General features: G+C 42.6%; 3 protein-coding genes across 8 annotated transcripts; all 3 read right to left on the reverse strand.

The window, feature by feature from the left end:
- Positions 1–868: 868 nt before the first annotated feature.
- On the reverse strand, positions 869–13931 carry LOC101920914 (regucalcin). Of its 2 annotated transcripts, none has more exons than XM_055802723.1 (7): positions 13809–13931; positions 13028–13192; positions 9995–10177; positions 8492–8707; positions 6833–6964; positions 2204–2358; positions 869–1213 (listed from the first exon to the last, which is right to left on the reverse strand). In XM_055802723.1, the coding sequence occupies exons 2-7, from the start codon at positions 13188–13190 to the stop codon at positions 1163–1165; spliced, it is 900 nt and encodes a 299-aa protein (XP_055658698.1). In that variant the 5' UTR covers positions 13191–13192; positions 13809–13931; the 3' UTR covers positions 869–1162. The 2 variants fall into 2 exon arrangements, with proteins under 2 accessions (XP_055658698.1, XP_055658697.1); XM_055802722.1 differs by lacking the exon at positions 13809–13931 and adding an exon at positions 13328–13404.
- A 7464-nt stretch (positions 13932–21395) lies between these two features.
- On the reverse strand, positions 21396–89691 carry JADE3 (jade family PHD finger 3). 5 transcript variants are annotated; one of them, XM_055802029.1, is made up of 12 exons: positions 89429–89691; positions 71468–71520; positions 56359–56418; positions 55076–55158; positions 43547–43704; positions 41435–41625; positions 38960–39171; positions 36189–36356; positions 30625–30741; positions 29700–30173; positions 26362–26479; positions 21396–24834 (listed from the first exon to the last, which is right to left on the reverse strand). In XM_055802029.1, exons 3-12 carry the CDS (start codon positions 56405–56407, stop codon positions 23942–23944), a joined length of 2463 nt encoding a protein of 820 aa, XP_055658004.1. In that variant the 5' UTR covers positions 56408–56418; positions 71468–71520; positions 89429–89691; the 3' UTR covers positions 21396–23941. The 5 variants fall into 5 exon arrangements, with proteins under 5 accessions (XP_055658004.1, XP_055658005.1, XP_027645677.2 ...); XM_055802030.1 differs by lacking the exon at positions 89429–89691 and adding an exon at positions 89230–89283; XM_027789876.2 differs by lacking the exon at positions 89429–89691 and adding an exon at positions 88756–88864.
- Positions 89692–96668: 6977 nt separating this feature from the next.
- RP2 (RP2 activator of ARL3 GTPase) lies at positions 96669–115169 on the reverse strand. Its single transcript, XM_055802537.1, has 5 exons — positions 114951–115169; positions 105926–106591; positions 104204–104318; positions 102935–103020; positions 96669–99699 (listed from the first exon to the last, which is right to left on the reverse strand). Exons 1-5 carry the CDS (start codon positions 115083–115085, stop codon positions 99616–99618), a joined length of 1086 nt encoding a protein of 361 aa, XP_055658512.1. The 5' UTR covers positions 115086–115169; the 3' UTR covers positions 96669–99615.
- Between the last annotated feature and the right edge of the window lie 17500 nt (positions 115170–132669).

A 132669-nucleotide genomic window follows, 5' to 3' on the forward strand; every position in this document is an offset into this window, starting at 1 on the left:
AACCACGCTGTACCAGTTCTTGGAGCTACCTGCAGAGAACACACACAGCCACTCTTGGCCATTGGTGGGTTACCCTCACGCAGCAGGACAGGGATGGACAGCTATTCCAAGTGCAAGTGGAGGTGCATGAACATGGGAACATGTCACAGGCCAAGAGCAAAACCTGCAGTTCACAAACCAACTGAGCTACATCACAGCTGTTTCAGCACAGACAGGCCTGAAGTTACCAGCAAAAAGGCAATCCAGTAAATAAGCTTGCCCTTTACAACAGGTGCTGTGAAGAAAGTACAATACACCTTCCATTCTGTGCACATTCGTAGAAGCTGTGGCCATTTGGGCATGTGGGCCCCTCCTGCCTCTCGGGCTGCTCTGGGGTTTGGTTCAGCAGGACATACGTGCAGGTGGTGCTTTCTTTTATACACAAAAGACCGAGGACACCTAATGCTTTCCTGTCATCACACATCTCCCTGGAACAGGGCTGAGATCTTCAGAGGATAAAAAAAAGTATGGTTCTTGATCCTAAACGTTTGGGTTTACATTTAAGAAAATGAGTGACATAGTGACATGCACTGGGGAGAGATGATGATCAACTCCAGATGACCAGAGTTAAATTTAAGTACAACCACAGCTGAGGCCTTAAAAATGTAATGCAAAAAGGAAGCTGCAGATGCACCATAATAGGTATTAATGCTTCAGTTGTTGAGAACGTTATGGAACAAATGAAGTTCCAGTTAAAGCAGCGGTAAGACCACAAATGGATATTTTATCTGAAACTTTGAAAATATGTAAAAGAGACAGTACAATTAAGCAATAAATCAATATAGCCTAAGTCGCAAATGAGACAGGAGAATAAATAATAAAAAGAAAAGATATTAAAACATTATTTAATCATAAAAGAAAGTTACAATATTCAGTAGTTTATTAGGGTGAGAATCTTTTTAGCACAACAGGAAAAGTACCATCAGATATTTAATGTCATAAAGTTTAAAGGAGAAAAAAAAGATCAGTTTTTTAAATTCCATGTATTTCAGTAGTTTTTCATCCTTCCCTGATGAGGTATTGTGTTATGGTTTCAAAGCAAAAAGATGCTGAGCACCAGAATATGCCCTTCCAACTTGTCTTCCTTATGTCAGTCCTCTAATCCATTCTGAAGAACATATATTTAACCTGCAAATGGATACGGTGGGACTCCTTTCACCCCTAGCCCTGTTATCTATTAAAACAGAGGGAAAAAAAAGATTAGTCCAATAATTCACCACTATCAGACACTTGCTTTTCTTTCACAACTAGACGTGCTTTAATTTAGAAAAGGACTGTGTTGTCCAACTTGACATCCTGCTATATTTTGCACACAGCAGCTCATCACAGCCAGGAACTTCAACCTACACTCTTTCTCTAAAGCTGAGTAACCTCAGGCCAGAGTCCATTCCCCAAAAGCCTCTTCTCAGATACTACTAAGCCTTAATTCTGCAGTTTACAATGTAACCTTTGGGATGCAAACATACGGAAGAGCAGGGCTTTAAAACAAATCCCACGGTGACAAATTTTTAAGGAGATAATTTAGTTTTAACTAACTAGAAAGTAAATAAAAGCAGATGGTTTTATTTGCCATTGATTAAGACACAAGTATTTACACATTCCTTCCATAATAGAAATATGAATAGAAAACAGAAACTGTGTTGGGAGGGTGAGAAGCAAAAAGGTGATGGCATAGAAAATTTGCAATATCAGCATTGTTACGAATTTTAAACCCAGAAGTATTTTCAAATCTCTTTTAACTTCCTTGTCCTGCGACAGGAACCAAAAATACAATCAATAGCTTAACATACATAGCTTCCAACACAGCAAGTTCCATCTGAATATGAGGAAAAATATCTTTACTTTGAGGGTGAGGGAGCACCGGAGCAGGCTGCCCAGAGAGGTTCTGGAGTCTCCTTCTCTGGAGACACTCAGAACCCTCCCGGACGCAACTCTGTGTAACCTGCTCTGCGTGAACCTGCTTTAGCAGGGGGTTGAACTAGATGATCTCCCAAGGTCCCTTCCTACTCTGACCATTCTGTGGTTCTGTGATATATATATATATGACTGATGTTCTAAGAACCACTCTTCTCCTGCTTCCCACCAGTCCAACTGGTTTGCTACCTGAAAAATGCAGAAAGGAAAAAATGACCTTCTAAAACAACAGGGAAAAGTTATCATTCACCTTGAAAATCCCACCAGCCTGTGGTTGCCGTGAAAGCCACTCTTTATCCATCCCATCACGGGCAGAAGTCACATACATTTCTGAATAATCCTTTCCTCCGAAACAGCAGGAAGTTGTCTTGTCAACAGGAAGCTTCACAGTCTGAAGTCTTTTTCCTGGAAAAAAACATACATGACGTTTCCTGTTCATCTACCCACAACAAGAAATTTAAACAAATTATTGTAAATAACTGGCGTGGAGCCAGGTGGTCCACAAAAGCAGGTACCAGGGCCGGGGAAGGTCCCATGCTGAGTTTCAGCATACCGCTGAGCACTGTGACAGGGAGAAACCAGACTTCTGTAAAGTGCGTTGTTGACGATGTGACAAGTTTCAGCCTCAGTTATCACAAAAAAATCCCACCCCCAGTCCTAGCCTATCCTCTAATTAAAAAGCACAGACATGTATCTGAGCTCATCACCTCAGCTGCCCGTGCAGTCAGTCAATGGAAACGGGATATAATTCTTCCCTAAAACAGGTCACATGAATTATATCCTAGACCTGCTGACTTTTCTACTTCTAACTACAAAGGAAGCCTGGAGCAAGCAGACCTCATGCAGCTCGACTGAGGTGTATCTCATGCAACACCTCCAGTGCCTGCAATCAAGGAAGATTAATTCCTGTAAGTTTCTCCTGAAATTTCAATAGCCTTTCAAATCAAGCTTGAATAAAACAGGGATCATGGGACATATGTGAAGTTTACAAGAAACTGCTGCTACCATAAATAATACCATGCATTTATCATATCAACAAATAGCTACCGTCCTAATGACAGTAGTAAACAGATTGCCTCCAGCCTTAACCAGAAGACTGTCAAGACACCCTTACAGCAGACTTTTATAAAATTCCTCCTAATTCTGGGCAGTAAGTGCTTATACAAATCATGCCTATTTTAATTACTTACGATTGAATTTCTCTTTCTAGAAATAGGCTAAAGCACGTGAATCTCCTTACAAAATGTGCAGTTTCCCTGGCCCCCCAGTTGCACGTGCAAAGGGCCTGGCCCTCTTACAGTAACTAACTGTTTAACGATGTGTTGAAATAGCAGGGAAGTAACTTTGATGCTGGGAACTCTACAAGGATAAAGAAAAAGTGGAAAGTTTGGCCCACATAAGACCTATGAGAAGTTCTCAGTCAACTTCAGAGTGGGGCACCATTTCCCAGGAGGTGTTTTACCAAAGCAGGCACCTGTCTTTAAAAGCTGTTGCCTCACTCAACAAGCTGTGCCTTGGTCCCTTACAATGACATAGCAGCACTGCAATGAACTGACAAAAGCACAGACCAAATGGCTTCACCTGTACTACAACACCAAGTGGATCATAAGCACAGGTAAAAGCAGGGCCACATTATTAAGCCATTGGTGCAGTCCTGGTACAATTTTGGCCCACCTAGTTAGGTAAGCTGCTCCCCAGACACAGTCTGGGCTTTGATTTGGTGTGGGAAGACAGCCTGGTCGTACAAAATAAGCTATGAGATGCCTGTGGTGCAGGACTAAAGGGTATTGCCTGATCTGTTTTACCTGCTAGTATGGACGTAAGCAGTACATCCAGAATACAGCACCAAGGGGGAGGAGTGGAACTGTCTTTGCTTCTGACAACCCTGACATGAGGGCTGGATACTTTTAAACTCTCTTTTAATCCCAAAATAAATAAAAGAAAAGAGCAAGTGAGCAGTGGTGAAAGAGCCTCTTGTATGTAACAGTCTGGAAAAGCTGAGTACTCTGGGATTCCTGATGCTGTATAATAAGCTTATTTGGCACACATTTTGACCCACAATGGCCAAAGGAAAAATCAAATTCAAATTAAGAAAGAAATAAAACCCACTGTAATAGTGTTTAGATTGTCAGAGATTATTTGCACGTCTGGTTAACTTTTTTTTTTTTCCCCCCTGAGAAGACCGTATTTTTCAAATTATCTAGAAAATTGGGACAGAAGTCCTGTCTGCTGCCTGGCAGTAACAAGGACCAGTATGAATCTCAAGGCAACGCTCCTGCCAACTTGCTCTAGCAACACGTCATGGTTATCCAGTCAGCTGGCAGTGGAAGGATTACATGGTGGCTTATAAAATGCTTCAGAGGACACCCCTGAAATTGGCTGACACCAAGTCTGGGAGAAAATGAGTGGGAAGGGCATTCAAAAGGAAAACACATGCACTCTAGAAGAGGCATGAGCCCCAAAGACAAGGGGAGAGACCCTGAGTGCACTTGCATTACAAAGCTCTGAGATGAGCAAGGTCTTCCTGGAGATGTAAGCAAATCTGCACCTGCATGCTCTAAAATCTACCTGAAGTATTCATCTATGCTTGACATCTATAGAAACGTAGCAAATCTTTTAGACCCTATACAATCAAAGGATATAAAAATACATTCATTAAGGAAGAATTGGAAAATATTTAATTCCTAATAAAAAACCACAAGTGCATAAAACTAGCAGGTCAGTAAGTGACCAGAAGGTATGGCAAGACTTGGCAACATACAAGTTAGACATCTTTTCCAAGCCCTTTGCAAACCTGGTGGGATCAGTCATCACAGCCTTCCCCTGCAGCACACCCTGAATCTAAAGGCAGCAGCTATCTAGGCTAAAGAAGCCCAGACCTGAATAACCACTTCACCCTGAACCTCAGAACCTTCACTTAGAAAAGACACCAAACAGATGTCCTCACCCATCCTGCTAAAAACACAACCCAGGCTTTGCTATCACTGAAACCTGAAACCTCCTCATGTGCTTTAGGTGCGCTCTTTATCAGTGGATGTATCTGCAACTGTCTGGCAGTCATTCAAGCCACACTTAACAGGTATGTGCATTAAAAGAGAGGCTTTCATGGAGTTCTCAAACCTGACTGGGTTATCTCCCCAAACAGTTGCTATTTGCTCAGAATTCAGCAAACTGCAGATCTTAGATGATATTACTTTAAAATGATAACACAGAGAGGGCAGATAAACATGAGATGTTCAAAAAGAAGGTGGCTCTTTTTGCTGCGAAACTTCTTACTACCGTTTGTTGTGAGTGCTAGGAGTTTTATGTGGGCAAGAGGAGACGGAACAGATTCACAGAAAAGAAATAACTGGCACCTCCTGATACATTGAAATCACATCCAGCTTTGAAAGACCCTTATCTGAGCATAGTTAAGAGACTGGAAGTGCATTAGGGATAGCTGCTCTGCTGTCAGTGTTCTCAGTCCCACTATGCATCTGCTTATGGACACTATTCCCTTTACCTTTCCCTTAAAAAAAAACTCCAAAAGGAGGTGGAAAGGGAAAACAAGGGAACAAAGGAAGGTGAAGGCCAAGGAGGGAAAAGGTGGAAATAGTGAACCAGAGAGGAAAAAAATGGTAGAGTCCACTGCTCCAGGAGGGTATTCAAAGGGCTAGTGGAGGTCACCAAGGAGTGCTCTGCCCACCAAAGCAGGAGGATGTGGGACCAGAAACAGATCCCAGAGCTGCTGGGACCTCCCAGCTGGATTTTCCTCCTCCTAGGGTTGGGGTGCAGACTCTGCAGGACAAGAAAAAATCCTGCAGGTTGGCAAGATCTTGGACGCATACAAATCAAAAGGTGAGGGGGAAAGCACAGCCTGAGCCTCAAGAGGTTCCACCAGAGTCAGAAGAGAGGCTGCAGCCTGACCTGCCAGGTGCACATGTGTGCCAGGGTCCGCTGTGCACTGTAGAGGGGGCATGCGTCAAGGGACACTGGCATCCCTGAACCTGCAGCCCCACAAACCCCCAAGACTTCTGTGTTTGGGCTGGACCTGGGTTCAAGAGACCCCAGATGCAACCCAGTGCGGTTACTCCTATGCTGCATTATGCAAACCTGTGCTGTCTGGGATCTGTCAAAATCATGCTCCCATTCTCACCCACTGGCCCCTTGCAGACAGTGTGGCTCAGTCTCCCTGAAGTCCTTTACACCTTTTTTTTCACCCACACTAAATTGTGCCTGGCAGACCACCAAAGTGCAAATGAGAGTAGCAATGAACAAAAGGCTCAGACAATGGGCACACCCAAGACATTACTGTGGGAATGATAAAATGCTGTGGAATTCATTAAATATTTCTTATTATTTCAATTGCAAAACTTATCATGCAAATAATTTTCAGCAAAAAAATGTTGTTAGCATCAGTGTCACGTGGGACTTGCGTTAACCTCAGTAGGCTGCCCAAAATAATACACTATGCTGAAGAAACGAGGCCAAAAAAATAGTTTAAGTCATCTTTGCTGTTTCATGGCTTATTCATTCTCATCTACATCATTTATCAATGACGTAAACACTGATCTTAAGTTTGGAGGATGCAAGAGGATGCTAAGTCAAACAACTCACAAGTATAATGGTAATCTCATCAGCAACTTTACCTTTTCCAACACAACAGAGGCTGGGAACAAAGGGCACTTATTTACAAAGCCAACTTCTGAGAGCAGAGACTTGTAATTGTTTAAATAAACAAATAAATAAAGAGTAGTGTTTTAAGAAGGGTAAATATACCATTTCTGCGAGGTGGAAAAAACCCACCTCTCATTCTTTGCTTTCTTTCTTCTTTTTTTTTTTTTTTTAATAAAAATAAAAATAAACACAAAATTCCAGTCCACTTTTTGCAAGGACCTACCTGTCTCAGGGTCAAGGCGAATTACTCTCCCACCATCATAACAAGCTACCCAGAGTTTGCCTTCTGTATCAATGCACATCCCATCAGGAATGCTTTCCTCTTTTTCCAGTTTGTATATACTCCTACGGTTGCCTGCAGGGCAGAAAAAACACAACAAAACTGAGTGAGACAATTGTTAAAATTTTTATCAGTCACATTCCAGCAGTTATTTGTACTATTATTCTCAAAATCTGTGCTGAAGTCCTGAGCTTTTTCATATGAAAGAAATAGATCATGCCTGCTGCCCTGTTTGTTTCCCCGAGACAGTTTTTTCTCAGCGTGAAAGCCTGGGGATGAGTTTCTATCCATTGAAAGTATCATCCTTTTTTCTGGTGTACTTTTTCTAGTGCACTGCTTATGCTCCCTACTTACAATATTAAATGAATAACAGAATAAATTAATGTTACAGATACATATTCAGAAAATTAATTACTTGTTCTAAAAGCAGTTTGGATCATTTCAAGTATGGGTCACTTCCAGTACAGAACTGGAGACTTTTCAAACAGGCTGCTGGAACGTGCCAATAATCACTATTCTAACACAAAACTGACCTTCAGATACATAAACTGAGAGTTTATATAAACACAGAGTTAGGGAAAGCATCAACTTCAAAGGCATACTGTCAACCTAAAACCAAACAATTCTATCTGAACTTTTATCCACTGTTATTAAAGAAAATTAAAACAAACTTTCCAACATTGTTTATTTTATGCTCTGACAACTTCAATGTTTCTCATATGTAGCAATATTTTAAATGAGTTTCCTTTGTGCTCCTGGGGATTGTCAGATTGCCCACAGAAAGAGAGCAAGCCAGCGTGGGTGAGAGAGAGGAGAACCGCGCTATTTACTAAAGAAAAAATCACTTGTAAGTCACAGCAGAGAGACATTGGGGGACAAGATGCTACGCCTAAAGTGAGTTTAAATTCACGGTTTTAAAACTAAATCCCAAATTGGCAGGGTTCTTTTAAAGCAAAAGCAAAAAGCAGTCCGTGTCCTCAAAAGCAAATTATTAGTCCAAGTCACCGGAATTGTTCTTTTGCCCAAGCCTGTAGAAGGCCTTAAGGGGTTGTGTTGTTTTGTTTTAAATAAATGAAGGAAGAAGTTTTGAGTTACTGCTTTCCAGCTGTTCTTCATCTCTGTTTGCAGAATCTTCATCTAAGAGCTTATATTTCAAAACACAAAACAGAGTGAAAAAAAACCTGAAGAAGCTCTCCGAGGTTTTGCACAAGACTAAAAGCTTTGTGTTATACTGCCTATACTATCAGTAATAAGAAACATGCAGCCACAGAAACATACAAGCCATACAAGAAACAGTCTGCCCTTTTTGCACAGGCAGATGAGATACGCGTTGTGTTTAGTAACAGTCGTCCAGATTACTACTTAAACTCTGCCACACAATTTAAATACTTTATAATATTACCAACAGCCTCTGCATAGTTCAAGCTAGGAGCCGATGCAGGCACGGACAGATGTTAATGTGGCTCCTGTTGTTTTGTTCTAAGGAGGCTTCTGAAGAAGCACTCCCAAAGCTCCAATCACCTCTGCATAACAACCAGAATGGAAGCAAACATCACAATCTTTAGGCACAAACAATTATTTTGGAATACAGCCAATTCATACCAATTTTTCCAGTTTGGAGGTCATAATCAAATGCATCCACTGAGTAGGACAAGCTGTCAATGTAGAAGAAGGTTTTGTGATCCAGTGACCAGTCCAACCCATTAGAAATGTCCACCTGATTGAAGTGCTTCACCACTGAGAGGTCAGAGAAAAGTGTATACAGAGAGCCCTGGCGTCTTTCCAGCACGGCAGGTCGAATCTCCTCAGCCATCGTACCTGTGCAGAGCCAGCGGGAACAAAGCAGGTTCAGAGTGAATGGGCTTTCCTCCAGGTTTGGTGGCAGCCCCTTGCTAGGATGATGACTGCACTGCCAAAGTAGAAGGGAGCAGTGCAGGGGCTTCAGAAATTCGGGGAAGAAACTGAGTTAAAAGCAAAACAGAAAGGTAGATTTCAAAAGTGTTTGCTTTTAGCAGATGAAAAAACACATCCTTTGGGTTTTTGTTGAACTGTGGCAAAAACGGTATGCAGCAGGACTTCTGCAGAGCTTTTTATTCAGTCATTCAAATATGAAGAAGGGTGTGGTCAGCACTTAACTTCCCACAAATATTAACATCTTGTATAGCAGAGAGAATGGAAAAAAAATTTCCTCTTCCCTCAGGATGATGAGTCTTACTAAAGCCCCTTCAAAAACAAACTCACCTTTGTGGCTCGAAGTTGGCAACTGATACTTGCTCTTTGAGAGGCTTGGTAATGCAAATTAAAGAAAGCCTGCAGACCCAGTCGCACAGCAGATGCACAGAACAATGTTTTAAATAACAGGACAGGATCACAGGACAGCTAGGGCTGGAGGGCACCTCTGGAGATCCACCAGGTGCACCCCCTGCTCAGGAGCAGGTTTAGCCGCTGCAGGTTGCTCAGGGCACTGCCATGTCTTGAAGGTCTCCACAGACAGAAACTCCACAGCCTCTCTGGACAACCTGTTCCACTGTGTGATCATCCTCACTAAAAGAGTTCTCTTACATTTAAGCAAAATTTCCCGAGTTCAGTTTGTGCCCACTGCCTCAGGTTCTGTCACTGGGCACCGCTAAGCAGCTCTGCCTTCTCTACCCACTTCTCTACCCACACTGCCCCCCCATCAGCTACTTACACACACGGGCAAGATCCCCTGAGCCTTCTCTTCTCCAGGCTGGACAGTCACATATTTTTTAGCAATACCATCTATAAATTCTGATTTATTAAGAACAAAACCCACAATGTCATAAATTTCTTACTGGAAAAGTATTTTTTATTGGCACTCTGCCAGTATTCAGACCACACGTGCCAACAGGGATGAGGCAAGACTGCTTAGGCTGGCTCTGAACAGTGGGTCTCAATACCCCTGATGAGACGGTGTCCAGGTGATACATGTAGATTTGTAAATGGGATTAGACACTGCTTGAAGACAACAACAAAAAAATATCCCCACCATTTAACTATGAACAAACACTTGCCACATCTGCAGCTGATCACTGCATCTCATCACCAAAACCTAATGGAGCAGTGGAAGCAACTCCCACAGCATACCTGCAAAATACCTCCCTGCAGGGTCCACTTTCCCATCATTGAATCGGTTGTTTGGTTTATCCTTGTCCACGTGAGTAATGGTGGTTACCAGCTGCTCTTCCCATTTCAAAGCAGCAAATCTGGTTCCCAGGGTGATGACATAATTCCCTGATTTCCGGAGAGCCACAGAGCTCACAGGAGCATCTAGAAACAAGGTGAAATGGAAAAGAGGATTCTTTCATGTGAAGAGGGCATACTTAATGCATACAGAAAGCTGCTATGAAGAGAATCACCAGTTTGGGACATATAAACTCAGGGAACTTTACCAGCACCTGGTTCTACTAGATGCTTAAAAATACCCCACAAACAAACATAAAATGGGGTACTGATATGGGCATGTGTGCTTTTTACAACAGTTTACTGTGTGGGTTCCCCCCTCCCCAAGGGAAAAATCAATTGCCACTAGAGCTCTGGTGCAACTGTTTGTTTAGCACAGCTCCTGGGTAAATCTGCCCTACCATGGCCGTTCAGTCATAACTCACGGAGACAAGAGTATCTCTGCAGTGGGACAGGTCACACACCCCCTGGCACCACACTGCTGTGCAGTTCCGACATGCCTCCAGCAGCACCAAAAACACACCAAGGAGTGACAGAGCTTTCCAAGAGGTAGAGTAAAACAGAAGATTAGTAAATGCTCCATGGTTAGTTGACACTCATTTGAGCTATTATGCAGTAAAACCTCAATTGCAGGTTATTATAAAGGACTTGGTAAAAAAAAACGGATAAATGAGTGAGAAGATAACATTTATGTTAAAGCCTACAATCAGATGCAATATAAGGAATAATAACTTTAAATATGGCAATAAAGTCTGCCATAATATTTAATATGCATGGGACTAATCGCCGACTTTCTAATTTAAAAATAAAACATTTTTTGTATTTATAGTTTTGCAGAGGTATAATTAGGCCATAGTTTCACAAACACTTATAACCGCCACCACTGCTGCCAAGAGAAATCTGCTCCCTTCTGCCTGCTTGCTCTTGGCTCAGGATGCCCCTTCCCTTTACAGCCCCAGCTGTGACCACGCCAGAAATCTGAATGCTATTTGCCCCCAACACCCAAGATGCACACCTGATTGCAAGCTCAGCTCTAGAAATTCCTTCACCTAGAGGCATGTGACCGCACTGCTGAAGCTGCTGGCGGTCTGGGCTCATCTACCCTGGGCGAGTGGGTGCCGCTTCTCCTTCCCATGCCAGCACAGAGGTCAGCAGCATGCCCTCAGCCGTGTGTGGCACCCGCCAAAGGAAGTCATTGTGCTGCTCTTCCAAATGCCAGTAACCACACCAATAAAAGCACTTTTCAGCCTGCAGCAGCCCCAGGGGCTTGGCCTGCAGAGCATGGGAATGCAACTCCCAGTCTGCTCTCCAGCAAAACACCTGGGGCCACGGCCCACAGGAGCCCTTCCACCTGAGCAGCCCCAGGGCCGGCCTCCCTCCCTCCCCCATGCCCAGCAGCCTGTATGCCCCTACCTGGTTGTCTCTGGAGGTGTTGCCCCCCCCCCCCCCTCGTGCCCCTACAGCCACAAGAACAGCCCCATTCCTTGACAAAGTGCCCCAGGGGGAAGGGATGTATCAGGCTAGCGAGACAGACACAGCCACCCTACTGTTCACTGCACAAATACTGCACACAAGTGAGCCAAAAGGCCCTTGTACCCAGCTCAGTCTGCTGCCACCCAAGGGGCTTCGTTAAGCTGCATCCACAGGAATTGATTTACTTGCGACACCACGTTATGCCAAACAGAGAACACTGACCACAAGGTCTCTGCCCTGGGCACCGTTATGTATGTAGTGCTGTTTTCCCTGTGGAGTCGAAAAGGGCATTTGAAGTTGTTGCAGAGTGTGGGGCTGCTGTAATTCTCTATAAGCTTCCCTAATGATTAACTTCTCAGTTTCCACTTTGGACGTTAACCTGCTGTTTTAATCACATGGCACTCTTAGGGTGTTTGAGGTCTTTTGGCCTTTTAATCATGCTACACCCAAAGGCACAGCTATTAATTGTAACTATTTTATTACTAAACAGAGGAAACAGAAGAAAGTAGGAGGGAAAAAAAAAAAAAAAAAGTAGCTACTTCAGTTACTACCCCTTCTACATCTCCAGACAGGCCACGTGTAAAAGACTACACCTTTGAAGGTAGGTCTGAGCTGGGGGAAGAGGCAGGGAGCACACGTTCCCTCGGCTAAGGTCAGAGGAAGTAAGTTTGGGAAGCTGTATTTCCAAAATTACTTTCAGGCCTTCTCTCATTTTAGAACTGGTAACTACGGTAATTCCAAGGGCAGATAAGCCCAAATCAACTTTTTTGAATAATGTGAATATCTTATGGGTGGACAAAAGTGATTTTCACCAAGTATTACTGAACATGAGGAAGTAATGAATACAAGTACTTAAACCAATTAAGGAGCTGTCTTCAGACAGACAAATATTTATACTATCACATCCAGAAGTGAATCCGCAACTCCTTTAGAAAAGTTCCTTCTTAGAGTTAGCACTTCCTTCCTGGAACAAATACCTAAACTATATTAAGTTAACTCTAGCTGGTGACACTGTTACCTTAAAAAAATATCATCTTCTTAAATCGTTATGGGCCAACTTCATCTAATAAAGAAAATGTTACCGGCATTACTCATTCACATCGGTAACAAAACTCCCACAGGCATCAACAGCAGAACTTTACCTTTGGGACAACGCGGGAACAAAAGAAAGCGAGTTGCGAACAACTCAGAGGGAAGGGAAGCAGGTCAAACGTAACCCGGCAGCACAGAATATTTAGTCCTCGGCACGAAGTCTGGCCAGTGCCCAGCGTCTGTGCGCAGCGCAAGCCCTAGCGTCCTCCTCGGCCTAGGAAGGTCGGGGTTAGGGAATGGTCTCCAGCAGACGAGCACCATGCCGCTGCTGAGGGGCGCAGCCCCAGCACCCAGAGGAGCCGTGCCCGTGCCCCCGGGAGGCCGGACCCCGCCGGGGGCACAGCCGGACCCCGCCGCGGTGCCGGTCCTTACCCACGGCGACCGCCTGCGCCCGCCGGCTGAGCGCGCTCCAGCGGCACACCCGCCGGCCCGCGATGTCCACGCACAGCAGCGCGTCTTCCTTCTCGTCCCACACCGGCGACTCCCCGATCCCGTAGCCCTCGCTGGCAACACACTCGATCTTAATGGACGACATGCCTGTAGAGAAAACCGTGCCGGCTGGGCGGGCGCCTGTCAAGAGCCGGCGCGTACACCGCCAGCCCCCGGGTCTCGGCACCGACGGCCGGTCTGCGGCCGCTCCGGAGCCGCGTTTCCAGCCTAGCGGGGTTTTACCCGTGCGGAGCGCCGGGCAGCGGAGCCTGTCGGTGCTGCTGCTGCCCACCGCCCGCTTCCCGCTACCTAACGACCCCCACCGTCCGGCGGCGGGTGGCCGTCCCCCGGCAAGGAGCACGGCCCGGCGCCCCCGGGGGGCTCGCACCGCCGTCATGCCGGTGACACGGCACATTCGTGAAGGAAAGGAGTGGGGGGGGGGGGGTGGGGGGTGTCTTAGGGAAGGTGATAAAAGAAAGAGAAAAAAAGAGAAAAAATAAATCCGGGGGTGTGGGCGGCCGCCGGGAGGGAAAGGCCGGTCCCCGCACGCCCGGCTGCTCAGGCGCACCTCCCGCGGCGGCGGCATTGCTGCCGTGCGTGGGCCGGTGTAACTTAGACACTCGCGTGTGTGTATGCGTGTGTGTATATATATATATACATTCACACACACACACACACAAGAGAAAAGAGAAATGGTAGAACTCCCACCCCCTACAGGCCCTACCCGTTCCCAGCAGCGCACCCGCAGCTCCCGGCCCGCCGCCGCCGCCGCCGCTCTTATAGGCGGGGAGGCGCCGCGCCGCGGGGCTGGGGGCTGGCGGCGGCCCGGCCGCGGGTGCCCCCGCCAGGGGCCGGCCCCTCGCCCTGCCCTGCCCGGCCCGGCCCGGCGGGGGCGGCCATCTTGAGGCCCTCGGCGCCAGTGCCGGGAGGCAGGCGCGGGTGGCAGCGGTTGCTGGGGCCGGGGTGGCTCGGCTGCCCCGCCAAGAACTGCGGGGGGAGGACGAGGGAGCGGGGGTCTCTCTCCGCGGCGGCCCGGTTTCCCGCTCCCCGCAGAGGCCCATTACCGAAAGGCTGGTTCTTGTGTGCCGCCTTGCTGTGGTTCAGGCGTTTGCTGGGCCTTGGCCCCAACTTCCAGCGCCGAGCATCTTTCTCCACAGCTCCTGCAGCATTGCCCTGCTTATTCAGAAATCCAGGGCCTTCAGCATGCCGTGCCCTCTTTTGCTCCCCTTGCTGTAAAGCCTCAAAAACTTCCAAAAGCGTGAGGCAAAGAGCTAACATCAACATCTCCGCATGCAGTTCTCCATTGCACCTGCCTGCCTCTGTGTGCTGTGGCCGCTGCAGCTCCCCGGCCTCCAGTCATAAAGCAAAGGGCAGCTTGTAAATGCCAGTGCTCCTCTTCAGCATCCCACAACAGATCGCCTTCTGACTTGGATCCAGTCATCCCCTGCGGGGATCTGTCATCTAAAAGTGCCTTCAGTCTCGCTGCTCTGTGTCTTGTGTGTCTTCTGGCAACTTGGGGTGCACCACTTAAGTGCTGGCTCACTGCTGTGTCCCTGCAAACCAGGATTCATTTGGCTGCTCCAACACCCACCTTCCAGCCAGAGTCTCGTTTCCAGCTGGCACTTGTAGCAGCCCCTTTATTCGAGGGGCAGGTCCCAGTACTGCACACCAGCAACGCTACAGCACCCGCTGGGGTCTTTTACCAGGCAGCCCCCTCACAGCTCCCGTTACAGATTTTATCTGTTCCTTATCATACACCTTCCTATTGGCAACTGCCTCCCTCTCAAGCATTCTTACTGGGTTACCTTTATTCATACAGCAGGTGCTCACACCCCAGGCTTCATTTGGTGATTTTTTTTCTTTTAGCAGTGTATTTGAAAAGTTCATGGGCTACATGACCTTACCAACAATGTGTGTCATGCAGGCTTTCCTCAGTTAACTGCTCAGGTAAGGTGGCAATAGGTTAATAAATATCACATTGGTAGTCAAGCTTTCATTTTACAGGCTTGCATAGCTTTACTTCAGTGCTTGAATTTTCTCTTTCTGTCCCCACTGTGGTGTCATACAACAAACAGCAGGATTTAATCTCAGACCTGAGGCAAGCAAATTACTAGTGACTGCCAACACAGAAAACAAACATCCAGAAAAGTGCCACAGCTCGCTCTTTTTTCCCATACAGTTTACAGCAAGGAAAGAAGATCCGAAGGTTTAAAAAAAACCAACAAACGTATGTGAAGAATTCATTAAGTAAGTACAGTAAAGTACAAGTATTGCTTTTTACAAAGCTCAGCCACATTTGCTGCTCTCCCATTGCCCTGGCACACTACGAGGCCATTTGGGATACATGGCCAGCGCAAGGGCTTACTGAATTCAGCAGCAGGAGATAACTCACACCCTCAACCCACCCGGCCAGTCTCTCTGCTCCTTGCTGACTTAGCATGGTTTGGAGGCATCAAAACAAGCTGTGCGTTGGCACACACCTTGGGAGAAAATTGACAGCTTCTGCGAGTGCCAGGTTACAACACAAAAAATCCGGCCATCTTCTGAAGTGCCAAATATTTTGAACTTGGATCTCCAGTTACACAGGACAATAACAGCTAACCCAGACTTGCTGAGTAGAGCAGCGTGGAATTTGTGGAGGGGTAGCTTCACAGAGAGCATCAGCTGAGGTCTTCTGCCAGTATGAGTTCACCATGGGAAAGAAGAGCACAGAAGAGATGGCTGCTGAAGGTGGTGCTGCCACATGGCTTCCCCATAGGGAACTTCCTGCTGTTGCATCGCAGCTGCATCATCTACTTTGTGGCCTCCAAATCTGAGCAATAGGGAGCACACACAGCACCTCCGTGGCTTCCAAAGGGGGCGGTTGGTGGTTCAGCATTTACGCCACATGGTAGGGCATGTTGCACACTTACCTCTCCTGCTTTGCAGGGAGCAGGGGACAAGGAATCTTACTGTCACAACCATGAAGAGCAGAAAGAATAAATATGTGATGCAGGAGGTCCCGTAAGGTGAAGTCACAGCCCTCCCCCAGCCTGTAGGTTCCCTGAGCCTGCCAAAAGCCATTACTCCTCTCGCCAGTCAAGGAATATTCAGCAGTTCTGGAGAACGGCTCAGTGTGCCACAGAGCTGGAAAAATCTCCCACTGCTAAGGGCTGCAGGCAAGAAAGAGTGCCGGATGATTTCAGGAGTTAAGAAAAGAAACCAGGTTTTGCTTATGCCGGTTCCAGGAAGGTCACAGTTGTTCTCTCCTTTTATGAGCCCGATCCTGTCTCTTCTTCATCTTTAGAGCCATCTTCTTTTTTCCTTTCACCTTTAGTCCTCACGTTTTACTTCTCTGTTAGTCCTCCTCCCTGTTTGTAGGTGGGAGGGCTGCAGACCTTATCCATGCCTGGTACAAAGTGCGAATGACATATTGGATGCCCATATCTTATAGCTGCCTCCAAGCACCACACCGCATAAAGGGAGTCTGTCGGGCCTCCTCCACAGCAGGGCAAGGTGCGGCTGAGAGCAGGGACTATGCCAAGGGCGCTGGAGCCCAAAGAGCCACTACCTCAGCGTAACCCTGCCCTGCTGTTACATCCATTAGGGCAACCATAGTGTGCATGTGGGAATTTACCACTAGCAGGTAGTACTGCATTTTAGCAAGGTGGGAGGGGGAACAACAAACCAAAACAAAAAAACCCTGACACCAAGCAAAGGCAGAGGTAGAAACATGAGATCAATCACTGCCATCAGTTGGCTGGAAAGCAAGAGTTGGTACTGCCATGCACTTGTTTTCATCCAAGTATAGTTCTTGGAATTGACCTGTGTGTCTGCATCATGCTTTTATGTGTTAGTAAGCAAGAAGTAGGTCCAGGAGAGATCAAACTGCTGAGAAGTCTCAGCTGTTTTCTAGTCTGGATGATCACAGTCACGTATTTAAATACTCATACAGTTTGAACGTTGGCCAAAGTACACCATTTCCCTACTTTGCAAATGCCTCCTTGGGAAAAAGTGGCACGAGGGTGCTAAACAGCAGACTCATGCCCATCGACTGATTTACGTGTTACATCAAGTCTAACACCCACTGCTGTCACACTGTCACAGAAGTTAATGCAGAATGAACTAAGAATCTCAAACAAGGAATATTTTCTAAAAAGGATTGCACCAAATTACCATGAAGTCATATTGAAGCATTTAGCCTTAAAAGTCCAGTTTTTCTCACAGAACCAGCAATGGTACTCTCCACTTATCACGGTTTATTATGCAGACTTTTTTCAGTACCATTTCTTATATACTGGCCACAGTCTCATGAAAAAGCATCTCACACCTAAGAATGCAGTGCTACAAGCAAACGTGTGACCCTTCCTAATGCAGCCAGCTTCTCAAGTGTTTCACAAACACCCCTCAAATGGTCACACTTGCACCTCCAACTTCTTTGTCAGGAAGCACCTGCAAGTCCTAGTTCCTGCCTCCTTAAGCCTCACAAAGCTCGAGTGCCCAGCCTGTGCCTTTCCAGCCCTTTGCTCTGCGCTTGGAGCAGCAGGGCAACAGGGCACTTCAGAAAGTGTTCTTCAGTGGAGCCTGGCCAGGACATTTTTCATTAATGCCTTACTTTTCTGCTCTTTGTACCCCACGTGACCCGGATTTGCACTTTGCTTGCCTCAGGATTTAAAAAAAAAACAAAACAAAAAACCCCAAAAAAGCATTGATATGTGCTACGGCAGCTGCAAAATCATAGCCACAACGGAGGCCGTGCAAGGGAGCCAGGACTTCACGGAAAGGCAGCATCTTTCATTCAAGGAGTTGATTTAGCAACAGTGCTTTCAGTGTTTGGAGTTTTCAGGCACACAAGCCCTCCTTCAGGCCCAAATCAGAAGAAAACTTCAAATTAACTGCAGATTTGGGGTGACTGCTCTGAGCTTAATTTAGCACTCTCAACCAGACAATTTGAGAGAAGTCTGTTTTCTGTATAAGCCATTCATAACGAGTGCAAACTACAACTTGCTTATGGATATTTGCACCACCTGACTCATCCTGCTTTTGGCCTCTGTGCTTCCTCAAGCCAGTACAGACAGTTGGCTTCTTGTAGGAGTGATGAGAAGGAAGAGGGTAAGACAATGCTTTTACTCCATTTTAAAGGAGATAACAGAACAATGACTGAGCCATCGTTTGTAAGGAGCGGAAGTACTTTGGTCAGGCTCCATTCAACCAGATGCAAATGGAGCCAAACATACCAGTGATGCCAGGCCAGGGGCTCCCAAACTACTCAGCACCACCCTTCAGAGATAAGAGAGATGGAACTACAAAGGAATGCAACCAGATACTGTGGTTTCAGGTGAAGTGAGTGGGCTAGTTTAACGATTTCCACCCCATACACCTCCCCCCTCCCGCGCAGATGTCTCATTCCCTCACTAGGGCCTGCACTTCCAAAGGTATAACCAGAGCCATTTTCCCAAGTGTCATGTAACACTTTATATATATATATATATATATTTACTACTCCAGCAGACTCCCTGTGGTTGCTGAGACCACAGAAAATAAGAGCGCCATATCCTGATGTTAGTCAGAAAGGCTTCCACATGACCAGGAAATTTCTTGAAGGCATCTCCCTTTATACATTGCTGTTGCGCTAGGTTTAAAATTCTTCCTCAGGACACTGGCATACCAATTTGGTCAGCGGAGCATCTCTAGAGCTGTTACGGAACTCTCAAAATATACCTTGTGTCCCTGCCTTGCCCAGTGCTCTTCCTCACGGTGAGGGTGGGTGGGGCAGCAACTGGGGAAAAATTGTCTTGAGGAGAGTTAAGCCAAAAGAAACCATAAAGGTGTCATTACAGAGACTACTCAAGATTTAAAACAATGTCTCAGATAAGGCAGCCTAGGCAAGGCAGGTGCCCAGCTTCAGGGCTGCTGAGAAAGCAATGGGAAGGCAGGGAGGGTCTGCCCAGCCTGAAACAAAAGAAGAGTCCCAGAGAAAGGGCAGGGCAAGGTGGATCCAGGAGATCTTCCCAGCCAGAAGCAGCCTATTTGAGAAAGATTATCTGGAAGCTGTACACAAGAGGCAGGAAAACTAATGGGCAAATACTCGGGGCTGCTTCTCCTTACACAAGGTAGTCACGCAAACTTATCCAAACTATCTGCAGAGGGCCTAACTTGAGGAACAGAAATAGGCATGCACATCTGCTGTCTTCAAACAGCTTATCCAACTGCCGTGTAACATTTTGTTTCAGAAGGCTGTGCTTGCAGCCACTTCCATCCACTTCTGCCACATCCCTCCGGAAGAGTCCAGTGGTTGCTAGATGCACCAGCTGGGTTAGGAGTGGAGCCCAGGAGCAGTTATCCCAGGATGGTCTCTGCAGGAGGGGTATGTTGCAGAATTGCACCCCAGGAGGGGCAAAAGCCTGTTCAGCTGTGAAGCTGGCAGAAAGGAAGATTCAGAAGCAGCAGCAGCAGGGCATCTCTCATGAAACCAGAAGTCCATGAGTCTTCATTTCTTCCTAAAGCGGCTGCATTGAGGCACTCTATTGTTTTCCATCTCTGCCCTTCCCCAGTATTTTTCCCTTGCATGCCAAGCTTCCAGGTTGTGCAAGCAGCTTAATTTTGCTCATTAATTCACATCAAAAGCATATTTTCCTAATAGATGTGTCAATTCCCTGCAGTGCTAAACCTTCGCAAGTACTGGGATCATCAAAATTCACAACGATCAAAACGACTGGTTTCGCTGGATTATCTTTGCAGCTCACAGAGGCAGGCTTTGAACACTTGGTAACGCTCAGTCCCTCCCTGGTAGCAGGTACACACGGGGTGGCTGCAGTACAGCCTGTATGCCTCGGCCTAGTCACCCACGAGGTATCGCATCAAAACCAAGTGAATGTTTCAGGCTTCTATTTAATAGTTTAACAGTTGTAATTTCTCATTCTGTGGCTTGGGATTCACGGTGATGAGAAAATACTCTACAAATGGCACACACAAGTTACAGCTGAGAAACGTTTCTTTGGACAGGGACATAAATGTGGAAATGATGGTCCTGGGAACCACCATGCAAGGCCCTACTAGTGCTTGTGAGAGCTTGGCCCAAGTTACCACCAACAAGTAACAACACGTACTAATTTTTAAAGGCTCTACAAACCAATAGCAGCTGTTTCCAAAATGGACATACCAATTTCCTCGGCCCTGTCTTTCCCATATCCCAGCCACCAGCAGACTGTACTTACAAAGGGAATAGGAGGCCACCAGTTAGAAAGTCACAGAAAGGAAGTCTGTTGCTGAAATCTGTTGCAAGAATGCCTTTAGGGAAAGAGAAATCCTGGTCCTGAAAAACAGCTGACAATCCAACACTTACTGCTTCTTCCTAATGCTGGTTTTCACTCTCTTCTGTATACACCTTATCTTTACAGCTTTTTTACTTCCTCCCCCCCCCCCCCCTCCAGTTTCCTTTTCAGCTGAGGGACTGGCTGCTCCATTTCACCCAGCCCACCTCCAGCTCCATTCCTGCCCTGCCGGGGCCAACTGCCTGTAAGCCAGGCTGCAAAGCACGTTAGCTGCTCAGCTCACACCTCACCCTGCCCACCGCAGGCAGGAGTATCACAGCTGCCTCCAACACACAGACTGCAAATCCCCCATCTCTCTTGAACGCTGCCAGCTACCCAAGCCGGTCGGAGCAGGAAGGATGCTATCAGATTGGTTGTGCAGCTACACCTGCTCCTTTCTTTTCATCTTCCTCCTCAAGTTTTGCCTTCTTCCCTGCTCTGGCAGAGGGAGCAGCTCCTCTCTGGCAGCAAGGTGTATCACAGCACCGGCCTGTGGGAGTCGGGGGAACTACAGCAAAAGGTCACGCAAAACCGACACAGAACATCCACCCCGGCACTTGCTTGCACCGATTTTGCACACACACGGCAATAGCTGGCTGTTAAGTATTTACTCGTGCGTGTGTGCGAGTGTACAAGAGGGATGAGACAGAAGGCCCGGCTACAGCTCCTCCTTTATAACTTAATTTGTCCAACCAGGGAAAAACAGTCATACTACGGCATAAGCGAATACATTAAAAAGTGAGGCCAGGGTAGCAAATGGTCTGTTGCATTTGCTCAGCCAGGCAGAAACAAAAGCCAAGCTTGGACTATTTGCTATACACAGCAAATTAGTGTTCAGCAACTGCTTTTTGGGAGGCTGAAGGGGAAAGGTTTTTCTTGATACTTAACTTGTTGAAGTATTGCCAACTCTGCAGAAATAATTTACTCCTGATGGACATAGTACTGCTGTTAGACTGATGAGTTTAACAGCCCACCAGACACAGAGGATAAAGCCCTGAATAAATCACAACAAATGAAAATTCTGTTAGCAGTTTCATAATTTAATGAAAAAGTACTTGTAAAAAGGGGACATCTGAAAAAGACCGAGTCCATCTTGGAAAATTGAATATATATATATATTTATATATATAAAACAAAATGCAAAAACACAAAAAAATTTGACAAATAAGGTTAAGAGGTAATACTTCAAACAGTTAGCCACCGAACACACAATAAAAACTAGCAAATGCACTTTGGGAACAATACTTGAGAACTACATAACCAAGGGCTCCTTCATATTATATATTAAAATCATGTAAAAATTAGCAAAACCATTGCCCAGACTGGAAACAACTGAATTTATAACCCCAGAAGAGCAGAAACACTGAGTTTTGCTGAAGCACCATTTTCCCTCCCTTCTGTCATACACTTCTGGCCACAAAATAATACAAACACTTTGCTGACCTCCCAGATAAGTGTTCCCAATACAAGCTTCATAAGATTTCATGACCAGTGAGAGAGGATTACTAATAAATATTGAAGGAGAACTAAGAGAATCAGAACTGGAATACAAATGAACAGACATTTGTTTACTTATTCTGAATGACCCATGGCTTAGAACACAAAGCATTTCCCGTTAAAATAAAATATGTGGAAACCTAAAATGCTACTGCATATTTACACCAGAAGAAATAATTTTGAAGATACAGCTCTAGAAAGATCAATTACACAAATATACATAAAATCAAGAAGTGAAAAAAAATATTAAAATTAAGATGCATGAAGCAAACAGAGCAGAATTGCCAAGTATACTTTTTTTTTATTATTATTTTTTCACTACTGAAAAGTCCTCCAGACCCTGCTGACCTGCTAGTCCTGTTGCAACTAGGAAGATTTTGAAGTTTAAAACAAATCTGAAAATGTCATTGCCATTTCCCAAGCTAAAAGCAATAAATTAAAGGTTATGAAGAAACAGGTGATTGTTTGGATTCTGCATAGTCATCTTCACGCTGGGTGGGGAACACTACATAGAAACGACATGTCGTATGACATGCCCTATACAACCTACAGCCCATTTCAGCCAGTGACGTGGGGACAGAGGATGTTGCGTATTTACGAAATGTACAGCATTTCAGAGAAAAACAGTGCAGTTATTTTGCTGATCAACAGAAAACCACCTGGAAAACAAGAACTTTGTTTGCATTCAAACAAAAATCCTGTCATTGAAACAAACCGACAAGGATTCCCTTTCCTTTTTGCTTCTTCAGTACTGGCTGAAATGTAATCACTACTTAACAACTGCTAATTTTAAAGGACATACAAAAAAGTGTTAGTTTGGGAAACAGCAACTGATCCAGAGGTTGACAAGCAGCTTAATAAAATAATAGACTTTCAGCAATTAAAAAAAAACAAACAAAACATACTCCAAATGATGACCAGCTAAAATTTTACAGACCTAGATGCCAGAAGTAAGGGTCCTACACCTGTATTCAGGCAACTAGGGTTGAAAATTTGTGCCTGCATAAAAAGTTCAGACAAAATTATTTCTAATTCAGCTTATTTTAAAAATACCAGGTACAAACACCTCTGGACATGATATCTCAGTTTCAAGAGGAACCTGGCATCACCGGTGATTGCCTAAATGTAAGTGTCAAATAGCATTTTTCTTTGAAGTAGTACATCTACTTTTGTAAACACTATCCACAAAATTAGCCATCTGTACTTGTTAGCTGGGTAAAATATTTACAAGTGCATCCCACAACAAGCAACTATGTACAGAGATTAAAAAAACTGAAGTACTAGAAGTTGTATATTTACAAAATAAGCAAATTATTGTGAAGAGAAACAACCTTCAGCACGAGCAGGGAACAGGGGGCACGTCTAGAGGTCAGCGAGTTTGGCAGCGCCAGTGATGCCTGCTTCCACCCTCCGCAAGGAGCCTGCAAACGCCACTGCAGTTCAAAGCCTCCTGTAGGAGAGGATCGTCACTTAGTAGTCACTTTGGGCCTGATCCAGCAGAACACACTGGCATGTGCCGGGAGATCTGAGCACAAATGTTCCCGGGGGAAACCAGCAGGACTTTTTACATGCTTAACTTCCTAACACATCTGCGAGTGCGTTGCTGGATCAAAGCCATACGGCAGGTGCCCTAAGAATGCAGTTTCAGTGTCTCCGCTTGCAGTCTCTTGCAACGCCATAGAGCAATGCAAGAATTTCTTTAATACCTGTCCACCACCACAAGATTGACGTAACATGAACACATTGCCGCGCATGTAAGCTGGCAAGGGGGAAGCAGTTTCCTGAATTTATGCAAAGATTAACCGCTTCGTGCTCTCCCAGATGTTACCCTCTAATAAAACACATCAATTTACACATGACTTTGCAGTAACTGAGTTAACCTTGCGAAGACAGCAAGCCAATTCACAGTTGAACAAAACTACTCCGCTTTCTCTCCCCTCCCCCCATCCCCTACTGCAACTCTTCCTAACACAGGTCCTGGACTGTTTTTCTGGAACCTTTTGATGCTGAGCTTTGCACTGGTACACTGGAATACATAAAGGCTGAATTACCCCGTGGGGGCTTCTAATCACCTTTGTACCGAACTGTGAGAAATCATGTTCTTTTTGTTTCTATTGTGGCAATCTCTTCCAAAGTCCTTACTTGGGCTTTCTCTCTCTGAGCTACTGCGTCTTAACCTCACTTGCTCTTTGTTTTCATCGCTTTCTGCTTCAGAGTCACTCAGCTCTAAGTCAGGACAGTACCCATCGTTGTCCTGGTACGGAGCACCTTCAAGTGTCTGCTTGCTCCACAAGCGATCTTTTGTCGCAAGTCTTCTCGTTGGCTTTTCACAGCATCGGAGATCTTCCGTGGTCCTCACCAGACTGTTGGTAGCCTCTTTAAAGGACCGGCTAAAATGTTCTATGGTGGATTTTCTGAAACCGCTCTGGCTGGCCAAGTGAGCCGTGAGCACGGACTCTTGTTCGTAGGACGTCTGGCTGGAGCTGTCTCTCTGGCTCACATCTCCAGCCCTGCCCATGAGACCGTTGGATTTGGCCGCTAGCCTCGAGTTCTCCTGCTGCACCCGCCCATTCCCAATGGAAGACTGTCCATGCAAAGCAGCCTGGAGTGCTAAGGGCTTCCCGGATGGCTGGCCCCGGTGAAACTCCAGCATCTGTGTGGGGACAGAATCCTTCACCTCACTTCGAGGCTTGCCGATCCCTGCCAGCGACCCGTTACTTCTGCTATCATGCTGATACCTGGCGTAAGATTTTGCTTTAATTTCAAACGATTCCTTTGACATTGGCATGCTCCGTTTGCTGTAAACAGTGCTGTTGTTGTCAGGAGAAAGCTGTCTGTTTCCAGGCTTCAGTGAGTTATTTTTGCAATCTCCTAGTGCTGATTTGGGCATTTTTAACTTCAGGGTGATCCTGGGAGGTGGGTAGAACAGTGTGTTCTCTAGTGCACTTGTCAGGGTATGGCCTACAGGAGGAAGAGATGAGAGGGTAGGAGGAAAAAAAAAAGAAGCTTTTTTAAAAGAGGGTAATAGTTTTGTTATCTGTAACAAGTTTTATAGTCCATTAGAAGGTCATTCAACAGTAAGAAGCATTTACAAACAATTAGCATGAAATTATTTTAGGACATTAGAGAAGTTGGGATAATGAAAACTGTTCCAAATGATCCACCGTTTCAGAATTTAGGTAAGCATTTTAACATTTCCATTAAAAACAACAATGTGCCCTTTTTACAGGGCTTTAAGCCAGTGAATTGAACGAGTTTTGAGATATGACTGAAGTAGTTCCAACAAAGCTAAAAAAAGTTCATATTCAGTATTGGATAAAGAAAAAACAATGCTTCAAACTGAGTTTCAATTTGGACTTAGTTCAACCCTCTGCTTTGTATTATAAAATCCTCTACACTTTAAAAGTCTTTTCAGCCCAATATATTAGTCTTTATGGTATTATACGCATACAGCACCCATTGCAAAGTAGCTATCAAGCTTGTCTAATAAGCATTTAAAAAGCACTTTTATGTGTAAAGATATAAAATGAGTTTAGTAGACATTTCTAATAAAATGCACTTACACAAAACCAAAGTGCTTTATTAGAGTCCTGCTGCTTCCACGAAGTACTAGTATGATCTATAGCAGTTTATAACCCCCACCCTGTCAGTACTAATGAAACCTACCCTTGTTTCAGGGGTAGAGCAAAAAAAGCACAAAGACTTCACTCTAAATTGGTCATTAAAAACATAGCATGTATCTTGAAGGAACAGAGAGATCTTAATTTCACACTAAAGAAACAGCTGACTTCCCGATTAAAAAGCCCCACAACACGTAATTGCACTGTAATGTATACCCTTCCTCTTTCCAAATGTTGTATTCCTTATTACAAAATGGTCGCTATAAAAATTAAGGGCAGAGTGGGTTTTGGTATATCAACATTTCTACCTAGTTACTGTTCATTATTAAAACCCAGAGTACTTAAACTCTTTTTGAAGGAAGAAGAGTAACTGTGGATGGTGAGCTAAGAAATGCCTCTTTGCACTACTCATCAATCATGCAAGGCAACATAAGGACAGCAGCAATTCCTATCAAGTCCCTCTTCCCTTTTGCCTGAAGGAACAAACTACTGACAGCAAGTGAAAAACCTTCTCGGCTCGAGTGCCACAGAGCTTGCTGTGAGGAAACAGCACCATGAACTAGCAGCCTAAGAAAGCAAAATCCTAGAGATCACCACTAGCTCATTTCTGCTATCTGGATGCCGTAGCGATTGATAAGTAATAGGCACATGCCAGAAACAGCCATAAAATAAAGAAATATCCAAATAAATATTTTAAGGGATTAAAAGAGGTTTGTGCGTGTTGCTACTTTCGTTGACCGTGTACTTGAAGAAAGTTTTTAAAAGCAGATTTACAGTGTTAGAAACACTAAGCAGGAACATAAAGAGAACACATTTTTTATTTTAAATACAGACAGAATTTGTAAATATTGTACATTTATATCGTTACCTGCAGCAATTTCCTGATTAATGAGCTGGACTTGCAAATTGAAGACCTGTTCATGTACTTTACTGTGAGATAACTTCAGTTTCTCTCTCCTGCTTACCATGTAGCAGAGATTTCTTACCTATGGAGGAACAGCAGGAGACTTAATAAGCAATAAGAAAGTAAATCCTGAAATAGTTTAAAAAGTGCATCAAAACCAGAATTAAACAACATTATGTGCAAAATCCCTTGGCAATGTTCTTGTGAATATTACTAAACACATGTAACTATGAATTTAAAAAAATCCTGGATTTTTTTTTTAATTGCCAATCTTGTGAATGTCTTGACTATACTCTGCTGTATATTTTCGTCTAAGAAGAGTGAATAACCACAAAATTCCAGTCAAAAGTAATTTCCAAGACTTGCTCGGCTGTAAGCCTGCTTCCACTGTGTACAATGCCAAGGATGCTACTACTGCAGGCAATACGGGATTCTCCCAGAACTTCCCTGCAAAGTGTTTCATAGAATAATTTTTAACAGCTAAACTATGTTTCCCCTAAAATTATTGCAACATTTTGAAATAAAACTTTTTACAAAGCTACCCAAGAGAGGCAGCCTGTTTAGACTAAAACTAACATGCATATCACCTCTAAAAGAACACTATGGCTTCCTGTGCAATGTACACATTTTGGCTGACTCCATGGCATTGACTCTCATGAGGTTCAACAAGGTGAAATACAAGGTCCTACCATGGGTCGGGGCAGTCCCCAGTATCAGTACTGGCTGGGGGATAAAGGGATTGAGAGCAGCCCTGTGGAGAAGGACTTGGGGGTACTGGTGGGTGAGAAACTGGACATGAGCAGGCAACGTGTGCTCACAGCCCAGAAAGCCAACCACATCCAGGGGTGCATCAAAAGCAGTGTGGCCAACAGACAGAGGGAGGCAATTCTGGGCCCCTACTATGCTCTGGTTAGACCCTCCCTGGAGTACTGCATCCAGCTCTGGGGGCCTCAGCACCAGACACGGACATGTTCGAATGGGTCCAGAGCAGGGACTCAAACATGGTCAGAGTGCTGGAAACCCTCTCCTCTGAAGAAAGGCTGAGAGTTAGGATTGTTAAGCCTGGAGAAGAGAAGGTTCTGGGGAGACCTCATTGTGGTGTTTCATTATATGAAAGGGGATTATAAGAAAGACAGAGACAGACCAGGGCCTGTAGTGACAGGACAAGGGGCAATGGTTTTAAACTTAAGGAGGGTAGGTTTAGATTGGACCCGAGGAAAACATTTTTTACAGTGAGGGTGGTGAGAGACTGGAACAGGCTGCCCGGAGAAGCTGTAGATGCCCATCCCTGGAAGAGTTCAAGGTGAGGTTGGACAGAGCTTCGAGCAACCTGATCTAGTAGTGAAAGACGTCCCTGTCCATGTCTTTAAAGGTCCCTTCCAGCCCAAACCATCCCGTGATTCAGTTCCACATAATTCACTATTAGAGTTGATAGCAAAATTTCTACCTCATGTAATGAGAACAGGAAGAGGAACTGAAAGTTCTTGATAAACACTTCAAAGAGCTTTCAGAACACAAAACCAGCATAGGGGCTGGTTGAAAGATATTTGCTGAACATAATTCACTCCACACTCTACCATGTCTGTTCAGAACTGGAACCTCTCTCCCCAGAAAAGAAATTCAAAGATTCCCAAATCTATATTCATCCCAAGATATAACAGTAGAAAGTCTTCGGGCACAAGAAGTTCAGAAACTTTGAGAGAAAATGTTTTAAACTATGAATTACCTCCTCTCAGAATAAGTACATAAATTTCAACAAAATTTCATGCAAACCAACCACCTTGTCAAAAATCTCAAAATAGTTTCCTGAAAGAAAAAAAACATCCCAAAATTCAAACCCTACATTTGAAGCATGTTATGAGTGATTTTGTTTTTCATTTTTAATACGGATCTATATCCAAAGTAGTCCTGAAAAGGGGATCCAAGATGGATTATGACTAGATTCAAGACAACAGTTACACTGACAAGTGGAGATCTTGGCTCCAACACTTATCTCCCTGTATTTCCATGTCCTTCTCCCTCCGCTACCGTTTTCCCTTTTCATACAACACTACTTTCTCTCTTCTGCTTTTCCTTCCCCATTCCTCTGCAATGTCTCTGAAACACATTTAGCACATCCACTTTACTTTTTTTTACATTCGCTATCTATCTCTAAACACTTGAAAACTGCAGGCAATCACTAGCCAACAGGCCAATTTAACGGGCAAAGCCTGGCTTCCTCCCTCATCAGCTGCCAAAAGGCAGCACCCTGTATGCCTTCCTAATAAATTCCTGCTCTGAATTTTGCTGATGGATTCCGTATTTTCAAAATAGCAGCTAGCTGGCAATCTGATAAGAGCTGATAAAATGGTAATTTCCTTTTCCTCCTTCTCGGTAAAGCCACACAAGTAGTGGTAGACTCAGTGAGTTCTTTTCAGACCGCTAACCAACCGTAGCACCTAAGGCAGCTACGTGCAGTGAAAGCATCTAGGTCAAGACAGTGATGAGTGATTCAGCCTGCCCACTACCTGGGACTAGCTGACACCAGCAAAGAAGAGAGGTGAGTAATACTCCTGAATCAGATGCCATGGGAAGTGGTAGGAGTACAGGCCAGCATTAGGGTTCTCTGTGTGTGGAGCCAAAGCGTCACTGTGGAAGTTAACCATCTGGGTCTCCACCTACTTGTCTTCAAACCATGAGGGTAAGAAGCTCTGCTTTAATGCATTTTTAAGATTCTCCAAAAGCTTAATGCATACCCAACCAAAGAATACTTACTGCTTTACCCAAATCCAGAATTGGCTATTTACCATTCTATTATAAACATTACAAAATGCCTTTTTAATTACAAATCAAGAGTCCCTCCATACCAAGACAGAAGGTGGAAGGATAAGAATTTGTTAAGCCTGTCCCATTCCTTTGCTGTTTGCACTTTTGTTTAATAAAAGTCATATTTTTTGGTATTGAATCTGTATCACTAGCAAGTACTACAGCTGGGTCAAAGTAATTTACTCAATTTTTTTTAAACATTTACTCAGTTGAAGTTGAAATCAAAGAGTCAATTAGGAAATGTGTCCACTGTGTATAGAAACATGCATCTTAAAATACGTAAGGAATAACCTGTAAGCAAGTCAGGAAGCACTTCTTTCACACTGGATCTCTCACTGGACTGAGAAGGGAACAGGCAGTGCAGCATATCAAAAGCCTGGAGTTGAAGGCCTTACTTTTTTTTTTAAAATATTATTTTAAAAATCACTTCCCTGTGCTTCCCACATTCCCACTTCTGTTCGTCAACAAAGAAAAGCTTTTACCAGTTAAATTCTTACCCTCTCTAGGTCCTGCCTCAAATGCATGAACATCCTCATGCGAGTATGAATACTATCTTCTTTTGGCTGCACCAAGCCATTTTCTTCATCCTCCTTGGGAGGAAACAACGGTTTGTTAAAGTTACTTTTTCGCTTTAATTTCCAGTAATTGTAGATGAAGTCTACAGCAAGTTTAGGAAGGCCAAGTTCTGCTGCAACATCCTCCACTTTAACTAGTGAGTAAAACTCCTCTTCCAGCTCTCGGAGTTTTTGGGCTCGCAAACTGGTTTTCTCGCTCTCTGTTTGCTTCTGGTCTGATACACTCTTGGGGTGCTCATCAACATCAGGCAGAGCATTCTGTTTGTTCTTGCTGTGCTTTAGACAATACGACTTGAACTTAACCTCATCCCCATCATCCAGGATAGTCTTCATCTCTAAACTATGCTCAAAGGCACAGGTGACATGAAAGGCAGTGATGCAGCTTTTCACGGAGCACTACAGACGAAATAAAACAAAAAACCTCAATCACTAACAGCAGCAACAAAGCAGAAAAAAAGGACTGAATCATTTTAATTATATGAAAGTCTATCCCTACAAAAATCTGTTTCCTAAGCACTCTTAAAAATAGCCGTTGATCTCTTGAAGCCGGTGGTACCTGATTTAGTACTTTGTTTGTGAACAGTGTTCAACAGAAGGACATTTCTATCCATCTCTGGCCCACACAGTAGCAGTCCTTACACATCTCAGCCTTATTCAAAAGAAGGCAACTCAGACTAACTCCTAAATCTCTGTGCTAGTGAACTAATTTGATAGTAAACAGGTGTAAAGAAGTAGGCATCTACCCAATGGTCACCTGCATTGTGAAGCATCTCTGAACACAGGAAGAGCAAAATTCAAAACTGAAACTGCCCTTCTCACATAGGCTCACCACAGGACAAGTACATACCTGAATGCAAGCACCAGTTTTCAGTTTGCATAAACTACATACTAGAGCCCATCGACTTGGTGGAATGTGAGACACCTTTGTGATTGGCTCCATCCTTTCTGGGCAAGCAATACTGACCTGTAAACAAAAAAACAGCATTGAAAGCAGTTATCAAGGCAATAAAAACAAGCTCTCCATTAATATCAGAAGAGGAAATACGACCACACATTCATCTCACTGTGAGAGTTCCATGTGCTTATACTTCTCAGCAAGGGACCCTAAAAGATCCCACATGAAAACAATGGTGTGGAATACTACTAGTTTAACCTGGTGGCTAAAAAGTTGCAATTCTTCAAAACATCTGAGGCATTTACAACATGCCTTGTTACGAACAAGTTGAGAGACTACAGTAAGTGATGCTTATTTCAGTTCCATTCTGGGGTTTGTGTTTTTTTCTGATTGCTGTTTTTCCCTCTGCTGCTTTCACAGGTCTAACTTAAAAAGTACCAATTTACAAGCTACTTGGACCAAACCAGGAACACATACTTACCCAGAAAGTTACTTCTTTAAGATCCACAGATCTGCTACAACAGCTACTTCTGCCAGCTCACCATTCGGGACAGAACCAGATCTATCAGTCAGCAGCCAGGGAAAGCCTCACTTCCAAGCTCTGCCTCTCCACCGAGTGCTCCCAATGCAAGATGTGATTCTAATACACTTTCCTAACTACAGATTGTATCGAGTATAATTTGAGAAAGAATACAACAAACTTCTCTTACTGCAAAGCATGGTATATTCTCTTGTGCCAGTTTTCACATACTTAGTCTGGATGATCCATTTGTCTCTGGTAGACCAGATTATGGATATTAATACTAAAAGAAAGAAAAAAATTCACATAAGCGCAGGATACCTTTTCCTATTCTTTGTTATACTAACATCCACATATCCATTGTGATAGAAATTTCTCAGCTGCCTGTTGTCCATACTCAGAAACAAGGACTGTCCTCCAAAATTTGGACACCAAAACAGACATAAATTAACTCCATAGGCTTCCCTGAGATACTCCTGACAGACAAATTTTATCCAAGGGCAGAAACAAAAAGCTGGCCAGCTCTGAATGACCAACATGCAGAACTGGGCCAGTATGAGAATGGCACATAGCAGAAGATTTCAGTGAGATAAGTGCTCTGTCCCAAGAACGCCAGTCTCCAAAAGCTTGGATTTTGATGCTTACAGAGCACTTTTGGAATTTAGCAGTTGTGTGCTTTGGAGGTCTACCTGCCTGAAGCAGAAATACAATGCTGATTCTCACTAGGAAGATCTCCACACTTTCTATGAACAATCCACCTGTACAGAGCAGACCTGTATTTCCAGTGCTGGGATAGAGGCCTACTTCTCAGAAGGGTCAGATCTAAGAATTCAAAGAAAGGAGGTTCCTAGGTCATGCTCTGTGGCACTGTGAGGCCAGAATAAAGCTGATTGCTTAAGAAAGCATTAAGGCTGAGATTTGAACAGCAATTTTTTTTTCCTAGAAAACTTTAAGAGCATTATGCTACAGTAATTTTCATAGATTAACTCCATAATAAGACTCTCCTAGGGAAATCCAGGTTATATGAATTAGTTTAACATGTAATAATTAAACCACTGACTTTACAAGAGCCAGTAGTCCAAGCTGAATTTCCTAGCTTCCCTTTGGGAGTACATCAACAATCACTTGGTGCAAGTGTTCATTTTAAAATCTTCTTAATCTCCGAGGAGGGAAGGCTTTGCTTCAGCAGACCTCCTCTGTAAAGCAGACTTATCCAAAGATACCAGTGCTAAGTTAATCAAGTCTGAGAGTCATAGTTGCTATGCTCAGGCTGACTAATTTTGCTACTCTCTCCTTATCATTGCTCTAAGGATCATTTTAAGTAGGTGGAAAAGATAGCTTTGCAAAAGTTGATCAACAGTTCATGAATGACATAAATTGACTGAATTAAGAGTTGTATTTGTTACAGTACTTCACCCTCTGATCCCCCAAACTGCAGTCCACATCTTGCGGAATATACTGAGGTCAACCTGCTGCATGCCATTTCCAGAAGTCCTCATTAGGAAGATCATGTGATGCTTCAGAGAGGGTCCAGGTTTTACCAGACAAGAAGGAGAATAGGCAGACAATATGCGATGCCCTCATCAGGTAGAGATGACCAATAATTTAATCCATTGTGGCCTTCCTATAAATTGATGGGAAAGCGACAAAGCTGTCCTTGAAATTCTTGAATGGTTCCACAAAATCACGTCCAGCACTCTTAAACATCATCAAATATAGCTTTTTTCCTTCCAAAACGAAAGAGCCTTTTATCAACCTAACTTGACCTTGCTCATAACACAGCTGGTTACAAATCACACAGGTATTTCTGAAACAATATTGTACAAAGATTGACCACAATTCTCATCCCATTTACCACTACACTAAGAGGCAAGACTTCCTCTGGGAATTAAGGGATTGTAGCAACTTGTCAGGTTGTCTATATTCCTCTCAAAAAGATGCAAGAATCTTTGGTGAATTTTTTTGGAGACTGAGTAACACCAGCTTTCCACTGTGCCTCCCAGCAGGAGCTGGGAATTGACATAGATCTTCTCCTTGTCCCTCTCTGTCCCTTTTAATGCTCTCCCTGCTCCTTCCCCAGAGGGAACTCATAAAGGTCAGGAAACATTTATGTTGGAAACACTGTCTATTCAGCTTGTAATGCTGCCTGTTTATATTACGCCACTTGTAAAAGCACAAAGAGGCGCTTACAGAGTCAGGTGTGATTTATTTATACTGGCCTCACGCCACCTGCATGTTTCTGATATTCAAAGAGAGGAGTCAAGGCAAAGTCTGTTTGAACTTCACTGCTCACAAGGGATCCAGAGAGTGGAGAGGCCAACCTTTTCATTCCCAAAACCTCCCACCCCACGGCAGAAATGATCCATCTGCTATAACATGTGGCTGTTTTCTCTGTTATTTCTTCACCTTGTATCAGGTTACATTTTAACTGCTGTACTCTGAAGAACCAGTTTTAAGAGTGGGATAGAGTGAAGAATAGGCTGTTGAAGCATCTTCTCTGTGACTGTTACACACATGAGCTGCCATCTTGATTGTCACCCTGCTGTCCTCTGCGCCCCTGCTAACCAGACAGCCGCAGCTGCAGGAGTGCACAATGATCTACATCGGTGGCTGGGAAGGGCAGCCCAGTGGCTGGAGCACGGCCACTCACAACGGCAGCTAAGGGTAGTCAGTTTGATACCCTTCCAGCTGTAGCAATGAAAAATAACTTTCTGCTTCAGCTAACACCACATTGATTGAGGGAAGACATAACTGTAATGGGTTATCTAAGGCAGAGAGGGACCTTGAATTTCAAAACACCTGGTCCAAGTTTTCTGGTCTCAATGTTTTCTTTATTTAATTATTTAACAGAACTCCTTCTAAGAAAACATGAAATAGACTATGCATTTACACTAAAAGACAATAAAGGCAGAAGATATAAACCAATGAGTACACTGTGGAAAGTAAAACCTGTCAAACGTCCCAATCAGTCAAGAGAGGGTCAAGAAAGCCTTGACAGCGTAAGATCACAAGGGAGGGAAGAAAAAACATTTTAAGACGGTGCTGAATGAGTTAATGAAGGAAAACACCTGGTGCAATTCCCTGCAACAATGCTAGCCTAGAAGTGGTGACCGAACAAGTCCCTCTGAACCTTTTATCACAAGGCACAGACATGTTTATGGCCCATTCCTCTCTTCATTCTGCCTTGCTCCATTTTGTTGGTTCCACAAGAGGAAACGGCAGTACACTTTGTAATTAATCTGTTTCTTTTTGGGGACTTCCAGCACTACTATCTTGGGGAGAAGAATAATAGGTATATAAGAATACGCTTTCCCCCCTAAAATTTCCATCCTCAGGTCTTGAGACTCTGGGTCTTTCTTGTCCCAATAGCACATAAGGCCATAGTGACCCTCCAGCCAGGAGCTGACCTGCCATTTTAGCACAGATTCCCAAAGGTTTCTTTGGCCTCTCTGGCAACTAGGCTGTTTTACAATGCAGGAGGCAGAGAGAAAATGGATCCAAGAGGCATTTCCCACCCCTACTGGCAGGTGCGACCTCCTCAGTATGCCTGACACACTTGGCATTGGTGTGGAGGAGACACGGTGCCCGAGGCCTGGAGAGACTTTCAGCCATCAAATGGGCTGTAGGAGCAGACAGATCCAAGGTCTCCCACCTGGGTGCTCCCCTGGCAGCTTCTCCCCCTCAGCTGGAGGGAGGTGGGCAGGCAGGAAGGCAACGTGTGTGTGCTCCATGCCCTGCTGCTGCCCGCTTCCCAAACTTGCCACTTCCTCTTTTGCTAGAAAGAGAATCAAGGCAACCACATGCAGAAAGGACCTCTTAGGAAAACCAATCTGCTCAGAGCCAGGAGAGCTTCCAGTCAAGACACTCTGTAAGTACAGGAGAAATCGGGAGTTTTGGGTGTTTGTTTGTTTTTTAATTTTAAAATAAATATTTTGGTTTTCCCTCAACTCCTCTCTCCTTAAAGGTAGAAGAAACTGGGAAGTACAGGCAGCCCTTGAAAGGAAAAGTGCAACTGCAAAGATAAAAGACATCTCCTTGAAAAGCAGATATATGCCTGAGACAGAGCTAGGAATTACACACTGCATCTAGCTGCTACGTTAAAAAATTACTCAATCTTAACATCTCCCTCAAAGTTTTGCAAATGTGAGGCCTGGCTGCACTTAGGAGCAGAAGGTTCAAAAAATAAGGCATCCACCTCCCTTGATGTCACAGTGCTGACAGGTCAGGCTACTGCCTTGCCTTAAACTACCCACTGTAATGGATTTGTGGATCTTAACAGAAAGCAAACAGAAATATTCCAAGTATAAAATGAAACACAAACCCTACCTATACATGAGTTAACATTCCAGTTTACAGAATTATACTGTGATGCTAAACTTGATTCAAATGGAGGAAAAAGAGTAAAGCTTCATTATGAAACTCTCCATATACACACGCAGGTGTACCAAAAAAGCCTCTACTTATAAGGCATAACAAAGAAGATAAAAAGCCTCATCTCCCCACTGCTCAGAAAAAGTTTAGTTAATAAAAACCCTAACTACGAGTCTTAGAATCCATCCTATACAAATATGCCATGTTTTGTCTTTTTTTTCTTTAAAAAAAAAAGGAAAGAAAAAGACAGTGAATGTATTCATATAAATTATAGACCTAACTGAGCACACAGATTCTTCAGAAAGTAAGAGAGACTATGAAGCTGCATAACTGGTGTAAGCTAGTGTTCACTGTACCCTTTCTAGCAGGTCACTCAGATACCATAATGGCACCAAGAAGTGACTGCTGAGTAAATGGAGAGGACAAAGTGATTAATTAATGGAACATAAGCTGGACTCTCTCCCAGCCTTCACAGACTGTGCAGACTCATCAGAATAAAGCCCGGTATTAAGCCAGACAGACACCTTAAATCATGAGAACATAAAAAGGCAGAGGAGGGAATAAGGAAGGGGAGCACAGAGAGGAGTTTATGATACAAAAGAAAGAGGCAGAAATTAGGTTTTACCTCTGGAATCCAGAGAGCACAGCTCACATGTGCCCACTTGGTCCCTGTCCTGGTAGCTTTCATGGCACCTCCTCTTTTGGGACACAGGAGGCACTGAGGATGTATTCCCAGGACACAGGTGCGACACAGCCAGCTCCCTTCGGGTACTTTTAAGATTCCATAGCACGCCTTGGAAGAAAGAGGTATTGAAATCATTGTGCTGAAACATTTCACACATAAGCGTAAATATTCAACCAGAGCAAAGCTTTCAAATAGTAAAGGCACAGTTTGGCCTTCATTTAATACTTCTCTAATTTCTTAAACTTAAAATGAGTCAAGTGATTAAAGAGATAAACAGCTTCTAAAGCAGTCTTTTTATGTTGGTTCCTTTTTAAAATATGTGCTGATATTATTTATTTGTAGTGTAAAACACACCCACTGTGACTGCACAACACCACTGGTGTTAACCTCTGACTTTGCTTTTAGTGACTTTTAAATTTTTGAAATAAACCCAGAGATGTTTCTTTAAATTTGCTTCTGTATCTAATACTTTTTAAAATCACAATTACATACTGCTAATAACTTTACAGTCTAACATAATTCTATTTAGATGTGAAGGGATGTTAGCTGTTTGACTGAAGACCGTTTCCTGCAACATTAAACTGCCTTTGTGGTTACAATTATGTGAATTGTTTGTTACGTAAAAAAAATAATTTATATAACATTGCAACAAAAACTACAGTATATACTGAAATCATCAGGTGCTGGGGTTTATGCCTATTTCCTGAGTACTGCATTTAACCCCTTCAAAAATGAGAAATTTCTTAAGTTTTGCTAGGTCTGAGAATTAAAAGCAAAAGGAAAAAAGAAAAAAATAATCTGCTTTCTGATTCAAATTTCTAGCAGTTTTTAATGGTTAACTACACATGTATCTAGATACATCCTGCTGTATGGGCATACACACATATTAAGCTAAGTGTATCTGAAAACATGGGCTGCCACCAAGGTGTAATTCCACTCAGCTGCTCCAAATAAAAGGTTTATCAGAAGGGTGGCTTTCAGAGGAAATCCCACCATTCCTAACACTGTCTCTGGGATCAATAACATTGAAAGACTCAACAGAACACGATCATTAGATGTAACCACTCTTCCAGATTCAAATCTAGTATAAAATCCACACACTTGCCTTCCCAGCCTTCTGTTTGTAAGATCTCAGTATTTAATATGAAGTGGTAACATAAAACATTGCACATTTATGTCAGGCTTGTAGAGTAGGGGACTTTCCTGAATTAAACTCTGCAAGGCTGACTAACCTAAATGCAATTTTGATATGACAACTGTTGTAAAACCCAACAGGGGGAGCTGTAATCTAAATTTTACAAGTGATTTTTTTCCTCCTATGTGGCACATAGCCACAAGCATTCTGTCTATTACTAAAGCAGAAGTGACATTACACCTAAAATCACACTTAGGGGCTTGGAAATGGACTGAAACTATTTTCTAATTTAATCCAACTAGTAAGTGGAGGAGGCCTAGACTACTAAACCCAATAATTTCACATGTTTGAGCTTGCACAAGAGGACACTGTGAAGGAGGAAATTTCTCACACTCATTTTTCCCCCAATCTCCAAACCGTGTGATGACAAACAGACTTGAAGCTACTTGGTGAACCAGAGCCGAGCCAGATTAAAAATCAAATTGATTGGTTGTTGTTGTTAGGATTAGCTCTAGCCCAGATACGGTCCCCAGTTCATTTTGGGCAGATCTGGCACGGGGAAGGTCAGGAGCAAGGAGGCAGCAGGCCACCAGCTCAGCCTCAGCTGTCAACAGGCAACCACAAGCCTCCAACTGCAAATGTATCATTACCTTTGAAGAGGCACAAGCAGGGGCTGAAGCAGACAGCCCAACTGCCAGCCGTATTCCTGTCACTGGCTGCGTTACTGTGGCACTCCAGCTCACGCGGCTGCTTCACATGGTGAATCAGATCAGGAAAACGGCCGGGCTAGAAGCCAGCCCACCGTGAGCAGGGAGATGACAGGTCCTTTTTCAGCCAGATGTTTTCCAAGTATTACTTGCAGTCGTTACAAAAATACATTTAAAAAAAACCACCTTCTTAGTCTCTTCTCAATTTATAGCAAAAACTCCTTCCAGAACAGAACGCACAGAAACCACAGGATTCATATCCCTTTTTTGATTATAAGGATACCTCTGCCTGACTATGCTGAGCTCAGTCAGTGTAAAGTCTTGGCTACATGTGAAACTCATAAACATGAGCAACATTCAGACTGAGAACACCATTACTGCAGGTGCTTATGCCTGCTAAAAAAGATCAGTCTGTTAAAGTGCCTACATGTTGTTTCAGACGGCTAAATTTGGACAGCTCATGTCTGGCCAATTAACTAGTAAGTCACAGAGGAAAAACCCCAGCTCTGAAACAAATGATCTTTAAATTCTTCACAAATAGACAAGCCATCATTTCCTGCCCTGTTCATCTACAAAAGCAGGTTTAATAATAGGGGGAAAATTGTTTACAGTCACAGAGGAAGTACTTGCAAGTCCCAAGAACACATTTTGTGTTCCTATTAGACTGCAGATGTCCACATATTTACCATGCTACGCCACTTACTCTACTGTAGCTGTCAGGGTACAGAAATTCAATTTAGTATTACATCACCCTTCCTACCCAGAAAATCACAAAGCCCTCCTATTAACATTTAATACCAGTTCAAAGCCACACTTGCCAAGGTAAACTAAGACCACAGGACAGTATCAACATTTGTGCAGGCACTAACCTGATGGACACAAATATTACATTTGTCACAAAACACCATGTCATTCCCATCTTCACTGTCAGGGGACCGGCACACATCGCAGATGACGTCTTCATCATATTCAATACCCAATCCTTCTTCAGTCTCAATAGCGTGATTCATGTTCTCATGACAGTGCCGTTCCAGCACTTCAATTGTTTTTTCCATTGTGTTTTCATCCAGGGGCCCGCATCCTGTGACACAGAATAGGGAAGGGGAATTAGAGGACAGTCAGGTGTCTCTGACAGAGTCTGAGATGCAAGAAGAGAAGACAACTTCTAGCAACTAAAGCAGCAGACACAGCGTCTTCTCTCCCATCACACATGGAAAAAATAATAATAATAATAAAAAAAAAAACAACCAAAAAAAGAAAACCTTTTTCACTCACTGGCTAGTTGTAGCATTATTCTATAAATACAACTAGAACTAGAATAGAAGTTTAAGTTGTACGTAGAACACTAGACTGCCTGTTCAAGAGAACACTACAGCCTAAAACAGACAGCAGTTGCTGTAACTACTAGCAGCTCTCATATAATCATTCCTCCATCTCCCTGACTTTAACAATAATGACATCCAAAATCACATACAATGTTCTTCTGAAGACTAACTCCCCAGGAAATAAAACTTACCAAAACACTTTAGATCTTATAAAGATAACAGAAGTTACCACCACCCAGTACTACCCAGTACACTACTTGACTGATCAGCATGACAGTTATGAAAAATGCTTCTTTTGTTTTGTTGTGGGCCTTTAAAAATAAATTAGTAAATAAATATACTGTTGACAATCCATACTATCTGTTCACTTGAACACTACACATGCCATGTATATACACTTACAACTAATCAAACTTAGTGGAAGCAGAACCACTTAAAAAGGATTTGCTGTGACACTGGTCCTCAGCTTGCAGCCTCAAGACATATGCTACAAAAGAAACCCTACAATGTTCACACCTACAAGAAACCTCCAAACTGCATCCTTTCAAAATCCTCAGTCAAAAACCATGCTGCTGCCCATAGTTTACTATTTACCCAGACCTTCAAAGGCCTCCAAAGGATATTCATGTAACATTAATGTCAGAGATTAACATTTTAACTGCTTGACTATGCACAAGAACATGGCTATCAATTTTGATTCCTTGTTGCAAACCATAAACAGGGAGATGGAAAAGATAAATGACTGCTGATACAAAGTGCCTTCTGCTATTAAACTGTTCTCTCCCATGCCCAGATATTTTCTCACTCCCTGAATGAACAAAGTTACAGGATCATCCAGGTGTGAAGAGGACCTTCAGAGGGGCTCCAGCCCAGTCCCGGGCTCCAAGCAAAGCCAACAGTGAATCTCCAAGGCAAGACTGTTGCTCAAGTATGTCTAGTCAGATCTTGAAAATCTCCATGAATGGAAATCTGCCCCACAGAAAAGCTAACAGCATCTCTGCATGCCTGGGAAGCTTGTCCTTGCTTCTGCCTCTTACATACATCCTTTAGCACTGGAGCTCAGCTGTGAGCTCTCCTTCACCAAACCAGTTTCCTGACGCATCTACTTGGTCTCCTAAATGTCTGCATGGATCTTTCTTGTGCTTGGAGGAGACTGTTCTTGAAATCCTGCTAGCTCTCTTAACAGCAGTTCCATTCTTTGAAGCTGCCTGCCAGATCCCACCTACCAATTACCCAAATAAGTAGAAACCTGCTCTCCCAAAGCCCACGACCAGAAGGCTACTTCCTTTCCTCGCTACCCTCAGGATCTCAGTCACCACTACTTCCTATTATCACAGCCCTACAGATTTTTCCTTGTTTGTCAACAGCAAATCCAGGTGATGCCAGATATCTCCCTCTCTTGCCCACCTGTCCTTCCTAAAGGACCTGCAATCATCCATGGAAGAATGCCAGCCACCCAGGCTATTCCACCACAACTCAGTTATTCCAGTGATAATTCCAAGATTATTTTCCATAGCTCACTCCCCCTTATGGCCCTCTGTATCCACAACTTGCATGGAAAAAAGAAAGTTTATTTAGCTGATTTTAAACAAGCTAACATGTGTGAAACTTAATTACTTTGTTAAGAACCCAGCATGCAAGCTCCTCAGAACTCCAAATTTGTAGCAACAGTATGTTCGAGTTTAAGAAATGGAAACATCTGCTTTTCCTACATAAAATTTTTAACTTTGGAAGTCCTAAAATTAATTCCACCTGGTGTGGGCTTTTTCTCTCCTGCCTCACTCTGCAAAAGTTGCACATGGTTTTGGATGTGCAGAACTTCTTAGGCACAACAGGTAAAACACAAAACATTAACAGATTGAGCAAGTAATTATTTTAAGCATTTTTACCTCCTGTTTTTCTTAGCATTTCCATTCAATTCTCATTCAGCAATTTTTAAGATATCCCACAGACCAGACTATAACTCAAACAGCAGAAATTAACTGCTGCTTTTAAAATTAGAACATGTTGTGAAATTACCCATTTCTGTAAGCTCTTCATTTAGCTCTTGAAGCCAAAAGATGTCCATGTCATCCAAGTCATATCGACACACAGATTCTGCCAGTTCCAAAATGTTGATGTAACCCGGTTCTGTAGGCTCTTGGCTGGAACAGTGGATGTATTTCCTGGGTCGCGTATACAGTACTTCTTTCACCTTTTCTGCTACAACCCTAAAGTAAAAAAAGAAATAGAGAGTTACAGCTTTTTAAGACTCATCCTCGCAAGACATGAAATATTTGCTGTAAGTGTGAAGAAATCAGCGTTTCACAGATCTTAAACTCGCCAGCAAGTGTAGCCAGGCTAGGGAGACAGGATTCTGTAAATGTCATTTCTTCACACAAAATGTGCTAAGGTTTGCTACGTATACAGAATCCTTTTTAAAATGTAAGCCTGTGCATATGATTTTCAATTTCACAAATGCTACTAGTGTGATGATGCAAATGTTTTTGAAACTCACAGAAAGTACTATGCACAAAAGCCCCTACAATCTTTGTTCTATATTCTTCTTAAATGATAGAAGGAAATCTTGCCAACTGATTTCTTGAAAATACCAGCTTTTTCATGAAGGCTTAGTTTATTCTACTGCAGTATGTCCATGTGTGTGAAGAAATGCTTGCTCCTCATTTGGGATAAACAAGCTACCCATATTTTGTAAATGACGCTTTATCCATGCTAAAAATGAATATTTTTGTTATGTAAGAACTATTCTGATGCCAAGCAAAAATGTAAAGGGGAAAAAACAGCTAAAAATCAACCAGAAAGCAAGGGAGAAAAACACTGGTGTTCTCAATCTTCCAATTATTTTAAGAGATAAAACTCAGTGTTTGAGTAGTAAACTAGACTATGGGAAAGGAAAGACTGGCCTTAGCTAGATAAAGTCAATCTTTTTCTGAATTCAATACATGAGGCCCTGCATGTGAAAGGAAGACGGGGAGATACTGAATGGAATGGTGCCATGTGTGAGCAGCTCTGCATGCTTTCTGGAGCTAAACCCTCCACAGGACAAGGATAAAAGAAAAGCTGAGGGAAACAAGGCAAGAGAAGTAAGGAAGGAGCAGGCAGCAGTCAAGCAGTATCCCACGTAATTCTTATTGGACAATGTGGGTTATCAGTATTAGCACAAACAATGTTCTTCTGCCGTTCTTCTTTCCCCTTCACCTTGCTCATTTTCCCCTCTTGTTCCCTTGTGAGCTTTTCTTTTCTCCAGTCCAGCCAAATCCATAGCAATTTTTTCCTCTAATGTAATACTGCTGGTATGAGATGCAATATATTTATTTTTAATAACTTGGTACTGACAATAGCCCCAGTGGAAATTGAATTATGCTGGCATCAGCATTTTCACTGGACAATTCATTTGTCTTTGTCTCAAAGACCATGTTGGCAATAACATTTCTACATTGAAACATACTCTGTTTCCACCAGGAAGAGCTGCAGGACTACAGTGTTGCGTTTTCCTAGTCTAAGCACAGTGTGAGAGAACAAAAGATTATTTATCTATTTCCTGAAACAGAGATCACTGAACTTCTATAAAGTTAAGCAGCTGTGGTGAGAGAAGGCAGAAAGGGTTAAAGCTTTAGCAACAATAACCAAAATTAAACTATATGAACAAGTGAGTAACTTCATCAGGTATCATTAAATACTGCATGCCTACTGCTCTGTATCATCATGCTTCACAGGGAAGCCTTTCAAGTAACATGTCTAAGATTTGTGTTTATTTTTAATTTATTAAACTCACCATATTCAAATGAGAAAAGTTTTTAACTCATAGCACCATGTGACTCAGGAAGAGATCTCCTTTTCAAAACTTGCAATGTAGATACACTAACAGTGTACAGACAGAACCAGATCTGGACTGAAGTGTGTCCTGGTTTCAGCTGGCATAGAGTTGATTTTCTTCACATAAAAAATATTCACAAAAATGTTTTAAAAATTGGTACTTGTTTGGTTTAAGAACATGCCTGAAGGCTGCTGCATTGGAGATTTATCCGTAATAACACAGGAAAGGTGACTGCATTCAGACAACCTACTTTGAGAGACCATCTTCTCCAAATTGATGTTTCTTGCACGTGACCTGTTTCTGATCGCCATTACCTGAGAGAAGGCTGTGGAATAGTTTCTGGGCTGGCTGGAACCTGAACCCCTTTCTCCCATTCTTGTTTCCACGTGTCCGCAAAGATATAATATTCATCAGGGTTGACATGGTGAGAATCTGGTAGTTTCATGGCACTAATGAGATCCTTGCGGAACACCTGCAAGAAACACCAGGGAAAAGAGTGGCTTGAGAAAGAGTGTTGTGTCAAAGGAAGCAGTAGGTGTTTTTCTTAATTCACACTGAAACAATGCATATACCTTGATAATTTTTTAAAAAGAGTATCATCATATAAACTAGTAAACTTGAGATTACCTACATTATTAACTCTCAGTGTTATCAGGTGCGGTATGACAAGTTTGTGCTAATTCAAAAGCACACTGTTGCCCGAACGCTAATCAGAAGGAAGAAGGCCGTTACAGGTGACCAGGGAGAGAGGAAAGGAGGCCTGGGTCTGATTTAAGACTCCTCACCCTATCACTTTCAAATGACTTATTTTACTTGTCACTCTGTAGGCTTTTACCCCAACTTAGACACAAGGTAGCATATCCTTTTCTTTCGCTCAATTTAGCTACTTTAAACTGTCATATTCATCATGGGCTACGAACAGTTGCCATGGCGAAATTGATGTATAGGCACTTCTTCGTTTATTAAAACCACTTGAAGTTTTACTGGTCAGGATCTCTGGGATCAAAGATGAACAGCTGCCTTTGCTGAAACACAAGACCTGTGTGGCTCTGTGCCTGAACCCCAGCGATGCAGGCACAATCCAGCCTCAGCATCCTTTAGCAAACCTACGCAATGAAACGCGCCATCATGAAACAAAGCAAACTCACGAGTGACAGTCCTCCAGCCATAACATTCAACTCTTGGCTCAAGAGGATTTTGTTTTTACAAGCATACAAACACAATTATCAGTCATGTCAAAGCTTACTTAATGTCAATGTCTGTCAAATACAGATGCAAGCAATTGAAATAAAAGGCATCTGCATCTTTTGTAATTTTTTTTTCCTCCGCTGCTACAATGCACCAGTTTAACATTCATAAAAGCAAAAGAGTGACTATGGCTTAGTGTTAGGGAGACATCACAACTAATTAACTGTATTATCATAACGAGAAATCAAATCCTCAAAGGGCAATAAAATGAAACGGAAAATATCCCTGCAATAAAGCTGTGGCAGGTTGAACTCTCTTCTTACTATTTCAGTTTTATAGCCAGAAGAGTGATAAAATATCTCAGAGCCAAATATCTTCATGTACCCTTTTCAATTTGACAGCACCAGACCGGTTATGCTTACTGCAAAAATTCTCAGCTGTTCTTGGAAAACATCAAGTAAACATTATTAAAAAAGGCTCTATGCTAAAAACAGGTATTGAAATAGGCTGCGGGTGACCTGGAACATCGGTGTTACTTCATTATGTCCTACAACCACATCTCACATGGGCTGCCAGGAGAGCAAGCTGACTGAGGGAACTCAACACCCAGACTCAAGGCTCTCTTGCTGCTGCTGTGTTATCTGCTCTGGGTCAGACCAGACTGTTCACTGTTGTCTTCTGTGTAAAACTCTGCAGGTACCTAACCAGCCTGATTAACATCTGAATGACAACAGTGAAAGCATTAAGACTGCAAGCATCCATTTTTTCCCAAGCAGTATGTGAACACACAAAAAAAGTAAAATTATTTGTGCCACTTAAAAGGTATTTTCATTTTCTGTGTTACAGATACAGAACCAGGATTATGAGAAACACTAACATGGGACAATTCCAAAAGGACTCCAGAAGGAAAAAACAATCCAATAAATAAGTAGTGCAATGACTGGTTTAATTATCAGAAAAGATATTCCTTAAAATTTATCTAAGTGTTTTACAAACTACCTTTTAAGCCACTGACGGAATATAGAAGTAGAGTGCCTCATATCAAACCCACTATTTTTTAAGCATTAGATCAAAAATGCTATTAAAGGCATCAGTATTATAACTACATTGCTTAGCAGCAAAGTCATCTTCTGATCATCCATTATGTATGTGAACTGTATCATTGCTATTTTTTAGAGCACAAATCCCCTGGATTTTTGTTGTTTTTCTGACTGCTGTACAGTACTGACCACATCATCACCATGCCACAATATTAAGTTTTCTAAAATTTACAGTAGAGCTACCACCGAAGGTCAGAGATTTAACCAATATAAAGGTAACTGCTGAAATCTGAAGGAACCCCAAAACTTGACCAAGAGACCAGTTCCTAAGAACTGCCTATTCATACCTGTGATAATAGTGCAAGTGAGTATTTATTTCCTGCAGATGCTTGGAATCATTGGAATAATCTCTAGTCCTCATCATTCTTTATTTCTTCATGTCTGGCCAAGCAGGGTCTTCCAACAGTAAAATACTCTCAGAGGACAGTGTATGAGAACACTCACTCTGTATTTCCTTTGTTGTGGAAGTAAACCAAAACACCCAGGGGACCCAAAGAGAGTTTTCTGACAAATCAAGTCAATTTTACCTCAGCAGTCAGCCTCAAGGCTATGAACTAAGCCAACTCAATGAAGAGCAGACACACACCTTCAGGATTTAGATACCCAGCTTTTCCTCATGGTTGTTTCTTTTTGAACACTTGTTTCAAAACCAGTGCAGCTCCTTTACTAACTATCCAACTGGCAACAGCTAGTCCGCTCCACAGCACATACTCTCCTCTTGGCAAGGACCAACTTCACTTCCAGTTACCCCACAAAGTGCAGTGGTCATCCTTCGGTTACCCAAAAGCAGTTCTATTTCTTACCATACATAAAACATAACCCTTCAATTTTATTTTAATATAATCTGTAGTATCACGCATCTTGAGAAGACCCATGCCATGTCTAGGCTAATAAAGCATTCTCATTTGGACACATCATTCCTCAAGAGCAGACTCAGCTAGCTCTGCATGTCTTTACCATGATAGAGAAGGGCCTTGCACAGCTGAGCTACAATTGACCACAGCTAGCGGAGCCAGGTCACACACACAAAAATGGGAAATTCCCCAGCACTGTAAGTACTTGCTAAAGTTACTTTGTGACAGTGGGATTTAAAAAAAAAAAAAAAAAAAAAAAAAAGAAAAAGCAGCAATTGAAAGCATGAAAGAAGAGATGAGTTTTAGCCCTGCTTACCATGCAAGACTGCTTGGTCTGAACTTGTCATTTGATTTTGCTACCAGGAATTTTTAGTTTCAGCTGAAAACGGTGCAGTACTTTCAGCTAATGACGTCAATGAAAAATGTGTTTGCTTATGTAGTAATAATAGTCATCATCACTTTGTTGAGAGACTAATAATTATTTTACGCTTTAGAGCTGGGGCTTAAATCTAGAAGAGACCTTGTTCTTTGGTCAAGATTAGCTTTTTGCTCTGCAGTAGAAGTCTGCCTTGTTTTGCTAAGGCAATAAGAACGTCCTAGTCACCTCCTACAGAGATGCACCACAACTCTAAAGCCTTCAAAAGCTAAATTCTACAAAAATTCTCCAGAAATAAGGATGCTCTGCTCCCCCATGGCACTAATGCACCAAGCAACAACAATATCACAGAGCTGTGGAAGGAGAGATGTGGTTCATACGTTTTATTTGTTTTTCAGACTTACGAGTCTTATTTGGAAATTATGTTAGAAGAGTATGTAAAAAAAAAATTAACTTCTTAGAACCTGTTTGTAAATGCTTCATCAAAAGCTGTCTGTGACTTCAACCCAAATTCCTTCTGGAAGCACTCTATGAAAATCCATTACATAATCTTTCTCAAAGGACTCTCCTGTGCTTACTCTGTGAATAAATCAAGCCTGTGAAACAAAGAACACGATTTTGTGTGGAATATTTTTATACACTAAAGATACCAGGGATGATACAAGTAATGCTACAGAGAATTACACTGAAGTATTAACACTGAAGACAGAGAATGGGTCTTGACTATACAACAGCCTTCTACAAACCCTATCTTCATTGAACAAGTCAAACATCAGATCTGCACAGACTGCAGCCACCTTTTGTTCAAGACCACTGCAAACCTACCACATTTAGAAGAGTCAAATACCTTTTCCAATACCCCTCTGCAAGATACTACTGAAGCTGACCGATGCTATTGCTCATTCACCCTATCTTGCCCAAATGCATGTGTGAGGGAAAACAAACAGATTGTGCTACCTCTTAAAATGGAAAGAAAACCAGTATTTCTTCCTGTGACACACTCTGAGCTTTCCAGTACTTTGACCATTTGCTTACAAACCCCCAAAACAAAGGTAAGCCACTTGTCACAGGCACCTAGGCCACCACTGGGAACCACACCTCAAAGGTTGAAGTAAATTATGGGTTAACTGCTGTGTTGTTAAAATCAAAGCAGGATTTCTGCTGGATTGTATGTAATCGCTTCAGTCCTAAGGCTTCCCCTGCTCCCAGCAGAGCCCCAAGTGAGTCAGCAACACACACTGCTCATGCTAGGTGCCCACTGCTTAGGGCCCCCCCAGAAGACCCACTGTGTTAGAAACAGAGCACCATGATTTTTAAAAACACAGGAAGAAATTACTACGTCCTGTCCTGTACTCCCACAAGAGTATACTCTCAGAAATCTTTTACAGAAAACCATGTGGAATGAGGGCCAATACCCTCTCCAACCAGAGAAAGCTAAAACAGCTAGTATTTTCCTGGATTTTTGGTCTCCTTCGCAACCCACCTTGAAGGCCAGCTTTGAAATTCCAGGTGCCAAATGTTCAAACCACAGTGGGCACTTTCTGTAAAGTGTAAAGTAAATTACACCAGGGTTTTTCATCGTGTTTGGGGTCCAGTAGTCTCTTTTTTATTCACCTTTGAAAGGATCTAGTAACTTTTATTCCCACAAGCACCCATAAAGCTTAAAGCTTACTCTGCTATTGTAGCTCTCACGAAGAACACCCTCACCAAAATCTAATACTTCAGAAGCAGCAGTTTACACCTAAAATCACCTTGTAAATAATCAAACAAAAGTCAAATTATAATATGACCAACTACAAGTATAATATAGCCACATAGTATCTAAGCATAGATTAATTATATCTATACAAATACCTTTATATAGATGTTCTACAGTATGTGCAAAAGACTGCCCATTTATGGAGGATGAAGCTCCAAGGACAAAATATGGTGGGCTCATCACAGAAAGGTTGAATTTTTCTCGTTAATACGTTGCAATATGGGCATGAGGTTTCTGAATCAAGGTACTCTATTTTAGAGCACTCTGGAGACTCAAAACAGGGCAGTTTTCTGTTTGGCTGGGGTTTTTGTGCTAGGAAAGTAAATAAAAAGCAACATAATTTTAAAACAGAAATGAAGCTACAGTTCCAGGCATGTATACTGACTGGATTGAAAAACTTAAGATGTTAAAAAAGCTGGGACAGACAGTAATCAAGTGTAGCATTAAATCTGTAGTTCTCAAGCATCCACACAATTTGGACATGCACTGCAGTGAATACTAATGTTTCAACCTCTACTCCCTAAAACTGTTTTTATGAATTATCCAGGACGCAAGTGAATGAAATACTGTACTTTTCTTTTAAATAACCGTGAATTTTCTTAGCCTCCTTTACAAGGATGTATAGGAACAGCCAGGAAATCAGATACTAAATCAACCCCACCTAACATCACATCTCAGACAGCATCTCATGAGCCAGAAGAATGTGCAAGAACACATCAAGTTTCCTTCTGGTTGCTAATCAGATATAAGCTTCGGATTTGGGGATTAATCCTAACAATCAATTTTTAAAATGGTATTAATTTATACAGATATTTAGAAAAATCTGTACTCGTTATCATCTGTCCAATTCCTTTTTTAATCTTGTTTAATACTCAGTCTCAATAACTTCCTGTAGCAGATGAGCTCCTCAGTCTAATTACATGATGCACGGAAAGGATATCCTTTTAATTGCTACAGATTTCCTAACTTTTGGCCTCACTCACCAGCCCCTGCTTCTACCTTTTCTGCCCATTTCTTCCATCACAAAGACAGGCTGGACTGAAGTTCTAGCTCTGCCGTTTCCAGACCACTCATACTTTACTGTTACACCTGCTCATTTACTTCCAAATGGAAAATAGCTCAGCCTTTTCACCCCAGCCTTTTCACAAGCAAGCTCTTCCATGCCCTTACGCATTTGGGTCACCGCTTGCTAAAGAGTTCAAATAGCCTGAGATGGTATCTCAAAGCAAAAAAAGATCATAAAAATAACCAGCAAGGTTGTACCTCTAACTTACATAAAAGTATTGTAAAATTTTGTTCTTTTAATCAACTAACTGAAGCAGGCTAAAAAGCAGCTCATTGAAATGCATAAGGCACATTTGCCATAGGTCTTGAGAAGCCTGTACAGATGTCCAAGTTAATTCAGAATTTTTTTTTAAGGTAAGCATGTGCATAAAGGTAATGGTCTCCTATTCTATTACACACGGTACATGCGAAGCAGTATGATTTAACCACATTGCCCATTCCTTCACAGAATAAACCCAACTACTTTCAAACTGCACAAGAATCCATTTTCTGCCAGGAATCTAGCCTTGCAGGGTGCTCCTCAGGATCAAGACCTATGATTTATGTGGCAGTTAAATGCCTAAAAAAAGTTTCACATACTCAAGTAATGAAAGCAGACCATTTACTTGTAGAAGACAAGCTACACTTCACATGATAACACAGCTGTCGCTATCAGCAATGAGGGATTAAAAACTACTATTGCTACGAGATTCAAACACCTACTTGCAAAGAGAAGTAGAATACTGCCATCTTATACGGGAAGCGTTATAAAAAAGGAAAATGCTAACTTAATTCCTTTACAGTTTCAAGAGGGACAGAAGATTAAAAAAACCCCACAAAACATGTACATGCTTGAGCATCACAAAAGATCTCTCAGGCTCTTTTGTGACTCCACTAGCCTAAAAGAAAAGAAATGGTCAGTCATTCAGGATGGTCCAAGCTAATAAGTTTTCCCTGCGAAAACAATTCCAACTCTCTGCCATCATTTTCTGCTGCAGCTTCCATGGAGACAGGAAACTGCGAAGTACAGGCTTCATGCTAAGCCAGACATCCAAATGCCTCCCACCCTGCTACTCCCACACAGCCTACTGCTTAGGCCTGCGAGCCCCTCCTGTCTACGTTTAAATCCGTAAGGGGCAACACCACAAATGGCATGTGGCCAACAAAATCATACAGGTCTGAAAAACCCATGATTTATACTACTGGTGTGCCTGAAACCTTAACACAATTGACTTATTTGAAGTCAATGCTAAAGCTAACCTAATAGCAGAATTTTTTAAGTCACCGTTTCAGTAGTTTGTGATAAGATCGTAATCCAGAAAGGGAGCACCAAGAGCCACAGTCTTGCTTTTGAAATTATGTAGAGAAACATCACACTCTGCAAATGTACTGTTACAGGCTTGCCTTCTCACCTTCTTCCCCGAGAAGGATAATGGGATAATGTCCTGGTTTCAGCTGGGATGGAGTTTATTATCTTCTTAGGAGCTAGCACAGAGATGTGTTTTGGCTTTGATGCGAGACTTTTCAGTTCCTCAGGCTTGTTAGTGAAGGCTGGAGGGGCACAGGGAACTGGGAGGGGACACAGCCAGGGCAGCTGACCCGAACTAGCCAAAGAGGTGTTCCATACCATGGGATGCCATGCCTGGTATGTATACCTGGGGGGTTGGCCAGGGCGGGCAGATCATTGCTCAGGGACTGGCTGGGCACCAGTCGGCAGGTGGTGAGCAGTTGCACTGTGCACCACGTGTTTCTTTCCTCCTTTCCCTCTGGATTTTATTCTTTCCCTTCCTTTTTTCATTATAACTGTTATTGTCATCATTGTTATTGCTGTTCTTTCATTTTTATTCTATTTCAATTATTAAACTGTTCCTATTTCAACCCTCGAGTTTTACCTTCCTTTCCAGCTCTCCTCCCCATTCATCTGGGGTGAGGGGGGAGTCAGCAAGCGACTGCGTGGTACTCGATTACTAGCTAGGGTTAAAGCACAACAGATAAGCAGAGCCCAGATCCAACCCAGTAATACCCCTTCTGCATTGATGTAAACCCCAGGGGTAAATAAATCAGGCTCTGAGAACAGACTTTGACATTTGCCCTCTAACACTGCACCCCTTTGCCCTGCAGTAATACCAGATGACCTTACTCCACTGAGGCCATCCCCACACCCACCTCAATTCTGAAGCACCTGGGAAACAATTCAAGGCAGAGCAGTCCAACTGTAGCCACTCGTCATTTTTTATGGGTGGCCACAGAGGACCAAGACCCATACAGACAAGTCCTGTGAAGCAACTGACAGATACGCTAACTTGCTCGTTGGTCACAGTACCAAGACCCAGCTTTTATTTGGAAAGAGAACCCAGGTACTTGGGTTGGCTGGAGATGATTGAGGAAGTGGAAAAAAGCCTATGTATTCATGTGCAATTTAATTGAGAAAGCTGGGCTTACTGGCATAAAAGAAAAATTAATGTATAAAGACCACGAGCAAAAATATTCTCAAACAGCTATTTATAGCTTTGACCTTTTAGATTTTCTGCATCACTAACTCAAGAAACAGCCTGCTGCCTGGCAAGCAGAGGTGAATGAAAGGAGAGCAATGCCGACTTGTTAAAGAGTCCTTGCTAAAGGGATGCTGTCAGCCTGAAATTTTAAATTTCTATCTAACAGATATTAGACAACTATTACTACAAAAACCTTGTGGAATTACAACATGATTTTTGGAAGCGTGTGCAGTGGGGTCTCTTTTCAGTCTTCGCTTTACACTCTTGTCACCACTTGGTGCATAAATAATCAATTTCAATGCTCTGCTGACAACAGCATTTCATGTAATACACTCTCTGGCATATGCTTTCCAAGGGTGAGAAGGAGTGCTTGCTTCTAGCAGAAGGAAAGGAAAAACCGGAGGGACAGCCAAGAGCCTTACATACAAGCAGTAGTAAGCATTACTGCCACCTTTCCTTCCATTCCCCTTCTGTCCTGGTTTCAGCTGGGATGGAGTTAACTTTCTTCTTAGTAGCTAGCACAGTGCTGGGTTTTGGCTTTGATGCAAGAACAATGTTGATAACACACTGATGGTTTTAGTTGTTGCTGGGTAATGTTTATACTAAATCAAGGACTTTTCGGTTTCTCAGACTCTGCCAGCCAGAGGGCTGGAGGGGCACAAGAGACTGGGAGGGGACACAGCCAGGACAGCTGACCTGAAACAGCCAAAGAGATACCCACACCATGGGACGTCATGCTTGGTGTATAAACCTGGCAGGTTAGCTGGGGCAGGGGGGTTGTTGCTCTGGGACTGGCTGGGCATCGGTCAGCGGGTGGTGAGCAGTTGTGCTGTGCACCACTTGTTTTCCTTTCTCCCTTTTCCTTTGGATTTTACCCTTTTCCCCACCTTTCCATTATAATTGTTATAATTATTATTATTGTTGTTGTTCTTACCTTTTTATTCTGTTTAAATTATTAAATTGTTCTTATCTCAACCATTAAGTTTTACATTCCTTTCCTCTGGGTGGGAGGGAGTGAGCAAGTGGCTGCGTGGTGCTTGGTTGCCAGCTGGGGTTAAACCACAACACTTTTTCCCAGGGGACTTTATTTTTTTGTCAGTTGTTTTAAATATTATACTTGGTACACTCCTGCAGAAGAGGACGTATTCTAAGGTCTGAGATTTCTTTCTTTCTTCCCTACCCCTTCCTTTTTCTTTCTTTCTAGGAGGGTGATCTTAAAGGAAGGATGACAAAAAGATGCCAGTATTACTGTAAGGATGATGCTATGAAACACAGTGTTAATTCCAAGTGTATATTCCGGATTTTGTTCCTCAAAGTTTTATATTTCCAAGTATTAAAGGGCTCAAGATTTTGTCTTGGAACAGGTAGAAAGCAGCAAAGAAGATCTCAAGAAGAAGAACTGAAAATACTGCTCATTTTAATTCCTAGAAATTACCAAACAGAACACTTGCATGCTATATACATGGACCACATCTTCATAATTATTGTTAATAATGTAAACATGCACATAAAGACAGCAAATGCAAAGCAAAGAGTAATATGACAATCCGTAAGAGGAAGAGATACAAGAAAGCTGGATGGTGGGCAGAAAGAAAAAGAATGGATTGGTAAGAGACTAGCACTGAAGTGTATTTAAAACAGCAACAAGTCTGACAGCATATGTGTTTCAGTTCCCATTTTCCCAGATAGGCTAGTAACAAAGCTAATGCATAGGCAAACTTGAGCAACAATTACAAGACCTTAGTAGCTGCAAGCTGTTTTAAGATTGAAATTCTTATAGAACCGTAATCCTCAGACGAACATTTTAAAGGTAAAAAGCATAGTAGGCTTTTCTTAACCTTTTTGGTGGCTGTAAATAAAACACTGTGTAGCTAGTTCTGGCCAATTTTGCTTTTATTGAAACACTCATGGCAAAATTCTCTTTCAGAAATGCATCAGTGAGTTTTCTTCAATTAACTTGTGATAAAAATTAAGCTTCCAAAGAAAGAACACGTTCTGTAACATTTACCTTGTTCTTACCAAACCAAACTCATCTAGTTAGCAGGATTTAGAAAAGAAGCATGAAGTATGTTTGCCAAACAGCTTTTGCTATATGAGCACAATCTATATAGTTTATGCAATCTCTCACAGTAGTATCTAAGCAGGTAAAAAACTGCTGGTATAGTACACAAAATTGCTTCTGGGACATTACTCACAGCTTTAAATTCTAGAAATGCAAAGTCAGTTTTGTCAGCCTTTCAGTAACCTCGGGCATCAACAGCCATACTACACGCTAAAGGACTCATTCAGAGGGAATGTGATAGCAAGCAAGCGGAATTAGCCACAAGATACATTTCTCCCATTTGCAGTTATTATTTAACTTCAGCCCTTAAGAAAGAAAACATCAGATCTGGAGAAGGCAGCCAACAAATCCTCCCCAAATAGGGCTACCAGTGGAATAGCTGATAGGATGGATTTGATCACTAGATTGTGCATAAATGCCCATTATCTCAATTGGTGAAATACAGAACCAGTGACAGTGGCGATAGGTGGAGAGGTCCTAACATCCTAGGGGATGGCAAAGTAAAAAAGCTTTACTGAAGGTAAGAAGCCAAGAGTGACAAACCGGCAGAAGATGAGTAAGCACTATTTATACATACTCTGCCCACTTAAGTGTCCCACTGGTTTATCCTAATGCAGAAAGGAAGTATCTTTCCCAGACACATACACACGAACCACTTCTTTCTGTGGCACACGCTCATATTGTAAGGCCATCCCAGCTTTTCAATTTCAAAATGAGACTAAATTTCAGGGGAAGAAAGATCTACATGTTACTGTCTGCAAATGCCAGAAGTCATTTTGGGACATCAAACACCAGAGCTCCTGTAATACTTGCACACTGGGGAAAACACAGTTTCACAGAGAATTTGACAGGTGACAAAAGGACTCACTGGCACTAGTTCAAAGCTCATGATTTCAAGGCTTAAAAACATAAAAACTATGTAACAAAAAACCTACCAATGACCAATCTTTAACCCTGATTCTTACCTCAGCAGGTTTCTTTTGTTCATTTGCTGGTGTTTTTGACTTGCTCCTGTATTTAGAACAAGAAGAAAAGGAAGTGGAAGGACCTGTTTAAAAAAAAAAAAAGAAAAGAAAAGAAAAAAAAAGAGAGAGAGAGATAAAAAGGACCATTCTAGCCCATTTCAGTTATTTTAATATTTCAGTAAAACACAAGGCACTCCAGTCTCCTGAATTATCGTAATTTTTGACAAGATGTGGGCAGAAAACTCCTAGGCAGCCTGTAGGCTTGAGTACAGCTCCTCCTGTTCCACTCATTCTTTGTAAAACCACAGCACACTGAGTTTATGGGTACATTCTACTCTGCCCAGTACAAGCATGAGCAAACAGAAACAAGCAGGCAGACCACTTTCCTTCATTTCCTTTCTAACAAAGTGGAAAGAGGAGCAAACTCAAGGACAGAGTTTGCAAGTGCTAAAAAATACCAAACAAAAAAGCAATGATACTAAGGCATGCTGATGAGAGATGCAAAAAAACCCTGTCGTGTGATGTCTAGACATTTCTGGGCAAAATGTTATTTCAGTACAGGGTACGTTGATGACTTACAACGAATATGAGAATTAATCATCATTATGTACAGAATTACTAGATAGCTACAGGTTTACAAGAAACAAAACAAGACCCTGCCATACAGGGTGTGGTTTTTTTGCAGATAAAAAGGGAAGATGCAACCTCAGGCAGATTGTGTGCCAAGGAACATTTACAATGTAACTATTAAATTGTATAACAGACTAAAGTGGAATAGATCACGAACCAGTATAAGATAACATAACAATCAATATACCGCTTATAACTTTACCTTATCTATAACTCTAACATACCAATGCTCAAATAAGCTTGCCACCACCAATAATTTCAAAGTTGAAGCTCTGCACAACAAGAGACAACACAACTCCTTTTAAAAAAAAAATAATTACAAAATAGGACCCTGGACAGCAAAACTTATATGTAATTACAGATTTCTTTTTCCCAACTCTGAAACGGAAAGGCATACGAGTTTCAATTTGAATTCTACGTAGACTCAAAACTCCTCCCAGGTTTACAGGATCCTTCACCTCCTTTTCCTCCTGTAACAGGATTCAGAATACCAAAGACCACAGAGCGGGGGAAAAAAAAAAAAAGGAAAAGAAAAATCAAGCAAGAAACATTTTTTTTTGTAATGATAAGAGGTGAAACAGTTTGCCCTCAAACCACAGAAGGAAACCACAAGGGGGTGATAGACCGAAATAAAACTAGTAGGTATTACTTACTCTCATTGTCTGAACTGTCACTGGTGCTTAGATGCCTGTGGCGTTTCATCCTGACGCATCCTAAAGAGAAAAAAAAAGTTGATGGCAACCATTCTACCAGAAAATCACCTGCTGCTGGCTGACGCCAAGCTCTTTGCACTAGAGGCGAAGCTCCTCTGAAGAGCTTTCAGGCACAGAAATAAACCCAGTTCAGCCACTATGTTTTATTTCTACAAGTAACTATTAGACCACAGTATTATTTATGAAACCGAGCACCCTCAAAACCAGCATGCCTCTGCCGGGCAGAGCTTGCTTTACATTTTGCAGAGAGGAGTGCAACCTGCTAGCTGATTCCCAGCAGGGCGCTCTGCTCTCAGAGGAGACTCAATGTCCCATCTGTTCAGCCAGAGAAAGAGTTGCCATGGTGGCAGTCGCTAGCTGAGAGACGGGTGGAGGCCAGGAAATAAGGTGGATACACAGCAAGGCAAGGATTTAGAAACCCAACTTACCTTAAAAAAGCGGGGTGGGGGTGGGGGGTGCCAAAAAAGCCAAAGGCATCCATTGAAAACAAAAAACAGATTTTAGATAGGGACAATCACAGAAAACGGTGACTGATGCCATTTAATTTAAATCATCTGATCATTCCTTAGTTTCACAAGAAGTGTGGTTTTCAGAAGTTTGAGAAGTGATCATGGGTATTGCTGAGAAATTCTTCCATGGTGTGGCACCAGTTCCATTAAAAATAAAGGTATAGAGCTTTCTGAAATCAATTTTTGAACATGTAACACACACAGAGAACGGGGAAGAAGAAAATTCTGCACCTCAATGTAAGATCAAAATAGTGATCAGCTATATACGCTATGTGCCAACAGGAATACATAAACATTCTCATAAATCCTGTCATTCTATAATACTCAATGTTACATTTGTTAAATAAGAACCAATACATTTACAATTAATAATAGTAAATGAAAATCACTCTGATCTTTTTAATGGATTGAATGAGCAAATCGTTAGAGAAAAGAAGTGAAAAACAATTCTGCAAGAATAGACAACTTTTTGGGGGGAGTGGTAGTGGTGTGTGTTTTGTTTTGTTAAAGCAGTAGATAGGATGAAGTAGGTTACAGAAAGCTGAACCTGAAATGCCTGCAGTATTAGAAATGCCAGCTTGGCCACACCTGAAACATAAGCAGCTTCATTTCTTAAGCAAACCCACATACCATTGGGAAAAAAAAAAAAAAAAAGGCAACAGAGCTGAACAGTCCATCTGATAAACCCTCCACATTAGTTACTGTACAACGGGTCTTGAGATTATCCAAAGACCATAGGATAAACAAGATTTCCAGATAAGACAAGTCTGCCTGAAGGCTTGAAGAGATTGCAATTGAGTTGTTTGCAGCACAAATGTTTAATTTACTGGAAATTTTAAGCAGCCTTTATATTTAAGAGAGTGAGTTTACTGAATCAAAATGCAATGATCACTCAAAGTTTAAAACAATCCTTCTGACCTATCTGTTACAAGAAGACATTGCCCATGCTCACGGAAGTTGAAACAGGAAGCAATGCCTGCAGTTTTTGATACGCAGATACAGAATTTACAAGCCAGGTATTTAACCTGGGGGGAGGACAGACAGACACAGTGGTCAACAGGATGGGACATCAAAAGGTATCATTCGTTATCACTTAAGCAAGCTATAAACTCCAGTTATGTAACAATTACTTTCATATTAATTCACCTTCTTACAGCTCAAGCAACCTTGGGGGAGGCAAGGCAGCCACGCTATATACAAAGACCAGTGTCCAACAGAAGAGCAACATCAAAACCAAAACAGCCAAAACACCACGAGACTTCTCTTCCACCTAGCAACATAAGGTAGCTTGTTCAGGCACTGTTCTGATGAAGAAACTTCCATGAATCTCTTAGGCAAAAGCTGTTCGACAGGCAGAAGGCACTTGGGCCTGAAGGGCTTGTCTTTGTGCATGTTTGGGGGGCACCAGACTTGAAGTTAACTGCTGTGTAGTGAGGGGAGGACTAAAAGACTTTCATCTTGCAAACTCATGAAATTTAAAGGCATTAACTTTAATCAAGAGCAAATAAAATGGTACTGCCTATTCGAGAGCTTGCACTGCAGCAGCCAAACCCAGCCCCCCAGAGCATACAACCCTCCCTAAAAAGGAGCAGGTTCTGCCCCTGGCAACAGCTTCTCTGCTGGCAGTCTTCAGTTCCAAACAACCCAGGCTTATGGACCACTGGGCATGTTACAGGAGTTTGGGAGATGATGAAAAGATGCATCTAGGTATGCCGAGTAGTATTCCTTGCTTTCATGTCTTAGCAAGAAATGCAAGTGCTTGCTGCTTGCTTTGTTTTTATGTTCAGATGAATTTTTGAGCAGTTGTTAAAAGGTGCTGAAAGCTTATGGCAGGCAATTCTCATCGCTTACAGTCTATATAAACATGCAGCAATAAAACCTTTCCACTCTGTACTAAAGACAGCAGAGCACAACATGAGCATTCAATTAAAGCAGGGTCAAACACGAGGTTGAGAGACACAACTGCAGGAGAGAACACCCAGGAAGCCTGGACTTCTGCCTGGGCGACTAGGAAAGCAGAGAGGAGATGGCTACTTCAAAGTCAGCTTACACAGGAAGGGCAAGCGTAACAAGAACTTCGGAACCAAAGGCACATCTCTGCCAACAACTACTTAGGCAGAAAAAACCCCAAACAAACCAAAACTAAACAAAATTAAAAAGTTGTATTTGAGAACTGGATTTGCAGCAGCTCAGGCAAGAGATTTACACCTCCATCACAGCAGACAGAAACAGAAAAAGCAGTCACTCAGAGTAAAAGCCCCAAACAGTAATAACAGTGGATTCCTGCCTGATTTTTTTGCAGTAGTATTAACCACAACAGTGAGTTAGAGCCCACAGAGCTACAACAAATCACAGGTGTGCTGCGTTCAGTAAGACAGGTTATTAAAGTTACCAACATGCTATGAGTTCAATGTATGCCCCCACGTGATGCAGGAGTAACAGCCTCAGCATCATTCGCCAGGACCACCTCTCAAGGGGGTTTCACTTTTGTTTTTAATAGGAGACTCCTTTGCTATGTCCTTGTGTACACTGGGACTGCCACAAAACTTCCAGATCACTTCTACCCCAAAGCAGAAGGCTCATCAGAAAGGCTCACTAAAGGATGTTTCCACTCCCTAGCTATTACAGAGGGAGCCCAAAATAACACCCGTTTTGTGGTAAAGCTCCCATCTCACTCCTTCACCTGCCTTTGCAGGATGTGGAAGAATCAGCAGCTGTTCAGCTCAGAAAAGACAGGAGTTGCAAAGCCAGACCCCACAGTACAGAAACAGATGTCAACCTTTCTGAACTTCCGTCCAATTCTCCCAAAGCAGCCCACCAAGCCTTCAGTTTGTCCCTCAGCTTCACACGACAATAACTGGGTGATACACTCCAGAGCAAGGCTGCAAACAACCCTGTGCCTCAATTCCTGCTTCTTCCATCATTTTAACGTTTTAGCACTTGCAAAGCACTGTGAAGGAGTTAAAAAAATAAATATATGAACACACACACATATATCCCTAAGAGGGCTAAACGTAGAAAGGACAATCTATACATATCAAAAACCCAAATTAAACAAGCATAATCAAAAATCCCACAAAAATGTGTACAGTCTCTCATATATCCTAGCTTTTCCCCTTTTTGAACTTCACCTCTGAGAACTATGATGACAATAAAGCCTAGAATGAAGGACCACAATTAATTTTTTTCAATGTGTGCAAGACAGTCAAAAAGCAAGAAATAAAGTAATGAGATTGACAGTGCCCATTTCCTACTTCAGAGTATCAGTGATAATGAACGGTATGTGACAACACTAGAAGAGAATCAAGTAAACAGTATTATTTTTACACACAAAATGACATATCTAGTAAATTTTTGTAACAGTTAAGAAATACTTTTTTCCACAGAACAGTTCAAAAAGATTTAAAATACAGCCTCATATAGATGGTACTTATAAAGAAAAAAAGAGCCATCAGGAACATAATGGAAATGGGACAGTGAGCAGCTAGAACCATCAGCCTCCTTTCACCTCTGTTATCCTCACCCAGGCATTTTGCAAATGTGCATGTTGAACTTTTTGTTTGAATTCTGAGAATTAAGAAAATGCTTAAGTTTTAGCATTTCAACTTTCTAGCAGTTCCAATGTACAAGCTAAGAAAAACAAGGAGTGTAAAGCAACTCAACACTAAAATGTTGCAGAGCAGAAGAGGTATGTAGCCTCGTGCACTCAAAAAGCCCCAAGAAAATCCTTACTTCCCAGTCACTGAGTAATGATTCTCACTACCTTAAAAAGTAAGTAAGTAGGCATGCTTTCTTTGTGGGTTCAAAATGTGCTCAAGCCTTATGGTCAAGCATGGATGACCTTAAAAATTATCATTAAAAATAAGAACATAACATGTCTTGATCTGAAGCTTTTTTTGCCCTCTTTTTTTAAAAAAAAAAAATCCACAGAAGGACTAACAGCTGATCAATCACTTGTATGACAACATATACTAATTCCAAAGATGCTCACCTTCAGGGATCTTATAAATGAAAATTAAAATACAGAAACGACACTAAGAAATCACCATGTTGCAAGCAAAAAGATACTCAACTCTCCAGGCAATTATTGCAATGGAACATATCCTGGCATCATTTTTAATATCAATTACCAGAGCAGTTCCTAAAGTTGAACTGTATTCCACACCTGTTGCATTTCTGACTTGACACAACCATAGTTGTGTGCACATCCCTGACCTGCTCACAACAGCTTAAGACAAGAACCACAACGTAAAAAAGGAGGGGGGGTGTGTGTGGAAATTGGCTTCATTCCCTGCTGTCACCTAACTACACAAACGCAGGCCAAGATGCCCTGAACCCTCCAGGTGTTCAACCAAAAATAACCCCAGGAAACACAGTCTCCTCGAAACAGTCTCCTCAGCCACAGGCAGCAGCATCATGCTGCCAGCACTTCCCTGGCTTCCAACAGGCTGCTGTCTATATTGGGAATTTTGCCCTAGAGCCAAAACCAATGCTGGATCCAACAGATCACTGCACTTTCAAGGAAAGCCAGAAAAAGCCACCCTGCGTTCACCTGGCTGAAATTAAACATAGATCCCAAGGTAAGAGTAATCAAGATACCAGCCAGCATGTGCAAGAATCTGAATAAAAAAGTAACACTGATATTTCCAAAAATCTAGCGGAGGTGTTCAGTAATTAATGATTTCTAAATTATGGTTGTTCCCTTTTGCTTATTCACAAATACCTGCACTGCTGAAGTGAAGAAGAAACAGCCACTTGCCTCTACCACCATTCTTTCATCTCTCTGAGGAAAAAAAATCAATGTTGCGCTGACTTAAGAGACTTCCTATTTCTGAAAAGCTAGTTAACATGCATTACTCAAAAAAATCAGTCAAGCAGCATATGTAAACAGCACACAGTTAACAAATTTCAGAGCTTTATTCAAAGCAAAACTCCATTTCAAATACCTGCAGAAACAACAGCAACAAACATTTTTCCCGTTTCAGTTTGTGTCCAACTAAACAACTAAATTTACCAAATTAACTATTAAGTCTACCCTATTGTTCTGACACATTTCTCAGCATAGTTCATCAGTAATAAGAGTTAGCAGAAAGAAGGATGAGGTATCTCATGGAGTCTGAATTCACACAGCATATTAGGCAAGACATCAGTGACAAGCGTACAAAATGAATCCTTAGATCCAGCCAAGATTTCTGAACAAAACAGCATCTCTAAGGAGTAGCAGTCCTTCCTTCCTGGCTTCAGTTTGTTGCAGAGAAAGGTTAAACATACCCATACGCTACTCAGTACCTGTTAAGACCTATATACAGAAGAAAAATGCAATCAAGAAATTCAAGGAACTGTAATGCAAATATATCCTAGACCTGTGAGATTTTATTTCTTCATGTTTTAAAATAGACTGACAAAAATGGAATTGGCCACAGCACTAAGGAAACTTTCAAGTGGGACAAAAAATAACCTACTTTCTTAATCTTATTAAAAACTGCTTCTATGTATGAAAACCAAACAACAAGCTACATGCAATCTCAGATTAAAATTCTGTACTTACATTTTTACAATATGGCTTGTCTGGGCGGGGGGGGGAGGGAAGGCAAAAAAAAAAGGCAGAGGCAGTAAGTAGAAATTTCCAAGTCTCCAAAATGTGGTTTATGTAACTGTTAAATTTAGATTAGGAAGCAAATTATCTTGAAAGGTCTCCAGGAAATGTAGTACAGTGAAACCATTTAAATAGGTCAAATTTCATAGTCAACTGCCAGGGAAATTACGAAATATGAGTAGAGTTAATACAACCTTTCAAATAACTAGAGAAAGAGAGATCACTTGTGTTTGGGTTTATTATTATTATTTTTTAATATCATATCAAATCTCACAAAAAGGCTATATAAACTGGAAAAAACACCCACTTGGAACTTGCACTGAAAAGGTTTGAAAGGTTAAACAATTCACAGAAAAGGAAGTTCAGCAAAAAAACCTTAAGGTTGTTTCTTTATTTCACTGTAACCAGATTTTTTTTTTTTTTAATTAGTAATATACCCCTACTCTACTTAAGAACCCTGTAACAGTGACCACATCTAGCCTATCCTCCCCTCACCCCAAAATAAAACCTTGAATTATTTTCTGTACTGGGCCTACCACAAAATAAAACTTTTCTTGCCACTACTTCATTCTAAGTCTTGGTTAACAAAATAATCTGTAATTCAATAAAGGAGGAATGTGCCAGTTTTTAGAAGCAGCACTACCAGCAACAGCAGATTCCTCTGTCATTAGGTATATAATTTCAGCAGGTAAGGAACAGCATGTTACAGAAATCTGGCTAAGAACATGGGTCTGTATGAAGTGCAAAAGCAACTAGACATAGTCTGGAGCCCTGTTTTCCTTATACATTACCTTTTTATATAAGGCAATTTGGCAGCTGCCACAAGGATACCGTGAGTTTAAAAATAAGGGCGGGGCGGGGGGGGGGGGGGGGGGGGAGAGTCCAAAATATAATCTTCCACAGCATGACTTATCCCCTGAAATAGTTAAATTCTGGACTGAAGATAGCTGATAGATCATAAAACTAGGATGAAGAACCCCCAAATATAATTGCTCCCCTGCATACATTTGTGGATTATAGGCCAAAAGGGAACCCTGACATCCTTTCATGTGCCCTTCTACAATGATGATTCATCATTTGGTCTAGTGCAAAGCACTTAAATGCCCATCATTTTGCTTTGCAAGTACAGAAAGAGGGTAAGTGATACTACTTCACATTTATAACATGCTTTGATGACACAGTAAAACACTGCACACCCCCAAGTACAACTGCCTTTCCTACCTTGAAAACAGAAGTACAACTTTTAATTTCCAGTGCTGCATCCGTGTGTTGACCCACCGCGAGTGCAGGAGGATGGCATGACAGATTTCTACTACTGGCCTTCAGCTAAATCGCTTCATATCAAGCAGCTTTTTAAAAATCAGAAATCCTTCTCAGAAAAGCAAGTCACCAGCAACATGCACAGCGTCACCATTACCTCAACAGAAACTTTCCAAGAGGCTAGAATGAAATTAAATCGCGCTCTCTTCCCTCTGCTTCCTCAACACCCAGCAGTGACTGAGCAGCCCGATTTTTCTCTCTGAAGCAAGCTGCACATGTTGGGCCTGTACACAGAGCAGCCAGGTGGCCAGGCTGACATGGAAATATTTCTGCCCATTAAACGCTGCAGCTTTAGCATTAGCATCCTAAAGACGATAACGATCTGGGCAGAATCAATTTAAAAAAATAAACAACGTCAGACTGTCATTAATTCAAGCAAATACACCAATACGTACATGTTTCTGCTCCTCTCTTGTTTCTGTCCTTGTAATTACTTTCTGCTCCTGAGCACAACACTGTTTTTACACCAGTTGTTTACTAACAGAACTACTGTTTTCTTAAAACAGCAGCAGAGATTTGGACACACACACAAAAATATTTCCTTCAAAATACCATACTGAGTTTGAACAAAATTGTGCTTTTAAAATAGAATTAAAAAAGCACTTTCCTGAAACCACAACCAGCCCAGTGCTGCTCGGCACTGCTGTGCCCAACCACCTGAGGTACGTCTGCCCAGTGCAGCCTGGTGAACACTCCTCACCCACCTCCCGCCATCACTCCCAGTCAGGGGAAATGCCAAAATGAGCCACAGCCCTCACGAGAGGGAACCATGGCCCTCAGCAGCGTACCATGCTTGGTATTGCTGCCGGCAGGTGGCTGAGGGGGTACAACACCCCACCAGTGCTCCTGTTCTGCCTGCCCCAGCCAGGCCTGCCTCATGGCTGGGGTGCCCTCCCTGAGGGAGCGACAAAGCCCCCAGTGGGATGAAACAAGGAAGAAGTTCCCAGCAGGAAAGCGACAGCGGTGTTAAACACACAGGCAACCTGAGAGGAAGAAGTTCCCAGCAGGAAAGCAACAGCGGTATTAAACACACAGGCAACCTGCCTGTACCATCATCCCGGCCCCACCCACCCCCCCCAAACCGCAGGTCAGTGCTGGAGGCTGAGGTGGCTGCCAGGGCAGGCAGGCCCTCAGGGCACAGAGGAGCACCATGTTGCCAGAGGGAAGCCATCACAGCTCTCGCTTCCTCAGGCCACAGTCACACAAACAAACAAACTACCTCTTGCGTTAGGCTGTGGGAAACTCTACGGTAGCTAATTGATCCCTGAAGGAAACTCCCAGCAGGCAGGGGTTAGCTCACATACAGACCTCTAACCAGGCAAGTGCACCAAGCGTCATGGAGAAGTGCCTGGGGAGTTTGTCTGCACCAAAGAGGCCTCAGCAGGGGCAGTGCAGTTACTGGCTGTTATGTTGTCTGTTTCACAAGACTCTCTCAGAAGAAAACTCATACCTGACATTAACACCGAGACATCTAGTAACCAGGGAGCAAAAGAAGAAAGAAAACCCCACAAGCCCACGTGTACTTACTCAACAAAGATGAAGCTAAGGACAACGTCTGCTTTGATGAAAGACTGCCGTGGAGGTACTGCTACTAAAAATGGACCAGTATCCGGTCATCACACCCAGTGCTAAGATGGGTAAACAAAGAGCTGGCTGCCCAGGAGCTCCCTGTGCCCAGGGGGTTTGACACCCGAAGAGGGCCACATGCACTGCATCTGCAAGGAGACTGCAGTCACAAGCGCGCCAAGAAACAGGAGCAGCATGCACATGCTTCACCAATATGACTGAGCAGAAAAACCTCAGAGAGCATTTAGCTGGGCTTTCTATTTTAAGAACTGGTATGATTCACGTTACCTTGGCTGTAAGTGTTTTGCAGTCTTTACTGTATCTACCCTCACGATAAGCTCATGTTAAGCAAGCACTGAAAGCCCTGACATTTCAGAGCAGTGGCGCAGAGCAGCCATACATCACACAGGGAGCCCCCGGCAAAGCAGGCAGCTGCATCCAGGTCTCCCAAGCACATATCCCACGACCTTGCCACTCGCTGCCCTTCCTGCAGATGCACACATGGAGTCAAACAGAAGAAAAAATCCCTGTGATGCACTATGTCACTAAGTATTGTCCTGCTGTCATACAGTGATGAAACTGCACTGCACCAAGCGGGGGGTGGTATAAAACAAACAACCCCCCCCCCCCCCAAAATCCCCCAACACAGAAGCATCACTACTTAATTGAAAATTAGACAATAATCAGTATTACAGTAGTTCAAGTGAAGCTGCCACTTTGCCCTATCTCGCCTGGTGCTGCCAGCAGTTGCCTGCTTTTATCTTCTCTGCTCTCCAGCTGTACCAACGCATACAATCATGACAAAACACAGGTAAGGACCTCGTATCACAGCTAGGAATGCAGGCAGGAAATACTATCAAAGAACGAAGGATCTAGAAACGCATGTACTACTTGGATTACGAAAAACAACTTTTCTTGATAAGATAGGCAAAATTTCTCATATCCTGCAAGACACTTGCTTAAAATAATCAGTTAATTTGTTGGTACTTGCTAATAAACAAAGTAGGTTTCCCTGCTCTTGTTTTGTGTTTCCTAAATCGTAAATAATAAAAGACTTAACAGCAGCAGCCTGCATTAAATATTTTACCTGTTTTGACTCATTTATTTCTTGCTTGTAATGCTTCGAAGAGGCTAACTGCTTTGCTGCAACATTCTGCATCACTAACAAAACCTGAAGGACTGCAAAAAGCAGAAAACATCAAGTTATGTCTTTATATTCTACTCAAAGGATAAGAAAAAAGCAGAACACAAATATTTTCCTATAGGAAATATTAAATTGATAATTTCTTTCCTCATGTGACAAGAAATGTTTTTCATTTACAAGGTGAAAATAAACCACCTGGATGCTAAAGTTTTCCTCAAGTAAAAAAAGGGTACTGAGGGGACCATTGGATAGGAACAATTAAAGGGAATGTACTGTCACAGCCAGAACTCAAAATAATATTTGGAATATTCCAAATCATTGGTTGCATACTGACATCCCACTATATTTTCTAGCATTTCACACATGACACATTTATATGAGGTTGCACTATTATTTTAGTTCTCCATGTCAAAAATTCAAAACATGAAAATTTTCTAGTCAAGTTGTTAAAGCACTTTTTTAGTTTAAAAAACTTTTTAAAAAGACAACAAATTTGTCTTAACTAATGAATTTTAATTAATTTTAATGGCTAGTCAATTAATTTAATGTTATGTGCTACAATCTGTAATATACAATACACCAAAGATACTGAGGGGTCTTTTAGTCAGACAGATATAGAGTAGATTTATAAAAACAAATACCACTCCAGATTTCTCTAAATCACCTCCATCCAGGTGCAAGAAGACACTGTGAAAAAGATAGTGTGACCCACTGATGTTTGTCCATGTTTATGTACAGACCAGAGGCAGAAAGAAAAAAATACTATCTTTTCCTGTTACAACACAAGGTGCAGCAATGACAAAATAAATAGCAAACTTGCCCACTGTGGCTGACACCGCCCTAGAAAGGAGAACCAAAGACTGACTGTACTTGGCCAAGGTTTCTAAAATACCACATCTTGTTTGAGGAAGCAATCAAGAAATGCATCCTAAAGACCACATAAGGTTCAATTTCTCATCAAACAGCCAACATCCAACTTGAAGTCAAAGTACTTCTGTATTTTTTGAATAAGGGGACACACTGATAAGGACTGACCACTAACGCTCCTCTAAACTCCTCTTTCCTCTTCCTTCCCATTGACTAAACAAACAAGATTAAAATGAGTAAGAGTAGACTACCACCCTTTCATTGTTCCTAATGGAAAGCACAGCCTACTCGAGCTAAAGCTAAGTGGATGGAGGTCAGTTTTCTCGGCACAGGAAAAGAGGTGCCAACCCACAGGGTGGATCACAATCAGCACTGGCACTAAAATAGGTGGGGTCAGAAAATACAGGAAAATATCCTTCCCACCCTATGAGGATAAGGAACTATCACAGCTGACCTTCCAAAGCTGCAAGGGGATGAGATAATGAATCTAACTCCAAAGCAAGTCCCTCTGTCCACTCTCCTCTCCTGTACTGGGAGGAATGGAAATGCCTAGAAACAACAGCAGTAGGAGGTATTTCACCCGGTCTATTCATAGCTAAGAGCCCCCAACATGCTGCAGCTGCTGCATCTGAATCCCATGCTATCAAAACCAGTAATAAAATTTCTGCTGAGAAATAGGGAGAGAAAACAAGGTTACAACTAAAAGTGCAACTATAGAATTGAACGAATCAAACAAAACCACCTTTACAGCACAGTTGCTCCGTGACACAACACGAAACCTGCGCAGTCAGTATGTTTTGTACATGGAATTCCAGTTGGTCAGTGAGGTTTTCAGAAACCTGTAAAGAAGTCTCCTTCTCAACAGGCTCTTACCCTGTGCAGCTGCTATCAGGGGCTCTGCAACTGAAAGAAGGCACAAGCGCTTGGGCCGCAACAGAATAAAGCCACGCAAGTGACTTCTTCCACCATCCACCTCCCCAGCTCCACAACAGCAAAAGTGACCCATTGTTTACACTGAAGCTGTGACCCAGGAGCAGCTCAGGCACGGTCCATCTGCTCCCTCGGACACCCTTGCCAGGGAGGCTGAGCGCTGCTGCCTACCCCAACACCAACTATGGGTACCAGTTAATACAAGCACAGCCATGCCACAGCACCTGCGGGAGGCTTCTGAAAGGTCTGAAGATGAAAACACACACATCAACTGAATGCCTTTAGAGATGGGGTCCTTGGACATTCCCAAATCAGCCTGTAGCAGAAGATATTACAGGAGAACAGCACGGAGAGCAGCACATTGAAGGGCAAAAAGCATTCTTCTGACAAGGCCCAAGCACAACGGTGACAAGTACCAAATCAAGCCTGTCTGGTTTAATTTGCTACACCTGCCGAGCCACATGGAGAAAGCTTTATGAATGAGCAACGCTAGTAGATCACTCATTTGGGCTAAGAGCAAAGGAGTATTTCCTAGCTCCCCTGCACCGCTGAAGAAAAAGCATTTGCAGGACATGAAACTCCAACTACAGCTGTAAGGGAAGCATGCCATGACGTTAGGGTAAGAGTTTAAACAGACTGAGACTACCCAGCTGAGAAAGGAGGATGCAGAATAGGAGAGATCTGCCCTAAGTGGTATAATGAAGCAAACAGGATGAAGAGACTACTCACCAGTTATCATGGCCCAGAAGACATGGGACACAAAGTTACAGAACAAACTTCAAAGAAAAGTCATTAGAAGGAGAAAAAAAGAAGTAATTTTGTGCAAAATTACTTAGAATTTTAATGCTATGGGATGTTGAAGAGGTTGAAAAGTAAACAGATAGGAGAGAATTAAGCGATTGGAGGACAAGGGCTATTAAACACAGTATGTCATATTCAATCTGCTGGAAATCCCAAAGTCAAAATTGTACAAGAAGGAGTCTAGGTGAGCTTTATAATGCTTTCTTTCCCTAGGTGTCCGCTGTTGACCATTACCAGAGAGAGTACGTGGCCTGAGTAAGGGAGCTCGTTTGGAACCAGATTTACTCATAACAATTCAACATTGTGATGGATTTTATCAGTTCCCAACATGAACTCTGTGGACTACAGATCAGACAGGTTGTCTACAGGGCCATGGTAAATACTGAAATGAATATGTTTACCAGCCAAGATTCTGATTATGATAAACACAACCACCAGAGATTTTGACAGCCAACATATCGTTGCCCTGAAGAGTTTGTTAGTCACTGTTCAATGTAAACAGCTATTTTGGTCAAAATTATGTAAAAGATTAGATCATTCCCAGTGTGTTAGAACTGTTGCTTTTTTTTTTTTTTTTAAGAGAAATTAAATAAGCACGCTACGCAAATATAGACTACATACACTTTAGGGCACTACCCATTCAGGATTTTCTTTTGGATTCTCTCCTACTCAGCAGAGATTCAATCCCTTTAATAACTAGATTGTCAGCTTCATGGCTGAAGTTTAAGAATCCACTGTACTTCCATTTCCCTCCATTTTTCCAAATCTGGATAACTAGACCAGTGTTCTCATTTGAATTCTTACAGGTTTATTATCTCAAATCTTTCCAAGATACACATCTGAAGTTATTCTGTCTCCTCCCTCACAGGGAAATAACCCAAAGCCTGCAGCCAGCATTGTGCTGCCGCATGCTTGAATTTTGTAAACTAAACTCTTAAAAACATACTTAAACGACTTAGAAAAAAAAAGTAACTGTGCTTAAACTTTCACCTGTGAAGCCCAAACATGATACTGATCCATTAATTTTATTAGTCAAACCTGTCCGAGGTCGTATTTTCCAAATGCAACAGCAAAGCACATTGCATTATAGCGCTGCTAACAGTACAGAATCAGGTGGGAGGAGAGGCTGATGCTGGTTTTGTGTAGGAAAAAATTGCTAAGCCCTGACCCCATGAAAACAAAGTGATGGTGCAAGAGTAATCAAGGCCAAAGCTCTATCTGAAGAAAATCAATGGGTTATGCACAATAGCAACTACATTCAGATGTTCAGAGCTCAGCTGGATTCTGTAGATCTGCTCTCTAAATTCAGAGTATCTGACACTGAAAGCTAGAAAACACCACCACCTCCTCCTTTTTTTTTTTTATTTAACAGTCAAAGCAGAAGCAAGCTTTGAACTAGAAGTCTTGAAATTGAGATGACTGCATCCCTTCTCTTTGCCACTCCTTATGATCTTTGGTAGCCAACCAAATGGCTCAGCTTAGCTTCACTTTCCAAATCAGTCCAAAAGTTAAGTAAGTAATAAAACTAGCATCAGGAGAGGGCTTTATAATCACATTAGAGACATGCAACACAGACCAGCTACCTCGGTTCACTGCACAGCTTCAACAAGGCCTCATAATGAGGTACAGGTGTTGGCACTAATTAGGAATACCCAGCTCACTGCTGACATCACCTCTCAAAGCAATGACTGCACTTTAATCCTTTAAGCCACATAAAAGCAGAGAGAGGGCGGACAAAAAAAAAAAAATTTCTCTGAAAACGCCTCTGCAGAGGAGTGAAATATTTTTGCTTACTTAAGGGAAAAAAATAGAACTGTCACAAAACTGCAGGAAGTTTACTGTGAAATATCTGGGTACATAAAAGAATCTAAACCTTGCACATAACTAGAGTTTTTAATTTTAGGAAGGGTATCACCATGTACAGCATGTATTCATCACAACTATAAAATTGATATCCAGCAAAGAAGCACAGAATAAAGAGGAGTAAAAGCAGCACATGTAAATATTGTGGTAAGTTAAAATTATTCCTGTCTATGCCTACCAGCCTTCCAAGCATTATGGAATACATCAAGATAGATTTTAACCAAAATTATTACAAGGGAGTTCTGCAGGCTGGAAGTTCATTGTTAACAGCTTCTTTTATAACTTCCTCTCATTTAAAAGACTTTATATTCCTTTAAAATGCACAAAGCTTTCATTTAAAAGGTGATACCTGAATGTTGAAGGTATATAGGTTCAATTTACACACTGTAAACACCAACACACACATTTTTTTTATTTAATTTTTTTTTTCGCATCAGTTCCTCCTTCACTTACATGCCAGGTCATGAGGTAGATGTTTTCGCTTCAGCTGATGACATCACAAGCTCCTAAAAAAATGAAAGGAGTGCTATTTAGGTAGTAGGAGTGACATCAGGCATTTCATGTTTGAGCTACAATTTAATTTTTGGCAAGTAAGTGAAGGGTATATTACATTTTCATTGCTATTTTCCCAAGCAAATGATATATCCATAATATAAAGCCTTAAATTCCACAATTCTCACTTAATATATGGAAAAATGAAATACATCAGCTATATGTACACATACTACGACATAAATACATTAAGATTAAAAGTAAATTCATCAGAATAATCTCCAAGTCAATTTCACCATCCTCTTAACATGAATGGGAAACAACTTCAACAATACCAACAAAACAAAACTTTAATTAGTATTTTCTCTACCCTGTTTCAGGATTAAAAAAAAAAAAGTTCTGGTAGCTGCACATTCATTCAGCTGACTTAAGGGGTTAGTTTCTCCAAATACACTGATGCTTTCTTCCTTCTAGAGGGCCTTACATGAACTGAGCATGCTTATAAATTCATATGAGGGCAAATAAAAAAAAAAAAAAGTATAGAGGAAAAGCTTCATGTGGCTCCTGCCTTAATTCCTCAAGACATTCCTTTAGACCTCCTCCTGACAATCCTGGATAGCTCAGCTGCCCTGGCAGGGATTCTGCTTACTCGCCCTTTTTAATCTAGTCCTGAGCCTTGAGCAATATTAAGTATGGGAATAGAAGGAATTTTTCCCTCCACCAACTGCCTGCATTCCCCTCCTGCAGGATCATGAACATGTATGTTTTGTGTCCTATTGTAATGGACATGGCAAAAGCATTAAAGTCATTACACCCAACAGATTAGTTGCAGCACTCCTTGGAGACGTCAGCAGTTAGACCAGGGTTTCTCCTGGCAGGCAGTCCACCCCATGCCTTTTGAGTATAAAGCTAACAAAAACGGGACCGCTACGAGCTTGGAAACACAGTATTAGAGAGCAGAAATTCAAGTAAAAACCAAGGAACTGATAACTGCATACCCTGCCAGAAGAAGAAAAATAAAAAGGGGGAGAGGGGAACGCAGTGCCTTTCTAACTGAAATAAGGCAGTTTCTGGCCGAAGTGTCAGCACCGTACTGTAACATTTCTGCTCCTCCACCCATCTGCAGTACAAGAAAAGGATACCACCACCCATCCACTGAGGAGTGGCACAGATCCTATTACTTAAGAACTATTGTTGCTCAACTTAGGCTGTGCCATCAAAGGAAAATATTTCCCTACAGCTGGGGGTGGGGGGAGAGAAGGGGAATGCACAATATATTGTAGTTCCTATATGCTGACCTTAAAAAATTGTAAAGTTTTGTCTATGTTGATTTTCTTTGGTTTAAGGTTTTGTCTTTGGGGGTTTTGTGTTTGTGTGTTTTGCAGTATTTTTAGGGGTTGGTGTTTTGTTTTGGGGTTTTTTTTTAATTGTCCCAGTTTCCTCTTCCTCCTTGACAGTGTCTGGCTATACCCCACATTAAGCAATTAATTTTTGAGCAATGCGAAGAGATCTGTAGATCAAAGCAGTACCAGAGCCAAGGTTGCCAAAATATAAATCACGCTACGTGGGTTGGGTTTTTAACTTCAGATAAGCAGATACACTCTGCAGCCACCACCACACACATGGCTTGAAGCAATCCACAGAGTCCATGAGCAGGAGACTAAGTGCACTTGGCATCAGCATCAGTGGGAGCCTCCAGTCCCCACCCAGAGGGACGCAGCTCGTGCACAGCAGAAACACAGTGTGCCAAGCCAACACACAGCAAGTGGGGGTTACCAGAGAGACTTGCTTTAAAGCCAACTGCTGCTCTGCTGCAAAACCCTGGTACTAATGCCGCCTCTGCCCTCCAGCTAAGAAATGCTGAGAGCCTCACCCACAAAATGCACTGGGGGAGTGAGGGCAAGGGAAGAGATAAAGTAAAAAATTAATAAAACGGTTGGATCAATTTTTCAAACAAAACTGTCTTATGAGATGTTTCATTATGGAATAATGCTTTAGTGTCCTGACTGAACCCCTTTAATGTAAGTTTTCCATAGGAACACAAGCAAAGCTCTGGTTGTAGCAGCTCAAATGGCATCTTTAAAATGCAACACAGCCTACAACTTTTAAGTGTGAACAGAACCACAGCTTTTGCCTCCCAGCTGAACCACAAAACCAATATATTTTTGAACTCTTCATTAAAAACACATTTGTTTGCTCAGTTAAATGCCAAGATGAACTCTGAAATACCAAAAGATTCAACTAAAAATCTTTTCTTTCTCTAACCCTTACACTACAGTCATAATCTTCAGTCCCAGCTTTACTTATTTCACAACAATATAAAATATACAAAATAGCATGAAACATGTAGCTGACCCCAAAAATACCACTCCTCTGTTGGTTATTTCTGGGGGGAAATCCAGCCTTAACATATTGATTTGATGTGAATTAATTTAATGTTTCTGAATCAATGAGCAGGGGGCTCTTCACCAGCAGGTAAAAAAACAGAAGAGTGCTCCCCAGCCTGGAAAGGTGCTAACTCCCCAGCCTCCCCATAAGCAACAAGTTCAGGAGCAGAGTAATGAACACACAGAAGATCCTCACCCTCCTCTCCAGACACACTGTACCAACAGACTCTGCATTTCTATCCCTGGGAGCATTTGAAAAAGCAACAGGGCAGCAACAGAAACTGGCACAGAGAAACAGAAAAGCAAAAAACCAAATAAAAATAATGTTGTAGGAACTAAAGGACAACATAGACACAGAAAACAAAACTTAGAAATGCACAGTAGCTTTTCATAAATACTGCCTGGAAACTAAGCGTCGCCAGGGGGAAAAAGCATCAGGAAGATTTATTTCTTAAAATACAACTTTTAACAACAGAAAGCCATTTGGAACAAAGACCTACTTTTGCAGTTATCGCTACTGTTATACAATCATTCCTTCTGTAATTTACCATAGTACCTACCAACAGCCAAGCCTCAAAAAACAAGAATTGTGATGGTTGAAAACACTGTGTCATGCTTCTCTCTCTCCTTAACCATCCTACATGCTGCACTGCCATTTAAAATGAAAAAAGTAGAGAGACAGATGCAGAAAATAAGGATTTGCCAGGGTCCAGGAAAAGAGCACCAAGATAGGACCAAAAGCACAGACTGTGCATTACAGAGGCTCCACAGCCTCTCCAGGTGAGCCCCTTCTACTCTGCACAGCCCTTACTGCCAGAAAGCTTGCCCTGGTGCTTAAACCACACATCTCTGCTGACGTGGCTCAAGTGGTCTCTCCTAGGTCCAGTATTAATTAATATTTGCCTTTTAATGATGTGGGTGGACCTGGCCCTTTACCAGGTCTCTCTCTGCACTGGACCCTGAAAAGGTCATCCCTTTCTTCTTCACACGGTTAACTTCATGTCTGAACACTATGCTTAACTCTTCAGTTTGTATGTTCTAGTCTTTTCTCCAGACTAAATAAAACCCATTTTTTTTCACCCTCTGCTCACAGGCTGCATTTTCTACTTTTCTGATCCTTCTAGTGGCTGCTCTCCATTATCCTTTTAGGGCTGGTGCACAAAACCACTACAAGGTTGTGTTGCCCAAATCTGGGCAAAGCCTTCCAGCTGAACCCTTCCCTACATGGAAAATACTCTTTTCTTGTTACAGAAAAACATCCTTTACTGTCATGTGAGTCACAGGTAATAATTCTATATACAAACTCCAGTGTGTTTGCTTTTGCAACAGCATGACTCCACTGCCTCACGTCCTGGCTGTGAGCAGTTATTGCTGCTGGGTCCACTGCTCCCAGCCTGCAGGTGTGCAGCAAAACCCCCTGCTCCAGAGCTGCTCCTCAGCCCCAGAGCTGCTCCTCAGCCCCCTGCGCAGCCTCATCCATCCCCTCCTTTCAGACTTCTTCAATCTGTCAAAATAACTTTAAGTTCAAAGCATCTTCTCAAACAGACACACAGCTCCACCCAGCTTTATCTGGTATTTGACGAGCACAGTCCTCATTCCTTCACCCACATTATTAAAAGGCAAATATTAATTAACACTGGACCTAGAAGAGACCACTTAAATCACACCAAATTCACCTGTCTTGTTTGAAACTAACTACTAACTATCCTCCAGTTTTCTAAGCAGCTGCAAACATTCTTGTGACCATTTCACCTAGTCCATGTTTCCTCAGCTTGCTTCTGATAACGTGTTGTCTGATAACTTGCATCATACGCAATCCCCACCTCACAAATGACTTTCAAGACTGAATTAGAAAACTGGTCTTGTGACACTTTGCATCTCCTTCACAATAAGTAATGCCATAGGTATAACAACTGATTACGTGAGAGAAGTCTTAGAAAATCATTTTATTATTTCCAGTTTTTTAGAGATTGTTTCAGATATCTAACAATTGTAGCCAGTTCCCCAAGGACTCCCAGTAACCTGACACAGATTTCTTATGTAAGGCAGATAAAGACTTCAATATTACCAAGACAGCCCGGTAAATAAAGCCAGTAGTTTTTGAGATTATAAATAAATTACAGTATGAAGCAGGAAGGTAATGGCACTCTTCCCCTTACAGTTCTGGAAAAATCATAATAGGAACAAGTATCGAAATACCAGAAGAGTATCCCTTGTATTTAACTGAAGAGATACTTCAGGCAATACTTAGCCTATGGGAACTAGAAGTAGAAAAGAAAAAGTTACTAAGCTTTAAGAAAATTCTTCTAAAATCCTTATTAAGTATTTGTGAACAGGGATGGATTTTTGCTTGTAATAAACTGATCTGGTGCTTCTTCTTCACAAGGTTCCAACAGTGCTAACTACAGTGAGTATTCAGCAGCTTCTTGACTTTTATTCTCTCTTCCACATTGGCTTAAGCCAAAAAGGTAATTCAGTATAAATTCACAATCTCATTGTAAAAGTCAAAAAATAGTCCATCTCACCTTAAGGTAGGTCACAGACACAGAAAACTTCTAGCAAAGGCTGCAACTCTCTAGCGCCTTCACTTTCTTTCACCGTCCCAAAAATATTTCATTACACCTTTATGTAGCAACAAGCCTATTCTTAATAATAGTCAGTGACTTAGTAATTCCCAGCAACCAATTAAGATTTGCTGGGAAAATAATTTCCCACAGTGGCTTATCCCATTTTCAGACAAACAATGCAGGAGGATGTCTAGAAGGATAGGTTTCATAAGGCAACTATTAACAAGTAACATCAAGCCATTTTATGAAACGCTCTGAAGTCCTGGGTCCCTAGGCACTTGCATGGTGACCCAACACAGCAGTTATTTAGCGTGTGTGTAGTGCCAGCCATTCTGCAAAACACTCAAAACTTCTTATTTGTTGCTTGCAATTACTTGTTACACAATATGATTAACATACACATGCAAAAAAGCGAGTCGGGGCCTGAAACAGCTGCCCTTACAGAGACTAACATGCACGCAGGATTCAACTTCAACACCTAACCTAAGGTGCACACAAAGTTGTTTATATGCTTCATATACCAGTAGCATATTAACATTAGTGAAACAAAGGCATGAGTCTGTAAGAGATCAGATGCATTGGGATAAATACAAGGGGAAAAAAAAAAAGTTTAGGCTTGTCATTAAGGAAACGGTCCTGACAGTCAGAACTGCTGGTCCATGTCCCCAGGGGAAGGATCGGAGGCTGCAGCTCTTAACGTTTAAACAAAGATTGGACAAGAGTCCTGGTAGCTGCGCTGCCAAGACAGCATGCTCCAGCTCAGCGTTTCTCAAATCAGCCTGAGGGCAAGGCAACAACAAATGGGACCCAAGTATAAAGAGGACTGCACAAAGTGGTGTGTTTGGCCTGCCTGCACTGAGGACCGTATCTAGCCACACAGACACACTGCTGGAAGCATCAGATACGCCACAGCACATGCACATATTGCTGTGTGCTGGTAAGAGCAAAGCAATCCCATTATTCCTATTCCACCCTTAACTTCTCTCCTCCCTACATCTGAGACCGAGGGATATATATATATATGCGCCAAGGGATGCTACAGTGTACAGCTGCATGCAAGGACAGTTACCGCACACCAGCTCAGGTATGTACATGCTCCTCTCTTTCAGGACTAAATGTTAAGGAGATGCATTACTTCAGCCTGGTGCAGAATGCATCTCTCTCCAAAGAGCAGGCATTCCCTGCAGCAGGTCACACTGCAATATAGAGAAGCGTATCAGAAAGAGACCACAAATGCACATGGCAGAAGGCTGCAGTAGAAGACCTAAATTGGGATAAAAGTACCAGGAATGTGCAGAATGCTTCCTGAATCCACAGAGCCTGGAATGGGGTACAGGCAGAAGTAACATTTTGGTGCTACCTACTATCAGGAGCTGGAGAACAGGGCTGTGAGCCACAGACCAGCAAAACCAGGCCATTTATGAGGATATGGAGCCACAAAAATGCCTCTTGATCTTGAGTAATGGGAACACTGCATGTCTTGCCATTAGCCACTGCCACATGTCAGCCAGTTGGATTTTAAATGACAACCCACCTCATTCAACTTACACATCTATGCTAAACAGATGTGCTTGCATGTATTTCCTAAAGCTGAGTGATGGCAGAACTATTTCATGCTATGTTCTGAAGGGAGGTTCAAGTGAATATTTCAGAAGCAATAACCTAGATGACCTAGAAGCATCTTTTCCCATAGCTAATTTCCATTATTTAATGCAACTATATTTGTGCACGGTTATGGGTAGCTTTAGTGGAGATCTTAAAATAAAATTATTCACTAAGTGTGAGAACTTTTAAAGTATGGTAACAGATGTTATGTTTCTGCTGGCAAGAGCCATGCCATTCTCATATGCTCTGCAGCAAGTCCCATGACCCCACCACACACACAAGAGAGTCACAAATGCTATAAGCAGCATCACTGTTTCTTGCTGGATGCTCCACACCCCGACAATATAAAAGATTAAGGGCCAGATTTAGACTTCAGACTGAAGTAATACCAAACTGTGCACTTCAATGCCTTCAAGTTAGATCTCTAACAAGAAGAAACAACAAACCCCGTAAGGCTTTAAGTCCCCATGTTGCAAACAAAAAGGTCTTTACAGTAGGACTCACAGAGCCCAGCACGTTCAGGCCACTCTACACACCAAAGAGGGCATGTCACCAGAAATCTCTCCACTCGCAGATTCAGCTGCTGATTTGCAGCCCTGTAAACGGATACCTTTAGGAATCTGATCACTGCTTGGCCCCTTCTTCCTCCTTCTCCTCACCTCACATGCACTCTTCAGGCATCCAATTCAGCATCATATAAGGCCTTAGCAGCTGTCACACCTGCAAAGGCTACCCCTTGTTCTGTGCCTCACCTTCCCTGCTCTCCTCTCCATCCACCAAGATTCAGGCCCAATACCTCCTTCACCCCAACCCCAGCTACCAGACGCTGGCTCCTTTCCCTTGCAGGACTCTGGCTGCTGCCAGAGCACATGCTGGAGCACACGAGCACCCATGGTCATCCCCACTGAACTGCTGGAAGACCAGGCTGTGCAAGCTCTTCTGTTAGTTTAAAGAAAAGATGAAGAATAATTTAGGTCTGAATTACAGGAGGAAAGCTATCTCACAGTTGGATGACAGTAGTCAAGAAAAGGCCATGTCTCCTCTTCTGGATACATTAAGTAATAATGCTCTCCAGTGTACAACACAGGGTTCATACAGGACACGGAACACACGCTTTCGAGTTTCTTCATCTGCTCTGGCTACAAGGAATTTGAGCACTTAAAAGTAGCATGGACATACTGCGTATTCCTGGCCTTGAAGGTGGTCTCAGTGGCCGCAGAAAAATCACCTTCACAAACAGCTCATCTCATATCAAAATATTTAGTCAGTATTTAACTGAATGACAGTCAATTCCCAGAGAAAAAAAAAGAAGGGCAAGTGAAAAGTAACAGACTGTTAACTTCACTTGCTCATCACAGTGATTTAAAGTACTTCTGACATCCTTCATCGAACTCCGGACGCTAGTATTTGTGAGATTTCATAAGGAAAGACCCTCTGTTCTCTCTTTGTCAGACATCTGATCATCACACCAGCACTCAAACTGTCACCTCCCCCTGCAAAGAAACTCCATAAATAAATAAAGCACCCAAGCTTTGCTCTTAGACCACAAAACACAAGACTTGGAGCACAATCAAATGACAATTAATGAAGCAGCAGACATGAAAACACAGTAAATAGGACTTCATCAACTTCATCCTTTGTGGCAGCAAATTCCACAGCAGCATCCAAAAATTACTTCTTCCTTGAATGTGATCTTAAATGGTCAGAAAGGGTTGGGGTTTTTTTTACTGCTATGAAAGAGAAACCTGTATAAACGAAGTAATCCTTTTCCAAAGCCACTCCTGCTCAGTCAGACAAAACACATGACAAGCTCTGAGAAACAAGCAGGGAAATTTTGGCCTCTGTGGAGTCAATAGTAATTAAAGTCAGTGCCAAAACAAAGCCAGAAATTCACAAAGCACTGATCTGATTAATTTGTGTGCGAGCACAACTCATACGCAACAAAACTGAATTTATTTCTTCTCAAAATTTCCTGATGCAAATATGTTGGGGAAGGGTGGGGGATTGCAAGATCAAGTTGTAACACAAGAGAACTATTCCTTTAAAGCACTCACTGCCAGAACAGCTTACTGTCAAAAGGAAAAATGTGACCTTTAATAAAATTGTCTATAAATATACAGACCTTTATGATTTCTTGTAATTTATTAAAGTACAAGTTCCACTATATAAAACTGTTGCCTTTACAGAGGCAAAGCCTTTGACATTGTTTAGCAAGGGGTTAAACTAGACCTACAGAGACTGACACTCGCATAGGTATGGAGGAGCTTCCACCAGTTCCGAGGAGGAAAGCAGGTGACACTGCCCCTCACTATATGCTGGTATTTCTGTGCTTCAGGCACACAAACAGCACCAAGGTCCCCTGTGCTACATTTGCCAAACCTCATCAATGACCCAAAGTGGGGTGGGGGTGGGGTGGGAAGAAACTGAAAAAAACACCCCAACTTGTTTTAATAGGTTTGGTCCCTGAGAGTTTTACCTCACTTCTGCTTACCTGAAGCACAAAACCTTTCTTAATGGTCTCAGTCCTTGAAAGCTCAACAGAGAAAGTAAACACAGGAGCTGAGCTGCTTCTCCTTTGCAAATTGCCATCATGCAGTTAAACCCACAATTCTGACTGATTAAATCTCTAGGAGCCTGTTAAGAGCCCATGAACAGGGAGAGGTGCTACAGAGTAGCCTAATGTGGCACTAAAACCTCTAGAAGATAGACCTAAAGATGTGTTATTATGGCCAAAGAAGTCTGGTACAGGAGCAAAGCAGGCTCAGCTTCTATAGTCCTCATACAAGGGCTGACACTAACATCACTGCTTCAGAATTACGCATATATGGCCACTCTGATCATTATAATGTAGCTACACTAGTGCAACACCTTCAAAGTGTTAGAAAAGCCGGCTTCGTTGACAGAATGAGCTTAATACAGATCCCCTAAAATTATTACAAGGAGGAAAGAAAAAAAAAGCATTTTTGATAAAAAAATTATCATAGGGTAGGAAACCATTAGAAAACTATTTGGGAACAAGTGCAACCTGGTTACTTTCAAGTGTTTTGAAAGATACTCCACTAAACCAATACTTTGCCACTGCCTTGTTTTTTCAGCAGTTCCTCTTGGTACATAAAAGTAAGTTTATTCTTGAAACATACTCAATCTGTACAAAACAAAGTAAATACAATTGCTTTTATGTAAGTCAAACACAGATTCAACTTCATTAACCAAGCACAACTTAGGTACAGGCATTAAGAGCACAGAAGCTTTTGTTAAATACAAGCAAAATACTCATCACACCAATACAAGTGTTCACTGGAAAAAAAAGCGCATTATATCACAAATGCTTTCTTTTCTATGAATATTGGAAAACACAACTTGATTTTTCAGTGGATGGTGCTTTTATATAAACATATGTAAACCCACACAAATGTAGCAGCCACAAAAAAAAGTAGCACCTCACATAAAGACGAGGCTTTTCCCTCACCAGTGTTTTTATTAGACCTAGCAAACCTACACAAATCTTCTAAAAAAAAGAAACCCAAAAGGTCTGCCAAAATATTTTTAGGCCAATTGCAAATAATTTGGAAGTCCGCAATGTCTGAAGTCTGGTAGAGAAGGCAAATTTAATTTTGACCGAGCTGATTTATAGGGTCCTAAGAAGACTGTAAGACACTCACTAGAAATGCTGTTTTCTCCAATAACAAGGAAAAAGTTGGGAAGTCAAGGCAAAAAGAAGAGGGGACAGCCAATGGGAGACAACAAAGGCATCAAACACATGGCTGGGAGAGATAAGTAGGAACTATAAATCACATTCAAGTTGTCATGGGCACTTGAGGCTTTTTTTTTTTGTTCCCCTTTTTGATTTAATTTAGACTTTTTTTCCAATTCTTAACCCATTCATACCTCAAAAGTGAACTGGCTGAAATGCAAAAGTCAAACATGCAGAAGCAAACACACAGAAAACAAATTTATTTCAATGATCTTAAAAAGAGAATGAAATGGCACCTGCAAAAGCTATTAGACTTCAGCAACCTAAATTAATGCATATCCCTGTTTGCTCTTACATATAGAGACTTCTGAAAATCCAGAACAAGTACACAGAAGATGCCAAACACGGGATCTAAGACAGCACTTAAGCCAGATCAATCCACATAATGGGAGTCATGGGGCTCTGACTGATACTAAGGTGACTGTCAGGAGCACAAGCTTCCTAATAACTTACATCCCACCTTCTGAAGTTTTGTGACATATATAGAGGAAGAAGAATGAAAACACCACATGTCAGACCTAGCAAAGAACCATATATTCAGTTTTAAGCAATAGAGGAAAGACAGAATACACTAAGTACTGAAACAAAGTAATTTTTAACCTGCTCCTCTTTTCACTTAGCTCAGGCCAGAGTCTTTGTATTTGACAACAGTTCCACCACAGCTATTTCACCTCTGTGTAGGCATATAGATTCAACCAGAGCAAGTCAAATCTCTGTCAAAATTGCAGTAGCATACATGGATGTAACTTGCTAGATTAGGCAAAATCACATTCAATTGCCACAGTAAGTAAACTCTTTGTACACCAGTTGTATAAAAATTATTTTGATAAACTTCAACATGCCTAAATATCTGAAAAATACCTGAATAAAGAAAAACTTTTAAAATGTTCACAAAATGGCACTGGGAAACTACAGTATGAGATCTTAAAAAAATGCAAAACCAACGGAAACAAAACCAAACCACCTAAATTGATGGGTACCAGTTGCAAAGAGCACACAAACCCACCTTTCTTTATTTTCAGGTTTTTCCACCTTTTTCTTTTCTTTTTTGGCCCAAAATAGTGAAGAAGCACTAACCAAAGAAAGCATGGAAAATTAATCTCTCTGTAACATGGACAAAATATTTTGCAAAAAATAATTTCCGCAGAAGAATCAATACCATTAAGCAGGAGTGAACTTTACCTGCTATGTATGCCAACAGCCATCACAATATTGTTGCTCGTAAACAAGCACCTTGTATTAAGATCAACCTTTTAGTTCCTCCCTCAGTCTTACACATTCTGTTGCAGAGCTGCAAGTTCAAATTTGTCAGGCAAAATGCTTCACTTACTTCTTAAGATTGCTCATTTCATGCTACGCTGGAAATGATTATGTTGTTAACATAAGGAAGACTGCAACTTCATTATCAGGTTTAAGTATCTGCCTTTCAGTTGCTTAAATGACAGCCAATTTGATTTTTATAAAAGAACACAACTGCTCTCAAATTAGGCTGAAGTTGAAGAGTTGATAGAACTCCCCCAAACAAGGTTAATGCTACCGAAGTGTATCGAAGTGTAGCAACACTGACAACCAGTAACTTTTCCCTTGTCAGACCATTGGTCAGCAGTTCTTGAAAAAGCACAAAAACCTATTTTCTGTGCTTGAAATGAGCATTTCTCCTCCTTCCTATCAAACAACATTTAACAAGGTTTACATTGCACTGCAGAGTAATCACCTGTCATGACTATTTCAGTCAGTTACCTGCTGGGAAAAGAGCCTATTTGCATGAAAGCAGGAGCAGGCGTACAAGTTTGTTACTCTTCTTCCCTTGCAAGTACTAATAAAAGTGGGAGGTATTATACTCCTACCTCTTCTTCTGCTGAGGCTCCTCGTCACCAGGTAATTGCTGAGCCTACCATTTTCTTGTGCTTCTCCATAACTTGCTCACATACTGAGTACTTTAGCTCCACAAGGGTTTTGTTTGTTTGGGGTTTTTTTCCCCTCTTTAAACCCAAAACCTGGGTAGGACATAGCACTATTTCAAACGGTGAAAAAGTCCTCTCTCTACAGCCACTTTGCTATCAAAGCCTGCAAATTAACACTGGAAAAATATTAAAGAAATACAAGCATTTAACAGCAGAACTATAAAGATAATTAAAAACTGAAAGTAATCCCATAAGGGAAATATTTTTCCTCCTCTGACAGAATACACATTTCCCCTATACATTTTTATATCCTTCAAGATGTAAGATTTTTTTATGCAGCATCAGAAAGAAAATACTGCCATTTTAGTCTGCTATACTTACTATGTAGCGAAGTTTTAAGTATTTGTGCATTAAAAATAATAATGTTCTCAGTATCTTCATGCTCTTTAAAGCAAGCATTATTTAAAACTTGTCTGGTTTGTTAAACCAATACTCACAATTTTGAAGTAGCATGAATAAAATCTCCAAGTTTAGCTATGATTTTCAAGTGCTCGTGAACATTCACATTTCTGCCTAAACATAGCAGTGTAAACTAATAACCAAAATATCTTTAGCAAAAAACTTGTAGCATTTGTAGCAGATATGTCATTTATTTGCACATTTAAAGAATTTCAGTAATCCAGTATTACACGATAAACTATATATCACAATGAAAAGCTATTTAGCACACAGGCATGTCCTATGGAGGCATTTTTCTCCCGCTACCTGGTCACCTACCCAAAAGCATATTCCAAGACAAGAACCTGGGAATTTAAAACACTGCTTAGAAAACACTTCATAACACAGTTGCACAGAATTAACTACTTGCAATAAATGCTCCTGGTCAGTTTTCATTTGCACAGCCAGATAAGCAGGGTACCACCTCTCCCTTTGGAGGATCCCAGGCATCCCAGCATCTACTCACCCACTCCACAGCCCTAATCCTTGGAAGCTGTTGGACTTGCTGTGCATCAAACCACTTGTGCAGGCGTGAAATTGCTCTCTAGGACACGAACAAGAGCCTGAGACTTTCACCAGCAAAGGCTACCACATAGTCAGGAGCTTTTAGCAGGTATGACAGACCCCTAGAAAATGTTCAAGTAAGAATTTTTCAGAGCAAGCTGGGGAAAAGGGAAAAAGAAAAAGGGGCAGAGAGGAAGCCCTGGACAGTAGATTAGTGAAATAATACATAATTCCCTCAAGACCAGGTGACAAGCAGATTCATTTTAGCAACCAGCAAGGCAAGTATATAAACCTGTTTTTTAACATCTCCCCACAGCCCTAATTAAAACACAAGGAGGCATTAACGACACGATACGTTATGTTCAGCATTCAGTTCAATAAGCAAGAAACACAGCTCCGTAATCTAATGCTGTAACAGGTGTACTTTAATGAAGGAAAGCACTCCAAAGTTTTCAAAGTTTAACAAGCTAAGGCAAGCATCCCAGTATTTAATCCAGGAGAAAGTTACAACAAATAGCATCAGCAGTCACGAGCTTATACTCCCACCTTCTCCTGATCCTCTGAACAGAGCGACTTAACAAGTGCCAGCGGAGCCTCCACAGCCATGCTTGCAGCTCAGGGTCCCATCCATTTCTTTAAAGCCAAGTAAAGCTTGTATTATAGCTCTACAAATGCAGGAGCTTTCATTAGGCCCAAGATCACACGTCTCAGACTGCTCTAATCCCCAAATTCTTGGTCTCCTACACACTGAAATAAGATCTTAAATGCTGGAAAAGTTCAAATGCCACCTAGGGAAGTGACTTGGAAGTAAATAAATATGAAGGAGCCAAAGCCCAGGGAAACATGGAGGTGGTTGGATATTGCACAGACACCTCTCCACAGAAGTCAATAGCTGGGCTCGCACGTCACACTTAGAAAACTTCTTTGCCAGATACCATCTTACAGGTGAAGTAAGTCAAAGTATCACTACAAATAGTACCTATAGATACACTTTTTAGGAGTTCTGAACATCAGATGTGCAGCTGTAGAAGATTGTACAAAGAAAACTAATTTTAAAGTGACAGTGTAATTGATTGTTTAACATGGATAAATATAAATCACCTCTCCTGCTCTTTTTATTTTAAATAGCAGCATTAAGTTAAAATCAGCTGTGTGCTAAAATACAAAATTTCCTATCATTATCCCACTTTTCAGAGGTGCCATGAAGTCCTACAGATCTCCCACTCCTACCTGACCCAGCCTCTGCCAGCAAAAAACCTTCTAAGGCCCTGACATAACATTTTATTCATCAGCACTTCAAGATGCAAATAGCATCTGTTGGCTTCCATTACATAAATATCCCCAATAAGAGCTATTAACAACTTGTAAGTTTCCATTTTAAGTAAAGTATGTCAAAATTGCATTTATGTCTCCAATTACATGAAGCCTCAAGTGTTACAAGCACTTCAAATCTTCAGAAAAGAGAAATGCCACGTAACTTCAGTGGAAGGGTTCCCCTCTCCAGAAATTCCAAAGCCTCTGAGTCCCCTCAGCTGTAGCTCCTGCAAAAACTGTGGTAGTGGGGAGAGATTAAGCTGGCACGATCAAATGGCAAACTTTCCCTAAGTCCATTTCTGTCTGTAATGCCAGAAGTAATGCCAACCAAAGCAACACCACCACTGACCTAGACAAAACAGCAAGTTTTTGGTTATAAAATGCATCTAGACAGTAATACCCATGCTTAACAAAATACTAAGTTATAAATTTCAGTTGAATACAATGTTCTTTGTTATTAAATTGTCCTGTATTTTCTGAAGAGTGGGCATGTGCTACACTGTCAAACCCATTCAGTCAAGAGCCTACAAAACCACACGCCAATGTCTAAGGGAGACTTCTAGGAACTAAAGGAGAAAGACATATCACAGAAAGAGCAGTTTATATAACATTTTCATCCATGGATCATAGAAGACTCACTACAAAAACATGTACACATTCCTACTCTGGATATATCACAGGTCTCGCAGAACTAACCAAAAATGTACAGACACCACAGCATACTCCTTACCCTCTATGGCACAATAGTCAGAAACTGATTTTGAAAATTGAAATAAGCTACCTAAAGAGATCATAGGGAAAGATCATAAGGTTATCAACTTCAAACTCAAGGCAGATTACACAGGGTTTAACTTTACTTCTCACCCGCAGGTCTAACACATCCAGCTGTTTTCACCACAGCCTTGGACACCTGCTGTCACACCAGCCAAGAGTTCAGGTCAAGACACCTCACAGGCCAGCTGCAGCAAGCTCTTCAGGATAAACACTCTACAGCACTCAGCACGTGGTAGCTACTACAGTGACCATATGCATGTGTGCCTGCCTATGTGTACATATATAAAACTGTACAGGTAAAATTAATACTCAATTGTAGCCAAACAGCCTTTGTAAACTCTCCTCCATAAGCAAACCAGCCAGCTCTATGAAAACTACCTGTATTTTAAAAACAAAACCAAAAAGCCTACAACAATCTCAGGTATCCCAATAAATCCCTGATGCAAATTTCCTTATTTTTCTCCCATGGGGAAGAAGTCCACAAAACCACAGAGGAGGAAAAAGCTGAGTTTATTCTAACACTACACTGAGATCCTCTAGCCCAGGCTTTTACATTCACAGCGTATTTTCATGATTTTAACGAGATCCCAAATGAATATGCATCGTTGCCAATAAATGCCACTGCTTACGTTCCTGCATCAGCTCTCTAGCAAACCTTTGTAGGTACCTCGTACACGTACATAACACAAATAAAATAAACAACAAAACCCCCACAGTTGTGCTGACTGACCCAGCTCAGGGGAATTTTTCCTGCTGACAGAGGGAGGGAGGCTAGTTCTGTAAAAGGAACCTAGAAAGAGGAAACAGCACGTGAAGGACAGGTAATAGAGACAGCTCTTGTTATTTTGATGACTTTTACTGCATCTAAAGACCAGCTTTTGCAGCAGAGAGCTTTCTCCTGCTCCAGTTTGGCACCAAAAAAAGGGCATGTCATGTCTAGTCTGGAAAGAGGTCAGAAGTTCAGTTTAAAAAAACACCAACAAAACTTCAGATCCTGAAAGCACTAACTTGCTTTTAATTTGAAAAGGCACTTTCTTCACTAAAGTGACTTCAAATTACATTTTGTCCCTTCAGTAATGCAGGTGAAAGATTTTCTGACATCCTGCTAAGAACTCTGGTGGCAGGCTTGAAAGTTACGCTAACGTGCCTTCAACCAGGTTGCCCTTTCCTCTCTAAACCCACCAGTCTCTTGCATTTTCAGGTTAGCTCTAACCACTGCTAAGACATGGTCTCACTTTGCAGAGATTAGCAGGTGTGCTCGAGATGCTCTATACAACAGCCCACAAGCACCAACATGACGTAAAAAGCTGGCTGCAGACAAAACATTTTGCATGCACCAAGACAACATAGTTCTCTTAAATCATTCAGTTGTACTGCAAAGGCTCTTTCACGTTATCAGAGAGGCAAAATAGCTTTCAAGTTTCTAGTGTATTAATCACAACTGGATGCAGACTCCTGCATCCCCCTCTCCTGAACATGGAAAAAAAATCGGCTTTAAAGTACAGCGCTAATTTAGTGATGTTTTAATTAAAGTATGTAGCCACTCGTTATAACAATTTGTGAACAATAGCTGAACTCTTCAACTATAAATGCTCTTTGTAAAAGAGTTGTATTTACAAACCAGGAGAAAAAGCAGAATTTATTCTTCTCATCAGGATGTATTTTAAGGTGTCCCATACCCAATCCTCCTGCGAATCGCCACAGAATTATTTGCAACTGCTACTTTTGCTACATCCTTGGCCGTTAATCGCAGCAGTCGCCGGCCGGCCGGCCGGCCGTGAAACGAAGCCATGCCATTGCAGAAGGATGAGCGGCATTCCAGCAAACCCCGTGCAAGGGAGGAAGGTTTGATTTGGAGAACCGAAGTCGGGAGCTTCCCACCCCCGCCGGCACCGGGGACTCCGGGGCACCATCCGCGCCCGCTGCCCAGCGTAAAACTTACCGTGGCGCCGCGGCGGCCCGGCTGCGCTAGCGCTTCATTGTCAAACTCAGTTCTAGCAAGTTCCTCGACATACTGGCGGAGCGGTGCTCGGCGGCGGACGAGCGCCCGGCTGGCTGCCTGTCTGCCCGCCCGCCGCCCGGCCGCCACGCCCAGCCGCGCTCCGCAGGGCCCCGCCGGCTCGGGCACCGGCGGGTCGCTGCCTCTCCGGGCTGCGGCGAACAAAAGGGCGCAGCGCCGGGGGCCGCCGCCGCCGCCCAGCCCCTGCCGCCCCCCGCGGGCACAGCCCGGCCAGCGCGGGGGTGGAGCGGCGGAACCGCCGCAACTTTTCCCTCCGGACGCGGCCGGAGCCGCAGCGCCCACGCCGGACGAGCGGCCCGCCGCGGCGCCCGGGGGACGCTGCCCACCCGGCACAGCACGGCTCGGCCGCCACCCCCCGACCCGGCTCCGCGACCCCCTCCCCGGCGCCCCACGTACCCGCAGGACCCGCCGCCTCCCCCCGCTCGCCGCCGCTTCCTCCGCCCTCCTGCCCGGCCTTGGCGCCAAACACCGCCGCCGCCTCCCGCCCGCCGCAGGCCCGGCGCCTCCCCCGCGCACAGGCCCGAAGCGGCGGCCCCGGCGGCCCGGCGCCCGCCCCCCGCCCCGCCTCCATGCGGGCAGCCCGGGCCGCGCTCACCTCCCGCCGCCGGCGCCGCACGGCACGGCGCGCCGCCGCCTCCTCCCCTGCTCGCCGGCGTGGGCGGCTGCGGCCGTCAGGGCTGGCGCTGGTGCTCCCGCCGCGGCGGCGGCTGCTGGTGCTGCTGCTGCTCCTGCTGCGGCTGCTGCTGCCGTCCCGCGCCGGCGCGCATCGCCTCCGCCCGCCCGGGCCCGTGGCCGGCGGCGGCTCCCGCCCTGCGTGCCGGCTGCTCGGCGCGCCCGCAGCCAGGCCCCGGCCCCCCGCCCGCCCCGCTCCTCCTCCTCCTCCGGCGGCGGCGGCCGCACAAGAGCCCTATTGTATTATTGACACTGCTGGGCTCCAGGCCCCGCCTCTTCCCCTTCCCTTCCCTCCCTGCCCGCGCCGCGCCGGGCCTTCCTGCCAGCTGCGCCGGCGGAGCCCGCCCCCGCCCCGGCCGGCGGGCGGGAAAGGGCCTGGGGCGAAGGCCCCACTCCCAGCTCCTCAAGCGGGCGTCAGGGCTGAGGGGAGCGAACCGCGCCTGGAACCGGCTGGGAGCCGGCTCCCGCCGCACTCAAGCGTTACTTCTCCCTTCGAGGCGCCAAGCACAGACGCTGAGGCCGTGGCAGTGCCTGGCTCACCTCCGCGGAGCCATCAGCTACCGAGACCCAGCTCTGGGCTGGGCAACGGGCAACAGGAGCAGAGGGGGCTGAGCACCTCGCCACATCCTACCTGCCTTCCAGCAGCTTCCAAGGGTGCCATGTGCCCATCCCCACCTGGTCCAGCCCTAAACTGAGAACATTTTGTGCAAGTGGCCCAACTTGTAAAATGATGATCATAAAGTCTACCGTAGGGTGGCTTTAGCCAGCCATTTTTATAGCCACTCAGCCTGTAATGGAGTTCCTCATCCAAACATTTGACAGAAAGCACAGTAGACAGCAAAAATTTGGCAAACCTCCTTCATTATTAGGCCCCACGCCCACACACGTTTCCCATACTGCTATTAGCAAGTATCACTTGCATCAAATGCACTGCAAACCCCTTTTGCCTTCCTTACCAGAAGAACTGCTGCAGAGATTTATCTGGAGAATGCCCTTCGGCCACTGCAGCCCTGTTCTCCGTGCACACAGTAAGTGACGCAAGGGATGCACAGAAACTCGGCAGGGAAGGAAAACAAACCTGGGGTCTCAAATCTGGGATACAGCCCTTGTCTCTAGGCCAGGCACAGAGGAGAAACAGCAAGAATGTAATAAGCAGGAGTAACAAGGAAAAGAGCAGCAGCAAACATGGCAGTGATAGTTCAGCATGCCTCAGCTGCACTTTTACAGGGCTTCCGGACAACAGCCAAAAAATGAGGTGAAATGGATGGTAAGAAAGGAGGTACTGTTTCAGGCCAAATGTTCCGTCTAGCTCAACAGCCTCCCACCTGCTCTACCAAATCACAGGCCCCCCGCATCAAACTTCCTCCTGGCCCAAGTGGCCATACACAGTAAGATACTTCCCCCATGTGCTCCGCAAGCCTCCAACTGCTTCTTACTCAGATTTCCCAAGCAGGATGTGGCATGTCTGTTTAGTAACCCTCAACAGATCACTCCTCCAAGTACTTGTCCAAGTCAGCTTTCACTGAATCCATGTAGGCTTCTGGCTGTAAATCACTGCTGGCAAGGACTCCCACGAATCTACTACCTGCTGAAAAAAAAACCCAAAAAACCAACACACCCAAACAATCCCTTTTCTTTTGAATACCTGGTTAATATTCCTGCATGTAAGAAGTGTAGCTTTCTACAAATGCAGTTAGATGGCAACCAAACTGTGACGCTGACAAGTATAACTTCCTCATGCACCAATGATCACCGTATTTGCCTTCTGTTCATTAATGTATACTTGCCAGGAAAACACTCTGAGTAGCTTCAGAAAACCACAGTATCAAGTAAAATACCAAGAATGCTCCCACCACCACTTGTGGAATCCTCTGTATCAAACCGGGTGGAGTCCAGGCAGCAGGGCAGGCAATATCAATTCTAAGACAAGAGACCTGAAGTCCAAAATTAAGAGAATTCGGAGTGATAAAGCCAAGTCCATGCGCTATAGAAAAAGATCTGCTTTCTAGTCATAAAAAGAATTTAAAGTCCAATTCAGTTAAACAGAAACTATTTTCAAGTATCAATGTCTTCATTCAGGTTTTAAAACAACTTCTGTCTTTTCTGTGTCCATGAAACCTGCTTAGTTCTAGAGTGTGTGTATAATATAGTGTTTAAGGTATCTGTCATTCTGAAGGACAACGAAGAACGTATATTCACATCAGTGAAGGAAACATTCCTATGAGAAGTTTTCTGCCAGATTATGTATGCATTACTTCATCAGGAGCAGATGCAGCCCGACCTGGGAAAGGTGTTGTGCAGCTATTTCCCATGCCAGGAACCACATGCCCTCCCCCCTCCCCCACACTGGCTGTCCCATGTCAGGAGCAGACGATATCCAAACCTCTAGTTCTACAGTAAATGCACAGCTATACATGGTGAGCTCAGGGCCAAAAGATGACATAGGAAAACTGGTGGCAGAAAGTCCATGGGGCTGCTAATTTCAATAAATGCTTTTATGTGCAAATACATTTTTTGTTATCTCATCCTGTGTAACTTTGAGCAAACTATTTACCGTTTGATAAAGAACTTACACAGCATTTACATTTGCTATGCATTTCTGAGCAAGATGAATAAATAGGAAGCAGATTGTACACTGTTTTCTTCTTGAAGACATATGCAACAGTTTTCACATTTTCTCCAGAATGGATGAACTACAGATGCTCTTATGCACCTAGAGAATATAAGGAATTTACAAGGCCAGATGTTAACATGCTGATAAAATAAGAGCACAAACATGAAGTTCTCCCAAGGGAGGAATGCTCCGGAAACTAGAAGTATAAGAGATATGGTCAAGGTAAGATAATGTATACATGTATACCATACCCAAGTTGAACAAAGTCATTATTCAGCCTTAAAAAGGCTGCCTATAGTATATTAGGGTATTAAGAAAGTTACACTGAAGTAAAGTTTAACATCTGAGAAGTGGGGTCACGCAGAGTTTACATGGATTGGAGCCACAAAAGAAGCATCTCTAGTTGAAATACCTAGAAGTATTTAAGTGAATTTCAATAGAAAAGCATTTTTTCGACAAAATCTGCTACCTCTGATTTTGCCAGAGAATCAGATGCCAGAGAAGTAAAAAACAACAAACGCCGGAGTATCATGGAGGAGTAGTGGAGGGAATTAAGAAGTGGAAAGGCCTAAGAGGTTAATCCGTACTCCTTGCCTCCAAGCCTTTGCAGTGTTCCCAGCATGCATGTAGAAGCCTCCATGGGCAGCAATTCTAGTTGACTGATAGAAGCAATACACAGATACCCGAAGCCTTTCTTTGAAACTTGTAGATGCTGCATAAAACATACTTCATCAGCAGATCAGATACCATTGATGAAACCTTGATACAACATCCTTGAAGCCAGAGCAAGCATTGGCAGTTACTAGCAAGACAGAGAGAAAAGCTTAACTCCATTATTTTCCTTTCACAATGAACAAAATCATTGAAGTGTTACCATAAAGCACAAACACCCACCTGCAAAGAGAACACTAATTATCACGGTGGAGTAACTTTCATTCTTCTGTGGGGAACAAAAATGCAAAGCGGAATCTCATCTAAGGATGGCTAGCTGTCTTTAAACCCTCTTGTGACTGAAATGTTTCTGATACTATTAGATATAGCAGCAAAGAGCACTCAGAGCTTCAAAAGATTTGTCTTTAACACTGAATCCAACTCTTCAGCACCTGTTGGGGCAGCTATCAAAAGATGCCCTCAGGTCATAGTACAGCCCTTCCATTTCTTCTCCAGAACCCTTAAAAAAAAAAGCCCCTGAAGTGGTTTTTTGGTGGGACTTCAGAAATGGGGGGGAAGGTCTCGCGCCTCATAAAAAGATCAGCACGTTCAGACAAAAAAAAAAAAAGTAGTACTTCCACAATCATGAAGCATTTACTCTCTTTAGAGCAAAATGTGCCAACTTCACTTCCCAGGATCTGACAAGTTCAAAGTTTTGTGCTTAGGGAGATCTTTGATTCATCTTTCTCCTCCTAAGACAGTAACACAGAACGGAGAGGACTGCCAGCAGCTTTCAAAACCTATCAGTATTACGGCTCTGTGCCTTAAATGCATGCAAGTAAGTACCTAACAAAAAAGAATCAAAGAATACATCTTACACTTATATTAGTGAGGAAACAAATTGTGTATCTTGCCTAAGAGTTTGAAAGTTACCTGCCTCTATAGTGCTGTACATGCAGTTTGGGGGAAATCTCACCTACAGCAGTCGCCATCCATACAAGTAGGGGGAAGGCTGCTGCTCCCTTCAGTGCTCAGAAATCACACGGCAATGGTCACACCACCCTTCCCCACACCTCCAAAACTTTGTTTCGGTTTTTTTGGACACACAAATTTAATGGATCAAACCGCAAAAAAAACTTTTCAATTTTTCTTCACTATGACAAGGACAAAAGGTAACTAAAAATGAAACTGGAGATTCTCACATGACTATGAACTAGGACTTCATCACCATGATACTTGTGATAAAATGAAGTTGGACAAGCAAAGATATACATACCACTATCATCGAGACACAGAGTCCTTTGAGCTCCCAGTACTGGCAGAGGTGCCTACCCTTCAATGTATCCTCATCATTTGGGTAGAATCTATAATAGCACATTGCTTTTAGCCTTTGCAGTTTGGAAACCTAAGACAAACACTCATTTAAACATTGTTCAAGAGCCTCTTAACCTCACCGTAATTTCATCTCTATCAACTTTACCTGATGCTTTTAAGGACAAACTTTCCATAGCAGTTTTAACAGAAGGATATAAGGGAAATCCACATGTATTTGGAAGGTCTCTTAGACCCTTGACAACACTGGCAATTTTAAAGCCTTGTGCAACTATGAAGAGGATGACTTGTACTTGACAGAAGCTAGTCACATTGCTTAATACATTCTGGGAAGGTATTCAGATACTCCAGCCATGAAATTGTACATAGCTAGGGATTATCACTAGATACATGAAAAAGTAAAGGGTTGAGCAGTTGCACATTTTCCTCTGTGTACTCAGAGATCTTTAGAGCTTTTTTAAAAGCTTCTCTCACTTCCCCCTCCTTTTCTTCTCTCTTATTCAGAACCACTGATAACTACATATGCATCAGGAAGACTGCATGACCACAAACATTACCAACAAGAATTCTACGGCAACGAGACATTCCAAAGAGATGAATGCAGTAAAAAGGCATTCTTCTATCAAACTGGACAAGACGTCTGGCCTGTTAATACACTGTGACTCCTAACCATCCAGTGAAACCTTCCGTACATCCTGCTTTTACCAGGTTTGAAGCTCACAAAGTTTTCCTGTAAGTAGCTGGTTGTGTGAGAGACAGAGCTCAGACAGACAGCTTTAAGAGAAACTTCCAGGCTGGCAATACAGCAAGTTATTATTTTTCAGAAATTGTTATCCTCAGCAAATGGATATAGCTTGTACTGTGAGCTCTGCAATGTTCAGGGAATGGGGTGGACCACCACAGAGCTGCCTTCCAGCATGTACTGCAGCAAGAATGCAGTACTACAGCACACAATAAAGTGCTGCAGCCCACTTGCACCATCCCACTCAAATCCATGCGTGCTAGAGACAATACTTGTGAACCGCACTTATTCATAGGTTTTTAATGCTATTGGATTTGAATTTATATGTTTTAGATTGGGTTTAAACATGCCTTGGGAGAGCTGTTTCTGTAGACCTCTAAAGACTTGTGTCACCCTTACGGATTAAGGCAGCTTACTTATTAATTCAAAAAAGAAATGGCACAAAGGTCCAAAGGAGTCAACAAGGAACTTGATAGCAAAAATCCTACAGTTTAGGAACTACTCAGACAGGCACCTGGGCTGCTGTGAGGTCTTAAAAGATTCATGTCATAGTGGCTTTTACTAAATCTTTAAGAAAAAAGCCTGGGGAATCAACACCTAGAAGATATTATCAGCAATACTAATTTAAATATGCACCAAATGCTGAATGCTTTATAAATAAAGCCTAAATTTTTAAAAGCCAGCATTTAAGAGAAGATATACAGCTACAGAGTTCTCGCTCACACTTGAGTCATTAAAACTCATTTTTGCCCCTATTAGAATGACTGAAGCACATATTCTCTAATAAAAAGCTTCAGGTTGCTTTTCAGAATTAAAAAAAATAACAAAATCTGTCCCGGTTATGTAAATGCAGCCTGGTATGTGGATTACTTTTAAATCCATGCATTTTATGCATGACTATTAGATACAAAAAAAGAAAGTGGGTAAGTTCCTAGCAATTGGGGCACAGATACAAAGCTTCTGCATGTTAGTATTTGAGGATGCGACTGGTGAAAATTGTGGAAATACTTAAGGGCAGCTTTGCTGTGACTTAGATACTACAAAAAAAAAAAAAAGATTACTAGGCTACTCAGATCCAACTAGGGTACAAGATTTCTTTTTTAAACAGTAAAATTGTACAATAATAGCTAACTGTAAACCAAAAGCTTTAGTTCTTTAAGGCTTCACAAGTTAACTCAAAAGAAAATTATATGGATACAGTACGTCATGTCCTTAGCAAACATTTACACTTCATGAAAGTTACCCCCTACACCATGTTTAGTTGGAAGATTTTCATTTCTGGCCAGTTTAAAGCTGAGTTTGGAAATTTATTAAATATATACCTGTTTTCAGGAGGTTTTGCCTGTTTTCAGATGTTTAACGGGATATACAAATAAATTGCTTTCTAAATGAACAATTTATTAGTATAACCACCACAATCTTGTTTTTGCTGTAAGCACATCACTAGCATGCATCTAGTACCTAAAGAGGTAAGCACAGTTAAAAGGCACAAAACTTTTCCAAGATAAAATACAAAACAAAAAAACAACCACAGGCACCCATACATCAGGGAGAAGTACTTTGTCTCCATCCTGGAACCTCTGTACAACTTGATACATGAATAACTTCTTCCATATTTTACTAGGAAAACTGCAGTACAGAGTTAATCATATTCTCAGTGACTCTGGGGAAAAATCCCTGCTGTCAAAAATTCACCTTTCTTCAGTTAGATGTAAGTATCTAAAGTCCCCGTTTAAACACTGAGTTCAGTTTTTATACTTAATATAACGTAATCATGTTTTGCAATATTTGATAATTTTAAAAAGTCTTCCAGAATCCAGAGTGTAGATTTTCAATGTTTATTATGAATCACATTCACAGTGCAATACAAATTACATAAAAAGCTATACAACAAACGTACAAAGACTACATGAAGCACGTACCATTCTGTAATGCATACAGTACCTGATGCTTAGGCTGGAAGTGTTCTTAACACCTGTTAGCAAGAAATGGATGTCAAAAGATAAATAACCAGACTGAGAAACTCCTTCATTATTTAGGGTTTTTTTTAAGTAAAAAACTCTTCATTGATAGCCTGCTTACTAACATTTAAAAAAAAAGCAACACACTGCTCTTTCCCCTAGCATGTAGAAAAGTTCTTCCACTGTTTCAAGACTACATTAATTTTCAATTAATCATCCTGTCCTCCAGTAAAACTAGTCACAAAAAAATCAATTTAGCACTTTGTTTCCAGAGCAGGTTGGTCATGCGAAAAATAAACTATTAAACATACATATAATCATATGTCAGCACATAAGTTTGGAAATATATAGAAGTTTAGAGACCAAGATGGTCCAATATATGCACTGCTTAGATAAATTACACAATGACAGTTCTGAAGTACATTACAAAATTTTAATGTATTTTTGTGGTATGGACAGTACATTTACTCTATGTGTTTGGAATAATTTCATTGACGAGTTGCACTAGTACTTTGGAGACTGATCTAAGGTTTCATAGCCTCTCCTCACACATATATAAAAAAAAAAAATGCTGGCTGGCTAAGTGCAGATAAGTGGCAATTTCCACTACCAGTCAGATTCTGGTGGCAGTTTGATTTCATTTCACTTTGTCAAATAAAAACATTTCACAGAAGTGACATTTTTCTTACTTTCTATACACCAGTGGCTGAGTAACTTCAGGAGATATTTTTCTTATTTTATCTATGCATAACCTTAACAAGAGGTCCTAAGGACGTATTCTTGATACATAGTTTAAACTAAGGGCAAGCATTTGCCTAGTAGCAACAAAATGACAGCTCAGAATATCTTTTGGGCATGACAGAATTCTGAATTTCAGGAGAACTGATTCTTTCATGTGCTAATTCTAAAAAATTAGGAAAAGATGTGTTTTTAGCCACCCACTTTGGGAGCTCCAGAGCTATGAAACTGATGACTCATTTTCAGTTAAGGTGCACAAAATCTTCCCTTTTGACAGATGACCATAATGGGGAAATTACTGCTTTAGCCCCTCAACACAGCCCCAGTACATTCAATGGATTGTAAATGCTAAACTGGCATGCCACTATTTTAATTAAGAAATTTGGTTTTCTGTGTCTGCATGCACAGCCTGTTCAAGTATTACAGAGGGCTTGTAAACCTGGACATAAGTTTAAGTTCACGTAGAAAAATCATTAAGTATGCAATATGCAAAAATAAATCAATAATGTATTTAATATCCATCCATATATATTCGCATTTTACCATGCACTATATAGCAATAAGCATCCTTACTGATCACTATTCAAATGCATCTCCCAAAATGCTAGTAGCACTTCTTCAGTCTGTTTTTAGAATTAATCCAAAATAAACCCTATAGCAGTATAGTACTTTACAGATTAATTTTCACTACTACTACTGAGTGTAAAACCCTTCTCCTGGGGTCTAGTAAAGAACAGGGTTTTTCCATGCCATCAGAGACCTTCTCTGACTCCTGCCTGGTTGCTGTACAGCCCTTCTAGCAAACAACAAAGGTGCCAGAGACCTATTGCTCCAAATCCAAGGGAACTTAATGTATATCCCATCCATGACTTGGGAATACCAGAGACAGCTGCATCACCGCAGACCCTGAAAGAACCTTAAAGCATCTTCAGCAGAGCACTCATGCTCAGAATTCACCTCAAAGCAGAAGAGCCTGGCGAGTACTCACTTACCAGAATGGTGTTACAATTAGCATAACAGCAGTTATGCTTGCTGCTGCAAACAACTCTGTTCAAAAAGATGCTGAAGCAGAATAAGCCAGATGTGCATTTTAGAAGTCATGCATTATTGCTGAAAGCATGCTATAAGAATTCATTTCAGACTAGGCTTTTGAAACAGAACAAGGTCTTAAAAGAAAAAGATTAGTTAGGATGAGTTTGGTACAGTTCTCTGGATGATGCTCTGTTTGTGTTGAGAATGTACTCTGAATAATTAGAAAAGATAAGGTGGGCACCTGAAGGAGATAAGGAGACCATCGAGTCAGGAAATTGTTGAACAAAGAAAATTGAAAGGTCTACTCCACTTAGATCCCACCTATTGTGAATGGAATGATTAGGTGTCAAAATCAAATGAGTACATATGTAAAGACGTTGTGTAACCTCTCATGAAAACTGTATAAAATACCTAACACTTCACTGAAAACTTGGGAGCTAGTTGTCCCATGCAAATCGGCTAGCTCCCCAGCGTTGCACAAAAATGCCTTTGCTGCTTAAAGACAAAATTAGTCTCTGAGCAGTTACTCTGTGCTGTTTTGGCATCACTTTCAGAAAAAGTCAACGACTACAGCTTCCTCTCTGGCCCCCAATGAAGACATATTTGCATGTGGGAAAGTTTTGAACAGCAAGTTTCGCATAAATGCACTTTCTAAACAATGTGTCTGAGTTAAAGATAACAATTGCTACTGCAGCAAATTTGAATCAGCATTGCACTTTTCAAATATGTATTACCATGAGATGTCGACAAGAAACATTCAAGTATCAACAGAAGTATAGAAATCACTGGAAAAAGTTAGTAGAAAACCTCCATTGTTTCTGGAATTGAAATACAAGTTTTAAACACAACGTATGTGGGGATCTATGCCATTTACCCCAGTTCAGGTAATATGGTATTAAAACCACCAATAGCTTTACAAAAGGGATATATGAGGAATACAAAACCAAATGACAAAACTTCTCACATACTACAGCCATATTCAAGCCAAGTGTCATCCAAGCGCCAAGATAAACTGTGTGTGAACACCTTCATATTAAACTTCACATTCCCATCTGCATGTCAGCGAAGTTGTAGAAATTGTCTACATCTTGAGATGCTGATGCCTTGCTCTCCGATACAAAAACCTGTTTTATTAAACAAGGAAATAGTTATGCATCACTAGTAAAGAAATTCAAGTAGTCTTTGTTCATTTGGAGCCAGTAATGGTTATTTTTATTTTTGGATTTCATGAGAGGCACATCTCTGTTAGTTTCCACTGTGTGACAGATTAGTCCTAGAATTCTCTCGGCTCTGATGCACCCTTTGTTACCATCATCTGTCCTTATCAGACCTGCTTGCTGCAGTAACCCTTCCAGAAATGGGAAATAAAAGTTCTGGGCTCAATTATACAGGGGTCACACCTTAAGCTAGTGTCCATTTAGATGTGTTTTGCTTGGTATCATAAAGCCCTGTCCAGGGGAGGGGAGGAAAACAAACATGCAAAAACCTTAGACTACCATTTAAGTTTTCCTTTAGCAGAAAGGCAGAATTTGTAAAAATTACTCCCTTGCACTATATTGCCCTCAAAAAAATTAGTTGCTTCTTCAGCAGATGATTTTTTAAAAAAAAAACCCTTCAATTACATTTGCATTTTGCAAAATGGATCAACACATGTGAAAGTCCAAGCTCTAGGACAGTCAACTTTGAAAGCTTTCACAAGTCAACTATTAATGCCCTAGGCAATGCCCCAATAATTCAGTAACAGACAGTGTTGTGGCTGTTCATCAGTCTCAACATGCAAGTGATAGTCTCAAAAACTTAGAGTTCTTACTATCTTACATTTTTTATACCTCAAGAGGATACCATCATTATCTCAGCACATGTGTTGGCACAGCCAACTGAGCTATTCTAGGACTGTAGGAATGGGTTATTCCAGATGACTGTGCTCTTACAGTCACCACTTTTCTGCTTCAGCTCAGAATACCACATGGATGTAAACTATCACAGTTCCTTGAATTGGTTTACTTAAGCTATGTATTAAGATTAGTACCCTGTTATCCAGTAAATTTCCAATTAAAAAAAATAATTATATCATCACTTTGTAGTTTCCTAGACTGCTGTTTGGATGCATGGTAGACTTCTGTTTGAAGGGACTTAAGACCATCTACTAATTATTTGGCAGTTGTTTGGTGCAACAGCAATAGGTACCACAGCCACAACAGCTGAATCTTCTTTCAGCATCCTTCCCTACCAAGATATTACCATTTAAATTTTGCACAGTATTTTATGAATAAGTGATGATACAGAAGAACAACACTAGAAAGCATCCAAAAAAAAAAAGTGCAGAAGGTCACACCAGAAAGAATGTCAGAGGTAAAGAGTGCAGATGTACCTAGTCCACACAAATAGGGAGTCTAACTTAAGTGCACAGCATAGAGCTCTCCTTGTAACATGCTGTTTCTACCAAACAGCTCAAAAAACTCTGGTGGTACTGTTGCTGAAGAGCTTTTCTACCCTTACTATAGTATCCAGAGTTGTTTATCAGATTTATATCAGAAACAAAAACTTGGTGAAATTATGGCTGTTAACAGACAAATTTCATAATTTTTAACTCTGGTTTTCAAACACAAATGTAGCTAGCTGCTTAAAAGCAGATTAATCTTCTGCAAAGTCTTACAGGATACATGTTTTCCTAAGAGCTTTGCTTACTGTTTCTTGATCAGGGATACCTATAATTCTTTCTGAGCACTATAACAACTCTCAAACATGATAAGGGTAGCCAACAACGAAGCAAAAACATTTTACAGAGCATTCCTGAACCTTCTGGAGTAATAAGTATGAAGTTTGTTACTCCCTAAATTGCTTCTAAACTATGACCAAAGAAACACATTTTCTAAAAAAAAGAATATGCATGATATTCAATCATCTAGGGATCTATGCACAAAGCCAGTGTTTATCAGAATTCTGGAGTTACATTTTATCTGAATAAAGATATATACTTCTCAGGAAGCCCAAAGTTCTGCTTCCTACTTCAGAGCAGCAAGTATTTAGTAAGCGATGTAGATTTTACTATGGGACCAGGCTGTAAACAGAAGTTTAAAATCCAGATGCAGTAAGTAATTCCGTATTCGGAACTGAACCCAAACCCTACAGATTCTCTCCAAGAGCAATGCTTACTTCACAGCATGGAGTGCACAGTCTGAAGTTTCTGGATACATCTCAGATCAGGGCATTCATAGAATTATAGTAACAGACATCAGTCATTTTAGTGAGGAAAACAAAATTTTATTTGTTCTTATATTTAATATCACTTCAGTCTTTGAATAGAGAAAAAGATCTAGAAGAACCAGTGAATTACTACCCAGTATCAGCTTTGTTCTGTGTGGAAAAAAAAGTAATATGCTAACCACACTAAAAAAAGCCACTGTAAGCTCCTGGTTTTTTACATTTTTCTGGTGAAACTGGTGGTGATGACTATTGGGTCACAAGAAGAATCAGTAATATCACAACACTGCCCAGACTGTAGTTGTAGTATTCTTCAGAATGAGAGCCAAATTAAAGCCTGCTACATATCAGGTTTTCGCTGGTGCAATAAGCAAACATTAGCTGCATTTGAGATGACTTATTACAAGATAACTGTTTCTCAGAAACTGGGCAGTCTGGTTCTGAGTCAGTCTTTTGAAAGGAACTGAAAGACAGCAAGCAACTGTATGGACACTATGTCTCAAAGCCATTCTAGTCTTCATTGAGGAGCTGCTTGAAAGCAAAGGGTTTGTCATTTCCTTGTTATCAGGAGTGCTCTAATTGTTTCCAGAAAGTTTCTCAAAACCAATGTCATTCAGAGAAATGGGGACAGCAAGCAAAGAGGAAATGTGGTGTAAAGAAGCTACAGTAAAACAAACTGACAGAAGAAGGAGGAAAAAAATGCCTTTCAGGAAGACACCTGTAGTATCTTACACAGCAAAAGTAAACCTTGAAAAAAGTTGAAATCCGATCATATTACATTTATCAAGGTTTAATAGACTAGAACATGACACAGCAGAGTTTAGTATAAGACTTGAGCAGAGCTTTTCCCTACTACATTTATGGAATTTGTTTTTACTATTATATGAAATAAGAGTTTTAAGTGGAAATCTTCTACTCTTCAATGGATATGGGGATTTAGTACTCTTTCCTAGGGCAATTTTTCTTGTCTCTGACAGGCATCTTGAGTTTTTGGGTACAAAAGAAACTAAAACAACAGCAAGAAAATAGCATATCCAGATTTTACTATTCAGAAACTTTAAAAGGTTGTCTAGTACATCAATGCCACAGCTTGAGCATCAAGTATCACAGACATCCTGTATGATTTTCTGCCAATAAAGCAATACACCAGCTTACCTTGGTCCCGCTAAAAACATCATTTACAGTGCTTTGACATCCTTCCACAGCACCATCTCCACTGAACTCCAAAGCAACCACTGGACCTAGAAGAGAGTTTCATCTAGAATCAACACCACTTTCAAACTTGAAACAGTAGATTTCTCAACCCATAGAGAACTGTGAAGCTTGCAAGAAGTGTTTCATGGTTTTTGCTTGAGCAGCCATAACACTGGATAAAGAATTAAAAACACCTAACCATAGCTTCAAAGTACAGTGTTATCTGAGAAGAAAATATCTGCAATTCCATGCTCATTTTTGCAGAGATTCTGGCAGGATTCCAGTTTTACTTCTTGAAAGGCAGCAATGGCACAAAACCACTACAGAGCGCAGGGCATCATGGAAGTGAGTCAGACTACTGCTCAAATAGTGAGCCATTTCACAGACATCTGGAGCAGGACTGAGTCATTCAGGCATTTTTGCCTCAGTCCCAAGATAGAAAACGGCCTGATTTCTAGACTCGTTCTCACCCACTGTTTGCAGATCCCCTTTCTCTGGTTTCATTCTGAACACATTATTTCTTCCCACATGGGTGCAAGATAGCCCTTAAACTAGATTGTCATCTAATAGCTATAATAACTTTTGTCCTATTCTTGCAATGAGTATCACAGACCTCTTACATTACTATCAAACAAACTGCATGTTGCTACTAAGTTTGGGAGCGTGTATTGAGCTTTAGCATGTAACAGATGGCAAGACGTCAGTACTTCTGCAGGAAGAGGCAAAACCCAATTACAGTCAGATCAATAAAAAGGCTTTTGAAATACTCTGACAGTACACCAGTTATAAACAGGAATTTAACACTTGCCTGCTTTATACACATCTATACTGGATTTGCTTAAATATGTATACAGGAACACTGAACATCCAGGTGGCTGAGCAGCAATGGTGCTAAGTTAGAAACAGCCTAAAAGCTTCTTCTGACCATGCCAGACAGATCTGCATCTGCCATTGCTCCTGAGCTTTGCAGCTGGACCACTAGAGGGGGGGCAGAGCCACAAAATACGCATGGAATGGCTCATTTATGATGCCTTCAGGAGTTTCAGCTGGTTTAGGGCCTGGTTTAGGCTTTGGAAGCCTTTGGATGAGGCTTCCAAAACTCATCTCAACTGGCTTTACATTATGCCCTTCAAACACAGTCTTCTCCTTCAGTCCTCTTTGTTCTCCAGGGCTCTCAAGTGATAGCTAGGTTTCTATAGCAAGAAGAGAAAGAAAACAACACAAACTCACCTTTTTCAAGCAGTGGAATGAATTCTGATGCACGCTGCTGGAAAACTCTGTGAGCATCCTCTGCCTTCATTAAGACTTCTTTAGTCTGTACCAGCTGAAAGCCTTTACCAGTCATCTTTTAACAGAGAAAGAATTCATGTTAAAAATGCTTCCCAGGCAGAAAGTTCAACTCAAGTATCCATTTTCCCCACACACATTAAGTCACAGAGCAAAGGGACCCTTTCTGCTTTTTTCAAAGACCATTTGCTTTTTCTACATTTCTGTTTATTTTCATTCCATTCATCCAGATTTTCTTCTCTGCCCTAGTGCACCTAGACGAGTAAACGTGAATATTTTTGTTTTATATTATGGCCCTGGGTTGTGATTTTTTTCCCCACAATCCCTCACAAGCTGAAACTAATGGGAGTTAAAAGCATTCAGCATCTGGAGTCAAGCAGTTAGTTCTCATTAGTCTGCAATAGCTCAGTCAAGGGTTAGCTCAAACTTCATCTATCCGCTGCTGAAGTTTTCCATTTTGGAAAAATAGTTACAAACTTTCAAACACACACAACTTTTTACTTCAAATCTAATGCAAAACAAAAAGCATATGAAGAAGGAGCAACAATGTATTTCCAAAGCATCGATTAATCCACAGAGCCTTAAGATTTCTACAGAATCTCACTAACTAGTCTTTTAGCATCTTCTTAACTGTAATTTCTAAGGAACTACTAACACAGGAGAACAATCCATTATCCTTTTGACTGTAGCTATTCCTTCTTCATAAAAGAAGAACCCGTAAGTATCATCTCCCTTCATTCCAGTAGCTGTTCCTAACTCAGTTCCACAAAAATCCAACTGGGCAGTGGGGAAGCATGGAAACACCCTATAACTTTCTTTCCTTGCAGTTAAAAACCCAAGGGAAAAAGCTCCATTAGTTCTTTTGTTGATCCTACAGCACTGGGATCAGCAGCTTTTGCAGATACCTCTCTCAGAAGCCACAGCTCATGCTTACTGACTCTGTCATCCCTGGCACTCCAGGGTGCTAAAAGCAGCCAGCGACTCCCAGATTTTAGCTCCAGGAAAGCCCAAACTCAGCCAAGCTTAGGAGCTGCTGCCTCACCAGGGGTAGGTGGGGGTTGGGGGAGGAAAAAAACCCCACACACCACAAAACAGCTCCAGCTATTTAAGTAATCCAAGACAGCTGACCAGCCATGACCATGACAAACAAACACTGCCCCTTCCAGAAAAAGTTCCAGTACTGGGTGGCAGGGAGGATATAACGTAACAAGGTATTTTTTAAAAGTCTTTCTTAGTACTGGATAATCTTTCAGGACTGACAGTTTTGTTAGACATCACTTTTAGGGCAGTAAGCTAACAAGTTAATTGGCTATACCCCTTTCACAAGCAATTGCTTTTGCTAATCACTTACTCCACATTTGGCCAAGTTCATCCAATCAACTATGCATTTTCTTCGGAATGTAGCTTTGGTGTGCCATGATGGAAAAGCACACTGGAACCTATTAGAGGATAGACATGCCAGTCACAGGATGTCAGCTATAAACCAACTGTCTGATCAGATGATCTCCAGTCTCTCACTTTGCTTTAAGGTTTTAAACAGTGCAGTTGATCAGTATGGTTAGTAGACAAGCAGAGCCTCTGCATTTTCCTTTCAGGGAGCACCAGAGGCTGTCCAGGGGAAATTTCAATTAGAAAATCAAAAAGCTGAACACGAAGGTCACTTACCTCATCAATTAACTTCCTGGCATTTGCAGTTGTGTAGTCACCAGCAAAAAACACAGCCAAACACGATTCATCACTGCTTTTCTGTCTCCGCCCTCGAGTTACTGGTACTATGCTCCTCATAGCATCAGTAGAAATTCTGACAGCTCTCAGCTCCTCAGAAGCGGGCAAAGGAACATGATCTTGGACTACAGCATTCTCAGGCAAAAGGCCCCAATTATTTTCTCCTGACACAGGGGTAAAGTCATGGATGTTGCTCCATGTGTTATTGAAGATACTCAGTCCAGCATCTTTAAATTGTAAAGCAAGCTCAGGATAATAGTACTGGAAACATCCGAATTTCATACTTGTGGAGGACTCTATAATAGGCTGGGTGGCACAGCACAAGAATACCTCCAGCTTTCTGCAGTCCCGAGTGCGAAACTGTTGGCAGGCCACTATGCATTTACAGTCTTTGCAGTCACGGAAAAACACACTGCCTTTTACTGGTCCTAAAAAGATTCGGCAGTTTACACAGTCATCAATAGTGATTGTAGCAGAATGGTCAAATATGTAGATACTACAGTTCTCACAGTCCTGAATGACAAATTGTTGCCCTGCTACTCTTCCAGGCAGTCGACCCACAGTTTCATCTTTAAGTCCGGAAAAAGTGTAATCTTTGGGGTCAATCTGAAAAAAGAAGGACGAAAAAAATAAAAAAGTTAACATCTTCACATACAGAGAATATTACAATGCTAAATGTCAACTTACATGCATTAATTGAGGTAGCACTGAACTGTACAGGATAATTTGCCAGAAAACTCTTCAGAGTGCTAAGAAATCAGAAGCAACTCTTCTAGCTAAACAACTAAACAACTCAATGCACAGTGTTGAGGTACAACAAAGAATTGAATCTACACTTCTGAGATGCTCCAGTGGAAAAAAGCTAACTCAGTTAGTCCTCTAATAAAGAAAGGGGGCATGAGGAGCTAGTTTTCTCTGTGGACTGTAAACAGTTCCAGCAAGGATGATGGTCCTGACTTATCATAATAACCATAATAAATGGATTGGCCAACATACTTACAGATCCATAAAGCTACAGATACACAGTATTTCCTTTTCAAGTAGCTTCCTTGGTCATATTTTACCACAGCTCAACATGTTGTAAGGAAACCCTGCTGCTTTCAGGCAGTATCTCCTTTATTGTGTTTACAAACTACAAAGATTATTGTGACACTTATCTGCATCACAGCATTATCTTGTGCTAACAGCAGCTATGGGATTGTTTTAGCTACAACGGCAGCAGTGGTGCAGGGGGCTCTTCTCCAGCATCCCATCGCTTCTACCCCCCACCGGGGAGGGACACTTCAGAGAGACTGTGGCTTTCCCTGGGACTCTCCACTGGGGAGCAGCGACACCCAGGACAGTATGAGATACAGCTGTACAGCATGAATAATACAGCCCATGCTGTCATAACACCAAAGGAATCCGAGCTGGCTCATTTCTAGATATGTGTAAGTCTCAAAATAACTGCAATTCCCCAAGCAAATTCTACTCTGCCCTCTTGTGAAAGCTTATTAAAACAGCACTTAGAAATATACAAGTACCTGAACTAGCCTAACACAAGACCACTTCACAAACCTGGTATTTGATTATCAGCCTGAGGTCCCTAAAGTTTGCTGCACCATAATCAGTGTTAATGCATTACAACAATTTCTGTATAGTCCAGTTTGTAATAAACTCCTCCTGCCCAGCACTGCACGTTTGCATGAGATTTAGAGACCCGAGAAAGGCACAACCCAGGATGGGTTAGTGCCAGACACTCACTAAACCAGCTCAGCCTAGGTAGCTTTTGTCCAGAGCAGCTAATGAAAACCGAAAGTCTCTACCAACCAATAAAAGGTACTCCTTTATATACAACATAGCTGACCTCCGGACAGGAGAGGAGGTTTGCAGCTGATGAATTTCCCACAAAATGCAAGTTGCGACAATGAAGATTGGCTTCCTAGAAATCTCCCCTCAGTCATACTTAACAGCACTAGTACACATCCAGGAAAGTTAGCTGGAAGAATTACAAATAAAACTGGGAGGCTCGAATAATAATGAACATGGAGACACAGCCACACGGTACGATTAGGATTCAAACTTCTAAGGTCTTAAGTCTCATGTAACCTTACATATTTGATCCACATATATTTGTACTTATATTCTCTCAAGTTTAAGAACAGAAGTATCAAAATTGTTTTTGGACATGTTCTTCCCAGGCATCTCCTAGAATGCTTATGTGTAATATATATAACATTTGTTTGCTTGCTTTTTAAATAACCTTGGGAGACAAGCTTACTGCCTTCACAACAGGGTATAGAAGAACAGTTACTTCTCTTCGGGAGGAGGAATTCCTAGCTTCTGGAACTTACAGCTTTTTTGAAAATAGGCACCTAAGCATGTCCTTCTAAATTGCCCTGCTCTAAAAAAGCCTCTCCAACAGCACTAGCTCATCCTACACAACAGCCTTTACAGAAAGATATGTGAAACTTCAACTTCATCTTGCAATTTCATTTAGGCCTAGGTAAAAAACATTGGTTAATCAGCTAACCCACAGCTTACAGACAATTTTAAATGAGTACACTTGAAAAAAATAGTAGTTGAATTTAAATGATTAAAAAAAATGTCAACTTATTACTAGATTCAGGAGCTCAATTTTATTTCCCTGATGTGAATCAAGAGTTCTGCCCTGACACAACTCTTACTTCTTAGTTTGTTCACCACACTAGGGAGTTGGCCAATTTCCTCTAATTTTGCTTTGCAGTTTTCCTTTTAAAGACCAAGAATATTTATTGACTAACACTTCTGTCCACACTGGAGGGACTCAACAAAATAGATTTAACACTCTCTCCTCCCACTGGGTTATTGCTCCTGTGAGGAGGGGGTAATCTAAGAGACTGTGGTAGATCTGAATGTTCTACTTCCCCTGGGTAAAAGAAGCATGCCAGAAAAAGGAGTGTGAAAGCAGAACTACAGTTTTGAGGATGCATCCAACAACTGTTAATATGCTTATCACAGAGTTCCATGCTCACCATCTCTGAAGTCTGCAGTTATCATCAACAGGTTAGTATTAAATCACTGCATTCACCTTCCTTCCCCTGACAGTCAACACTAAGTGCTGCTTAAGCTTTGTCTCAGCAAGGTAGCAAAAAATCAGGCTAGGAAAACAAAAAACAACAGAAGAAGATAACCGTACAGCCACATACAACCATTACCAGGGCTATGTAGATTTTGCTGCCTGTTCATCTGGTGCAACTTTTGCTGTAAAATCCTAAACATGTGATAGGTCAACAAAAATCAGCTGTTCAAAAGCTCATGTATTTGCATTTGGATAAAGCTTGAAAGAACTTTGTCCAAAGCCACCTATCTCACCCAGACAGATGCTCTACTCTCCATCTCTTAATACATTTTGAAATGTCTTTTTTTTCCCCCCAGACTGGTGTAAGTCCAAATGATGACAGTACAGAGACAACTTCTAATGTTTTCAGCTGAATTTGGAGTTTTTGGACCAGGTATGAGTTCTACATTAATAGATATGCATGCAGTTCAAGAGTTGAAACCTTCTAACAGAAGTGCTATGTGCAGGATCAGGAATTACTCCATAGACAGACTGAAAATAACCAGATAGGATGAAGAAGTAATCCCTGCTTACACAATATTGATCCTCCTCAGAGGTACAGAAGTCTCAACTTTGGTTATCAGCGATGACCAAGTCTCTTAAAAAGGACCGGAGGACAAATTGTAAGGAGCAGAGATTTTAAAGAACAAAGAAAAGAGAGAAGTGAAGGCAAACAAAAGCCTGTCATGGTTGCTTTGAACTCTAGGAAGTTCTGCTGCAACAAGTGCAAGGTGTATTAAGCAGCTTTCCTTCCTGCAAACACTTGTCTTGCAAGAAGGTCAGAGAGCAGATGTGAAGGCTGCAGATGACGTACATCTCTTCAACTACCATTATCCAGTTTACTGGCACCAAGACAAGGCAGCTCCCATCTGGAAGATGACTTAGAAGTATTAAACCCTCACAGGTTTTAGCGGTGACCATGCCTCGAATCACCAAGGATCCCAACAGCTTCTTGAACTCTTTCTGCTATGAGTTCATATCTTAACAAGACTTTTCCCTGGGTCCATCAGGAAAAGAGTTTTTGTCAGCCACAATATCCCACCACAAATACAAGACGACACTGCTGTTCTTCATGGATCACAGTTCTTCCCACGTTACCTGGGTCTAGCCTGCTGAGAAAAAAAGTAATTTATAAAGTCTTTCTAAACCACTTACACCAAGGTCTTCTCTTCTAATATAATTCTCAAAACAATCATTCCCTCTCTCTCTAAATCATAACTGATGGCAGTTCAGCTATGGGCTTAAATACAGTTGATGACATACAAGAGTCAGCTTCTGACCCAGTGACATTAAAAGCTGCAGCTATAGGGTAGGCACACAAACTTAAGAAGCTTTATGTGCTATTTCTGTCGGTAGGGAATTAACAGAAAGGAAATAAGTAAGAAAATTGCACTCCCAGGCCTAGACACTTCTGCATATTCACACTTGCATGGGTTCAGTACCCTTAAATACTGAGCTGCAACAACCACTGGAGACTTTTGAAGCTACCTCTGGCAGATGTCTAGATTCTCGGGCAACAAGAAAGTGTTGAAAGAGGGACAGTATATGCCAGTTCCAGTCACGAGCATACAGTTTTTCCCATCTTGGAGTATCTCCTGCATACCTTTACTTCAGATGTGGCCAATAAAACAGTCTGAATGCACATTTTATTCTATTCTTCGTAATCTTCCCTCTCTCCCACATACCCCCAATAGCATAAAATGGTCATTCTCACACTATTCTGAGCAGCAAACTATTGCCAAATACTGCAGATGGAAGAGGAAAAAGAAAGGAAATTACTACATGCCTACATCTGACTTAATTGGAAATATTGTTTAGTAAGTACCTGCTGACTATCAACTATCGGTTGATAGACTACTTTTTGAGACATACAGCAGTAGTTCTGGTGTACTGGGAAGCGTAAGAGAGATGCATTGGATTTAAGGGCAAAATATTTCATTGTTTAGTTAGAGGGAAAAAAAGTGATTTTATTTATATTCCAAACCAAAATATAAAATGACTACCTAAATGAGATCTAGATAGTTAAAGATGCCCACATCAGCTCAGACCATTCTAGCAGAATCCTCAAATCTAAGGTAACTAACGAAAGACTACGTATGATTTATGTAGAAAGCTAAACTTCGGAGTTTTTTTTTTTTTTTAACTGTTTGAATACAGCCATCACTGATATATTGACAATAGGATAGCTGCATGCTGGCTATCAACTAAAACAATTAAGCTGCAAGTCTACTGACGTAAAACAAAACCCTACTTGTTCCTTTTAAAAGGAAAAAATCATCAGGGGGGGAAGGGAAGTCCCTCTTAACTTTAAATGCCATTGCGATCATAATTAATCCAATCCTACTTCTATGAAGATTAGACAATGGCAAAAAAGATAATGCAGCTTTTTATGCTTCTTTTCCTGCAGAGGTCACAGCACGTGGGTATGTCTGCTGTCACAAGACACAAAACCCCAGTTCCTGTCTATAGGGACCCATACTCAAGTTACTGCTGTGGTTATGGCTCTGGTCATGCATGTAAACAACATTAGTCACAGAAGACAGTAAGGTAAGAAAGGAAAAGGGAAACTGGGAGCAGTAATACAATCTTAAATTCCAGGTGGAAACCTGCTGAAGAAGGCCAAGGAGGACTAAGCACCACCAAGTTCCTCTCCCACACTTGGTCAGAAGGGGACTCTTATGACAGCCCAATGACATCAACACATAACAAGTCCTTAGGAGGCAGTGCAGAAATAACAGACTCAATCTGCTTACTCTCTTCGACTAAGAATCCCAAAGCAGCAAGAAACTGAATACTCATCCTTCTCCCTGTTGTTTTCAAGATAAGCTGATCCTTTGGTTCTTTTGCTGCACCGTGAGTAATCTTCACACAGTTCTCGTAAACCAAGGGTCAGCAAGCATTACAGAGATCTCAGCAGACTTACAACGCAATCTGAATTTGATTAATTTTTGCATACCTTAAAAACGCAAACTTCTGTCGTCACCTAAGTGAGGTCATGTAGGAAGTTGACAAGATCCCCAAAATTCATATACTTCCCTTATTTTTAATTCAACTATCAGTACCTTATAGTATTTTGCATTTAAAGTTTTCTACAACATGGTGCATTTTCAGGGCTATTATACAAGAGTTAGATGGCCACTAGGATACTGTCCTGTTACTCTGGCTAGGTCTACACTGGCAGACAGTACCAATACTCATCATCTGTTGCCACCAGAACATAATTAAAATAGACTACACTACTGATGCTTTCCTTCAGAAGCAGAAGAAAGTTTCACTGGAGGAACTCTTCAGGTTCAGAGCTTCTTCCAGCATGGCTGTCAGCTAGCAGTCACTTCACATCCCTAATCAGACAAGCACACACACATTTGTGTGCCCACACTTCTCTGCCTACAATGAGAGTATCAGCATGGTATTAGTTTACAGGAAGACAGCTGGAGTGTCTGAGCAGCAAGACTTACCCACCCATAACAACATACAAGGGATAGCTTACAAGAACTGCAGGCAATTGCCAAACCTGCTTGCAGAACCACACTATAACCAGAACTGCATCACCGAGTAGGAGAGCCTAACGTTAGAAACAATCCCCCAACAGAAATGGTGCATCAACACATTATTAGAAGTAACAGGAAATGAACATCAAAAGACCACCAGCCTATCTGTTGACAGAGTTGAGGTTTTCTGGGTTCAGAATACAATTCAATGCACCTGATGAACAAAAGGGAGTATTGATGTTGCAAGTTTTCCCACTGACTTCAGTCTGTGTGTGAACAAAAACTGTGAAATGAGCAAGTGTAATATACGTGATGCATCAGAAATGAGAAAGCAATAGGCAACTGGATAATATATCAGGGACAACACTTAAGGCTGCTACATTAACACTGATCTAGTACTGCTTATACAAACTGAGTTCAACCAGTTTAGCACACTAAGTGCTCAGTATTCCTTTACCTATGGCCAGGTGCCTCAATACTGCTTTCCTGGATATAATGTACTAAGCATACACCCAAAAGCCCCACGAAAGGTAAGGCTGCAAAGAGCAAGAGAAATGAGCTTAAACATTAAGTAGCTGTTCTTGAGCTGGACAGTACAAAATTATGCAGCTAAGTTGACGGCTTCTGTGGCTCAGTAGCACAGCACAAACTCACTGATTCTTCTAGTTTCTAAGAGGCTTTTATAGAAAAGGAGGAAGTTGTTGTACGTACGTGCAATACATTACACGCTTTTTTTTCCTCCAGAGATAGATTGTTGGTGCTGCAATAGCCTCATCTGTTAGCTTGAATATACTTCCAGCACGTCAACAACAGTCATCTCCTTAGCAACAAGGCTGGCTGTTCTCTGAATCAAGTATTTCTATGTCCTGACCTTCCTCCTTTTAGTTTTAGAAGTTAGTGCCACATAAGCACTATGTAAAAAGTGCTCGTATCTGTTGAGCTTTAGCTGACGAATTTGCTCTAAAACTAAATAACATGATTTCAAATGCTCATTTAGTAATTTACTTTTGCACAGAGCTAAGACTTGTTCTGCTACTCTAAAATGTGGTTTCAGTACAGCCCCTCTCCCTGCGAGAACAGTCTCCAAACCAGTAACAGGCTGCCACCCTCCCCTTCTCTCTCCAACGTGGCACTACAAATATCCACTAGCAAGTCAAAGCAACAAGCCCAACACAGATCAACCATCTTTATCCTCAAGGAACAGATTCCTCCAGGCCATGCACACACTCTCTCCATTTCAGCTTGTTTTAATCTACTTGGAAGACATAAGGGACACCCTAGAGCACACAGCCAAGTTTAAAAAACAAGCAAGTTAAGCATTTAAATAAGTTCACACATTTTCTTTTCTATACTTGTAAAACATGGCCTAAAGGTTTGGGAATGTTGTTTGTTAAAACCACATCAATTGTTTACTGCCTGTCCCGTTTTCTCCTTCCCCACCCAAAGGCGGCTGGAGCGGAGGGGAGGCCTGGCAGGGCTTCAGTGTCACGACATTTCGGAAGTGAAACTTGAAATTAAGGTGGGAATAAATACATTTAATCCAACACTTCAGTGCTTTCCTGCTTGAGGCTTCGTGATTGCCTTCAGCAGGTCAGGAAACAGCACTGGGAAGGATTTGTCTTCATCTGTCACTTCAGGGACTGGCAAGCTAGCTCTAGTTCCATTAGCTTTAGAAAAAAAAAAAAAAAAAAGAAAATCCCCAAACCAAACATCTAAAAAACCGCGACTCAAAAAAAAAACCCCTCAACAACCCCAGCAGCCAAGCGGGAAGAGCAGATACTCCTGACAGCCCGGACAGCAGCCCCAAGCGTTACGCTCCCCGCACGGCGGGTGCGGAGACCCGGGCTCAGCCCGGCACACGCCGCCAGCGGCCGCCATCCCCGGGCCGGGCCCCGGCGCGCACCCGCGGGGCTCTCAGCCGCCCCGCAAGCCCCGACGGCGGGCGGGCACACACCGCCCGCGGTGGCGGCCACGGCCAAGCCGAGGGCCACCACCTGCCTGGGCAGCGGGGGGGCGGCCCGAGGGCGCTGCCCCACCGTGAGCAGCCGCCGCCGCGGGCAGGGCACAGCCCGACCGGGCGCTGGTGCTGGCACAGGCGGCAGCCACAGGACGCGGCGTGCCGGCCCCTCCGCTGGCAGCTGCGGGCGCCTGGTAACCCCCTCGGGCCAAATACTTTTTGTTTTTTGTTAAACAAAGGCACTTCCCCGCGCGGGCCGAGCCGTCACCGCGGCACCGGAGGAAGCGGGCTCCCTGCCGGGGCGCTGCCCCCGCCCCCGCGCCGAGCCCCGCCACGGCGGCAGCCCCGCGACCGCCGGGCGGGGAAGCTGGGCGAGGCGCTGCCCCCCGCCAAGGCAGCCGAACCCCCGCCCGAGCCCCGCGGCCGCCGGGACGGTACCTTGGGTCGCTGGTCCCAGCTGTACTGCGGCGCCTTCTCCTCGCCGGCCGCCGAGTCCTGCCCGGCCGCCGCCGCCGCCTGCTGCTGCTGGCCGCCCTGGGCCGGCTTCCTACGGCGGGAGAAGAAGCAGCCCATGGCGCCGCCGCCGCCCGCCCGGCCCGCGGGGAGAGGCTGGGAGCACGGGAGCGCGCGCCAGCGCAGCGCCTCGCCGCCCCGCCCCGCCCGCTTCCGGTTTCCCCCGTCTCCCGTAACGACGGCGACACTTCCCCCCGCCCCGTCCCGCTCCAGCCCTCGCAGAGCGGCCGCCCGGCAGGGGAAGAGGCCCAGGCGGCGGCGGGAAGGGCAGGCGGCGCACCCCCGGGGCCGCGGGGAAGCGCAGAAATGCGTCTGTCGGCGACCGCCATCGCCCCCCGCCCCGAGGGTGCCCCCACGGCCGGCCCGCGGGAGCGGCCCCGGCCCCGACCCGACCTTTCCGCCGCGGGTCGGGGGACGGTAACTGCCCGTGAGCCGGCACCCGAGAGCGGCCCGCGGCCCCTGAACCGTGCGCGGGTTCGGCTGTGGAAGGCGCCGTCAAAATGCCAAGTGCGGCGTGCAACTGCGGACCGGCTGCACCGAGCCGGTCCCCGTAGGTGCAGCCCGCGGTGCCCTGGGCGTGCGGCACCCCCGGCACTGTCGCCTCGCTCGGCTCCGGAGGGGACCGCACCGGCAGGCGCGGCCGCCCTGGCTTCTCGCACGTGTTTCAGGGCACCGGCAGCGAGTGGCGGCGCAAGAACCCACCGCGTCCTGCTGCTTTGTGCCGCCCTTCGCAAAGAGTCGGGCTTTCCGTGGGGGTTGTGTCTGGGGGTTTTGGGGGGGTTTCTTTTGGGATTTTTTTCGCCCCAGAGTTCAGGGGTTTTTGGGTATTTCCGCCCCGCGCCAGAGGAAAAAAAGAAAACACAATTTTTAGTAGACTGTCCAACCATTCAAAGCCATTTCCCCCAAGGTTTTACAGATTCTGTTCCCGGGGGTGCGGGGGAAAGGCTTCAGAATTGTCTCCGAGGTTTTGTTACCCAGTGGTGGGCTGGCCTTGGCCAGCTGCCAGCTGCTCCTCACTGCCCCTCCTGAACAGGACAGCGGGGGAAAACATGGAAAAGCTCGTGGGTCAAGATAAAGACAGGGAGATCACTTACCGGTTACTGTCACAGGCAAAACACTTGACTTGGTAAAACTAACTTTTTTTCCCCAATTAAAAAAAAGGTTGGATGATGAGAAACAGACTAAATGAAAACAACACCTTTCCACACCCTGCCACTTTCCCTGGACCAACTTCACCCCTCCATTTCCAGCGCTCCCACTACTCCCACCGCTACTCCCAAGCAGTGCAGAGGAGCTGGGGAATGGGAGCTGCAGTCAGCCCATAACAGTTCTTCTTCGCTGCTCCTTCCTCTTCACTTTGATCCAGTGTGGGTCCTTCCGTGTGCTGCAGCCCTTCAAGAACTACTCCAGCATGGGCTCTCCAGGGACCGCAGTTCCTTCGGAAAATATCCGCCTGCTCCATTGCGGGGTCCTCCATGGGCTGCAGTGTGGGTATCTGCTCCACTGTGGTCCTCTCCATGAGCCGCAGGGAAACCCCTGCTCCAGCACCTGCAGTACTTCTACCCCCTCCTTCTTCTCTGACCTTGGTGGTCACACTGCTGTTTCTCACTTCTTCCCCTTACTCCTCTCTGTCACCCTGCTACAGAGTGGTTTTGCCCTTCCTTAAATGTGTTTTCCCAGAGGTGCCGCCGATCTGGCTGAGGGGCTCAGCCATGCCCGGTGGTGGGCCTGCTGCAGCTGTCTGGAAGTGGCTGTGTGTGGCCCTGGGCAGCCCCCGGCCTCTCCTCACAGAGGCCACCCTGGCAGCCCCCCGCTGCCAGCACCTGGCCACGTACACCCAGTATATACTCACTTACTTCAGAGCCATTTTATGTAAAATAAAGGACAGTATTCCTGCTGTAGGAGCTGAAGAGGAAGAAAGGAGGAGAAGCCCTGGAGAAGTAGCAGGGAACTGCTCTGCCAGCTGAGCAGGCTGAACGGCTTGCCCAGATCAGGGCCCCAGGGACAGCAGAAAGGAGGAAGCAAGACCAGTTGGCCAGAAATGGTCGCTAGGGAAGGGGGTGACACCTTTTCTGGCACCAGCTGTACTGTGAAACCTTATGCCTGGGCAGGTGTGAAGCTTGCTCTGTGGTTTTGATGCTACAGTCCAAGTGAACAGCTCAGCCAGCGCTACACACAACAACACGGAGTACAGTTTTACATCTCAGCTACAATTTATGAGTCACTCATCTGGGTTTCGTGGGCACCAGCTGGCTGGATCCTGGTCTTTCACCAAGTCTTCTCTGCACCAGCTCTTTCCATGGTGTGTCCAGCTAGGCCGGTTGGAGACAGTTTGCAACCGCAGGCAGTCTAATACACCCTCACCTCCGCTAGCTCACTCTCTTGAAGTCTTAACAGTCCTGCAAGACTGCTGTGTAATTTATACAGACTAGCAAAATTCTGAGTTCTTTTGCTAACCAGGCTCCTCTTTCTGTACATCCATTAAAAAAACCTAAAACTTTTTGATAGAAAGAATAAAAATAATGTTTGACACATTTTTGTTAAAGGCTAAAATACCATTTAATTAATCTATGCAAAACTTAAAACTACATTGCCAAAACACTGTTACCTCACGTTAATGGATTATCTGTCGTAACAGAGGACTTCACAGTCCATGTGTGTACAGAGGACTTCTCGCCTCTGCTCGGATGCAGCTGGCTCTACAATGGAAATACCTCATCACTGATGTTAGTAAAGCTTCACAAAGGTATTTAAATGCAAGAAAAGAAAGCAACTTTTACATTTCTAATGAGCAGATGCAAGGCAAGTGCAAGTTTCTGAGTTGGGATTTTTCCACGCTGCCATGATCAACAGACTTGTCTTGCAAAATTATCAGTCCCATAAAAATACAGAATTTTTATATGGCTGCAGCTGATCAGGACGGGCTGTAGGTTTTATCTCTCTGTCACAACAGAACCTCTCAAGCTCCAGGGTGTTTCCCTACACCAAAGCACCAGAATATTTATTCCAGACCAAATTAATATGACTTGTGATTTATGAGCACATGACTTAAGAAATTGCAAATGCCTAGTTCAGTTCTTCATTCCCTATTCATATGCCAGCCATACCCAACCCTCTTGGCTTCTAAGATTTGATACAATCATGGCCTGAAGTGTAGTAATACAAGACTGCAATAATATTATAGTCACTACCAACCATTATTATACTTGCTTTAATTTCAACAAACTGCTGTAATTAGTGATTTCCCTCGTGGGGCTGTTGTGAAATATATCTAATTACAGTCTAACACAAAGCTTTGTGATCCCCAGACAGTAGTTTCTAGGTAACTGAAAAATAAAACATTCTCATTGTAAAGGTTATATTCTACACTTGCCATATCCACACCTTCTGGGCTCGCAAGGAGCCTTTCAGACCTCAGCTGTCCTTCTCAGGAGGGCAGTGAGTCTGTTTCAGCAAGACAGAAGTCCCTCTCAGGCAGATGGGCCAAGTGTGTCTCAGTATGGGCTGGCTGTTATCCCTGCACAGCCTTGTAGCGCCTGCTTACCTGCAGGTAAGAAGATCCTAACTCCCTTTCCTCCTTCTCTCCTTTGACACTCTTGTGCATCACCCCAAAGGCATTGGGAGGGAGCTGCTCTCGGTAAACATGGGGACCTGGAAGTCTGCCCAGGTCTTGAACAGGGAGCACAAGGAAGTGAGAACTCACTGTATGCACATCTGCACTTCTCCTAACAGCAGGCAGAATCAGGCTCACTCTGTGCTGTTGGAAGCTTGCCAAAATGCACAAAGCCAAATTTTCACAATCTTCTTCTTAATTAGATTCATTGTATTCTCTGTGCGTGTCTCTTAGAGCTCTTGAAATCATATCTTTCTGACAAAATCTGAAGGGTGTCCTGTTTAAAGTGGATTTTTAATCCTGTTGGTTATGGAGAAGGCCTTGAAAATATCACCTCTAAGACATGAAAATCAAGAAGACAAAACAAAAGAACTTAACTCCTACTACTTTCTAAAAGCTCATTTCATGTTTTCTATCAGGAAAGGTTCTAAATCCTGTACTTCAGACCATGGCAAGTTATCTAGAATTGGTATAAAGCTTTGAAAGGGATTCCTAGGTTAATATTAGATTCATCTCTGCTCATATGAAATTGGGAATTACAGATGAGACAAATTACATCTGACAGTGGCAATTCCTTACATAGCATTCAACAGAAAGGAAGAGAAGGATACTTTACTGCTGGGTTCACTCTCTGAGGCTATGTTCTGGTGCATGTTTAAGACAGAAGTGTTACAGAAAGCATGCCTTGCCTCCAGCTGCTTATTTAAATCCCCAGCCACCTATGCAGTGGGACAGCACAGATGTTTGTACAGACATGTGGCAAACTGTGTTGGGGAACCAATGAATGTGAAAAACAACCATTTCAATTAGACGTCTGTGCATTTGAGTCTCATACAGACACTCTTTTTTTTTTTGCAGAAACAGATGACAAATATACTGAATAGTATTTTCACACAGCAGTCATCACATACTCTGAGATCATGCTGGCCTTTTTTTTTTTTTTTGGTCTCTAGCAGATTCTCTACTGCTGGAGACTCTTGCCAGACTGACCACCAACAGGAGCTAGTCTGGAAATTGAGACCAGGCAGAACAAATAATATGGCTAATTTTGCAATATAATGTACTAGAATCTATTTTCAATTGATATTGGTGATTTTGGACTAGTGCCCTCCTGTTTTTCAAGCAATATATGGCTTTCCAGCACCTCCTTGCATATAGAACTTAGCCCTGGCCACCAGTAACTTTGCTGAACCACACTACTACCGGTCAACAAGAGAATTCATTTTTTTGTAGCTGTCTCCAGCATGAAGTCTGTTAACTGTGATATACAGCTTTAATGCTGGGGTTAGTTAGGTGGGAACAATGGACAGGTGTGCCTGTGTCCCAGGTTACTGTGAACTTATATGCTAGGACAAGGAAAAGCACAATCAGCAAAACTGAATAGTTCACAGTTGCTAACTTGTTTGTTCAGAGCTGACCTTCCACGTGTTCCCAATGTAAATTACCTTCCCTATAAGAAATTACATCGTGTCCACACATCTTTTTCTGGCACTGGTGTTTGTCACAAAGATGAGAAGGGTTCTATGTGGTGCATGAGACACAGAGAGCATGCTATTTAAAATGGTTCTTAAAAGGCACTACACGGAACTACAAGTCATTTCAGAAATGTTTTACTAGAGATCTAAATAGCCAATAATTTTAAAAAGGCAAATTAAATATTGTTGGCCAAATGAAAGTAAGAATCATTTGAAAGTAGATCATAATATATTTTATCCTATATAGTTGAAGTATGTATCCTAGTATTAGCATAATGGACAGCACAATGTACGATACAAAACCCACATTAACTCTGAACTTTGCCACAAGCCATCTCTGTGCCAGAAATTCTGTAGCTGAGAGGGTCACAATCTGATTAAGGGCTGCTAATGTAGTGAGCGCACTTACTCAAACAGAGCACAATTAAGTTTTTGGCTACAAAGCATATTCTTGTTTAGCAATTACAGGTTCATAGAATTTACACAAGAGTCTAGATCCCAGATGCTTTTTTGTGATATGAAGAGAGCTGCCATAACCAGAATGTTGCCCCACATTCAGTTTGCCCAAAAAGCTTGTGTTCTACCTGAGCCTCTAGCTGAGGCAGACAGACTCTTCAGTTTAATGTTAAATGAAAATGTAATGACAATAAAGTTTATGGAGTGCACCTTTTCTGGTTTATGTTTAATAGGGCAGCAGTTCAGATAACAAGCTACAGTGCTGATTCAGCAAGGCATGTATGCACGTGCTAAAACCTACATGTTTCAGTGGGGTTTAAGCAGGAGCAAAGAGTTAGGCACACAGCTGAAATTAAGATGAGCTTTAGGCTTGCTGCATCATAGCCAGCAGCCCTTACTTTCTTCCCTAAGCTTACAGGGCTTTTTTAATTCTAAAGAGTGTCTCCAGTTCCCTTTGTATCCTAGGTAAAATTGACATCATCTGCCAGTATCTGCCTCCAGTTACTTCTCTTCGTCCTCTATCCAGGTCTCTAGCAACCTAGTGTTGGGGTCCTCAGTGAAGCACTGTTCCAAAGGTGGCCTCTTAGAAAGCTGTGCTCAGTCACAGCCCTAATGTGGAAAAGGAAAGCCAAGGACACACTGAGTAAAGGTTGCTTGATCTTGTCACTTAATACCTTGCCATTTTTAGAGACTAGGTAACTTTTTTACTGTAGAAGTATACAGATTGTTTGGGGTTTTTTCTTGCTTAGTGTCTGCCATAGTATCAACCCTCTCACTTCTCTCACTGTTGATTTGAGCTGCTGCTGTGGCATGGGGGAGGGATAACGGAGGCCTGAGGCAGACACTGTCCTTGTAATTCTGGTACAGCAAACCATCACAGATGGGTAGTTGGAGGTAGCAACATGTTAATTTGCTTTTGCACAATTCATCAGAACTTTTCTGTCTGAATCTATTGCTGCACAGTCTATTGATGCTCTTCCAATGTCAAACCCTTAACATTAATTTTGTGGGGTGGCTTTATCTATGGTGCCAACCTGCCATGCACATTGTCCTTGTGTGTGAGAACAGTGGCTGCCTGATGCTTCCAAGGAGACTGGCAAAAAGTGAGAAAAGTGGGATCTCCAACAAAAATGTAGGAGACATCACTTATCTGGACTTCGGTGGAATCCTGGCAAAATATACTGAAAGGCTGCAGCAGTGCTGGACTCTGCCTGCATTAACTTTAGGAAATTACACAGGAATCTGTAGCCCTGGATAATCCCCACAAAGGTCAAGATTTTTATCAGACTTCATCAGCATCATAATGAACCGGTGAATCAGATCTAAACTACGCTTTTAAATATTCAGTGTAACTGTAAATAAGTCCTGCTGTAAAAGTAAGCAAACACGGGATTCCATTTATTTTGCCTCTTCTTCCCTTTCTGTCTTTCAGCAGAACATGCAATAAACATTCTTAGACACTGGTTTTGGAAATATTGCTACATCACTGTAAGACTCTGAGGAATAAATTAGTTAAACTGTTGATAACACAAAATAGCGAGGAATTCTGCAGAGACAGCAGATGGAAAGAAAATACAGAAGTAATTATTTGGAAGAGTGTGGTGGTTTGACCCTGGCTAAATGCCAGACACCCACCAAAACTGCTCTATCGCTCCCCTCCTCAACCATACAGGGGAGGAAAAATATAATGAAAGACTCGGGTGTTGAGATAAGGACAGGGAGATCCCCCAGCAATTATCATCACAGGCAAAACAGACTTGGCTTGGGGAAATTAGTTTAATTCATTACCATTCAAATCAGAAAGAAAACCCCACACCTTCCTCCACCCCTCCCTTCTTCCCAGGCTTAACTTCATTCCCGATTTCTCCATCTCCTCCCCCAAGTGCACAGGGGAACAGGGGATGGGGGTTGTGGTCAGTTCATCACAGGCTGCTTCTGCTGCTTCTTGCTCCTCACACTCTTTTCCTGCTCCAGCCTGGGGTCTCTCCTACAGGAGGCAGTTCTCCATGAACTTTTCCAACAGGAGTACTTCCCATGGGCTGCAATTCTTCACACATTGCTCCAGCATGGATCCCCCATGGGGTCACAAGTTCTGCCCACAAATCTGCTCCTGCGTGGACTCCTCTCTCCACAGGTCCTGCCAGGAAATTTACTTCAGCACAGGCTTCCCACAGGGTCACAGCCCCCTTTGGGCATCCACCTACTCTGGCATGGTGTCCCTCATGGGCTGCATGTGCATATTTGCTCCACTGTTAACCTCCATGGGGTGCAGGGGGACAGCCAGCCTCACCACGGGCTTCACCATGAGCTGCAGGGGCATCTCTGCTCTGGCACGTGGAGCACCTCCTCCCCTCCTTCATTGGCCTTAGTGTCTGCAGAGTTGTTGCTCTCACACAGTCTCACTGCTCTCTTCTGCTAGTGCAGATTTCCTCCCCCCCGCCCCCGCTTTCTTAACACACTATCCCAGTGGTGCTACCACTGTCACTGATGGGCTTGGCCTTGGCCAATGGCGGGTCCATCTCGGGCCCAGCTGGCATTGTCTCCATTGAACATGGGGGAAGCTTCTGGCATCTTCTCACAGAAGCCACCCCTGTAGCCCCCCTACTACCAAAACCTTGCCATGTGAACTGACTACAAAGAGTTTGAACTCTAAAGCTTGCTTGCATGTTAGGAAGACTTATTGCACTAAGACTGGCTTTCAAATAATATAATTTGCCCTGAAGGAGCCAAAATGTCCAGTACAGAAACTAGTAAACCAAATGGTCAGACAGAGGAACTGGGGTGGAATGAAAAATATGTTCTCTTGCAAAATAGACCCATTCACCACAGGGAGGTATGAATTAGACAACTCTGACATGTGGAAAGACCTTCCTCTAAGTCCAGACATATAGAAATACAGATTTGAATATGGTAAGGTGAAATCCCAAGGAAAGTCTGTGATCATATGTAGAAGTACGTATACTCCATGTAACCTGCATATAGTTTAGGCAAATTGATCTTGACTTAATGTCCTGGTTTCAGCTGGGATAGAATTAATTTTCTTCTTAGTAGCTGGTGCAGTGCCATGGTTTGGATTTGGTGTGAGAACAATGTTGATAGCACATGGATGGTTTTGGTTGTTGCTGGGTGATGTTTATACTAAATCAAGGACTTTTCGGTTCCTTGGGCCCTGCCGGTGAGAAGGCTGGAGGGGCACGGGAAACTGGGAGGGGACACAGCCAGGGCAGCTGACCTGAACCAGGCAAAGGGATGTTCCATACCATACGGCATCATGCTGAGTATATAAACTGGGGGAAGAAGAAGGAAGGGGGGGACGTTTGGCATTATGGTGTCTGTCTTTCTGGGTAATTGTTACGTGTGATGGAGCCCGGCTTTCCTGGGGATGGCCAAACAGCTGCCTGCCCCTGGGAAGTGGGGAATTAATTCCTTGTTTTGCTTTGCCTGTGTGTGTGTGGCTTTTGCTTTACCTATTCAATTGCTCTTATCTCAACCCTTGAATTTTACACTCCTTTCTGATCTTCCTCCCCATCCCTCTGGGTGAGGGGGAGTGAGTGAGCGGCTGCATGGTTCTGGGTTGCCGGCCGGGATTAAACCATACACTTAAAAATCTAAAGAAGGGAAGCACAGCCATATCATGTGAACCTGGTACACAGCTGGCCAATTAGCAATGGGAAAACAGGAAATGTCTTAGAGTTAAGGCAAACATTCAATCCTGTGCTGTTTTGATGCATTTCAGTCCTTCTCTTTCCAGGAACTCAGGAGTTATTCCAACTGCAGTAACCTCTCAAAAAAATTTTCAGCAAGGGAGGCATCAGGACAAGGCCAAATCCAAAACCAGAAGAGCCAAAGTCTAATATCAATGGCTCACTTTGGGACTCAGACTTTGCTCTGTTTCAGACCTATTCAGCAGGATCTATGTCCCCAGAAAAACAGTCTATTAGTTGTCTCTGGTTTTAATCAGTTATGAAAAAAATTGTCTCTCCTCTACTTCTATAAGTGACTGCACATCTTCAGTACAAACTATCAAAAAGTGCCGGTTTTGTGTGTGTTCGCAGTACTCACTGGACTCCACTGCTGCCAAACAAATGAGATTTTTGGGTACGTTTCCTTAACCCTACTATAGGAGGTCTACTTAGATAGGTAACTCTGAGTTTGTCACCCAAAGCAATCTCTTTGTAGGCAGTGGAAAAAACCTTTGGGGTGGCAATTCATCTTAGATAAGCACTTTTGGATGGTAGCTAACCCAATCTACCTCAACTGTCCCTTTGTTTTTTGTTAACTATAAAGTCAATGAATGGTGATGAACACAGACTTACACATCAAAACTTCAGCTGTCTAAAGCTGTTTTAGGTAAATCACACTTTTTATGTAGAACTGTTTATTCTGGATTATTTCCAGCAGTTCTCTTTCAGTTATAGGTGCTATACATAAATGAACACACAGTCCATGCCAGAAAGGGCTTACATCTGGAAAACAGCTAAGCCGAATCAGCTCTCATGCACATTAAAGAGGTGTCTGCCAGAACAACTCAGCTTCAAACTGCTGGTTAAATCATAGTCACTTGTTAATTATGAAGGTGATGTATCTATTTAGATAAATATACTGAGTAAGTAGCTCTGGATCATACCCTGAAACAAATCCATTAAAAATCTTATACAGGCACATGAAAAGAGGTTCCAATATAAAGTTTTGTAAAATAAGGCAAACACAATGTTAATTTTCTGGATTAAATTGGTTTGTGGTCATTTTTTTCTATCACCTATTTAAAATAATTTCCTTTTAAAATAATTTCCTTTGTAGTTCCTCTATTTCACAGCTATTTACACACCAAAGGATTAAAGAGCAAATAACAGAAGCCCAAAAGCAAATAATTAGAAAACATCAAAAGTACAGCCAGGTGCCATGAATGTAAAAGAACTGCACTGGAGAAAGGCCTCAAACCCCAGGATGTGAGCGAAACTGAACTTAAGTGCAAACAAAACAAAATATGTCTTCCATAATGAGCAGTTGCAGTTTGTCAAAATGTCTGTGCCTCTCTCCCAGTTGCGGCAGAGCACTGGAATACTCTCCACAGATGAGCTGCTGGGAACTGACTCATTGCACACTCAGCATGCCTCAGAGGCCACAGAATAGGATGGATGAGAAGGAAACCATGGGAACAGGCCCCATAACTCTAAAGAACCTAACTCATCTGTCTCGGTGTCCTGCAACCTGCTGGCTGTCCTGCCGAGAGGCTGCACCAGCACCTCCCCTGTGAGAACGCTGGTCTCCTCCTAGCTAAACCCTGTGGGAAAGCCTCGTTTCCAAATCACATAGTCACATTCAGTGTTTTCTGTTGCTACGTTCGTTGCCATTTCCACCTCATCTGTGTGCCAGTAGCTTCTTTCTGACAGCCCTGGTCCTACCTCTCCCTGCTACCAAAGTCAGTGTCCCAGGCAGTGGGGTCATTCCTAGCCTCCTTCTCTTGTTGTGGAGACCCTGGACCTTCTAAGGGGATATAGGCAATGACAGCTTCACCTCTTCAAGGGACTAGGACCCACAAAAGCAGGGAAACAGAACATTATTCTTCTTCTGATGTTAAAAGGAAGTGTTACTCCTCCTTGACTTTCTGAGTTGCTGCAGGGAAGACATTGCCAAATTTACCTGCTGGTTCTCATTGCCATTCTGGCTTGCACTTGGTTCCTTATTATGTGTTGGTTTTGGCTGGGATAGAGTTAATTTTCTTCATAGTAGCTAGTATGAGGCTGTGTTTTGGATTTGTGCCAAAAACCAGTGATGATAACACCGGGATGATTTTGTTGCTGCTGAGTAGCACTTACACAGAGTCAATGTCTTTTCTGCTTCTCATCCCACCCCAGCAGCCAGGAGGCTGGGGGTGCACAAGGAGATGGGAGGGGGCACAGCTGGGACAGCTGACCCCAGCTGACCACAAGGATATTCCATACCATATGGGGCCATGCTCAGCAATAAAAGCTGGGGGAAAGAAAAGGGTGTGTGTGTGTCTGTGTGTACATTTGGACTGATGGCTTTTGTCTTCCCATGTAACTGTTATGTGTGATGGAGCCCGGCTTCCCTGGGGACGGCTGAACACCTGCCTGCCCATGGGAAGCAGTGAATGAATTCCTTGTTTTGCTTTGCTTGGATGCATGGCTTTTGCTTTACCTGTTAAGCTGTCTTTATCTCAATCCATGAGTTTTCTTACTCTTCTGCAACAATTCTCTCCCCCGTCCTACTGTGTGGGGAGTGAGTGAGAGGCTGGGTGGGGCTTAGTTGCTGGCTGGGGTTAAAGCACGACAGCAGGAAAGATTAATGACCATGTGTGATTAGTTGATGATGAAAGCATTGCTGCAAGACATTAGCTCTGCTCGGTGTTCGCAATTTCTGCTGAATTAAAAACTTTTCTCAATCTTATCTTGGCAGTGAGACAAAATTTGGGCCAGCATAAAGCCGGCAATAAGGGGGGGTAACAGTAGCATAAGACTAGCATGTATGTGATAGTTCCTCTGTAACCTCAGCTCTTCCCCAACCGCATCAGACCACGAGTGTCTTTGACGGTGCCTTGGGCTTAATACCACTAGAGGTCATGCAATGTACTTATTATCTAAGCTGCTTTTGAAAAAATGCTTTAGTGCTTCACACCTAATAGAGGTATTTGTATTGACTGCATTTGCAGACACTGCTTTGGTGTCTACATGTCCCTGCTTTGTACGCCTGTAATAACCATGCCACAATAAATACCCCGTTTATTCTGTTACCCAACTTGAAACTTACCTCAAATAGCACATAACTGGAGAAGGATGAGGAACTGGGAATATGCAAATAGTATTATCATGAAAAGCCTTCTCTATAGAATGAAATATCCTATCCACTAAAATAAGGAATAAGCAGGGAAGACATTGCAGTGTAACATCAAATCCTTTATTACAATAGCGCAAGAGGTGGCTTGTGTCTGACCCAACTACTGTGACGCTGATTCTGCTAACGCATCTGCCTTGGACTTTTCCTATCTTGCGGGTACAGCTTCAGATAATATTGATTGCATCTTGAAGCAGCTGACAACTGCTCTCTGTCTTTTGATTTCAAACCTTTTGCTGTCTTTCTCCTCTTTGCCTTTGGCCAGCAGCCTAGCAGTCAACCAAGTAACAAACACCCCTATCTGTATCATCCATATCCAGCTCCACCTCAAATAGGCACGCTTTTAGGGAGCTGCCAGACTTCACATTCTGTCACAACTTGGCCCAGCCCTACTATCACAATTTTTCCAGTAGATGCAGATCTGTTGTGAGAGGGCTCAGCTGTTGCAGCCAGCATGTTTTCCCTTAGAGATTGCCATCGATATTAGCCAGGGTCCATCAGAAGCTAAAACTTGCCCTGTGGCACTGCCCTTACCAGTCCAAGTTTGCTTATTCTTGGAAAAGAACAACCAGCTCTCAGGCATCATCTGTTCCTGTTCTGCACTTATGTTTGATCCTCATCCTTCAGCTACGCAGCCCCTTCTCCCTCCTGACTCAGGGTTCTCCCAGGTTGTAGAGAACTGGCTGCTTGCATAACCTTTTGAGAAACATGTCTCCAAATTTCCTACATGATTTAGCAGACCCTATAAAAAGAGAGCAGTAATAGCCTATCAGTTGTTTAGTTTCTACAGTAATAAAAATTCACAATTAAATTGTTCTCATCCTTTCACAGCACCATTTTCTTTCGCCAGTCTGGAAAACTCTGGAGGTAAGTATTGTTACTAAACTAGGTATTACATTCATAATCTCATCATTGATGATCTAATCTCATTTTATCATACATTGATAATCTCATCAATGTGTATAAATACCGGAAGGGAGGATCTAAAGAGGATGGAGCCAGACTCTTTTCAGTGGTGCCCAGTGGCAGGACCAAAAGCAATGGGCATAAACTGAAACACAAGACGTTCCCTCTGAACATCAGGAAACACTTTTTCACTGTGAGGGTGACTGAGCACTGGCACTGGTTGCCCAGAGAGTTTATGGAGTCTCCATCCATGAAGATGTTTAAAAGCCATGCAGGCATGGTCCTGGGCAACTGGCTTTAGGTGGCCCTGCTTGAGCAGGGGGGTTGGACCAGATGACCTGCAGAGGTGACTTCCAACCTCAGCCATCCTGTGATTACTGGCCAGTTATCTGACATTCTGTCACTCTCTTAGTACGTTTTTTATTATCTGTGTAGGAGGTTGCTTAGATTATACAAACTGACTGTATTAGTATGTTTTTAATAATTCAGCCCTTTCAACGAAGACCCTATGAAAAGATGGCAGGCAAAGTTAGACCTTCTTACCAAACCACTATGATTCTTCCAAAATGCACAGCACAGTATCCAACATGATGGGAGCCATGTATCACTCAAGCCCGCTTCTCTGCGGATGTTTTAGGATCTAATATTTATAAGAGTTTGTTCTCCTATAGAAGAAACTAGAAGTTTCCTGATTTTTTCCAGAATAAAAGCAAAAATAAGTACCTTCAGACATAACTTCCCAAGATAGATCTAATCTTTTTCTTTCATATGTCTAGCCATGCCTCTGGGCTGCCTAATTCAGATGAAGCCAAGAGACTCAACATAACTTTACTTGCAAAGATTTACTTTCTAGCCTACGCAGTGCCTACGGGCACAGCATATTGAGCACAATCAAGATCTAATCAAATGTAATTTTGACTTTCTGTTTCTCTATCAAGAACAGAACAGTGGGCTTTTCCAGGAGATCTTTGTCAAAAGGTTTGGTATAATTGTACAAGTATAGAATAGAAATATTTTATAACCAATTCGAATGCCACAACACTGTACCTGTATTTTTTTCTCCTTTGCACTTTATAACTACATTTGAGGAAACCTTCCACAGGCCACTGTTTCTCGTAGTGGCCAACTGACAGCTGACAGTAACAGGGCATCCATGTGCATGCCTGCAGTTTCAAATGATGTCCACATAACTCCTCATGGGGCTAGACAAGATTAATTTTGTGCAGGTCAAATTGTAATTCACATGCCTCAATCAAGGCTCACTTGCTCTTCTCCAGAACTTTTTCAGACTCTTCTGGCACAAGTTGAGCTGTGGCACCAGGATATTCACTTGTTTAAATATTTATGGACAATGTGGTGGGGAGTGATGAGTGATGTGTATCACTTAGCTACTTTTTTGAGCAATTATAACATTGAAAGCCATAACTATGATTTGCACCTGCAAAGGGTAATGAACTGCTGCCTTCTGAGGAGTAAGAGAAAACCTCCTTTGTCCCTAGTAGAATGACACTTCCTAGTATCACATACAGCTAGAAGGGCAAAGCAATCCATTTGGGTATGAGGGAGATGGCAGAGCACCCTTCCATAGATAAAATTTCAAGTCATATCCCTCTCTGACACTCTGAAAGTTTACCATGGCACAAAAGCTGCAAGATGTGGCTGCACAGTGAGTGACTCTTGTACCTTCCAAATAGCACAGAACAACTTTTACACTAGCTAGACTTCTGTCTACTGGAAAGGCTAATGTTGATTTCTGCATTTGCACTGATGGAAAATGGCAGTTCTGACATGTTCTTGGATATATGACTCCTCTGCAGAACTGGTACCAACAGAGACACGTGTCACAATTGTTAGCGCTTCAAACAAACTGGGGATTCAAACAAATTTGTTTTTCAGTAAAACCTTGACATGTTCTTCAGAATTTAGTTGCAGAACACTTGGTTTTCTTTAATTCATGTCTGCAGTAGGGCATGCTTTATGGGGTCCTGGGGTGTGGGGATACCTTACACACACAGGAAGGTAGCTCACAAGGTGATCCCACTATTGCCAGAAGTTGGCTGTAGGTTCAAAAGGGGTTGCCATTTTAAAGCACTGTGATGGGAGGTTTTGGCTTAAAGAGGAAGAAGGGGAGGTGGTGAGGAGAGTGGGTGATGTGCTAGCTGCTCTGCAAGACTGACCTGCTTGCTAATCACTTAATACTGCATCCTGGATTAATGTGCTAGAAAATTTGAGCGTGCAAGGGAAGTTGCATAAACATGCCACATATTAAGACAAAGATTTGTTTGGTTTTCCAGTTTGTTAAAAGCAGAAGCAACCGTGAGGCCTTTTTCTATCAGAGGCAGTCCAACATCATGTTACATCAATGAAAATCTCAAAACTGCTGCTTTTGTCAGCAAAAAGGGTCAGCCTCAACAGACTTGCATAATACAGAAAAGGTCTCAATAGAGTGCAAGCTCTTCAGTGCTGTTGACAGAGAGTGGACAATGTTACTGCCAACAGCTTACAGAGAGAGCAGGGCTTGAAAATAGGGCTTTGCATTTGCCTCACATAACTTTCAAACTCTGGGAATAAGAATAAACCTGAAGTGCGTATCAGTTCATGTGATAACAATGACTTTCCTAACAAAGGAATTTATAAAAATGCTGAATGGCTATTTGATGGTGATTCTGGCATGGTGAACTTTTTAGTAAGAGAAGACTGTAGGCCAAAGGTAATGGGGTGAGCTGATCCATATCTATCTCAACAGTGTTTTGGTCAGACTCATGTGAATCAATCCTACAAGTCAATCAACAGCTACGTGCAAATGCACACATTTATTAGCATTTAATATCAAAATCCTTCTGCATCCCTCCAGGTATGACTGAACTCTGTTGAATGGCTAGATTTTGTCCTTTGCTCTATTTCAGTGTGAACTCATAGCTTTAGTTTTAAGTCTTTGATACCTCTGTTGTGATCCCACTTGGCTATTGCCTTCCATCTCCCGAAGCACACATCACTGTTTCTGCCTGAAGCGTGGCCTCTCAAACAGCAAGCAGATCAAAGACCTCTACCTGGGACCAGAGAGAAAATAACAAATGGAAAGAAAGTGGGTACAGAACAAAATGATAGTTTTGCTAAGCAGGCAGGCTGACTTCTGCAACATACACGGTGGCCTGGTGGCAGAGGTAACATTCAGGTCCCACCTGTAGAGAACATGAAGGAGGTTTAGAGCAGAACTGCTTGGGAAGGCAAGTGGAGGCCTGCCAGAAAAAGTTTGGAACACAAACCATACCTGCAGCATTATTACAGTGATGGAGCTACACCTTGACATGAGATTACTGATGTTCCTAATGGACTGAAAACACCACAGCAATCTGCTAGCTACACCATTGTAAGGAATTGATGTGTGTGAATACAGCTCTCTTAGAAGGATGCAGCCTGGTTTATAGCGCTGTATAGACAAGCTTGACTTGATACCTTTTTTCATATTTGATGTTATATGCTCCAGATGATCCTGTTTAAATCAGTCAACCTATTCATGCACCATGATACCGATCCACGAGTGTAAAGAGACAGCAAACTTTGGCCTCTGTGAACCAAATATACTGTACATATCAAATTCTCTGGCAACCACATCTTGGACAGACACTGAGTTGAGGAGAACTTATTACATCACTATTAAACTTTCACACCCTAAACAGACAGAAACAATCATACTCCCATCTCCAGTTTGTGTATGGGATTTAGTAACATCCATATAGTCCAGAGTAAGGATGAGATGTGTCTGATTGTGGTGAACACACTTTTTTAAACTCAGTAAAAGTATTTTGGGACAGTACCTACCGATGTATTGATTTCAGTGGAGGTGTTCCTAGGATAAGGTGGCACCTGTGCAGAGGCTATAGGGCAAAGCAGCAGTGAAAACACTCGTAAATGTGAATGTGGTGGTTTAAAGCTTGTGCTGATGGTAGCACTGACATGTCAAACTATGGATGAATGCTTTCCTCCACAAACAACATAGTTCAGCTGCGGGGGTGGGGGTCGGGGGGAAAGGTAACACTGAGCTATTATGCTTAACTATTAAAAGAACTGCCTGGATATTTCTCATTGTTGCCTGGAGAGCAAGAGGCGTAGTGCATAGTGACCTGTGTGAATGTTGAAGGGTAAACCCCAGGTTATTGGTGGAACACTTTGCAGAAAGTAACTTAAGACCCTGACTGCAGCTCAGCTGAGAGGTAGATGAAATTACAATATACATGGAAATTGTCTTCTTCAAAAGAGCCACCATACACTTAGTGACAGACTTTACTCAGCACTATGCAGCACACAATAAAAAATCAGAAACAGTAGAGAGCCTGTT

Source organism: Falco peregrinus, chromosome 4, assembly GCF_023634155.1.
Source record: "Falco peregrinus isolate bFalPer1 chromosome 4, bFalPer1.pri, whole genome shotgun sequence".
NCBI classification, from domain to species: domain Eukaryota; kingdom Metazoa; phylum Chordata; class Aves; order Falconiformes; family Falconidae; genus Falco; species Falco peregrinus.

What these genes read in the sequence shown, in the direction of transcription:
- LOC101920914 (XM_055802723.1), bottom strand. Translation starts at nt 13,190, where the DNA reads ATGTCGTCCATTAAGATCGAGTGTGTTGCCAGCGAGGGCTACGGGATC. An exon ending in CCTCCAAACTGGAAAAATTG is followed by an intron (nt 6,965 to 8,491) that starts GTATGAATTGGC and finishes TCTGCCCTGCAG; the next exon opens with GCAACCGTAGGAGTATATAC. An exon ending in TCGCCTTGACCCTGAGACAG is followed by an intron (nt 2,359 to 6,832) that starts GTAGGTCCTTGC and finishes GTTTTTTTCCAG; the next exon opens with GAAAAAGACTTCAGACTGTG.
- JADE3 (XM_055802031.1), bottom strand. Translation starts at nt 56,407, where the DNA reads ATGAAACGCCACAGGCATCTAAGCACCAGTGACAGTTCAGACAATGAG. An exon ending in GTGCTCTCTGGATTCCAGAG is followed by an intron (nt 30,742 to 36,188) that starts GTAAAACCTAAT and finishes TTTTGTTTACAG; the next exon opens with GTCAGTATTGCTTGCCCAGA. An exon ending in TGAGGCAGGACCTAGAGAGG is followed by an intron (nt 26,480 to 29,699) that starts GTAAGAATTTAA and finishes GTTCCTCCATAG; the next exon opens with GTAAGAAATCTCTGCTACAT.
- RP2 (XM_055802537.1), bottom strand. Translation starts at nt 115,085, where the DNA reads ATGGGCTGCTTCTTCTCCCGCCGTAGGAAGCCGGCCCAGGGCGGCCAG. An exon ending in GCTGGGACCAGCGACCCAAG is followed by an intron (nt 106,592 to 114,950) that starts GTACCGTCCCGG and finishes TTCTTTTTTCAG; the next exon opens with ATTGACCCCAAAGATTACAC. An exon ending in CCAGGAAGTTAATTGATGAG is followed by an intron (nt 104,319 to 105,925) that starts GTAAGTGACCTT and finishes CTCTGTTAAAAG; the next exon opens with ATGACTGGTAAAGGCTTTCA.